The sequence below is a fragment of the Schistocerca gregaria genome, chromosome 2 (genome assembly GCF_023897955.1).
Source record: "Schistocerca gregaria isolate iqSchGreg1 chromosome 2, iqSchGreg1.2, whole genome shotgun sequence".
NCBI lineage: Eukaryota > Metazoa > Arthropoda > Insecta > Orthoptera > Acrididae > Schistocerca > Schistocerca gregaria.
In genome coordinates, this window is record NC_064921.1 from 84649044 (window position 1) to 84766945 (window position 117902).

General features: G+C 42.2%; 1 protein-coding gene across 4 annotated transcripts; it reads left to right on the forward strand.

Moving 5' to 3' along the window:
* Window positions 1-35786: 35786 nt before the first annotated feature.
* On the forward strand, window positions 35787-105037 carry LOC126336362 (chromosome partition protein Smc-like). Of its 4 annotated transcripts, none has more exons than XM_049999958.1 (6): window positions 35824-36141; window positions 56285-57945; window positions 61258-61363; window positions 68191-68287; window positions 68616-68754; window positions 68840-69568. In XM_049999958.1, the coding sequence occupies exons 2-6, from the start codon at window positions 56373-56375 to the stop codon at window positions 68881-68883; spliced, it is 1959 nt and encodes a 652-aa protein (XP_049855915.1). In that variant the 5' UTR covers window positions 35824-36141; window positions 56285-56372; the 3' UTR covers window positions 68884-69568. The 4 variants fall into 4 exon arrangements, with proteins under 4 accessions (XP_049855917.1, XP_049855915.1, XP_049855916.1 ...); XM_049999957.1 differs by lacking the exon at window positions 35824-36141 and adding an exon at window positions 36180-36335 and having other exon boundaries at window positions 68840-69682; XM_049999960.1 differs by lacking the exons at window positions 68616-68754; window positions 68840-69568 and adding an exon at window positions 104474-105037 and having other exon boundaries at window positions 35787-36141.
* Window positions 105038-117902: the final 12865 nt, after the last annotated feature.

Below are 117902 nucleotides of genomic sequence, written 5' to 3' on the forward strand. Positions count from 1 at the left end.
GTGTTGCTCAAAGAGTTATTTATCTTCGTAGAAGTGTCGCTAAATTATATATGACACCAAACCTAGCATTCAGAAATTTCGTAATAAGGTTGTGCAAGCTGTTTAACTGCTCATATTTTTCCATGCATATGCTGAAATAATTTTGGCAAGTTAGGTTCATTGTGTTTCTGATACTGCCTTTCCCTTAAGTTCAAATATTGTTTTGAAAATATTTCTACAAAACAGTAATCAAGCATGTATATATTTTATTCTGTATTTCAATATTTTAGGTGTGAAGGATTTCTGGCACACTGTATTCAATGTATTTTGCTGTATGAAGAAGCCTTGTACAATTTAATTTATCCAATACATACAGAACCAGTAGAAAGCTTTGTTAGACTTAATCCCAGTTACACTGTCCATTTGTAACACTGATGCTATTGCCGTTTACAGCGTCAGAAGAAACCGTTAACATTATATAGATTAAAGAGTATGAAATGCAAAATGGGTTTATTATCGAAAGTCTAAATAAGACTGCTTGTTAGAGATTATGTTAATGTCCCTTTACCTAGAATCAAAATGACAGACTTTGCTGCTACCTGAGTACCTTTTTAGGATATTGTCATGTTTTGACACTCCAATTTTTCATAAGAGTCAGCAGCCATCGTATCACTGGAGTATGTTTTTAATGCAATTTTCAGTACTTGAGCTAGTGAGTACTGTGGAATGGAGACCACCCAAAATAAGGACCTGCTTCTATTGTTAAGTTCAATGATTTGGTTTCGTATCGTGGCACAGGTGGTAGTCGAGGTATCAGGGGTACGTAGATACATTTCGTAGTGGGCAAACAGTTGTGCCATTCGGAAGGTAGGAGAAGTAGTGCTTAGAACTTCTGGAAAATGAGCCCCCTTTACAGAAACGTGGAGCAATCAGGTATGATTTATGAAGAAGTGTGCCAACAAGCAACTGCACTCATTTGTGTCAGAAGGTGTTATAGGTACAAGCACGCATCTCTGGTTGAAGGGCCGTGGAGAGAGCAAAAGCAATAGCATGCATTTAAGTTTCGAGGACCTAAGGAAGGTACGTCTAACATGAAACAAGGCCACGGAAGATTGCCAGCGTCAGATGTATGTTGAGGGAATATTGCTGCAAGAGGAAAGTAATGTTGAGAAAGTATGAGTTTTGCTTATCTACTCAGTTGGAAAATCCAAAATCAGTCTTCGATAATTGTTTTTTGCATCCATAACCACAGAAGGATCCGCTATGAACGAAACGAACTGGATAAACGAAATGTCCCAAAGAAACCCCTGTTGACGCTCTGTAGAGTCTTGTTTAAGCCTCTGGGGCCGTGCAACACTGATCAGGAAAATAGCATTCGGAATGACTTGAGGTACAGGAATCGACTAAAGCAGTGCGACATTCAGGATTGTAGTAATCTTTGGTACCAAAAATTGTACGTACTACGAAAATCTAGAAGGTAATGGAGACGACACCGACAATAACAGCATTAGGGATTGAATATTTCGGATTAATGCCGGGGAAAGAAACAACGCATTCGAGGTATGCGCTTCAGCAGCTTAAAGAGGGACACCGGCAGCTGAGGAAGTAGTTCTGGTATTTACACCTAAGAAAGACAGCCACGGCAAGAAATTGTGAAGCATATTTTGGCATTCCTACCACAAATTCGCCCAATTTTTATTTTACTTCTGTTTGCTATCAGCCTCAAGAACTTTCAGTAGGAGGAAGGTAGGGTGAGAGTACTGTGTATTTAGTTGGGAGGCACATGGTCTACGAGCAAAGAAACGCGCCTGTTCGCGGTGACTACCACGCTGGAGTACCGTGTAGCCTGCAGGAAATGGCGTACCGAGCGTGGTGCGAAGCAGTACAATGTGGACATTTCTTATTTGAACACTGCTATGTTCCTCCATACCGTCAGCATTGGTTACACTGATAGGTTAACAGTAATTTCATTAAGTTAGTAACTGAATGAAAAACAAACGAGAAGAACGTTTTAACTACGTAGTTATTGGCGGAAGAGGGTAAGACCGTTCGCAAACGAGCACTGAATAAGTGGATGCAATGGAGGCAATAAAAAAGGAATTCTGATTACTCCACATTAGGAAAAAGATCATAAATCCTCCACACAGTCCCCATCCCTCACCATGCTACACTCAACGCCAAAAAGGAATGTGTATTCAAATACAGATACGCAAAGGGGCAGAATACGGCTCTGCAGTCGGAAACGCCTATACGAGGTGCGACAATAACGTGATGAGATTAATTTTCTTTGCAGGGTGTGGCAACACTGCAGGCTTGCGTAGGCGCAATATCTTTGACCTTTGTCTATAAGCTGCCTCTAGTCCAGGCGGCACATCGATGCAACTGCTCAGTCGTGAGTTGGGCCGTAGTAGGTTAACACGTGTGTGTGTGTTGTCACGGAAATCGAACTGCATAATATTGAGCAACGGTATTCCATTTCGTTTTTCGTTAAATTGGGTGAAACTCGACAATTTACGGTAGGCTTCAGAAGGCTTTTAGAGAGGACATAGCGCCTGAAGCTCAAGTTTTTCATTGGCATAAAATGTATGGTGAAGGCAGACCAAAAACGCTCTGCCTCAAAGTCAGAAGTGAAATGCATGCTTTGGATCCAAGGGAATTTTTCATAGAGTGGGTGCCTCCCGGACAAACAGTTAACATTACTAGAAATGAATTTTATAAAGACTTCATAAAACAGTTCTTAGTGTCCGTGCCAACATTGCTGATAATTGTATTTTGCATCACGGTAATGCGCCATCCCATACTGCTCTGTCAGTACAGCAATTTTTAACCTCAAAACAATTTCAGTACTACCACAGCCACCTTATTCACCAGATATCGCTCCACGCGATTTTTTCTATTTCCAAGAGTCAAAAACGGCGGTCAAGCGACACCATTTTCAAACAACACAAGATGTCCAAAAAGCTGTGACAAGAGTGTTTGAAGATATTACAGATGATGAGTTCCAGAAATGTTACCATCGAACTGCAGAGGCGATGGAAAAGTGTGTGCAATCAGAACTACTTTAAAGGAGACAACACTGAACTTGACTAAAACGGTAACCATTTTTTTCACATAAGTCTCATTACTTTATTGTTGCACCTCGTGTAACAGAAGTGCATGGCTAATTACATCTGTTACTGCTGCTACAATGACAGGTTGTCAATATTTGAGTTAGCGTAGTGTTGTCTGCGCACGAGCGATGGGACCCATCTCACAGGTAGAACGACTATTTCACGAGTGTACCGTCAATGTTACGAATCCGGCAAAACACATCCCATACATCACTGCGGCCGGAAGATCCTCCAAGAACGGGACCAGCGGCGACTGAAGAGAATCTTTCAACGTGACTCAAGTGCAACCCTTCCACAAATTGCCGTAGATTTCAACGGTGGGCCATCAAAAAGTGCCAGCATATGAACCATTCACCAAAAAATCTATACTCTTGTACCTTTCATGACTGCGTGACAAAGCTTTTATACCTCATCTGGGCCCATCAACATTAGACTATTGATGGCTTCGAACATGTGGCCTGGTCTGACGACTCTTCATATTGTGTGGAGAGGACGGATGTGTACGGATATGGAGACGACCTCATGAGTCCATGGACCCCCATGTTAGCAGGGGACTGTTCAAGCTGATGGAGGCGCTATATACTAGTGTGGGGCGTGTGCAGTAAGATTGATATGGGACCGCTGATACATCCAATTACGACTGACAGGCGACACGTACGAAAGCATCCTGTGATCACCTGCATACATTGCTGTCCATCGTGCATTCCGACACACTGTCAATTTCAGCAGGACAGTGCGATACCACACGTCCAGAACGGCTACAGAGTGGCTTCAGGCACACTATTCGGAGTTTAAGCACCTCCGCTAATCACCTAACTCCGAGACATTAACATTGAACATGTGTGGGATGTCTTGCAACGTGCTGTTCAGAAGATATCTACATCCACTCTTTAACGGATTTATCGACAGCCCTGCAGGATTCATGGTGTCAGTTCCCTCCAGCACTACCTCAGACGTTAGTCTAGTCCATGCCACGTCGTATTGCTGCACTTTGAGTGAGCCCTACACTGCATTAGCAAGTGTACTAGTTTCTTTGGTTCTTTCCTATTTCTGAAGCCCTGACTGAAGACTTATGGCCGTCCATTTGCTTCGGACAAAGAGGCACATGACTGGGTACAATCATGGTTCTCTAAGCAACCACAAACATTTTTCCATGAATGCATTGACCGTTTCGTCTCAGCGGGATAAACTTATTAACAGCTATGGCGAGAACTTTTTGATGTATCTTTTACTGTTTCCTGTCTTCACTGCCCCATACCCAATTCCTGTCTCTTGAGGTCCGATATGCTTGTTTTCTCCTGTTCTGCACTTTTGACACTAGAAAACATAAAAAAGAATGCAACGACTGGCGTATTAAACTAAAAATGTTTCCCCAGAGTTTGTGAGCTGTTGTGGCTGAACGGCTGGTAGAATTTTAAGATCAATTAAAATACTTTCTCCTGTTACGAAACACTTTAATAAAAAGCAGGATACCCACATAACGGGAATTAACGATTGATGGTTTCTCTTTCTCACGAGGAGAAGTGGCTGACAATACGTAATAGTGAATTTAAGTGTCACTAACTTTTTACAGCCCATAACATTAAATACCTTACTTTACTCTCTTTTAGTTCTAGGTGAATTTCTCTTTTTGATTACTAGATATCTGTGAGGGGGTCATTTATATATTACGTTAAATGTGTAGCGTAACCAACACCTCTGACAATAGATTTTCTGTTTAATGCTTTCATACAGTAATACCTTTTCGAAGGATTTACGATTAATTTACGTCACATCGCTCGACATAATCCCACTACGAAGATAGCCTCACAATTTAGGTTTGCTTGTGCAAGCGTGCTTTTCGCCTGTACAGACGCTCAATAATTATGCTTGCATAAGCTTCTGACTATCAGTTAAGCCAGTATCAGTCGGAATAGCAAAATTACGGTACTCACGTAGACGTATGCTTGCGGGAAGTGCTTCGTCGTGCATGCTTGTCAAGCTTCTAGTTACATGTGTGGTCAACTTGCGCCCGCAGGGATCGACAGCTGAAAAGCCCGAATCACTGTCCACTGGTTGAAAGAGCTAGATCGTTCTAGAGTGACTGGCGACAAATTAGCGATCTTCGTACGCGAGATGTCTATAGGGACTTCAGAGAGCGGAGCTGGATTTATATGTTACGTTTCTTCAGCAGCGCCCCACGGAACATGCTAAATTGTTTTAGTAGTCCATGCTGCAGAAAAATACGTCGTTGACTTTATATACCATACTGTCGCGAGCAGCTTCTTTGAACAATGAAAATGTGAAATTATATTAAGGCCTCGCCTTATTTCCACTCTTGTTCTAAAAAGCAGTTCGCAGCTCTATTTTTTTCTGATATCAGTGTTCTGAGTTCGGCTCTTCGTGGATTTTGTTACAGCGTGTTTATTACATTAAATTTTACGGTTATATTTGCGCATTATTTAACATTAAATGCACTGCGTGTACATTTGTCCTTTTAAGTTTTACTGTTTAAAAAGTGCATCTTAACGTTAAGGATTTTAATTTATCCACTTAACATATTTGAGTGCTGCAGGCCGTAATACGGTCACGTTACCTCCGCCTAGCAGAGTTTCAAGATACGTGTGGTATTTTATCCTGTCTGCTAAAAATGGAAATGCCGTTACTGCCAGTACGTAACTTCCTGTTCTGGCTCCTCTAAAGAGAACAGGCGTAAAGTTCATGAATCCAGTTGTACTTCGAACTATCAGGAATCCGACCGTCACCGCACTCAACCAATTATTCTTCTGCAGACATTTGAGATATTTAGTCTCAATCTTCTTCACCGACGAAATAAATGAGTATTCCGTCGTTTTAGTTCCCGATGAGACGCACATTTTTGTGGCGTTCACCCCAATCTATGTTTCGAGGAACGCGAGTTAATCTCATTGCTGAAGCCAATCTCATTAAACGAAATTTTAGCGTAAGCTGAACATTTAAAGCAATATGATTTGTCCAAATTACTTTTCCCAATTTAGAAATTACAAAAGGTACACTAATGCCCGCTTATTATATAAAATTCAATATGAGTTAACTCTTGCAAAGACAACTACATGGAGAAGTGGAAATATTAGTTCCTTGGCACATTTTATGGATGAGGACACAGTTGTTTCAATCTGAATTTGAAATACTTCATGCTGCGAAGACATACACCACAGGAAGTATTTCAAATTTGGTAAAGGCTCTAATCACCAAATTTAATTTAAGTTGAAAATCACTGTGATAATAAACGCAAGGTTTCTAAAATTCTTTTAAACCTTCCACACAACCCATGTGCTTGCATATTTAAATTCCATTCGGCAATATTCAACACGAAGTCAGTATACGAAAGTCAAAGGAAAAGTTATGCTCTTTAAAAAATACTTAAACGCAAGGAAATTAAATACCGATCAGTAACGGCTTAGCCCCATGGCATGTGGGGATTCTTCAGTCGGGGAAGTGAACTCCATGGAATCCACGAACCAGAACCCCAGCGACTGTTTGGAACAATAACTGTCGTTTCAGGAAGTAGAAAGTTTCTACTGTAGATTTTCTGTTTTCAATAAAAGATGTTTACAATGTTTTACAATTCCTAATTCTTATTGAAGGAAAAATGCAGGACTTCTCGAAGATTTTGAAATTGCAAGGGATATAACGGAAAATTGTTAGTCTGTCAACACGTGTATTGCACTGATCGCAACAGCAGTAGCCTACATCAGTGGGTGGTATCGACAGCTCCTGCTACATTTCATCGCCTCCACACATCACTGGAGTATGGCTTCGAAAGTAACATCGCGTCGAAACCTGTGACCATTTTTGAATGAAGACTGTTCCAGGTAAGATTTTATTACGGAAAATAATCGTCTACGTTTTTCTCAATACATCTTGGAGAGTGGAAATAGCTATCGTTAAAATGGCCTTTAATGAAGGAGGCAAGTAGTTTATTTTATCAAGTGAATGATTAGTAGTCTCGTTTCAGTCAATGGGCGGTTCTAATTAATTGCCTGGAATTAAGTGTTGTCAATCCTATGACATCTGACGCAACTGTCAAGCGCTCTAGTTGTAAATAGATCTTAACTGCCACAGCTGTTTAAACGTCTGTGCAAGACAGGGAAAATCGCAACCCAGCGTCGAACGATATTGAAATCCGCTGATGAAGCATTAAACTTTTTGATTTTGTGCTTCCACACGAACTGCTTGTACACATGTTAATTTTCCTGTTATGCTACTCGAAACTGAAGTATGTTGCCAATCGAAGGTCAAAATACAAGTCTTTCGATTTTTGAAGATTTTTACATTTTATGGATGTTTTTAACTAGTTTGGCCAAGTTTTTTTGAATGGAAGTTGTTCACGTGAGACATGCACCACACTCACTTCGCAACACTTCTTAGCCCTTCAAGGTACTTCGTGCTAAAGAGCTGTTTAAGAATTTGAGTGTGCTTCAACAATTTTTCATTCCACTGTTTTAGTGCAATAGATTCAGGTGGCAGGCGTACGTAATATCACATCACTTTCCAGCGCAAAGTTTTTCCCGTGATTCGTGGCAACACATGTTTAAGAATTTGATGTCGTAGCATCCCTGCATCATTCGATGTGCGTATCGGTGAAACGGAGGCCAACAGCAGTGGCTTACAAGGAAAAGAAATTGTGGAGTCTGCATACTTCTTAAGTGACCAGGGGATGAAACACCAACACCTTAACACCATGGCTCGCGAGGATGGACTTTGCGTTCATAGTGGCACCGACAAAGGCTGTCAGACGCCTTAGCCTAGAGGTCGCCCAATAACAGATCATCGTGCGTCTGATCCCATTCGTCAGGTTTCAGCGGGGTCGAGCAAGTTAGGTTAGATTTTACGCCCCAAGGGTGGAATGCAGACCACGACGCCTCCGTGCTTTGAGGCGAGTATTGCAATGCGGAGTTGACTGTTTAAGAATTGCCGAATGAGCTGTACCTGTCAAAAAAGAATGTGACGAGTATTTTACGCTGCCTTGAGTTATTGGCGTTACTAGACAGTTATACGAAAATATGTAGAGGTTATGAGCACATTATGGTGAACCTACATGGTGTAATGTTTATTATATGATGGCTAAAACGTTTGAGAGTAAGCGAGTACGTAATTATTGGAAGACATTTGTGGTTCATTGCAGCTCACTTTATTAAAAAAACTGAGTAACGCAATACCGAAAGGTGATGTAATCCGATTCCAGTTCTAGAAAAGCCACTGCTGTTTGAACAGTTGCCTAGTGGATTTGAGATTTCTGGCGGTAGTATTTGAGATTCAGTGCAGCTTTTAATAAAGTGAATGAAATGCCTTAGGGCACTTTCATGAAGAGTAGTTCCAAAATTTTTTATGAAATTAAAAATTTTGTACTGCAGTATTTGTGTGCAATAGTGAAAATACTTCCTATGAAATTAGTATTTAAGGCATGATAACCAACACACAAAAACTTTCGAACTGTACTTTTCACAACGCTATATAGGCTGCATCATTGGGAAGATTTAATTGCCATGTAACCTATAGTTTCGCTTGACCTAGAATTGCCTTTTTAATTCAAGTATCGAATATTTTTAATGTAGCTCAAATCACATCTCTACAAGCACTCTTAATCTGCTTTACTGAACTTATCTGAAGCTGCACATACATACATCAGCTAACCTTCAACGGCTCACATTCGGCATGTGTGTGAAGAAGTCGAATAAGATTTTAAACCTAAAGCACTGTTAAGTGGAAAACTTACACCACATTTGCAAACCATTTCACGGAACAGAATCAGCCTACTTGAATAAGAACTCCAATTCGTAGACAGCTGATGTGTACATAGAACAAAAATATCAACTACAGTAACGTTACTCCTAGAGATACACAATCTGTGTCACTAACAAATTATTTATCGAAGTTATAATCTACACCGAAAATTTGATTGCGGTTTCCAGTGAATTGCGATTTCAGTCTACAGATACCAAACGATATCCCAATTGTGCAACCTCTGCCAAAGTTCCGTGATTAGTCTCGCATCATTAACGTAGATGAAATATGAACTACAGTTACCTTAGTGTCCTTCGAAATAGTCACCTCGACTAACTATACACCGCTGAGCTCTGCGATACATGTTCTGGAAATTATGAACGAAGTCTTTGGGGTGGTTTTCAAAAGCCGCTTTACGTTTCGTTGGATGTTAGGAATATCGGCGAATCTTTACTTTAAAAGCTAGATTAAGTCAAGGGAATAGGAAGTCTAGAGGATTGAGGTCCGGCAAGTATCGTGGATGTTCAAGCTGCACCACCCCCTTTTGCGAGGAATTGTTTGACGATATTGGCTGTTTGTGGGCGAGCGTTGTGAACAAAAAACCACGAACCTTGTTGTGCGTACTGAGGTCATACCCTGCGTAGACGTTGCACGAAACGGATCAAAATTTCGACGACTGTGCAGCGTTCCTCAGGTAGAACTTCCTTGTTGATAATGCCTTTACTATCGAAAGAGCTAAGAATCTTTCTGATGCGCGATTTTCCGTCTGACATTCCGACGAGGTTATGTGGGAGAACGTCACTCCCGTTTCGTTTCAGGATCGGCTCAGAGGCACCAGGTTTCATCCTCAGTGATAATACGGCTCAAGGAATTGAGTGTCGCACACACTGTTTCGACAAAATCCTGTAAAGCCTCTAAACGTGCCAGCTTCTGAGAGCCAGTAAAGTGATGTGGCACAGAAAACTTGGCTCTAGCCTAACTCCCGGCTAAGGATTTGTCACATGGATTTACGGCTCATCTGCCTTTCATCCGCTATCATGCGCACAGTTAATAGACGGTAGTTTGTTATTAATGTCCTCACTTTCTCAATGTCGCCGATCGTTCGCTACGGGGAGTGTCAGTTCCTGGCCTCGAAGACACACACACACACACACACACACACACACACACACACACACACACACACTCACTCTGCATGGACAGTGCTTTATTCTATGAACACATACGAACATTTCATGCGTTCCTTTCAGTGTCGTGCCAAGCTTCAAACACTGAATTGATCCTTTGCTCGTTCATTGTCCTGTTCTCAGTTCAGAACCAACGCACTAAACAAGCACTTCGAACAGGTCTAACAAAACACAATGCCCAACTCAACTACGAGGGGCCATGCAGGTGCAGCGTTGTGAGTCGCCATTTTTGCCCGATCGGCTGTTCGGACTTCATTCACCAAACTTTATAGTCAAAGGTTGCAGGATGCCAGGAATGCTATAAACTATTCCTTTGACTAAGTTTCTCACCGTCCACGTTTCGTGTTGTGTCGGCCATTATGACCAAGAAAACTTTTGAATTCTACCGATTGTCGTCCGAAATATGTACGTTCGAGCGATGAAATCGGCTACATTCAGACTGCGCACGTATTGGCGTACTCGTCTGCAAATACCGGTCGTCTTCGGCGGATTCAGGCGATATCTGTGCAACTGTGACCGCTGTGTTAGGGTTACCCCACAGCTGTCAGAACCCAACATGTCTCGCTAAACACGAGACGCGAATGTCACGAGACATGAGCGTCACCGACGAGTAACTGCCACTGCACGGTCTGCGCCGAACGTCAGGAAAACAAGAGTCGACATCCCATTCGCCGACGACTAGCAGTCATGGCCCACACTGAAGGCCCCCAGACACGGCTGACCGACCGATTATTGCGTGGCAGGCTACGCGTCCCGACCAACTGCATTCAGCGATTACAGCGCCACCTTGTATCAACGTGCGTGTTGTACGAGACATCGCTTGGTTTTACACATACAAAAACGAGGTTTGCCTCTATTGTTTTAGAGGTAACAATGTCAAAAAAGCAGAGAGCTGTTACTTAGCAGCTGGGATTTGCAGATTTTCGTAATTAATAACGGACGGACCACGCATTTTGGAGTTGCTCAAAATGAAGCCATTCTTAACGAACAACAAAGAGGCGGTACGATATGAGCAGAGGTTAGTTACTTTATAATTTCTAACGACTCGCGGAAGGTAAGGTCTCAAATTCAGTACTGTTGTATCCACAAAATTATGGAAATTGCTTATGAAACCTTCAACATTTAAAGTGGACTGAAGAAATACATCATGATAAAGCAAACCAAATCAAAGACGCCCATGTAAAGTTTATTAAATTAGTAACTTATGCAGCGTAAAGGTTGACCTGGAAACAAACTCATTTTAAATCCGAAGCAGAGAGATTACTCGCGGTGTCACATGTAATGAATACTTACGAAATTAAGCATTTGTCAACATTAGATCTGTTAAAGAGTCTTTCTTTCTCTTCATAACCGAGGCCTTGACATAGGGTGGAGTTTTGGAACACCACGATGAAACTATTTTATTAACGTCCACTGAAAGTCCACAACATTTCAAATAACTTTGGAAAACAGAACCTAAAAACGAAAGGTCTCCGGCTTTTTCATTTTTAAGTACCACGCGAACCCACTATGGCTTAGTTAAGAATTTTCATTTCTTACATTTAATATGCTGTACCCTTGCTACCAAGTGTCCCTCAAACATCTGCAGTGTTTAAATTTCTCCAGAATAATCTTCAGGTTGAAGCTCCTATGTGTGTTTGCTTTAATAGTACATATGTTATTGGGTGGGGTCCGCCTGGTAAACAGTGACAGCTCACTACACAAAACCTCACAGTGATAAAGATGACGAAAAACGAAAACATGATAAACTAAAGAAAAACAGACTAAAAACGTAATACAGCAGGAAAACCACACGATGTGTTAAGACGCCATAAAATCTAAATCCACTGATGCTGCAACTGCAGTTAAACATGTCTGCGACAAAAAAAAAAAAATTGTGTATGGAGATGGTATCTGTTCTGCCGAAAGAACAGATACCATCTTCATTTCATATAGATAAGGCTAACCGGCCAATGATCTTCAGTGCGAATGCACTCACGTTGCCCGAAATCACGGGAAACTGTAGATTGTCTGCCGCGAGTAATGAGTATAGTGGACAGGTACACTACAAATTTAGTGTGTCGACAGTTAAGTTGGGAATGTGGGTCTCACGGTGAGTGTGCCATAGGTAAGTCCCTGCAGTCGCTGCTCTGTCTTCGATGGCTCAGAGCGTGGACCATGTAAGCAGGAGACCCCGGGTTAGAGTTCCAGTGTGGGCCCATTTTGAACTGTCCCCGTCGATATTTATTAATGCCTGTAAGTAGCTAAAGGTCTTGATTTCACCGTAATTTCGGAAACAATTGCGTTTTGCTGAAGGCGGACGCCACCAAATAACGTATGTATTTCTCCAAAATCTGTTCTTAGAGAGTCGTCCGCTTCGCACCGTCATGTATACTAGAACATCAATCTCACGCACTATAATGAAATAAGGGGGTTTGGTGCGGCAGAGCTACGCACGGTACTGTTTGTCGTGTCTAGTTGGGATGGTGGGAGGGGGGAGAGCGGGGGTCAGCTATTGGCTGGTGTTACACGCCCGACATGCCACAAGGCACTTTTGTTGGTCGGAAGGCCTTCGCTTACACTTCATCAGTCGGTGCTTGTATAGGGCTCTTAAGAGGCAATGAACAAAAGATCCTCCACTCCCTCTACCACAGGAAACATGTTGCAATAAACTTTCCCACTCCTTCCGCCAGAAGAAAAAGCAATACTTTTTAAACTGTGACTTTATGTGACGCTCAGCATAGCAGTCATGAAATTTAAGGAACTGGGAATGACACCAGTAGACACATTACCGTGGTATCACACGAAGTTCACGTAGTGTGAAAAGTTTCAAAAACTTTGCCGATTGTCTATCTCCTACGATACTCAAAATATTCGTTTTGAATTAATTTCAGGGTATGTTCGCTGTTGGTTTCAGTGTATTTCAAGATTTGGCGTAACACACCATTGCCGGGCGTGTTCATACAAAGCACCAAGTCTACGCCCTCTTTACTTTATTCGACATCTGTATGTCTTAAGTACATCACTGCCCCGGAGAGCCGCGCGGAGATATTGTCAGTAAATCGCAGCTGAAACTTCTTTCCTTCCTAGGGAAAGGCAAGTGAATGAACTGTCCCTGTACGCTGTTCATTAGAAACCAAGAGAAGTAAGTTGTGTGTCAGTCATAGTCCATTGACGTGTTTTCTCCTTTGGCGCCACTGTTGCACATTTCCGTAACTAGGCATCAACCCGTACCCACTGGCTCGATTTCTAACTTCTCTAGCGTGGGAATTTTTCTGGCTATTTTCTGCTTTGAAACATTTCCGTTAACTCCTGTAACTGTCAAATGTCACTAATATTTTCATTAATTGCAGCGGTTAATCTATCACCAATTTACTATTTTCTACGTCGTAATATTGTAAACGTTTTTATTGGCATTTCCTTTAAAACACGCAATATGAGACGTCACATCACCACAGCCACGGCCACAGTAATTCTTTTGAGCAAATTACAGCAACGGCGAAGTACGCAGTGCCTGATAAAAAGACGTAACCGTGAAATATTTCACCAGTAACTGAATACCCGTTACCAAGAGTAATGCACTCACAGGAAGGTACAACGCTGGATATCAATTTCAAAAATACTGCGGCCACAAAACACGAAATGTAGGTTCGGCAACAGAATTATCGGATCACGTAAAATGATGGCACCGAGCTCCGAACGACAGTTAAGTCGGGTCGATCACTATGAAGGAAATATTCGCAACGAAATTATAAAAATTACTCACATTCGAATATCTGCGAAGATTTTATTTCGATTTTGACGGCACGAGTAACGTTGAAGAATTTTCCGAAAGCCTAAGTTGAGACATTTCCTTTGTTGACATTACAACCAACAAGGTATTTAAATTACAAGTCAAAGTAACCAAACAACGCAACTCCACTTAAGGGTGACATGCAGGAATATTCTACAGATTACTTTCACGAAAAAGCGAAGTACTCCCAAGTCAACAGCTTTCGCCACACATTTCATCAGAACTGATTGAGAATCTGATTCCGTCATTTTCAATTTACTTGCCACCTTCCCGGAACAGACGAATGAGGAACTATGTTCGAACTCAACATTTGCTTGAATTTTACGTAGTCCCCATTTTGATGTACAGTGTGTGTGTGTGTGTGTGTGTGTGTGTGTGTGTGTGTGTGTGTGTGTCACTCATCAAAATAGTCGTTTACACAATCTGATAAGTTTTCTGAATTTGATTTTCAGTTAATTATGATACAAAGTGCGTTAAAAACGCAAAACCCGTTGACAAATTACGAGATCGTAAATATTGGCCTACATTTGGTTAGGCTGTGTTTTGCATTCATATTCATTCGCTTCAACTGAAATCTCATTTGAACCTATGACCTCGAGCTATGCTACAGATTACATAAGTGTGTACTGTCACGAATTGCACTTCATATGTGCCCGCAATTTCAAATTCAACAGCTGGCCTATAGCTCTGGCAACAGTGCCACAAGCGTGAGAAATGATCTTTAACTCAAGAGGAAGTGCGCTGAGAGACTGACCATCCCCCTAATCCATATCGGAAAGGTTGCTTCCTGCAACGGTGCTCTGTGGTTCTGGAATATAATTTAAATATTGTCACTGGAATCGTCTATCACTTTTAGTGCTGGACTTAGAACATTAACGTGTCTTCACCTGATTTCAAAATTAGAAGACGAGCTATCACAGCACACGCAAGTCCGAGTAAACATTTAGTAAAACCAGTTGCAATGGCAGTGTATACGGGATAGTTCAGGTCTGACTACAGAAACTCTACATCTTAAATTACCACACCGCCACGTTTAAGTCTCAATGTAATACCTCTTCGTACAATTTACAACAGGCCTACGCATATGTTGTTTGTGAGAATCTTTATAAGAAGCCAATCACAAATGAGTTACAACATCGCTGCCAACAATGGTCGGCATAAGTGTTGGAGGTGGTCTACCACGCTTGACTACTCTGTGAAACGATGTTTGATCGCTAGACATTTAACGCATAAACCAACGATCCAACCGATCATCCTTGAGAAATATTTGCGGTAAGAAAAATTATTGAGCAAGTAACAGTACATCGAAGCAACTCACATTTGAACTTTTTCAGAATACCTAAGTAAAAACATCTTAGGAAGTAACAAGTGAGTTAAGGTTCGCTGCACAGAGCAAATGCCAGCAGCGCAACTTAGCTTGATCGTAGATGACCATTGACTATGTCAATACCTCATTTGCATCTGCCATGCGGATGATCGTTAACAAGGTTGTAACATCTGCTCCAGTGACGAGTAAAATTTTCCCAACACAACTGCGCTGTGCCGAAAATCAGCTACATATGTTCCGCACTTACCAAGGAATGCAGCGGCAAACAACAGTGAACTACAAACCCAGGTAACTCTCTCGCAGAATACGGACATCGCCAATGTAAGCGGCGAGGCAGCCGCTGCTACGATTCCCACGCGAAACAAAAGGCACGCGCCCGGACTGACGAAGCAAACACGACTGGTGCTACGGCGATACCGCAGCGTGTGGCACTGCGTCACGTTATGGCCCCAGCGCCCTCTGTAGAATCGCTTTTCGTAGTCTGACAACCCTCGCAGTCTACAAATCGGTAACGAACTACGGCGGCAGACTTTCCAATAATGATGGGTAATACAGGACGTATATTTTAATGCTATTAGTCTCGGTTTCTGGTACTTCACAGCTCGTTGATTTAAAGTTGAAGCGTTCACCTTGTATCAATTGTTTGTGCCGCGTGAAATAGTTTCAGTTAACCTACAAAGGAAATTTAATCAACGCGATATTCTGCCGGCGTAAGGAAGAAGGCGAAATAGCGTACACCTGGGATCTATGGACGCGACACTGGTATATCTGTTTTCGTCTACGTCTTCGTAAATATTTATTACGCATTCTTCTTGTAAAACTTGTTCTACATCCTAGAAATATCCTCACTGTGGATCTAAGAAACAAGAAGTATTTCAAATATAATAAGATTTCCAGTAGATTTAGTTAGCGTATAACACAGCAGTGAAATAGAATCAAAAATACAAGACAAAGAAAGACACCAATACAAATGACATATTACAGAAAAGGCAGTTCTTATATGCTAATCACAGTCTCCTTGTCCAGTCCGGGGTTGATGATGTAGCTTTGAAAAAAGCCTTCGGATTACCCAGGCAGTCTCTCATATCACACTCCTCGACAATATGCCGGATGGTCTAATTCGTTGCTCCAGTATCATACCATGGGCTGGTCCGCTTTCCGTGTTTGCGCAGGTAGTCCTTTGTCCTGCTCGGATGCAATTTCTATTCTTCCATTCACGCAATGAGATTTCATAGCCCTTCTGTATCAATATAGCGACAATAAAATGTCGCACTTCAGGTAGAGATTCGTAATCCATCTTTCACGCCATTTGCAGCCAGTGGCGAAGTTGCTATCAGCAAGCTGTTGGGTCAGACGTGTGGGTGGATTTTTGTATCGAATTCGGTTTATCGACAACCCAAGAATATCTTCATGGATGAGTAGCTGAAGTTTATTCATTATACTGGAAAGTCCTTTCATCAAGACTTACTGTCTTTTTAACAGAGGAGGGGCTATGTGAGCAGTGGTTAACACACTGACATTCGGGAGGACGACGGTTCAAACCCGCTTCCGGTCACTCTGATGTAGGCTCTCTGTGATTTCCCTAAATGGCCACAGGTAAATGTCTGGATGGTTTCTTTGAAAGGGCACGACCTATTTCCATCTCCATCCTTCCCTGATCTGATGGGACCGATGACCTCCTCCCCCCCCCCCCTTCCCCACCCATCAAACCAATCAAACAACCAGCCATGTGGCTGAGTGTTGCAAGCCAGTATTGTGAAGCAGTTTTTATGCACACAGAGACACTTACGGTTGTACTGAGCTGAGCCTCCATTTTATTTACGTGAGGGCTGCTCAGCTGCACCGGCATCCATAGAAAACATTAAACAGTATAAAGGTTCGAAGCGTGTCTGCTGACGATTCTTTTTATTACCGCAGAGCTTCCAGAGAAGATTTTTTCACATGTTTATTTTCCGAGGTTTTACCAGATGCTTCCTCAAAGATAGTGTTCTATCTGGAGAAAAATGGCACTAAGCACCATGGGACTTAACATCTGAGGTCATCAGTCCCCTACACTTAGAACTACTTAAACCTACCTAACCTAAGGACATGACACACATCCATGCCCGGGGCAGGTTTCGAGCCGGCGGCCGTAGCAGCAGCGCGGATCCGGACGGAAGCGCCTAGAATCGCTCGGCTGTCTGGAGACAGTCCAAGTTACTTTGGGTGACTGGCAGGATAACACTGTATCGTTAATCTGGACCTCCAGTTTTCGATCTGTTGCTCTGTTGCTTAAGTAAGAGTTCATGAAATGAAAGGAGCCAATGGTTTGAAATAAATGTCTGTAGCAAGATGTGGATATATATAAACACAAAATCAAGATAATAAACCACAGCAGTAAGACCAGAATGTTTGGACATACGTTTTCTTCGCTGCGAACTATATGCCGGACAGAACATAGATACTAGGAAAAAGATTTATAGCAAAATAATGACGGATTCAATACAAACTACAGCTGACTGAAAAATGAGAAGTAATGAGACCTGCCAAAATGTACAGAAAATATGACAAGTAATGGAAAAGTCAGGGTTGCTAATCTCCTTCGGATACCTCTACTGAATGAAGGAAGAGGCCAATGTAACAAATATTGCTGCACTTCCCGTTAAAGAAGTCAGTAGTATCAAGGATTACAGAAATTAGAAATAAAAGAATCAGAAATAACAGAGAGAAAACTTTTATATGAATAAAATACTAAACTTAGAAGGCTTTGAAGGCAGAAGAAATAAGAAATCGGTAACAACATGAACAGAAGAAAGAGGAAGACGACATAAGAAGAAGATAAAGCAGTGATAGTAAACACGGAAAACTAAAGAAAGAACAGGAATTGCAGTTGTTACGTGATCCATGTTGGTCAGTACGAAATAAAAAGAAAAACATTTCCGCTAGCCAGGAGATCAGTAGAGACAGACAAGGACAAGGATTGAGCTGGAAACTGCTGGTGTCAATTTCTAAGGAATCCTGTCACCATTGCCATAACAGATTTAGGAAAAAGCCGGAAATTCTAAGTCAGGATAGTCGGATGGAGACACTAATGCAGCTCCTGCAACAATCGAGTTTGCTGTCTGACACAGTTCTCTCACTACAGAAACAGGAAATCTAACAGTTCTAAACGTGATATTCTGCTGACAAACAGTGGAAGCTTGTGGATAAATCTGCTGATTCCATTGCCACTGTCTTGTCGTCGTGTGAGTAGGGCCTTCCGTCGGATAGACCGTTCGTCGGGTGCAAGTCTTCCGATTGGACACCACTTCGGCGACTTGCGCGTCGATGGGGGATGAAATCATGATGATTATAACAACACAACATCCAGTCCCTGAGTGGAAAAAATCTCCGACCCAGCTGGGAATCGAACCTGGGCCCTTAGGATTGACACTCTGTCATGCTGAACACTCAGCTACTGGGGGCGGACATCCACACTGTAACATGTTGCGACCTCAAGGTAGTACACTCTAAAACAAACGACGCACCACGGAGAAATTATCCGCATTGGTTGTAAATCGATAGATGTGATGTACATGTATAGACGAACAAATGATAACAGTTTTTTAAAAAAAAGGTAGATGATTTAGTCAAGAGATAGAGCTTTACAAATTAAGCAAGTCAATAACACGTCGGTCCAGCTCTGGTTCTTTTGCGAACAGTTATTCGGCTTGGCATTGATTGATATGATTGTTGGATGTCCCCTGGAGCGATATCGTAACACATTCTGTCCTATTGGCGCGTTAGATAGCCAAAACGAAATGGTTGGAAGGTCTTGCCCATAATGCCCCAAAGGTTCTCAATTGGGGAGAGACGTAGCGACCTCGCTGGCCAAGGTAGGGTTTGACAAGCACGAAGACAAAAAATAGAAACCCTTGCCGCATGTGGGCGAGCGTTAAGTTGCTGAAATGTAAGCGGAGGATGGATTGCCACGAAGGGCAATAAAATGAGGCGTAGAAAGCCGTCGACGTACCGCTCTGCTGTAAGGGTGCGAAGATGACACACAAAGGCCTCCTGCCATGGAAAGAAATGTCCCCCCAGACCGTCAATCCTGGTTGCCGGTCAGTGTGGTGGGCGGCAGTGGGGCTGGTATTCCATCGTTGTCTATGACATCTCCAGACACGTCTTCGGCCTCGAATCTCTTTGACTAGAGTAGAACTGTCTTCAGCGATGAATCGCACCTCGAACTGTGCCCCGACGGCCAGGGAAGACGTTTCTGGAGACGCCCCTGCCACGCCCACTGTACGGCACTACAACCTGGAGGCAGAAGCGACATTTCGTTTCAAAGCGTGATTCCTTTGGTTGTCATTCGCAGCATTCTTACAGTACAGGAGAACGTCGACGGTATTCTACGCTCCGTTTTGTTGCCCGTCATGGCAAGCCATCCTAGGCTTATGTTCCAGCAAGATAACGTCCGCCAGACACTACGACAGTTTCTACTGTTTGCCCTGGTGCTTGTTACAAGTTACCATGTCCAGCAAGGACGCCAGATCTCTCCTCACTTGCGAACGTTTGGAGCATTATGGGTACGGTCGTCCAACATGCTAGCGATTTTGACGATATAAAGCGCTAATTGGAAAGAATTTATCACGATATCCCCTCAGGAGGACATCTAGCATCCCTATCAATCAATGCTATGTCGAATAACTGCTTGCGAAAGGGTCAGAGGTTGACTAACGCGTTACTGACTTGCTCAATTTGCGATGCACTTTCTCTCCAACAACCCATTTTTTTTTTTTTAATTGTGAGCATTTGTTTTTCTATACACGTACAGCACATCTACTGATTTCCGTCTCATTCGGATAATTCTTTCGTGGAACGTCTTTTGTGTGTGTGTGTGCGAGTGCCTTACAGTGGGAGAGGAGATGATGAAGTCCCATACTCCGCAACAGAGTGTAGGGGTCGATGCAGGAGTCTGTACTAGGCAAGGTCCTAGTGGAGGTGGTTTGCCATTGCCTTCCTCCAACCTTAATGGGGATGAATGACAATGATGAATACTACACAACAACACTCAGTCATCTCGAGGCAGGTGAAATTCCCTGACCCCGCCGGGAATCGAACCCGGGATCCCATGCTCGGGAAGCTAGAATGCTACAGCGACCACGAGCTGCGGACAATGAGAGAGAGAGAGAGAGAAAGAGAGACAGAGAGACAGGAAATTTACAGAGGTGTATAAAGAGATGAAGAGATAATGTCATCTACTGGGGATGTCAGGCACTGAGGATAACTAAATCAGTTTTTTTCCGCCTGTAACATATTATACTTCTATTGCCTCGTTAAAGTAAGCTTTCTCGCATTCGCTGTTTGGTCCCCTCACCCCCCCCCCCCCATCCCTAATCAACTAAGCAGCGAAAGTAAGCTTTACAGAGAACCAGAGAGAGTCTTGGCACCCTAGTTTTGTTTCGTAAACATTGCAGCCGTCCTCAAAATTGTTATCGTACGTAATCTCAATTAGGTCCAGTCATTTGTATATAAAGTGATAGTTGCCAGTCACAATCATCGAATATGTTTTCTAGTGTAGAATAAGATGCAATGTCTCTTTCTCCGAAACTGGTGGTTGCTGAAATGAAACCTCGCTAAAAACTTGTACGAACGTTAGGCGCTGTCAGTTCACTCTTTGAACCACGATTAACGCATCTCAAATAAAATGCCAACTTCCTTTAAGTATTTTAGACGTGAAAATATCATTGTTAGACTTGACGATATCACAGAACAATTTGGATGTGTGTGTGTGTGAAATATTACATTGTTACACTTGATGTAAACATTGCATTTTTATATTAATGACGTATTTTACAGTCGTATTTTACAGACGTTGTATTAACATTATGACACTTGACAAGCTTTATAGAACTATTTAGTTAGAGAAAATAGTTAATACGAGTACACGATAATCGACCTTCAGATACAGTCCTATGTTGGTGAAGGCAGGCAACAGGTGCTTAGAGCATTAATTGATTTCCTTTCACGTTTTGAAGCTTTGAAGAAAAGTATTTATAGCGAAACTTACCTTTGGCAACTACATATCTCATTACTTAATCATATTAGGTAAGTGAACATTGATTTTTAAAATATTTATTGAGAGTATGTGTTACTCTAATATCATACAGCGAATACTGCAGATTTTCCAGTGACATTTACAGATGTGAGATCAAATTTACTATGAGACAGAAGAGATTTTGGCATAAACAATTTTTTAATGAAGTATGAAAACAGAGCTGACGTTATTTTTCATAGCCTGGCGCCATTTCTCTCTCTATCTCTTTGTGTGTGTGTGTGTTTGTGTGGGAGGGGGGGATGTTTTGCTACACATTCAGACATGGAAATACTACAATTATACCTTTATGTAATTTTTGAATAAATATTTCGGAACATAATGCAGGAAAGTTCAGATCTTTTGGATACTTTTGAGAGAAGCCGATATGCCTGCTCATGGGCTACATTTTGAATTCATTTTAATGCCCACTAAAATACTACAATGCAATAATTTGTTTCGTTTTAATACTGCATTTATATTTGCTGTATGGGAGAGGCGAAAGGGAGGGGAGGAGGGAAGAGGAAAGCGGAAGGGGAGGTAGCAATATCACCAGCGATTGCAGCGCCGCTATAGCTCTACCATCTAGACGCGATTACTTAAATGACGAATAAAAGTCAGCTTAGGTATACTGCTAACGTCGATGGTTAGCAATAATCGACCTCAGAGCACCGGTATCAAATGATAAATATGAAGAGCGACGTAAAGTTAACATACAAGTATGTCCAACACCATATATATTGATCAATAAATACAACAATAATTCACAATTCGTATCCTATAACACTCTGTGCACAGACCTATATAAATTACATTTTTGGGTAAAGTCTACAGCACAGACCTATATAAATTACATTTTTGGGTAAAGTCTACAGCACTGTCGATAGATCGCATATAACGCTTTTCAGAACAGTCTTTCGGAAGCTGACTATGTGGCTATGTAGCTCAAATACTGACAGTGCAATTTTTGGTAGCAATGGAGAGGCAGAATCGATGTTGGATAACGGATCTTGTTTAAGACGCAAAGCGATCGTTCAAGCAGTAAATGAACTGTGATGGTAAATTGGTTTCTGTACCACTTTGTAAATCATTCTTTTCTTATGCGATTTCACTGTATTAACTCCAGAAATCAAATTTGTTGCCTCTGTTTTCCTGTAATATATCAACGTGTTGCTCATCCTGACTGATAGTCATATCAGCAGCTGAAAGCTAGTTCTTGATGTTTCACATTGCCTTCTAATATTCTAAAGCATCTTGGAAGTTTGGATTAATTTATGATCGAGCAACACTCCTACGCCTAATGTGTTAACGATTTCAGTTCGTGGCAAGTGCTTTATGGATCTGTTATGATGTTGCCCTTCAGATTCTCTCCATACCATTCACTGGGATCGCTGTACTTCTTACAACATACTTTTTTACGCAAATTTCACGAGTAGCCACTTCCAAAGGCTGCTAACAGCCACAACCATCAGCCACATCTACAATATCTGCCTGCCTCTATAGATAGTCCACTCATTTTGGTATTAATAATAATCACTGGACGCAACTAAAAATCCTCGAATCAAAAAGTCATATATGACATTTTCTTCGAAATGCTATTTCTGTTTCCTTAAATACTACAGTATCGTTGTTATGAGACATGATTGGAGAAAGATTCGTTTAAATGACGTCAAATTATTGACAGTGATAAGAAGCCGCCTGGTTGTTTGTCAACGTACTCGTAATCAGTGAATATTTTAGATGTAAATATTTTATCATCGGTGATACGACATTTCAAGAGCTTTTTAGCGAAATCCCTACATCGATTTTTAAGTTCACAACATCGATATATTGTAATTATCGACGATCATTGAGTATCTCTGATTTCCACGAACTAGATGCTCTCCGAAAAACGACCACTTCCATGGACGGGTAGTCAGCATGTCCAACTGCCAGTTCTGCCAGGATCTATCTTTGGCGGGGAATGTAGAACTGGCTGTGCTCTGGCTCCTGATGACAACCGAGGAACTAGTTCAACGAGAAGCAGCAGCGCCAAGGTCTGCAAATCGACAATGGCTGGGAGAGTGGTGTGCTGATCTTGTATCTCTCCATATCGCAACTGCGTGGCATCACGTGGCAGAGGATGACTCAGCGGATGGTGAACATCGCACAGTCTTCAGGCTGTAATCGTAGAATTTTTTTGTCTGAAAATCGGAGGATACTACCAAGCTTACAACAAATTTGTGGAATGCAAACAGTAACATAGCCCACTTTGGAACGTCTCGCATGCTATATCCGCACACGTAGAAAAACTCTATCTTCGTTCTCCTCGGTCTGACTCCACACACACACACACACACACACACACACACACACACACTCACACACACACACACGATTGTCCTGTGCACACACAACTTCTTAATGACGACTACACGCGTAAAGCTTACAACTGTACAGGGCGGCCTGCACAGTTTCACCTACAGTGGCTGAACACACACAAATCAGAGAGCCTTTCAGCTTTTTATCTCGTTACAGCCTCAACAGACACGACGCTCTTGCGATTCTGATAAGCCGTGACTGTTTTACACGTAGAAACAAGTGTTCCTTGATGTAAAAGTAGAGTGGAAGAAGGGCCAAGCGCAATGGCTTATCAGTTTCTTAGAAAAGATTTTTATTATTGTGATTCTTCAACTTCTCCCGGGGTAAGTCGTCAACGCACCTGATGATGACAATATGGTCGTTTGCCGAAATATTATGCCCGTTGAACACTGACATCCCAGTGTTCTTTGTGAACTGTTTCGTCATTGTTATTTTCGCTTGTCTCAGTTCCATCTCTAGTATCGTCGTCATCACTTTCGATGTTTGAAAAGGACTTTAGAGGAACTTTTTCTAATTTCAAAGATCTTAAGCGTTCGAGGTGCTACTCCCTGCAGTTAAAAGTTTCTTTTCCTTTTTGGTTTCTTCAGATAATGCTACTATTTCTTATACTGGAAAGTACAGTCTGTTTATTAGCGGAGAGGTTCTATTTCATTCCGTTTTCTATAAGCTTTGAAGCCTCATTTAACCATAAATTTAATCTGAAGTCAACACAACTTCATTTTACAAGTTCTAAGTTTTTAATCCATTGTTGTTGTTGTTGTTGTTGTTGTTGTGGTCTTCAGTAGAGACTGGTTTGATACAGCTCTACATGCTACTCTATCCTCTGAAAGCTTTAGTTATGTGATCTAACCATCTAATCTTCAACATTCTTCTGTAGTACCACATTTCGAAAGCTTCTATTCTCTTCTTGTCTAAACTATTTATCGTCCACGTTTCACTCCCATGCATGTATTCCATACAAATACTTTCAGAAACGACTTCCTGACACTTAAATCTATACTCGATGTTAACAAATTTCTCTTCTTCAAAAATGCTTTCCTTGCCATTGCCAGTCCACATTTTATATACTCTCTACATCGACCATCATCAGTTCTTTGCTCCCCAAATAGCAAAACTCATTTACCACTTTAAGCGTCTCATTTCCTAATCTAATTCCCTCAGCATGACCAGATTTAATTCGACTACATTCCATTATCCTCGTTTTGCTTTCGTCGATGTTCATCTTATATCCTCCTATGAACACACTGTCCATTCGGTTCAGTTGCTCTACCAGGTCCTTTGCTGTCTGACAGAATTACAGTGTCATCGGTGAACCTCAAAGATTTTATTTCTTCTCCATGGATTTTAATTCCTGCTTCGAATTTTTCTTTTGTTAAATAAATGAATGTATATATAATAATTTATTTCCTCAAGATCGCCTTATAATTACATTTTCTGATTACCAGTTGCGATAATTTAATGCGAACGTGGGATGTAGTTAATGTAACAACAGCTTCATCATGATACATAATAATTCAAATCATACACTTGGAACATCGTGAAGGGGTATAAAATACGTTAATGAATTACACATCATGTCGTCACATAGTAAAAGAGACTGTGTGTCTTACTGTGTGTCCACATGACGTATAATTCATTAATATATTTATACCCTTTCGTGACGTACACAATGCGTGACTTGAGATTTTATACATTATCGCGAAGCTGTTTGTATGTGAAGATCTCAATAAATTATCGAGATGCGTAATGTGAAATAAGGTGATCTTGGCGTAATAACTGTCTACACATTTATTATGTCCATTACCTCAGTTTGAAGATATTTTAAATATATGGATTAGATAGTCTAGACGGATTTATTCGCGAAAAAGAAAGAACCTCTAAGTTCACAGGCGTTGTTATGTGTCTGATGTAGAGCTCAGGGCTTCTTCTTTCCCTGCCACCCTTTTTCAGTGCTGGGGGAGAGGAGAACCGTAAACGATCGGCCATTTGGAAGATCTTATAAAAAGTAGCAATCACAATACTTTCAGTTCTTTCGAGCCTTGACAGCCAATGACACGTGAGGTGCCTTGAGCTATGGCTCCTAGAGGACGGCGAGTTAATTACAGAAAGAAACTTGTCTTCATTGATGACGTTACACCGTTTTATTTTTTCTTGAGGGAATATGATGAAGCACCACGGTGAAGCTGTATTTCTTTGAGCAGCTCTTTCAGGAATCTCCAAGTAGAATATTCTGTGATAGTCAAATATTTACAATATGGTACTTCCGTTGAGTGAATGTCATATTCCAGGACACTTGCATCTGGACATTGTTTCATACCACATTTGAAAACTATTGATGTATATTCAGTTAACAAATACAGCATTAGAAGTATATTCAGAGTGATTTATATAGTAAATGTCAAGAGCTTTTAACCGCTAGATCGTGAGTTCACCGGCTAATATGATTAACAGATAACACTAAATGCTTTCCTGGCCTCTATAGCTCCCTCGCAAAATCCAGCAGCTTATCTCTTTCCGCTTTGTTGTGTATCTATGTGTGTCTGTGTTTGCGTTCCACTTTCAAAAAACACTTCAGAACTGCTGCAGTTATCAATGTTATGCAAAAAACATATCCACCACATGCCGGCCGATGTGGCCGAGCGGTTCTAGGAGCTTCACTCTGGAACCGCGCGACCGCTACGGTCACAGGTTCGAATCCTGCCTCGGGCATGGATGTGTGTGATGTCCTTAGGTTAGTTAGGTTTAAGAAGTTCTGTGTTCTAGGGCACTGATGACCTCAGATGTTAAGTCTCATTGCAGGCCGAACTACTATTCCAAAATCACACATAAGTAATGCAAATGCTCGTATCAGGGAAATGACGTGCTGAAACCACAGGACCTGGACTAGTTAGCAGTGAAAAAAAGTCATTTGGTCGGATGACTCTTGTTTACTATGTTTCCAATTTCTGGCCAAGTTTACGCCATAAGAATGAAACATGGCAGGAGTTCGGTGATGATCGGCCGTATCGTAGTAGTCCATGGGCCCCACGTTACTCACCAAGATAGCATTACCGCCAAGGATTATGGACATCGGGTTCATCTCATAGATATGTTTGTTCCACAAAGGTGAGGCTTTGTTCGAAGACGACATTGCCCTTGTTCACACAGCTCGCATCGTCCAGTAACGGTTTTGTGAGCACGGGGGATCAAATATCGCATCTCCCCTCGCCACCACAATATTACTGAGCTTTGTCATCTACTTACGCGAGAAGGATGCGTGATCACCATCCATCTCCATCAACGTTACTTCAGCTTGCCACTGATTTGCAGAGTCCCTTGAAAACATACAGTATGTGTATTCATCCAGTCCCAGGTAATTAGAATTTGTTTTGAATACCAATGGTCTTCCTACGTCATATGGTAATGTACTGTGTTTTTGGTGTTTCCATATTTTCGTCCACTCTTTCCTTGTAAACATAGTGGAAGATGTGGGGGAAAATTTTTTTTTTTTAGTCTTCAGTCTTTTGACTGGTTTGAGGCGGTTGCCCTCCACGAATTCCTCTCATCTTAGATACTAATTGCAACCTACATGATCAATTATTTACACTGACATCTTAACACATGTTATATCTTTTTGTGGCTCCTTCTTCTCAGTGTTTTGCATATCTTCCTTTCCTCGCCGATTGTGCTGAGACCCTCCTCATTCATTGCCTCATCAATCCACCCAATTTTCAGCTTTGCTCTGTCGTTCCACATCTCAAATGCTTCGATTCTCTTCTTTTCCGGTTTTCCCATGGTCCATGTTTCACTGCCATACAATGCTGTGCTCCAAAAGCATATTTCAGAATCTTCTTCCTGAAATTAAGGCGTACTTATACTAGTATACTTCGTTTGGCCAGGAATGCCCTTTTTGTGAGTGCTAGTCTGCTTTTTATGTCGTCATTCTCCATCCACCGTGGGTTACTTTGCTGCCTAGGTGGCTACTTCGTGACCCCCAATTCTGACGTTAAGTTTCTCGCTGTTCTCATTTCTGCTACTTGTCATTATTTTCGTCTTTATTCGACTTATCCTTAGTCCATATTCTGTACTGATTAGCCTGTTTTTCCATTCAACAGATCTTGTAACTTTTCCTCACTTTCATTCAGGACAGCAATGTTATCAGCGAATCTTCTCACTGATATCCTTTCACTTGCGTTTTAATCCACTCTTGAACTTTTCCGTCACTGCTTCTTCGATGCATAGATCGTACAGTAGGCGCGAAAGCCTGCATCACAGTCTTGCATCCTTTGCAATCCTAGCACTTCGTTTAGTAGTTGACCTTCCAGTGAAATTGTTCCCTCTTGTTTCTTTCCCTATAGCTTGCCCCTATTTTCCTCAGAAATTTGAACATTTTGTTCTATACATTTTGCACCATTTTACGCTATCGAACAATTTTCCCAGGTTGACAAATCCAATGAACGTATCTTGATTTTTCTTCAGTCTTGCTTCCATTATTAACTGCAAGATCAGAACTACCTCTCCGATGCCATTATCTGTCCTAAAGCAAAACTGATCGTCATCTAATAATCTTCATTTTTCCATTCTTCTTTATATTATTCTTGACAGCAACTTGGATTCTTAAGGGGTTAAGCTGACTGCACGAAACTTTCGCACTATTCATCTCTTGTCTTCGGAGTTGTTTCTTCCGAACGTCTGATGGTTTATAGCCATAAAAATGTGAATACTCGTTTTGTTGGCACTTCCCCCAATGATTTTAGAAATTCCCTTGTACCTTATTTGGTCCTAAATCGTCCAACGCTCTTTAAAATTCTGATTCAAACTGTGATGATAAAAACAAAACAGCACATAGTTGTGAATACAATTTTTGTTTAAAATTATATACACAGAGGTGACAAAAGTCATGGAGTACTTCCTAATATTGTACCGCATCTTCTTGCAGCAGTTCGACGTGGCATGGACTCAACAAGTCGTTGGAAGTCCCCTGCAGAAATACTGCGCCATGCTGCCCCTATTGCCGTCCATAATTGGGAATGTGTTTCCAGTGCAGGATTTTTTGCAAGAACTGACCTCTCGATTATGTTCCATAAATACTCGCCGGGAACCATGTCGGGCGCACAGAGTGGCCAAATCATGCGCTCGAACTGTCCTGAATGTTCTTCAAACTAATCGTGAACAATTGTGGCCTGATGGCACGGCACATTGTTATCCATAAAAATTTCATAGCTGGTTGGGAATATGAAGTCCATGAATGATTGAAAATGGTCTTCTGGTAGTTGACAATAACTGTTTCCAGTCAATGATCAGTACAGTTTGACCACAGCGTCCAGTTCACTCCATGTAAACACAGCCCACACCATTATGGAGCCACCACCAGCTTGCATAGCGCCTTGTTGACAACTTGTGCCCAGGGATTCGTGGAATGCGTGCCACACTCTCATTCGAGTACTTCACGGTTTTCCAGTCGTCAACAGTCCAACACATATGGTGATTCAAGGGTAGGCGCTGCAGGCGATGTCCTGCTGATAGCGAATGTATTCACGTCTGTCATCTGCTGCCATAGCCCATTAGTGCCAAACTTCAGCGTACTGTCGTAACGTATACGTTCGTCATATGTCGCACATTGATTTCTGGAGTTATTTCACGCAGTGTTACCTGTCTGTTAGCAGTGACAACTTCGCTGCTACCGGCCGTTAAGTGAAAGACTTCGGCCACTGCTTTGTCTGCAGTGAGAGGTAATACCTGAAATGTGGTATTCTCGGCACACTCTTGACACTATGGATCTCGGAATACTGAGTTCCATAACCATTTACGAAATGGAATGTCCGATACGTATAGTTCCAACTACAACTTCGCGTTAGAATCTGTTAATTCCAGCAGTGTGGCCATAATCACGTCGGAAACAATTCCACATTAATCACCTTAGTAATGCAAAGCCCTTTTATACCTTGTGTACGCGACACTACCGCCACCCGTATATGTGCGTATCGCTATCTTATGACTTTTGCCACATTAATGTATAAGAAGGAAGAATATATGTATATTGGGGAAATAGTTTGTCTGTTGGTTTAAATGCTCTGTTATCGTAGTTCGGACTAACAGCGAGAAACAAAACGAAGCAGCACATTCTCACAGCACAGCAAAACACATCATGTTCTTTCTCCGTGACGACTGAAAGAGAAAATCTGTGTATGTCCGTTTAAAGTAATGTGTAGCCGATGTTGATTCATTATTCTACTTTCTCGCAGTTCGTTGTAACAGATAATCTTTATATACCTGTTTAATAGAATGTCTCACATTTACGAATTTCGATCATCCCTCTTACCGAGAATTTTCGTAACGGTGTTAGACATCGACGAGTCGTTGTGTAATACCATATGTTTCAACATACATTTGTATGACACATATTGTTATTCGATTGTTTTATTAGAGTAGCGTATAAATATGAAGTAGACATGGGCGAACTGAAACACGTAACTGTTTCGTAATTGTATACGCCTACTTTTCTGCAGCAAGTGCGCTGCTTTTATGTCATGTGGCTGCCATATTTTACAATTGCCTGAGGTCAGAGTTTGTATGTTTGACATAGCAGATTTTGCCAAACTCGTTTTCCTGTATTCTAGTGCCTAATTTTGGTAGGTTTTATGAGTGATGATCTGCATGCGCTCTTGAAAAGGCATATCATGGGATATAATTTATTGCCGGCCGGTGTGGCCGTGCGGTTCTAGGCGCTTTAGTCTTGAACCGCGTGACCGCTACGGTCACAGGTTGGAATCCTGCCTCGGGCATGCATGTGTGTGATGTCCTTAGGTTAGTTAGGTTTAAGTAGTTCTAAGTTCTGGGGACTGATGACCACAGATGTTAAGTCCCATAGTGCTCAGAGCCATTTGAACCATTTGATATAATTTATTGAGATAGCATTCTGGTAAGCGAGGCACTGAATTAACGTTTATGAGTGTGCCATTCACACTTTTCTTACTCACAGTTAAATTTTCCATTGTTTTCGGTATGTTTCCTTGAAGTATAAAATCCAGACTAAAATTTAAATCAATTCATACAGTGTAATGCCTTTGTGATACCTATATCATGGTAGATGTGGCTCTACACCACTTATAATTCTTGTTAAGGAAGTTTGCTCGATGTGCAGGTTTACGGAGTTCCCTCAAGTACTCACAGCAAGCACATATATTATCATTTTATTACAAACTTCCCCAGGAAATCAGAGATGAAGTTAAGTTGCTGTTGAAACGTAATTTTTATCGTAGTATCTGAAAGCCAAAAACAAAAGTATCAAAGTACCGTTATTGAATTTCCTGAGAATGATCCAGGATACATAAGTATTAAGATGCCTATATTGTGTAATAACCAAACATAGGACATTTACTACACCCAACAATATAAATACATAAATCAGATAATTATTCTCGAACACATAAACAAACACACTCAAAAAAATTAAGCTCTCTGAATTGTGAGCAAAAACGTAAGTATCTTCTGCGTGCAACAAATCTGAGAAAAATGTTCTTGTAAGGTAGCTGCATGTAAGATTTAGTGGACTAAACAAAATACAGCCAAATACAAATTCAGTGCTCATTGGCCAGAGCAGAACAAAATCATCTGAAATTTTACTGTTTCATTTCTGAATTGATCTACTGTATCTATTCTAAGATGTACTTTGGAAATATCATTTTTGATACTTTTTAGTGTGAAAGACGGGATCGTCTTTGTGTTATTGTTTGCCCCTGCTTTGAATATATGCACTCACATGGAACGAACAGAGGTAGCCATAACACAAAAAGTCGTTTCATTATTTCAACAGCGAAGGAAACAACACATGATTTTGCTTCCACCATAACAATGGATCTTGTGATCTGTGTATCAGTGGCATCTTCGTATATTCATTAAGCTCGACTATAGTAGTTACGTGAATTGTATGTTATAAGAGATGTGTAACTTGACTGAATGTTTTCCGCACTTTTATTATTTTGAATGTGAATAGTGTGCGTTATTTTATGATTTGTTGGTGTTTATAAAGCATATTTACGCCATTTCGAAATAGGGCAGTCAATCAGCAACGAAGCTATATTTTCGGAAACCTTAACCTTCGCGCTGTTGTGTGTCAAAAAGATTTCTACATAGTTGAAAGTGTTTCTTGAAGTGAGATTTTTCAGTATCTGTACCGTGCCTGAATGTCGTCCGAGACAAAGCAGTATGAAAATTCACTGTTCGATGCAATTAGTCCGTTCCAAGGATAAGTGGGCTGAAACAGACTTATTTTGAAACAGCGATACAGTTTCTGTGTCTGGCAAGAGATCGAATCTGGTCCCGTTATCCGATACACCACTGTTTTGAAGCAGTGAAACATACCGGTTTCGAAACACTGCAGCAGTTCCACGTATCGATACACTGTATCGAAACATAGAAATAGTGACCAAGTCTAAATTCTGAAGTAAATCGGTCAAGAACTTTCAATATTTTTGCTAACAACTTTCCTCGCTTATACAGCAAACAATTAATAATTATAGACCATATACATTTAAAAAATATGTAGACCATGTCCGCCCAAACGTTTACTAGAGCCCCATATAAAAATTTGAAGTAAATCGCTCACGAACTTTCCGAGATGTTTTGTAACAACGTTAAACAACGACTTGTCAATATGTAGAAGTATAGGTAAATGTATCAAGCCATTTATACACCTGTATTGCCAAAAAAGAAGTAACTAGCACTAAGAAAATGAATCGGACATTCTCCTTTACGTAAATATATGGGTGCTTCTCTCCTCCCCCCTTTTCCCCGCTCTACCACCACCACCTGTCACCATCTTTCATCCACAACACTTTCGTAACACACACTGTACACAAATCTTCCTTTTGGGTGCCTTGGCGACCTTCTCACCTTAGCGCCCAAAGTGATTGTTGCTGCTTGTGGTAAGACCCTTATAGAAATCTCAAAGCTGAGGCATCTCTTTTGGCGCCGCAAGCGGCAGCTTGAGTCCCTTGTGCTATAAACTGTGCCTGGCACCCCCGTGCCCCGCAAACCCTGTCAACCTACCCCCCCCTCCCCCCTCCTTCCCGTCCACCCTCCCAGATATTAAGAGAGGTTTCTTACTGTAAACGATCGCTAGTTTAGCAGATCTTACTAAAATCAAGAACTACAACACTTTCATCTTTTCGAGCTTTAAGCGTCTGACTCGATGACAAGTGTGCTGCTTTGATCATTGGCACCTTGAGGAGTGCGACTTAAATTGCAACAAAACTTGACTTTAAAGATAGAGCAGCTCAATCACGATGCTTTGAGAAGGAATATTTTTTGGTATTCGAATATTTACAATTACGGCACTTTCATTCAGCGAAGAACCCTCTACAGTCTGGACTGGTTGTCTAGTGGCGCCTGAAAATTGAAAGACTGCGGGATCGAACTCCAGTCGGACCACGGAGTTTGCAGTCTGCGTTTTAACCTAGCCTTCAAGTCTCAAAGATTTGAGGAATTCCTGGAAAAGACGAGACGCACGTTAAACTATACGTTCCCTTTTTTCTGGTTGGATTACTGGAGTAGGTTACGGACTCGAAAGTCACCAAAGAGGCTTTCAGTGGAAAGACTTGGGTCAGGTCACTGAGGCACACGAAATTAATAGTACGATATTATTCTACATCTACATCTACATCCGTACTCCGCAAGCCACCTGACGGTGTGTGGCGGAGGGTACCCTGAGTACCTCTGTCGGTTCTCCCTTCTATTCCAGTCTCGTATTGTACGTGGAAAGAAGGATTGTCGGTATGCTTCTGTGTGGGCTCTAATCTCTCTGATTTTATCCTCATGGTCTCTTCGCGAGATATACGTACGGGAGAGCAATGTACTGCTTGACTCTTCGGTGAAGGTATGTTCTCGAAACTTCACCAAAAGCCCATACCGAGCTACTGAGCGTCTCTCCTGCAGAGTCTTCCACTGGAGTTTATCTATCATCTCCGTAACGCTTTCGCAATTACTAAATGGTCCTGTAACGAAGCGCGCTGCTCTCCGTTGGATCTTCTCTATCTGTTCTATCAACCCTACCTGGTGCGGATCCCACACTGCTGAGCAGTATTCAAGCATTGGGCGAACAAGCGTACTGTAACCTACTTCCTTTGTTGTCGGATTGCATTTCCTTAGGATTCTTCCAGTGAATCTCAGTCTGGCATCTGCTTTACCGACGATCAACTTTATATGATCATTCCATTTTAAATCACTCCTAATGCGTACTCCCAGATAATTTATGGAATTAACTGCTTCCAGTTGCTGACCTGCTATTTTGTAGCTAAATGATAAGGGACCTATCTTTCTATGTATTCGCATCACATTACACTTCGCTACATTGAGATTCAATTGCCATTCCGTGCACCATGCGTCAATTCGCTGCAGATCCTCCTGCATTTCAGTACAATTTTCCATTGTTGCAACCTCTCGATACACCACAGCATCATCTGCAAAAAGCCTCAGTGAACTTCCGATGTCATCCACCAGGTCATTTATGTATATTGTGAATAGCAACGGTCCTATGACACTCCCCTGCGGCACACCTGAAATCACTCTTACTTCGGAAGACTTCTCTCCATTGAGAATGACGTGCTGCGTTCTGTTATCTAGGAACTCCTCAATCCAATCACACAATTGATCTGATAGTCCGTATGCTCTTACTTTGTTCATTAAACGACTGTGGGGAACTGTGTCAAACGCCTTGCGGAAGTCAAGAAACACGGCATCTACCTGTGAACCCGTGTCTAAGGCCCTCTGAGTCTCGTGGACAAATAGCGCGAGCTGGGTTTCACACGATCGTCTTTTTCGAAAACCATGCTGATTCCTACAGAGTAGATTTCTAGTCTCCAGAAAAGACATTATACTCGAACATAATACGTGTTCCAAAATTCTACAACTGATCGACGTTAGAGATATAGGTCTATAGTTCTGCACATCTGTTCGACGTCCCTTCTTGAGAACGGGGATGACCTGTGCCCTCTTCCAATCCTTTCAAAATGTATCAAGACACAGTACGAAATTTTTGTATGCCATTCTATTAAGAGCGGATTGGATTCACGAATACACCTTCGCATGTTCAGTCAAATTAATTTACATGGCAATGTTATAGAGCTCTTAACCGCTAGATCGTGAATTCACAAGGTTGTTGTGAACATCGTACCTTCCACTTTGGAGAAAACATCACAACTTAGCTACTGCGAGAACCGACAATAAGGCCAAACATTTGGAGCATTTCTAATAAATCACGGTGAAAATATGGGGGGGGGGGGGGGGGGGAAGGGACCACACAGCTTGGTCGTCGGTCCCTGATTTCGTGGATAAAATAAATCGTACGGTAATATTCACCTCAAAAGACTTTGTGCAAACGCGAAGTCATTTTGACGTCACGCGCAGTATCGACCCCTGCAGGAGTTGCTATCGACTTTTGACATGGAAGAATATGAACGTTATTCCTCCTCGTTCCACTCGCAGCAATCTAAGTTGTCCTCTTAAGTTCCTGCCTAATTACACACAAGGATATTGCACATGTTCGGAAACAAAGAACCAAGTATTTGTGAAAAGGAAGAATAAGATCTTTATTGTTGCTCGTTTCAGTTGCAACAACTCAAGCTGTCCTCATAGTTTCCTGCTTAATCATACATTCGGAAACCGCCATTCGGAAATAAAGAGCCAAACATTTTTGAAAAGGAAGAATATGAATTTTATTGCTGTTAGTCTGAGTTGCAGCAATTAAAGCTCACTTCTTGGTTCCTGCCTAATCACTCACTGGAAAACACCAAATATTTATTTCATCTTGTATTCTCTAATTATTCTGAAATGGAATTACATAGAATATTGTAGAACGTACTTGTATTACACTTATAAAGACGTCCCGGATTGTTTTAACTACGTCAAGATGGGGAAAAATATGAGCACGTAGCGGTTTGCGTACCTACATACTTTGATTCCATAAACCACAACATTATTCATTACGCTAGCGCCTAGTCATGCGACTTTAGTCTCGTATCTCGGTTATTAAAGCATCTCTTATATCGTTGATGTGTTATTAACTGACATTTAATGAGAACGGCGCCGTGTTTGTGATAAATTTTCAATGCGCCGTCGCTTTAAAACGGCAGACTACAAGGTATAATACAAAACATCTTAATGTGCCAAAATGAATATGGCGCCTGCTGAGGTTGTCGATATTCCGTATGACGTCAAAATGACATCACGATCGCAGAAAGTCTTGTGAGAAGAGCTACGGCTCATTTCAGAGATATTACTACTCTATGGAGCTCACTACATTAAAACATACATTTCCAATTGTGCTAAGCGGTGTTCATGAAGCGTTTTTCACCCAGTATCTGTGACTTTTACCGTGTCGCGTATTTAGTCACAAACGAATGAGAGAGAGAGGAGGAAAAGGTCAGCTATTTATTCTTGTGACGCAGAAAGGCTATGGATAAGGATTCTTCTTTAAACTGTTTTGTAAACAACACCTTCAGTAATCACACGTAAACTGCACTATGCGTTTTTTTCTGACGAGAAAGTCGTCTGTTGAAAAATTAGTTTGGTTTCGTGACACAAGATGGTCTTCAGAAACATAGGAGCCTATCTGTTTATTTCTAAATATGGTCAGTATCAATGCTTGCTGTGGTAAGGTTAGAAACATATATCTTTGGTTGTATACATTTGTTTATATCTTTCCTTTTTCTTCCTGAACGCTTTACATATTTGGCTATACAAATATTCAAAATTCCAAGTATATAACTCAACATATAAAATATTTGTCTTCATACGGCGACGAATTTCTGTAAATTTATATCAGGTAAGGCATTACATGTTCCTTCTTTTATTTTTAATTGATTTAGAATTAACTTATGGGATACGAGTTTCTCCCTCCATCCTAAATGTGCAAGGTCTCACAGAATTTATTCGACACACGCAATTGGCAGAACAGCTCATTTAAAAATTACGTGTCAATTCATTTAATCATAAAATTAAAGCGATAATTAAATTGTAGCCTGCTGTCAGTGTGAGGACGACATTGCTGTTCCTAGGTGAAGCATTCATGTTTTTCACAGAAATCACTTTGCGAAAGAAAAGACCGCAAAGGGGAGAAAATAAATAAAAAGCTGCCGAATTGTTGTACCCATTTTGTGCATAAAATAGAAACAACAGCACGTCGAAACACTTGGAAGCACGAGGAAACCTGAGAGATCATAGCTACAAACTGCTGCGAGACAGTTTAAAGGAGAATCATTAAATATAAATTCGGAAAGTGCTAATGTAAGAGAGTGTAGAAATGTCATCGTTTTTTTCTTTCTGTTCACTGTGAGTTGTAGTTAAGGCAAGTATTGTCTACATTACAAAGTGTAAAATCATGGTCCTCACTGTCAATAATTTTAATAAGAAATGCAGGATGTATTATACTTAAGAATGAAAGGGTCTAACAGCTGCTTGTTCATTCAACACGACTGTAGCACCAGGAACATATTTCGAGAGGATTAATTTACTTATCCTATGTAAATGTATGGTAAAGAGCATTATTGTTGACACAGAAATATTATGCGTAAAATTTTGTGTATAACACTGGGGTCACAATGACATCAGTTGTTCAGTTAGTCATTGCAGATGGGTGAGAGGTGAGGTGTAGAATGGCAAAGATATATTGTATCAGAATATAAGGACGACTTGAACATATATTTCAAACTAGTTCTTCTTGCTATAATCGGACCGCAATTAGCTTTCACAGCAGATATCGCACCAACAATGCCAGAAAACATCTATCTATTTTCATTCAGACATATGTCCTGTATTATTGTATGTGCATGCTTCTAACTTCGTTAAATTCAATATAATCTTGTGGAGGAAATATGGTACAACAGGAAAATGATATAAATAGTGCTAATCAGATCGCAATCACGGATACTTAGTCTCTTTTTCGTTTAAACGGAGACATTCGTTGTTTTCTGCTCTGCGCATTCTTACCCTTGGAACTGCTAGTTTAAATCTCTGATCATTCCAACACGTGGAAATGTAGGTTGAAATGTTGCATGTCTCCACTGCTCGCAATTTATCATTTCGTCTAGATGCAGGTCACAATTCAGTTATATACTCACTTCTGTGCAATTTCAGCATATTAAACTTTTTTTCAGACAACTGTCAGCAGTGTCGGTATAGTTGGAGAGATGGATGTTACACATTGTGCTGTCTTTCATTTATTAACTACTGGTTTTGATCGTGAACCATCTTCACAGTAGGAGATATCAATTGTGACAATCTCACATGGCATGCACGTTATTTAACCAGCATGGCGTATACTGTATAGGTTAAATAACTTGTATGCCTTTTGAAGTTGCCACAATAGACATTTTTTTCACTGTGAATACGATCCATGATCGAAGCCGACAGTGAAGAAATGTATTGTAAGACAGCTCAGTGTGTATTATACATTTCTCCAAGTTCAGCATTTTCGCACTACAGTAGATAAGGTTCGAGCGGTGTATCACATCTCACAGAAATTAATTACATTATTTACTCTTTTCTCCGGAGATACCACAGCTTGCGCTTTATGCGCCAAGTTTTGCTGTGTGTGCTCAAAATTGATGTTGGATTTTCTCTGCCCTTGGACTGGGTGTTTGTGTTGTCCTCATCGTTTCATCATACTCATCATCATTCTTGACAGTGGCTACTTTGGAATGTGGAAAAGATTGGCTTGTGTAAAAATCGGGACCTTGTACGGGCGCTGATGACCGCGCAGTAGAGCGCCTCACAAACCAAACATCACGACTGATGTCTAAATCAAATGGCAATGCAGTTTCAAGCAAACACTCGAACACTTAGTGCCAATGCGAGACATGAAAATAGTGACTCTCAAAATCACAAATGCTGAATATGTTCGCATTACGTTTGGTTAAGGAGTTTGGGATCGTTTGAAATGTCGTTGATAACTGTAGCGACTGCCAGACTCTTTAAGAGTTTCCTCACGTTTTCAATGAAAGTCACGAGTCTGGTTCATTTTACAATAGAAGTAGGACAAGCACACGAAGAACATCAAAGCATACTTGTGTTCAACAAGGAAAACCATGACAAAAATTAAGTCAACATCTTCATCATTTTCGTCATCAGAGCGTGCAACACCTTCCCGTAAATGTACTCTTTTTTCATGTGTATTCCACCATCTCCAAGTGCTTTTCACCTTTCTACTAGACGAAATGCTTTTCTTTCGTCATCTGTTAGTAGTTGCGAAATGCGCTCATCCTCACAGTCTGTTTTCTGAGTGTTTGTCCCTTGTAGGAACACAACACAGATTTTTGAAGTAGTATCCAGTTGTCTTCAGTATGATCTCCCGATTCGTCGAAACAGAATCATCTGACAGCCTGACTGATTTGATATGATGTCTACCCAACCTAACATTAAGTGCCTCTCACTTTTTCTTCATGCTCGGCTGTTATCGGTTATTTCCCTTTTATTTCTGTGACTGTACTTTCTGACATATCGTAAACGTTTTTGAATAGTTTTGTTTAGATCGGTCAGTTCTGTCTGATTTCTGCCATTTTTTCTCCAAGTTCGAGACTTTAGTTAGGAAAACAAAAAACTTACGATTCAAACTATTGGCCATTACTGGCCACTACTTTCTTCCTTCTTTTCGGCAGTATACGAATTCCACGGCGTAAGAACTGGGGATGTTTAGGGGAGATTCATGATTCGATCCAGTGTGGCACTTGTTCATGTGATCGCAAGGCTGCTCAGCCAGACAGTGTGCCATTGATCGAAAAAGAAGGTAGTCAGACGGAACAAAGTCTGGAAAATACGGCAGTTGGGATAGGACTTCCAATTTCAATGTTTCCCAGTCTTTTTTTCACGAGTTCTGCTACATGTTATCGGGCATTGTCATGCCACAAAATCGCGTTTTCATACCTATCGCTGTATTGTGGCCGTTTGTCTTTCAGTGCTCGGTTCAAAGGCATAAATTGCCTTCGAAAACGATCCCCTGTGATTGTTTCCATAGGTTTCAGTCAGTAACTTCGAGAACCTTCTGTCATCCACCGCCGTGACGGCCATTGGTGTCAAAATCACCGTTCTTGATGCCTTGAAACCACTCTCTACACTGTCGTTCACTAACAGGTGCCCCATCATAGGTCATACCAGCTGTTTATGAGATTCGGCTGCAGATTACTTCACGTTGAATCAAAAAATTAAAAGTTCCTGTGAATGGCGAGGGCTGGGCTTGTAAGTTGGCATATTCAATCGAAAATAACTTTAGAACGCAATCAGAAACCGATTAATAGTTTGACAGCGTTATGTTTGTAACTGTCTAAACTTATTGTTTGAGATTCGGCGATCTACCACCTCCACTCTCACTCACCGCTACTGCTATCTATCGCGAACGCAGAAGCGGAGTTTTAGACTTAATATTTTTAATTCATTTCTCTACTTTATCAACTATCTCCTGTCGTCTGAAATTTTCTTCTGCGAGTCATCAAATGTGACAGAATGTGATTTATCCAAACACACAATTAAGAGGAGCGTTTAATGAAAATTGTATTATAAAAGTTGTAAATATAAATTATATTTGTAACAACATGCTAGTCACGTAAATAAGCTATTCAGTCAAATGTTCGTCATCAGAAGGTCTCACACATACGTTTCCAACAGAGGCTGGTAGTACAGTGACTGTACAGCGGACTTGCATCTTGATTAGTTCTTCAGTAACTTTCGTTAATAACAAAACACGTATGACCTGATGACTCTTTCATCCAACCCATGATCTCCTTATTTCCTTATGCTCATCTGGAATGAAGAACTGCTCTCTCTATATACTAACTTCCACATTAATAGATATGATTATCTAATTTCGCTTCATTTTCATACACACTCCACTGAGAGCAAAATGGGTGCTGGAGTTAAAAGAAATGATCTGGGGCAATTGACATGTCGGATTCGCAGAGACTGACATACGAAAGCAGTACAATAATTTTAGTATTGTCTGTAAGTTATCAGAATAACTGTGGAAATACTGGTTAATACTGAAAAATCCTAGAAGATTAGAGCTGTGTTTCGGACCTGAAGTCGTATGCGAAAACATTGAATTTTGCGGGTAACTGCTCCACGACTGTGGTGTCTAGGTACGTCTCACAAACCGCTCTCACAGCTTCACTTGCATCATTACCTCTTCTCCTGCCATCAGAACACCAGAAAATCCTTCTACAACTACCCACAGCGCGTTAAGGGTGTAAATGGAGGTATTGTCATCACTGGTATCTTGATATGTACCCGTTTCACAGTGTTAGCTGTTTTTTCTCTGTTTGTCTTCCCGCAGTCATGTGACGTAATGTACTACACGATGTTTTCTGCACAGCCGTAACGGCACCACTAAGTCGACTAAGCCTGTCAGTCTAGACTAACTGTTTTGTATCCACGTATCCACATTTCAGTACTTGACATGCTGCCCAGGGGATACTGAGCATTAAAGATTTGCCCTTGCCTCGTGTACTTGGAAGTACTAACCAACCTGAAACATACTACCCCTAATAGGTACAGTCATTAGGATCGAAATGACGTAAGTACTGAGTAATGTTGTTCAGTACACTGTCCGCAGTCGCCAATAAAATGTCTGTGCTTAAAATTCCTAACACAATGTGTATAAGATAGATAGATAGATAGATACTCAGTGATCAGAGGCCCTGCAGACCACGCGCTGCTTGAACAAACTGCCCAGTTCCACCAGGTGTCTTCAGTTCGCAGGGCTGCTAGGTCCTTCGCCAGGTCGTCCATCCAGCGCTGCCTTGGTCGTCCAATGGGGCGTTTGGTTTTTGGTTTCCCCTCTAGTGCCATCTTTGCCAGTCTTCCATCTGGCATACGGGCTACATGGCCCATCCATTGTATTCTTTTGCTCCTTATCTTCTGTATGATAGTTGGCTGTCGCATCAAAAGGTAGATTTCCTCGTTTCTCCTCCTCCTCCATTCTGCATCATCTAAAACTGGTACCCATATCTTCCTCATTACTCTTCTTTCAAATATTAACAGTGTTTCACTTTCTCGCTTAGTCATGCTCCATGTTTATGAACTGTACATTACTACACTGTGTTGTAGATTTTCATCTTCGTGTTGACCACAACACTGTATATAAGGGGCAGTCAAATGAAAAAGAAACAGATGGGAAAAATAAGTAAAGCATTTGTTACTTCAACAGTAATCGCCATAACCGTTAACACACCCATCCCATTGTGAGACGATACGATCAATGTCTTCAAAGAAAAATGTTAGCAATTGCCTACAGAACCATGCGTGCACTTCCTTGTTCGAAGCAAATCGTTGGTCACGAATATCTTTCTTCAGGACCTGACAACTGTGTAAATTGCATGGGGGGGGGGGGGGGGTATTGGGACTGTATGGAAGATGTGTAAGGGCTTCCCAGCGAAACTCCTGCAGCGTTATCGAAACAGTCTTGACAACATGTGTGATGACATTATCCTACAACGAAAAGATGCCGTTCGTCAACATTTTTGAGCGTTTGGACGCAATGGCGCGCTTCAGTTTTTGCAGACTGCCCAAGTACCACTGTGCTACAATTGTGGCGCCGTGTTCCAGACAGTCAATGTGCAGCGGGTCCTTGCAGTCAAAGAAAAAAGTTATCATGACGTTTCGGGAGCTGGTGTGTCTGTTGTTTCAACAACGCTGCAGACGTTTCGCTGGGAGGCCCTTACAAATCTCCCACACAGTCCCGATCCTGCCCCATGCAATTTTCTTATCTGTGGAGTCCTGGAGAATGATTTCCGTGGTCATCGATTTGTTTCGGATGTACAGAGGCACGCCTTGGTACAGTCATGATTATGTAGGGAACAGCAAACATTTCTCCACGAACACATTGAACGTCTTGTCTCACAAAGGGATAAATGTATTAACAGTTACAGCGATTGCTCTTGAAGTCATAATCGGCTTACTTACTTTTTCCATCTGTCTCGTTTTCGTTTGACTACCATTTACATAACCACATTCCGCAAGCAGCCTTACGTTGAATGTCGGAGAGCACTTCCTTTCTACCTCCAGTCGCCGAAGGTCAGCGATAAGAACGATTGTTGGTAAGTTTCTGTGTGAGCATCAAATTTTAATTTTACCTTCGAGGTCTTTCGGCAAGATATACGTAGACTGAAGCATTATAACTGTTAACTCTTGTAGGAACATGCACTCAGAAGTTTAAGGTTAAGCCTATGCATGATCCAGAAAGCCACTCTTCTAGGGTTTGCCGCTAGAGTTGAGTAAGAAACCTCTGTGTCACTTCCGCGCTTCTACATACACAACTGGTCATCAAAATTGCTACACCACGAAGATGACGTGCTACAGACGCGAAATTTAACCGACAGGAAGAAGATGATGTGATATGCAAATTAGACTTACAGAGCATTCACACAAGGTTAGCGCCGGTGGCTATACCTACAACATGCTGACATGAGGAAAGTTTCCAACCGATTTCTCATACACAAACAGCAGTTGACCGGCGTTGCATGGTGAAACGTTGTTGTGATGCTTTGTGTAAGGAGGAGAAATGCGTACCATCACGTTTCCGACTTTGATAAAGGTCAGATTGTAGCCTATCGCGATTGCGGTTTACCATATCGCGACATTGCTGTTCGCATTGGTCGAGATCCAATGACTGTTAGCAGAATATGGAATCGGTGCGTTCAGGAGGGTATTACGGAACGCCGTGCTGTATACGAACGGCCTAGTATCACTAATAGTCGAGATGACGGGCATCTTATCCGCATGGCTGTAACGGATCGTGCAGCCACGTCTCGATCCCTGAGTCAACAGATGGGGACGTTAGCAAGACGACAACCATCTGCACGAACAGTTCGTCGACGTTTGCAGAAGCATGGACTATCATCTCCGAGACCATGGCTGCGGTTACCCTTGACGCTGCATCACAGACAGGAGCGCCTACGGTTGTGTACTCAACGACGAACCTGGGTGCACGAATAGCAAAACGTCACTTTTTTCCGATGAATCCAGGTTGTGTTTAGAGCATCATGATGGTTGCATCCGTGATTGGCGGCATCGCGGTGCACACACACTGGATGCGTTTATTCGTCATCGCCATATTGGCGTGATGGTATGGGGTGCCACTGGTTACACGTCTCGGTCACCTCTTATTCGCATTGACGGCACTTTGAACAGTGGACGTTACATTTCAGATGTGTTACGACCTGTGGCTCTATCCTTCATTCGATCCCTGCGAAACACTACATTTCAGCGGGATAATGCTCGACCTCATGTTGCAGGTCGTGTACGGGCCTTTCTGGATACAGGAAATGTTCGACTGGCCAGCACATTCTCCAGATCTCTCAGCAAATGAAATCGTGTGGTCAATGGTGGCTGAGCAACTGGCTCGTCACAATACGCCAGCTACTGTTGATGAACTGTGGTATCGTGTTGAAGCTGCATGGGCAGCTGTACCTGTACACATCAGCCAAGCTTGACTCAATGCCCAGGCGTGTCAAGGCTGTTATTGCGACCAGAAGTGGTTGTTCTGGGTACTGATTTCTCAGGATCTATGCACCCAAAATTGCGTGAAAATCACATGTCAGTTCTACTATATCCGCCCAATGAATACCTGTTTATCATCTGCATTTCTTCCTGGTGTAGCAATTTTAATGGCCAGTATTGTATCTTGCGGGACTAGCACACCCGAAAAAAAGGATATTTCGCAGACATGGCTTAGCCACAGCCTGGAACAATGTCTCCGTAATGAATTTTCACTGTGCAGCGGAATGTGCGTTGTTTCGTTTATTCTATGGCAAATTAAAACTGAGTACAGGACCGGGATTTGAACCTGGGATCTTTGCAATTGCGCATAATTGCGCCACCGACTAACATGCCCAGGAGCGAGACAGCACCTGCTGTCACAGCTTCAATTTCGGAAAAAGAGCTCTCGCCCCCTAAAACCAAAGGTTTTTGTCTCCAGTCCCCGTGCGGCAAACAGTTTGATCTTCCAAAAGAATTCAGGTCAGCTCACACCCCGCTACAGAGTGATAAATCTTTCTCGTCACTGGTTAATATAGGTTGATTATGGAGTTTTGTTCCCTTAGCCAAACAATAATGATCAATATTGGTGAGTAGTAAAACTTTTGTACTGAATATGCTGCTAGTATGTTACAAATTGTGCTAACAGTGCGTTCTTCACGGAGTGACTCAGTATTGCCACATACGTTCATCACAGCAGATTCTGCGCTAAAAGGTAGAAACATACTGCATCAATAATGATGAAAACTCTATTTTAACTCTATTTAAACCCCATAGCACCACAAGCTTTATGACACTGGACATGTGCTTCATAAAATATAAACATGCATCGTAATTTCACACATACACTGAAATAGAAAGGCAAAGGTAATAATGTACATTTAGTAATTGATCATTCTTCCAGTTCGTGAATTTTGGTACTTACTTCGCTCTTACAGAGAGAAAATGATGTTTCATAACAACTGACGTGATTGACCTCTGCCTTCCCGGTATATTTGACGAAACACAAAGTGCCTTGCTTCCATCAGGATTTATAGCCCCAGGCCATGATGCCCCAGCCCTCCAAAAAAATTGTATATTGGGTGAGTCACTAACTAAGGCCAACAAGAATAACTGTGAAAGTATGATAGTAGCTTAAAAGGTTGTGGGACAAAAGTTGCATGGGACTACGGGGGCCATAGTATGACGTTGGTTTTTTGTTGCTATGTGAGGTCGCTTCAGAGATATGAAGGTCAACTTTGTTTTCTTAAATGCCATGCTATATTTTGGTACCTATTTTCTGATAGCGGCTATCGAGACGAATCCAGTGATGTAACAGTCGTGTCTTTGACGTCACAAAGGCGGCACGAACGTCCATTTACAGGAAGTGTTCCAAGCGACGACCTATGGTACCAATGCTGGGCTGCATTCTTCTTATCATGGATTGAGTGGTATTCCTTATCACTTCCGCACTTACCGAAGCAAATGCTCTGACAATTCTCTCTCGTATATCTTCAGGTGTAGTTGGAACTTCTTTATAAACAATGTCTTTTACGAATCCCCACAAGAAAAATCCAGAGGCGTCAAGTCTAGCGAACGAGCCGGCCACGACACATCTCTTCCGCCTCCAATCCAACGATTGGGGAACTGTCTCTGCATCTCATTTCTAGCCATCAGTGAAAAATGTGCCGGGCACCCATCGTGATGATACCACATTCTGTTCCTTGTTCCTTAAGGTATTTCTTCCAACAACAGACCTAATATTTGTTGCAGGAATGTGGTGTACTTCCTACCATTGATTTCCTTCGATGAAATAGCGGCATACAATTCTGTCCTCCAGAATCCCACACCATACATTCACAGACCACGGTTTTTGGTGTGCAAATTGGCTCAGGCACAATGGATTTTAAGTTGCCCAATAATGCATTTTTGCAAATTAACAATTCCATGGTTCGTTAATATAGCCTCATCAGTAACTAAAATCAAGTTAATAAATGTCATTCCTCTGAATCTGAAGTTGAGCACATCGGTAGAATTCAATCCGACGCATATAATCCGTACCAGTTAATTCTTGGTGGAGACTGATATGGTAGGGATGATATTTATGGAGATGCAGAACATGAACAACAATACTCTGGCTCATGCCAGATTCTCTTGCGATTTGACGCGAACTTACTCTAGGGTCTCGAACCACAGTGGCAAGAGTACCAATTTCCGTTTCCTCGTTAGTAACTTTCCTTTGCCGGATATGTTTCCGATGCGTTATATCCAGTTGGTCTCAGTTTATCATACACATATTTAAATGTACGACGTGTAGGGTGATTACGTTGAGGATATCTTTCAGCATCTATAGCTCCCACTGAATTTCGTTGGCATTCTCTGTAAGTGAGATGCATATCGACATGTTGAATCGGCGATACTAGTCTTACCGCTCCTATTAGTGTTGTATTGCGAAACCGTCGACACACTGTTTACGTGTCAATGGCGCGTTAGATGGATAAGCCGTATCCGGTGAATATTTACTATTTTCACCATATACGTGAGACAATTGTCAGAGCATGTGCTTCGATAAGTGCCGAAGTGATAAGGAATGCCACTCAATCCATGATAAGAAGATTGCAGCACTGAATTGATACCAATGGTCATCACTTCGAACACCTTCTGTAAATTGGACGTTCATGCCATGTTTGTTACCTTCAATGACCTTCAAAAACCTTACTGTTACACATCATTGGATTCGTGTCTATAGCCGCTATCAGAAAGAAGTGCCAAACAAAACGAAGTTGACCTTCATATCTCTGACGCAACCCCACCTACCAATAAAGAGCCAACGTCGTATTATGGCCTCCGTTGTCCCATGCAACATTTGCCCCACAAACTTTTCAACTGCTATCATACTTCTGGAGTTATTCTTGGTGGCAATAGTTAGTGACTCACCCGGGATATACGGTAATTCACGAAGTTATTCACATATTGAAGTATGTTATGCTACAAGTAGAACCAAAGAAAAAAGTTCATATATACATAGGTCCGCAAATGTTTAGTTACGGAGTTATGGCTAATCAAAATTTTCCCTGAAATATAGCAGCTTCGCCAATCTGAACCCATCGCAAAACTGTGCGAGGCTAGTGTAAAGCACAATTTCCATTTCTTTGTTGTTATTGATCTGGTGAATCTATAAAACATGTCCCAGTCGTGTATCTGATGTAGTTTTTCACAACATACAGAAAAGCAAAGAAGTAATTTCGTAAAATTTTTAATTTATTAACTACTTGGCACAATTTGTTTGTTAAATTCCAGACAATTGCACAAACGTTTCAACAGAAGTTGCAGAGAATTTAATTTTGGTAAAATGTTGGTAATAACATTAACTGAAATTGTATGAATGTGTCAGATAATCTGCTTTTATTAAAACCATAGCACAGGTGAATTCATGTTAAACCTGAAAGAACAAAGCTCAGTGTTGAGGAAATTGTACAGTGTACACACAGTTTCGCAATACATTCATAATACGTGTTCAAAAATGTCTCCACTGTGTTCAATGCATTTAGTTACACGTGTATGAGCAGATTTTGTTGCTCGTTTCAGTGTCAGAGGATTGTTCTTAATTTAGTCTATTGTGTTCATAATGCGAGTAAGTAATGCCTCAAGTATATTGACTTTGCCCTTATAAACTATGTCTTTCATCCATCCCGATACACAAAAATCCATTGGTGTTAAATCGGGCGATCTGGGTGGCAACAGACGTTAGCACCACGACCAATCCATTTTTGGGGAAAATGTTCATTTAAATGTTTAGTATCGGCGTCGGTGAAACGTGGAGGCGCGCCGTCATGTTGAAAATACATTTGCAATCGCATAGCAAGTGGAACATTTTCGAGCAAGCGGGGCATTTCTTCTTGAAGGAATTGTAAGTACGTCTCGCCAGTTAGACGTCATGGGAAAATGAATGATCCAATAAAGTGTGTTGATTATATGACACCACACTTTTATGCTAAATCGCTTCTGGAAATTGCGTTGCACTGTTGCGTGTGGATTTGCTTCCGATCATACGTGCTCGTTATGTAAATTGTTCATACTGTCTCGAGTAAACTGGGCTTCATCAGCAAAAATAAAATGTATTTGTGTTGTTGCCGATTAGTACTTAACCAGTTGCACAACTAAAAGCGAAGGACAGGATCTCCCGGATGTAAAGGCTGCGCTTTCTGTTAATTGTAAGGATACATATTATTGTACTTCAGTGTATGCGATCACTTCGATTGTGAAATCCCTAACCGTTGAGAGATAGGTCGTGTACTGGTACCCGGCACGTGTTGAACAGCAACCACAATATCCTGATCATCATCTTCACGTATCGAGCGCTCGTACTGATTATGAACGCTGGATAGAGAACCTGTCTACCGTAACATTCGGAATAATCCACTAATGGTTCGTGCATTGGGAATCCTTCGAATTAGATAACGTACGCGATATTCGTTAACTGCTGCTGTTGTATTACCATCACATTTACCATAAAAAACACCATGTCGGTGTAATCCACAGTCGTGGATTTGAAAGGCATCCCTATTCCATAAATAATCTGCAAACTACAACAGTTACTATGTGGTTTCACATAAATACGCTGTAGTTACTATGTTATGTCACTGAAAAATACAGAAAACTAGCTCGTTTCAAGGTTGCAAAAATGACATAAACGTTTCTACATTCTTAATGGAAAGTAAAAAAAAAATTATTTGAATAATAATCTTTGCGTCTCTGGATGTTCTGGAAAACTACTCGAGGTACACTTCGGGGACGTGTTCTATTAGATTCACCAGATCAATAACAACAAAATAAGTGGAATTTATGCTTTACTTTAACCTCGTACGCTTTTACGATGACTCCATATAAGCGAAGTTGCTAAATTTCAGGAAAAATCTTTTATTAGCCGTAACGCGTAACTAAATAATTGCCGACCTGTGTTTGTACGAATTTTTTCTTTAGTTTTACTTCCAGAATAACATATAAAAATAATCGTATATCTTCATGATTCACCCTGCATATCGATTTCTACATGTCGCAGTTACATTTTGGGGAATGAAACAGCATGACGACTAAGAGCCCCGAAAATGACGAAGGATTCTAGAAATTACAGTGATTAACAGAGGCTACCCACCAGTTACTCGCAGGAGGGCCTGCCCACCTCGATGTGCGATGACATTCCAGCCGGATATATGCGCTGTACAGTATGACGGCGTGGGATGTGGGCAGAATGGAAGAGGTGGGTTGTCAGGGAAGGTGAAAAGTCATAAATGCACTGAATCTCCCATGTTTATTTAGAGATTTCTATGAGATTCTGCACGGTCGACGTAGTTATCTGCGACAGGGGCGCATGGCCAAAAGTTAAGAGATGCCAAAAAGCAACAGTGACATTTCAGAGACGAAAGTTCAATGATACAGAGTGGAGTAGACGCATGTTACAGGAGATACACTCGCGAGGACGACGGTTCATATTCGCATCCGGCCTCCAGATTTAGTTTTTCTGGGCTTTCCCTGAATTGCTTAAGGTAACTGCCGAGGTAAATCCATTCCAATGGGTCAGCAGATTTTCTTCCGCATCCTTCTTTTATCCAAGCTTGTGATCCGTCTCTAATTACCTCGTTGTCGACGAGTCGTGAAAGACTAATCTTAATTCCTTCCTTTTTTCGAAGAGAGACAGCGTAAAACAAACTAAATCCGTTGTTCAGAGCATCCCTGCCCGTGAACTTCGGTTCATCAGTGTAACACTCGCATAGGGACACAGTTAGCGGGAACTGAATATAAGACCTCAACAAGATGAAAAAGTAATAAAATTATTAATATGTAGGGATTCAAGTTGAAAATGACACCTAGGGATGTACAACGTAAATTAACACTGAAGTGACGAAAATCATGGGGTACCTCCTAACATCGTGCCGGACCGTCTTTTGCCCGGTGTAGTAGAGTATTCCGACGTGGCATGGGCTCAACAAGTCGTTGAAAGTCCCTTGCAGAAATACTGAGTCATGCTCGTCTATAGCTGTCCATAACTGAGTAACTGTTCCCGATACAGGATTTTGTGCAGGAACTGTCCTCCCGTTTATGTCACATAAATGTTCAGTGGCATTCATGTCGGGCAGTATGAGACGCCAAACCATTCTCTGTCCAGAATACTCTTCCAAGCAATCGCGAATAATTTTGGCCCGGTGGCATGGCGCATTGCCATCTATAACAATTCCAATATTGTTTGGGAACAAGAAGTCAGTGAATTGCTTCAAATGGTCTCCAGGTAGCCAAATGTTCAGAGGAACCAATCCATTCCGCGTAAGCACAGACTACACCATTATGCAGCCACCACTATCTCGCACAATGTTTTGCTGATAACTTTTTTTCCATGGCTTCGTGAGGTCTGCGCCTCGCTCGAACTCTGCCATCAGCTCTTACCAACTGAAATCTGGACTCGTCTGACTAGGCTACGGCTCCCCAGTTGTCTAGAGACCAACCGATATGCCCACGACCCTAGGAGAGGCGCAGCGGGCACAAAAGGCATTCGCGGCGGCCGACTGCTGCCATAACTCATTACCACCAAATTTCGTCTCACTGCCCTAACGGATAGGTTCGACGTACGCCCCACATTTATTGCTGCGGCTATTTCACGCAGCATTGTTTTTCTGCTAGCACTGACAACTCTACGCAAAAGCTGCTGTTCTCGGTCCTCAAGTGAAGGCCGTCGGCCACTGCGTTATCTGTGGTGAAGCCAAGCCTGAAATGTCATATTCTCGCCACACTCCTGACACTGTTGATTGAGGAATATTGAAATCCCTAACGATTTCCCAAACGGAATGTCCCATGTGCTTCGCCCCATCTACAATTGCGTGTTCAGAGTCTGTTAATTCCCGTCGTTTCCCTTATCACGTCGAAAACCTCTTCACTTGAAACACCTCAGTAGAAATGACAGCTCTGTCAATGCACTGCTCATATATCCCTTGCGTATGGGATACCACTGCCACATGTAAATGCGCGTGTCACTACCCCATGGCTTTTGTCACCTCAGGCTGACTCTACAACAAAACCGATACGGTTCACTGCACACATGTAGAATTGACAAACCACAGCAAGTCGAGTAATGCAAGACAGAAAGGGAAAGGTCTCCAATAAAAGACAAGAAGAGTTACAAAAAGACTGAGTTTCCAAACGTAAATAGACACGACTGAAAGGTACAGCAAGTATGGATGTAGATGTAGATGTAGATGTAGAAGGTACGTATTTCCATCATCTGCACTCTAATGTAGCCATAGCCTGCAGAGCTGTTTCCTCAGTGCTTAGTCAGATACTGGTAGTGGTGAAACCACACTTAATTTTACACTACTGGACATTAAAATTGATATACCAAGAAGAAATGCAGATCATAAACGGGTATTCACTGGACAAATATATGATACTAGAACTGACATGTGATTACATTTACACTCAATTTGGGTGCATAGATTCTGAGAAATCAGTACCCAGAAAAACCACCTGTGGCCGTAATAACGGCCTCGATACGTCTGGGCATTGAGTCAAACGGAGCTTGGATGGCGTGTACAGGTACAGCTGTCCATGCAGCTTCAACACGATACCGCAGCTCATCCAGAGTAGTTACTGGCGTATTGTGATGAGACAGTTGCTCGGCTGCCATTGACCAGACGTTTTCAGTTGGTGAGAGATCTGGAGAATGTCCTAGCCAGGGCAGCAGTCGAACATTTTCTTTATCCAGAAAGGCCCGTTCAGGGCCTGCAACATGCGGTCGTGCATTATCCACCTGAAATGTAGTGTGTCGCAGGGATCGACTGAAGGGTAGAGTCACGGGACGTAACACATCTTAAATGTAACGTCCACTGTTCAGAGTGCCGTCAATGCGAACAAGAGGTGACCGGTACTTGTAGCCAATGGCACCCCATACCATCACGCCGGGTAATATGCCAGAATGGCGATGACGAATACACGCTTCCAATGTGCGTTCGCCGCGATGTCGCCAAACACCGATGCGACCATCATGATGTGTAAACAGAACCTCGATTCATCCGAAAAAATGACGTTTTGCCATTCGTGCACCCAAGTTCGTCGTTGAGTACACTATCACAGGCGCTCATGTCTGTGATGCAGCGTCAAGGGTAAGCGCAGCTATGCTCTCCGAGCTGATAGTCCATGCTGGTGCAAACTTCGTTGAACTGTTCGTGCAGATGGTTGTTGTTTTACAAAAGTCCCCATCTCTTGACTCAGGGATTGAGACGTGGCTGCACGATCCGTTATAGCCATGCGGATAAGATGCCTGTCATCTGTGCTGCTAGTAATACGAGGACGTTGGGATCCAGCACGGCTTTCCGTATTACCATCTTGAACCCACCGATTCCATATTCTGCTCACAGTCATTGAATCTGACCAACGCGAGCAGCAATGTCGCGATACGATAAACCGCAATGGTGATAGGGTACGATCCGACCTTTATCAAAGTCGGAAACGTGATGGTACGCATTTCTCCTCCTTACACGAGGCATCACAACGTCTCACCAGGCAACGCCGGTCAACTACTGTTTGTGTATCAGAAATCGGTTGGAAACTTTCATCATGTCAGCAAGTCGTATGTGTCGCCACCGGTGCCAACCTTGTGTGAATGCTCTGAAAAGCTACTCACTTGCATATCACAGCATCTTCTTCCTGTCGGTTAAATTTCGCGTCTGTAGCACGACATCTTCGTGGTGTAGCAATTTTAATGGCCAGTAGTCCTGAAGGATGTCAGGCTTCAGAGACTTTGTGCTGCCACCGTTCTTAAATTAAGTGCACAAGACGCGTGCTTCCCAAACTTTCAATCTTATGCTTCACTGTTGTCTGAATTTCAATTTTTTGTATCTTATACTAAAACGATTTACCAAGCCCTCATTCCAACAAATTATTGTTATTGTTAGCGTACATTTTACTATAGTTAAGCAATTTACTATTATTATTATTACTATATGAAAATATTGTGTACACTAAAAGACAAAACAAACGGCGCACCAAGAAGGAGTTATCCAAATGTGACGGAAATCGGTAGCTGTGATGTACACATACAGACATACACTCCTGGAAATTGAAATAAGAACACCATGAATTCATTGTCCCAGGAAGGGGAAACTTTATTGACACATTCCTGGGGTCAGATACATCACATGATCACACTGACAGAACCACAAGCACATAGACACAGGCAACAGAGCATGCACAATGTCGGTACTAGTACAGTGTATATCCACCTTTCGCAGCAATGCAGGCTGCTATTCTCCCATGCAGACGATCGTAGAGATGCTGGATGTAGTCCTGTGGAACGGCTTGCCATGCCATTTCCACCTGGCGCCTCAATTGGACCAGCGTTCGTGCTGGACGTGCAGACCGCGTGAGACGACGCTTCATCCAGTCCCAAACATGCTAAATGGGGGACAGATCCGGAGATATTGCTGGCCAGGGTAGTTGACTTACACCTTCTAGAGCACGTTGGGTGGCGCGGGATACATGCGGACGTGCATTGTCCTGTTGGAACAGCAAGTTCCCTTGCCGGTCTAGGAATGGTAGAAAGATGGGTTCGATGACGGTTTGGATGTACCGTGCACTATTCAGTGTCCCCTCGACGATCACCAGAGGTGTACGGCTAGTGTAGGAGATCGCTCCCCACACCATGATGCCGGGTGTTGGCCCTGTGTGCCTCGGTCGTATGCAGTCCTGATTGTGGCGCTCACCTGCACGGCGCCAAACACGCATACGACCATCATTGGCACCAAGGCAGAAGCGACTCTCATCGCTGAAGACGACACGTCTCCATTCGTCCCTCCATTCACCCCTGTCGCGACACCACTGGTGGCGGGCTGCACGATGTTGGGGCGTGAGCGGAAGACGGCCTAACGGTGTGCGGGACCGTAGCCCAGCTTCATGGAGACGGTTGCGAATGGTCCTCGCCGATACCCCAGGAGCAACAGTGTCCCTAATTTGCTGGGAAGTGGCGGTGCGGTCCCCTACGGCGCTGCGTAGGATCCTACGGTCTTGGCGTGCATCCGTGCGTCGCTGCGGTCCGGTCCTAGGTCGACGGGCACGTGCACCTTCCGCCGACCACTGGCGACAACATCGATGTACTGTGGAGACCTCACGCCCCACGTGTTGAGCAATTCGGCGGTACGTCCACCCGGCTTCCCGCATGCCCACTATACGCCCTCGCTCAAAGTCCGTCAACTGCACATACGGTTCACGTCCACGCTGTCGCGACATGCTACCAGTGTTAAAGAATGCGATGGAGCTCCGTATGTCACGGCAAACTGGCTGACACTGACGGCGGCGGTGCACAAATGCTGCGCAGCTAGCGCCATTCGACGGCCAACACCGCGGTTCCTGGTGTGTCCACTGTGCCGTGCGTGTGATCATTGCTTGTACAGCCCTCTCGCAGTGTCCGGAGCAAGTATGGTGGGTCTGACACACCGGTGTCAATGTGTTCTTTTTTCCATTTCCAGGAGTGTATCACAAATCAATGATTACAGTTTCAGAAGCACTGGATGATTTATTCAAGAGAAAAGGCCCCACCAATTCAACAACTCAATAACCCTTTGTGGCCACTCAGGCTCTTTCGCAAGCAGCTCTTTGGCTTGGCGTTGAGTGATAGAGCTTCTAGATGTCCTCCTGAGGGATATCGTGCAGACTTCTGTCCCACTGGCGAGTCAGATCGTCAAAATTCCGAGCTGGGTAAAGGGCCCGCCCATAATGCTCCAAACGTTCCAAGAGCGGAGCGATACGGCGTCCTTGATGGTCAAAGTAGGGTTTTGCAACCACGAAGACGAAAGGTAGAAACTCTCGCTTTGTGCGAACGGCATCATCTTGCTGAAATGTAAGCCCGGGATGGCTTGCCAGGAAACACTAGACGGTGCGTAGAATATCATCGACGCGCTGCTGTGCTGTAAGGATGCTGCTGCTGACACACCAAAGTGTCCTTATATGAACTGAAGTGGCACTCCAAACCAGCACTCCTGGTCATGAGGGCGACAGTCAAGTTGATATCTCACCGCTCTTTGGGACGTCTTCAGAGATCTCTTCGCTGTTCATCGGGGCTCTGATCGAAGCAGGACTTATCACTGAAGATAATTCTACCCCCGTCAGTCAAATTGGAGGCCGAATGTGCCCGACACCATTGCAGACGGGCATGTTGGTGTACAGAGGTCAATGGTCATCGGTACAACGGGCGCCATCAGCTCAGCACCTTTCTCTGAGGTGCCTGTTAATGGTCCCGCTAATCACTCAAGCACCAATATACGTCAGATCGACAAAAATGATGATTGCGGGGCTCCGAGCACCTCTCTGGTCTTCTTGTTTCGTCATCTCTCTAGATCGACCCCTTCATTCTTCATGTTGTGTTCGACTGTGGTTCACCAATCCCTGCCAGCATCGTCGAATAGTGGCATTGCTCCTACTCAAATGTGGAGAACAAACCGGCTTCTTTGAGCCCAACTACACGTCATCCCTCAAATGCTGACATTTGCGTATATTTTTCACGCACCTGTCTGAGAGACATAGAGCAGGTCACTGTGACCGAGCGGTTCTAGGCGCTGCAGTCTGGAACCGCGCTGCTACTACGGTCGCAGGTTCGAATCCTGCCTCTGGCATGGATGTGTGTGATGTCCTTGGGTTAGTTAGGTTTAAGTAGTTCTAAGTGTAGTTGACTGATGCCCTCAGATTTTAAGTCCCATAGAGCTTGGAGCCATTTTTTTTAGAGACATAGTAACATCCAACTACGTAAACGGAATGAAATTCGCAATGGCTTAATGCCCTGGTATCAACATGTCCCCCATTTACCATTCTTGCCAGCTGCGCTGCGGAAATTTCGCTGTAGCGTCAGATATTCATCCGTCGGCCACCAAAGTATACAGTTCTGCATTTTCCGTTGATTCCTGTATGAATTTCATTACGTAACTACTTGGTGGTCCGTAGTTTTTTGTCTATTTAATCATTGTCATTAAAATCGTAGTCATCTGAGGCTCATTAAAATGGGATAACGGCGAGTTATATTTGAGGATGGAGAAGACAGTGAGACTGTAAGAAAATATGACATACCTCGGCAGTTAATCCTGATCCATTCTTCAATGGCTTCTCTGTTGGCGAAATGCATATCTCATTTTTCTCGGTCGGTATCTAGTCAACTATCTTGAAATCAATAAGTCGATAGAATACCATGAAATTTGCCTTTTAGTGACTTTAAATTAAATATTTACGATTACTTTTCAGAGTGAAGTCGTCCTAACACCCAGCAAATTAACAAAGAATCAGAATTACTAACCTCATCCAAAACTAGAGAAGTGCCACAGCTGCGAACATGTCGGAAGGAGATGAAGAGAAACCTCCCGAAGAGGGAGGAGAAGAAGAAGGCGAAGAAGCTGCCGAAGGCGAAGGCCAAGAGGGAGAAGGAGAAGAGGGCGAAGAAGGAAGCAAGGAAGGTTCGATCAGCGGCAGTCAGAAAGGATCCGTTATTGGAAGTGGAGCACGAGGCAGCCGCGGCTCTGTGGGTCAATACAGCGAGGGCAGCCGGTCACTGTCAGTAGACATAGAGTTGCTGAGTCACGAGCTAAGAGAACTGAAAGACTTCATAGGTGTCCAGTACGAAAGGTTATTCGTAGCAGCGAAGCAGCGACGCATAGAAGACCTTCCCAAAGCTCTCCAATTAGCTGAAGAGAAAGAACAGTTTTTGGAAAGGCTTGAGAATCCTGACCTTATTGCTCTGTTGAAACAAACTTTTAAAAGAGCTGAAAGGGGTTCCTTCGCTCCACGCCAATTTCAAAAACGAACCGATTATCTAGAAATACTAAAAGCTGACAGTGCTAAATTTGAAAGGTATTTCAGCGAAATTGCTGAAGCAGTTGCGAGCATAGATGGCGTTATAAACGAACGAGGAGAAGAAACGCCAGAAGAGCTAATTAAGTACAAAGAAATTCTTGAGGAAAGAGCGGAAAAACTTAACTCTGTGAATAACTTATTAATGAGGTATTTAATCCAGGAATCTTGCTTGGATAGTTACATAGCTGAATTAGACCTTGCGCGTGCATATGCCTTTGTGAAGGAACAGAGTGAACACATTGCGAAGCTAATGGATTACGTCGACCTGCAACGAAAGCATATGGATCCTGAGAGCCCAGCGTTTGGTGAATGGTCAGGCATTGGCACAGAAAAGGAACCTCTCGATAATAAAGTAGAAGAACGATTAAAGACCGTAGGCGAATTGGAAACTCAGTACGCTAATCAAGAGGAAGACGAAAAGGATCCAGACTTAGTACGGCTTATAAGAAAGAATATGGAAGAACTTCTTCGCAAACAATCTGTATACATACAAAAGCTTAGAAATTGCATCGAGGCTCAGGCTCCATATGTGTACGAAGATGATGAGATTCCAGATACCACTGAGATCGCTGCAGAGGGTACCTACATTTCAAAATACGTTGAAGAATGGCTTATGTTCAATGGAATGGAATCAAATAATCCATCAAAAGAAGAAGGTGAACTCGAACTACTAAAGCGCCTAAAAGAAGAGCTCGAGGGATTTATTGAGGACCTGAAAAGTGAACTAGAAGAAATGGAAGAAGAAGCACCGGAAGAGGAAGAAAGTAGGGAAGGTCTTGTGGAATGGCTGACAAATAACGAAAGTAAAAAGGAATATTTAGAGAAAATGGTTCAAGAATTGTTTGATGAACTAAATACGCTCGACAAAAACATACAGGTTGTTGAAAGAAGAGCCACATATGGCGATAAGAAAGCTCTTGGTCCGAAGAGAAGCAGACGGATGCCCAAAATGTCTGAACTGGGGAGTGTGGAGTCTCTGGACATGCCTGACACAGTGGCAGAACTGAAGGACTTTTGCAAAGATCTAGTTCAGAAGTACAATTGTCTGTTTAAAGGTAATCCTCATATTACTATCAATCTCTATTTCTCTATTTCTTAGTAGTTTATCTTATGACCTCCTTGCACAGTGTGTAGTTCTTTAGTGGGCACACAAGCTTGGCACAAATGCTGTTCATAAACAGGGAATTCATATATTTATTTATTCTACATCTGATATCAAATACTAGAAATAACATATAACTTTGTTGCTGTAGCTGCAGCGTCAGTTACGAACAGTAGATTTAAATGCTGAAATATGTGTCGATACAAATTAATTACGGTTCAGACAAACACTATGAATATCCAGTAAAGGACGACCCTGGCCGCTATGGAAATCTCTAAATGTCATTCAACTGGTAGCCACACAGAATGGGCACAGTGTATGAATGTTCGAACTTAAGAACACTCTTCGATGGAGCTCCAGAAAGGAGATGCTTGCCTCTTGTTGGCAGCGACGTAACCGTTCGTAGCTGTATGAAATGTGATGGCGTAACTGGAAGCGCGCGTTGGTATCAGTTTTTGTGACTGGACCCGCTACCTCTCAGTCAAGTAGCTCCTCAGTTGTCCTCACAAGGGGCGAATGCACTCCGCTTGCCAACAGCACTCAGCAGACCCGGACGGCCACCAATGAATGCCCAACAGCGGTTAACTGCCGTGATCTGACGGGAACCGGTGTTATAGCCGTGGCAAGGCCGTTGGCTTTCTACCTTGTAGTCCGCAGTAAACAGTAAAGTCGTGTGGTCGTAAGCAGCTCCTCAATTGTCCTCACAAGGGGCAAATGCACTCCGCTTGTCAACAGCACTCGGCAGACCCGGACGGTCACCAATCCAAGCCCAACAGCACTTAACTGCCGTGATCTGACGGGAACTGGTGTTATAGCCGCGGCAAGGCCGTTGACTTTCTACCTTGTAGTCCATAGCAAAAAGTAAAGTCGTATGGTATTTTGGCTGGGAGGCCCCGAAGAGCAGATCTACAGCTCCCTGAATTGCTGATGTGTTTTTCGTCCTTCGCACCTGTAAGCACCTTTCCTTCGTGAAGCGTGAGCGTTCTGTGTTTGAGTGTAACTGCTAAGTGTAGGTGACCTTTATGGGTCTGTGTGCAATGTGGTGTCATTTATGAGTTGGATAAAGATGAGAGAACGGAGAGCGTGAAACTAGGTACTGTCACATTCCGTACTCCACTCGGACGGCACCAAGGGGGTTATCGTTGTTCTCATGGACTTAACGCCAACACCGTTTCCATCTCTCTGCCGTGAAAGCAGGGGGAAAACTGCTGAAAGCATGGAGTGTACGCGAACGATCTCCCATCCATGCACTGGTCACGCCCAATGGTGCGTGCATCATTCCGGTGATGTGACGGGTACCGGTGTATCCACGCCATACGATGTCGAATTGAATGGTGCAAGTGTCTAATAGGTGTATTTGTTTCCGTGCTACTTTCTCGGGATCCTGTATTCTTCGATGCAAGTCACAATCCAGTATCGTGCAGTGTTGTAGGCCGAGTAGTGATGCTATTATAATGTGATGTATACAAATCTGAGACATATTGGAGCTACGAAAATACTCATCAGGTTCGATTCCCTAAGTACACTACGAGCCATTTCATGCATGTATTCTGCAGAGAAAACGTGCTATGGAACAGCAGGGTCATGGATAATTATGAGAACAGATGTGGGTTTCAGTGAAGACAAACAAAAAGTATGGTTGTGAACCCAACAGTCGGGCGGGGGGTAGATTTTACACCCATTGAAGTGAAATATACTCCTGTTTACTCGCCTCGCCAACGGTTGGTCGACTAACGCGTGGCCTTCGGAGCCTGATGGCTGGGTTTCCTTTTTCTCCACAGAAACACAGATAAATCAACTGCAAAGGAGACAACGGATACCATGGGTTCCTTATTCCAGAATCCTCAGAAAACATCCCTGAACAGCGTCCGTAATGCAGACATTGTAGTTTGGCTACATTCTATAGACTGCAGCTGTTTCAAGCACGCATTCTTGGCGGCAACAGTCGTCAGATTGTGATGCTTGTGCTGTGTCCATATACGAGCATCTGCTTTTTGGGTGTTTATTCGGTATATAGCGGAAACGACAGATCACAGATACAGTTACCTTTTTAATTTTTCGAAGAACTATCGCCTCATTTCTAAAGTTTCAGGGGTAAGCGTTTACAGTTTTTTTGAACTACCTGGTTCTAAGCAGCTGAGGAAAATAATTATTTTTCAATGTCCTCTATAAAAATGTTTTCGCATGAGAGACACGTATATGTTTGGGATTTCATTTTTTATTAGTGTTGTTCTGATAGCCAATACTTACTTTACCATATAATTTACTTCCTGCATCATTTCACTAATAGTGCCTGAAGGTTGCTGAAGGCCCCAACTAAAACAGTAAGATCAGTAACAATGATCAAATTTCAACACAGTGTCTCCAGGGATGTTGCGTTCCTCTGACTATAAACTTTCTGTGAGTTGATGCTTATTGCTTGTCCGGTTCTTGTACTCCTTTATAATGCACACAGTTTAAAAATATTAACACTGTTTATGAAGAAGAATTTATAAATTCTTGGCTAGAAACGCGTAGCTCGTACCCGAAACAAAAGCTGTTGAATACAGCATTGTAGTCGAACTAAACTTTGGCAATGGCGCAGTTGCGAGCGTTGCACAGTAGAGGAGATAACGTACAGGTGACGAGAAGTATAGCATTAGTTATTACCTAACAGCGAGAATTTCATGTAAAGCTAGTTTTTTGTTGTAGGGAAACTATAACTCCACAAAAAGAAATCCAGTAAACATCAAACCACTCATCAAATTGTAGGCTATGGAAAAGGAAGAAAGATGTGAAGGAGAAGAAACAGTTTGTGTGAACTGAAGCCAGTGCATATTTTTTCAGGATGAAAACAAAATCAGATGCAAGCAAATTTTCAGATTGTTTTTTTAAGTGTTTTAATACAGAAAATGTTCTTCCTTCGTTTATTTGCTATCGTAATAGCATCCAGCTTTCCCACGATGTTTGTGATGTGTGCGTTTACCGTTACAGTATAAAATTTTTGGGACAGTTATGCTAAGTAACACTATCCTCAAGTCATCTAATGTATTTAATGCTGAACTATTTAACTTAAACATTACTGAATTTTACTGAAATATACTTTAAAATGTTGACAATAAATTTTGGCAATTATCATTAAGTATTCTGATGTTTTGATAGGCATGAATATTATTTTTTTCTGTGCAGTTGCGTGCATCTCTTTATACCAAAATAAGCAGCAAAATTGAAACGTGACAAAAACATTCTGCTTACGTAAAGTCATTTACGCTTTTTACTTTTTCAGTATACACGATGCGAATGAATTTGAATGATGAGAAGAGGCGACAAGAGCAACTGCGAGAGAAAATAGACAAAGTTATAGACTCAAAACATGCACGAAAGCGAGGCATGTAAGTACCTAACTGTAATACAGTTTTCTGCCCTCTATATTTAAGGAGGAAATCTTATATGTTTTTTGTTGTAGTCTGAGAAGCTCGAGCGAATGAAGTTATGGTGGAGTGTAATGATCTTCGAACAGATTGACCTCTAGTTTTAATGTTTCGTAATAAGATTCATTTAACGCTAAATGGTGGTGTTTCATAGCTAAATTTTCACCGGTAGCATCTCGATAGAAGCATACTCCACGCAGTACCTGCTGTCCTGTAATGCTCTGTCGATATTCTGATCCTTTAATTCCGTGAGGATGTTCACCGTACCTGTTTCGATTCTGTAGCTTCTACAGACTGACGGACGAAGAGTTTCATCGTCAGGAGTAGAAATAAAGAGAATAGAGTTGTATAATTATTTGGTGTAAATAGATGTGAAACGATAGGGATAATGTACTTTCGTATAATCGTCATCGGTCAGAAGGAATGAAAACAAAATACCTGTGGCGATTCGATATCCTTGGAAATATGACATGTCAGTTGCATATTATTACAACAACCGTTTCTCTTTCCTCACCCTCTTCTGAACGTAGAAACTGACGAGGACGCCGTACATTTATTCTGTAGCTGCCTGGCGTTGACTGCCCACCTTTCACAAAATAAACATTTGCTATTTTTCGAAAATTCGTGTGCTCCCTGTCAGGGACTTCAGATGAAGAGTAAGAGAAGTTTCTGTTCGAGATCACAGACTTTGCTTAGTCTCACCATAGAGGATGAAAGCACTATTTAGATACACCACTGGAACTTCAATCTGTAACCAGTGTTTATCGTAATGACATTTGCAATACACTAGACGTTACTGAAGAAGAGAAATTTGTTAACATCGAGTATAGATTTAAATGTCAGGAAGTCGTTTCTGAAAGTGTTTGTATGGAGTGTAGCCATGTATCGGACTGAAACATAGACAATAAATACTTCGGACAAGAAGAGAATAGAAGCTTTTGTAATGTGGTGCGACAGAAGAATTCTCAAGATTAGATGGGTAGATCACATAACTAATGAGGAGGTATTGTATAGGATTGGAGAGAAGAGAAATTTGTGGCACAGCTTGACTAGAATAAGGGATAGGTTGGTAGGGTATATTCTGAGGCATCAAGGGATCACCAATTTAGTTTTGGAGGGTAGCGTGGAGGGTAAAAATCGTAGAGGGAGACCAAAAGATGAATAGGCTTAGCAGATTCAGATGGATGTAGGTTGCAGTACGTACTGGGAGATGAAGAAGCTTGCACAGGATAGAGCAGCATGGAGAGCTGCATCAAACCAGTCTCTGGACTAAAGACCACAACAACAACAACAACATGTGACAGCCACAATATCTTGACACCCCTGAAAATAGATGGTGCCGTAACTGTTTGGGAAATGTAGTATGCAGGATCACTTGCACAATACAGTATTTTAACTCGCGATTTCAAATGCTACTAGGCATCCGTATTTAAGCTGCATAGAGTAAGACAGACTCCAAGCCTACTAACATTACTTTCCACACACAACAATGAATCCAGTGTTGACACATAGAGTTGATGTGTCGCAGACTGTGGCTATCACCACGTGTTCACCTGAAATGTACACTGTTGGAATTTTTATCATTTTTATATCACGAGCACTATGATTTTAAATTCAGGCTAATGTCCTCAATCCGTTTAATCAATGTGTCTTTTCTGTAGTCCTGCATTTGAAAAGGCAGTCTGACGTTGATAGGAGTGTAAAATTGCCGGAAAAGTGAGAGGTCTCGTTTCCTTTTCTCCTGAGGGAAAAAAGGGTTGATTTCTCGCGAAAAACTACTTGTAAAATTTCAGGAATCGATTTTCAGTGTTACATGTAAGATTATTCATCAGCCTTCCGCAGACAGCTCCTGTAGAAGCTGTGAAATTAAAAGTCTAATCTAAACAAAAGCGTGAGAATTCTTCCCTCTACCACCCACAATATATAGAGTTGTGAGTAACGCAAATGAGATTCCACGCTCACTTGTCAGGTTATTTCAAAGAAATGAAGCTTTTTATTATGCCCTGACATATACGGGCACACCACAAGCACCACAGACTGATGGCTGTCTCTGCCAGAAAACGCGTGCTTAAAAGGATTGCAGTATACAGAGTGAGGCCCAAAAGCAAGGCGAAATTTCAGACTCAGTTCAGGGATATTTTCTGAGTGTTCTGGGATCAGGAATCTTTGGTCCCCGTTGTCTCTTTATAGACCAATTGATTTATCTTTGTTTCTGTATAAAAAAGGAAAACCTGCGATTAACCCTGAAGACCAGGCGATGGTCGACCGACCGTCGTGTCGTCCTCAGTCATTCAGCATCATATGCGGTATGGCAGACCATGGTGTCACCACACAGCAATCCGGCTGTTGTCGTCATCTCGACCTGGAGCCCCTAGTCCTATTCCCTCAGCTGGCATCACGACGCTGAATGCACACTTGTCCTGTCCTCTCACAAAGGGAAAAGTTACTGTTAGTGCCGGGAATCGAACCCGGGTCCTCAGCATGAGGAGCTGTCTCGTTGACCACTCTGCTATAGAGGCGGATTTGTTCCGTATTGCACTGAAAATGCCTGCACAGCAGTGTACATGTCGCCAGTACGTACAGTGTGTCATGCTTGAGAACAAATTTGTTCGACCCACTCACGGAACTTGCTGTCGACTACAATGAAGACCACTCTACTTTTTGTTCTCTTGTATTTCTAATACAGAACCCAAATAGAAATTTTCAGAAATTTGACTTAAAAATGTTTTCACACAGAAATATTTTCATAAAACAATTCATTGCCTATTTCGCCCTCTTGAGGTACGAATTTTTCTTTATTTATAACCGAGAAACCAAACAGCAAATCCATAAATGTAGCTTTAATCTAAATGTGGATCCGGAACGTGCTTCCTTTGCTAGTCTTACATCAGCTCTTATTTTCATTGAACCTTTGAACTCGCCGGCCGGAGTGACCGACCGGTTCTAGGCGCTACAGTCTGGAACCGTGCGACCGCAACGGTCGCAGGTTCGAATCCTACCTTGGGCATGGATGTGTGCTGTCCTTAGGTTAGTAGTTAGGTTTAAGTAGTTCTTAGTTCTAGGGCACTAATGACCACAACAGTTAAGTCCCATAGTGCTGAGAGTCATTTGAAACATTTGAACCTTTGAACTCAGACAATGCCGAGGTGTCCTGCATTTTTTTTTTTTTTTTTTTTTGGTTATCAGTCTACTGACTGGTTTGATGCTGCCCGCCACGAATTCCTTTTCTGTGCCAACCTCTTCATCTCAGAGTAGCACTTGCAACCTACGTCCTCAATTATTTGCTTGACGTATTCCAATCTCTGTCTTCCTCTACAGTTTTTGCCGTCTACAGCTCCCTCTAGTACCATGGACGTCATTCCCTCATGTCTAAGCAGATGTCCTATCATCCTGTCCCTTGTCCTTATCAGTGTTTTCCACATATTCCTTTCCTCTCCGATTCTGCGTAGAACCTCCTCATTCCTTACCTTATCAGTCCACCTAATTTTCAACATTCGTCTATAGCACCACATCTCAAATGCTTCGATTCTCTTCTGTTCCAGTTTTCCCACAGTCCATGTTTCACTACATGTACTCCAGATTTACATCCTCAGAAATTTCTTCCTCAAATTAAGGCCGGTATTTGATATTAGTACACTTCTCTTGGCCAGAAATGCCTTTTTTTGCCATAACGAGTCTGCTTTTGATGTCATCCTTGCTCCGTCCGTCATTGGTTATTTTACTGCCTAGGTAGCAGAATTCCTTAACTTCATTGACTTCGTGACCATCAATCCTGATGTTAAGTTTCTCGCTTTTCTCATTTCTACTACTTCTCATTACCTTCGTCTTTCTCCGATTTACTCTCAAACCATACTGTGTACTCATTAGACTGTTCATTCCGTTCAGCAGATCATTTAATTCTTCTTCACTTTCACTCAGGATAGCAATGTCATCAGCGAATCGTATCATTGATATCCTTTCACCTTGTATTTTAATTCCACTCCTGAACCTTTCTTTTATTTCCATCATTGCTTCCTCGATGTACAGATTGAAGAGTAGGGGCGAAAGGCTACAGCCTTGTCTTACACCCTTCTTAATACGAGCACTTCGTTCTTGATCGTACACTCTTATTATTCCCTCTTGGTTGTTGTACATATTGTATATGACCCTTCTCTCCGTATAGCTTACCCCTACTTTTTTCAGTATCTCGAACAGCTTGCACCATTTTATACTGCCGAACGCTTTTTCCAGATCGACAAATCCTATGAACGTGTCTTGATTTTTCTTTAGCCTTGCTTCCATTAATAGCCGTAACGTCAGAACTGCCTCTCTCGTGCCTTTACTTTTCCTAAAGCCAAACTGATCGTCACCTAGCGCATTCTCAATTTTCTTTTCCATTCTTCTGTATATTATTCTTGTAAGCAGCTTCGATGCATGAGCTGTTAAGCTGACTGTGCGATAATTCTCGCACTTGTCAGCTCTTTCCGTCTTCGGAATTGTGTGGATGATGCTTTTCCGAAAGTCAGATGGTATGTCGCCAGACTCCTATATTCTACACACCAACGTGAATAGTCGTTTTGTTGCCATTTCCCCTAATGATTTTAGAAATTCTGATGGAATGTTATCTATCCCTTCTGCCTTATTTGACCGTAAGCGCTCCAAAGCTCTTTTAAATTCCGATTCTAATACTGGATCCCCTATCTCTTCTAAATCGACTCCTGTTTCTTCTTCTATCACATCAGACAAATCTTCACCCTCATAGAGGCTTTCAATGTATTCTTTCCACCTATCTGCTCTCTCCTCTGCATTTAACAGTGGAATTCCCGTTGCACTCTTAATGTTACCACCATTGCTTTTAATGTCACCAAAGGTTGTTTTGACTTTCCTGTATGCTGAGTCTGTCCTTCCGACAATCATATCTTTTTCGATGTTTTCACATTTTTCCAGCAGCCATATCGTCTTAGCTTCCCTGTACTTCCTATTTATTTCATTCCTCAGCGACTTGTGTTTCTGTATTCCTGATTTTCCCGGAACATGTTTGTACTTCCTCCTTTCATCAATCAACTGAATTATTTCTTCTGTTACCCATGGTTTCTTTGCAGCTACCTTCTTTGTACCTATGTTTTCCTTACCAACTTCTGTGATGGCCCTTTTTAGATATGTCCATTCCTCTTCAACTGTACTGTCTACTGCGCTATTCCTTATTGCTGTATCTATAGAGTTAGAGAACTTCAAACGTATCTCGTCATTCCTTAGAACTTCCGTATCCCACTTCTTTGCGTATTGATTCCTCCTCACTAATGTCTTGAACTTCAGCCTACTCTTCATCACTACTATATTGTGATCTGTGTCTATATCTGCTCCTGGGTACGCCTTACAATCCAATATCTGATTTCGGAATCTCTGTCTGACCATGATGTAATCTAATTGAAATCTTCCCATATCTCCCGGCCTTTTCCAAGTATACCTCCTCCTCTTGTGATTCTTGAACAGGGTATTCGCTATTACTAGGTGAAACTTGTTACAGAACTCAATTAGTCTTTCTCCTCTTTCATTCCTTGTCCCAAGCCCATATTCTCCTGTAACCTTTTCTTCTACTCCCACCCCTACAACTGCATTCCACTCGCCCATGACTATTAGATTTTCTTCCCCCTTTACATACTGCAATACCCTTTCAGTATCCTCATACACTTTCTCTATCTGTTCATCTTCAGCTTGCGACGTCGGCATGTATACTATCGTTGTCGGTGTTGGTCTGCTGATTAGAACAACCCGGTTACTGAACTGTTCACAGTAACACACCCTCTGCCCTACCTTCCTATTCATAACGAATCCTACACCTGTTATACCATTTTCTGCTGCTGTTGATATTACCCGATACTCATCTGACCAGAAATCGTTGTCTTCCTTCCACTTCACTTCACTGACCCCTACTATATCTAGATTGAGCTTTTGCATTTCCCTTTCCAGATATTCTAGTTTCCTTACCACGTTCAAGCTTCTGACATTCCACGCCCCGACTCGTAGAACGTTATCCTTTCGTTGATTATTCAATCTTTTTCTCATGGTAACCTCCCCCTTGGCAGTCCACTCCCGGAGATCCGAATGGGGGACTATTCCGGAATCTTTTGCCAATGGAGAGATCATCACGACTCTTCTTCAACTACAGGCCGCATTTCCTGTGGATACACGTTACGTGTCTCTAATGCAGTGGTTTACATTGCCTTCTACATCCTCATGTCGTTGATCATTGCTGATTCTTCGCCTTTAGGGGCAATTTCCCACCCCTAGGACAAGAGAGTGCCCTAAATCTCTATCCGCTCCACCGCCCTCTTTGACAAGGCCGTTGGCAGAATGAGGCTGACTTCTTATTCTGGAAGTCTTCGGCCGCCAATGCTGATTATTTATCAAAGTTTAGGCAGTGGCGGGGAGCGAACCCGGGACCGAAGACTTTTTGATTATGAATCAAAGACGCTACCCCTAGACCACGGAAACATTATCGTTGCTAATTGCGAAAATGTATGCTTCACTCATCAGGAACAAACACGATATACCTAACATGTCAATTCCAGAAGAATGAATAAATTACTTTCAGTTTTTCTCTCTAATATTAAAAATTAGTTTGGCAAATACTTTGCAGTATTTCTGTGGAGGAATTGTTGAATAATAAATCTGAGTCGAAAATTGGCATGCCACAATGGCATGTGAAAGTAAAAAACTATAAATTTTTTTTCTTTGTCCACTAAGTTACTGACTTGATAATATTCATCTTCTAACTTATATCGGTAGTTTTTCTTTCTCTTTTACAGCCAGTATGAAATACAGCTAAGATCAGCGCTAACGACCATAGAAACACTGAAGGAGGCCCTTAAAGAGGACAAGAAGTGCGCCAAAAACAAATTTGAGGTACGACATAGTAATAGCTTTAAGAATGAAACGGGACCATGTGTACATAGTAAGACAGTAGGCAATCTGGTGCATTTTATGTAATTTTTGACATGACTGTTAACCATGACAGCAACTGGTAAGTGGGCTGTTATGTAATTGGGCTCATCTGTAATACTGCTCTCTTTCTCGTTTACCTGTCACTCCCTCCCCCCTCCCCGCCCCCTCCCCGCCCCCTCCCCGTCCCCTCCCCACCCCGCCTCTCCATCAAATGCCTTATGTCTAATGATGCTGGAGTATTATGCTTTCGCCCAATGTCACTTAGTGCTCCTGTGCTTGCTCCACGTAGAGTGCCAGATCATACCACCAACTGGCTGAGCAGAGGCAGCGCCACTTATTTCCAGTAGTTCGAATAGCAAAAATCCTCATGATGAAACACATCCAACAGCAGCAAGCAGTTTGGAAAAATAATAAGACCGCATTTAAAAGTAAGTAATTTCTCATTATTGTTGTTATTGGTGCTGTTAGTATGAGTGGTCATATACTTACTTTATTCTATTATTATTGTTTAAGACCTCCAAGACTCCACACAGCCACCAAGGCAGCAGCAACCTTAGCAGCTCAGCTCCCTGACCTGTTGCCATTTCAGCAGCAGCAGTCCCAGCAGCAGTCTCAATTTGAGTGCTGAGACCTGCCAGCATTCGATCGACCCCTGCCAATAGCATCACTGAAACTGCTGTCGAGTGCTATTACTACTACTACTACTACTGCTACTACTACTACAAGCCGAATTCTGCCACATCTCTTCACTGATACATACAATTTAATAGCGAGAGTCAAAGCGTGTGAATGTGGGTCCAGTACCAAATAGGGACTTTGAAGTTGTCATCAATAAAGAGAATCCACAGTGAAGTGGTACTAAAGTACGCTGTACAGGGATGGAAATAGACTACCTTTGTGATAGGGTTGAATATGTATAACGAAAAAATTATTGACGAGTTTAGTCCGCTTTTCCACACTGATTAATGTTGGTATGTTAAAAGGAGAAGAAGCAATAGTGGATCTCTGTAGCAATGCTTGAGTTGAAAATTAATAGTGCGATCACATACATGAAGGATTCAACTGGGTAAGAACTGTATTGTCCATTAATTATAACGTCAGACTGGCTGTGCTGCAATATTAGAGTGGCATTCCATGACTGTGTTACCTGTTTACACATCAACAAAGTGAAGTTAGAACAGCTATAGCTATGTATAAATATGTGTATTGGAGCTGTACTATAATCAATAAAAGATGAATCTATAACTGTCAACTCTATGAACACTGAATATAGTGATGAGATACAAAAGTATGTAATTACCATGATAGAATCAAATACAATACAAACCAAATATGCACATCTATAAAATTAAAAAAGAATTATGATAAAAAAAGGAGTTATGACACCCACCACCATCATCAATAAAAAACGTATAGGCTTAGAAGGTGTATTTTACACAAAACACATAGTTTCATTAACTATTTCTTCATATTTACAGCATTTCATCATAATAAAGAAATTTTAACAATATTTGGAAAGAACACATAATTTTAATGTTTACCTGTTTTTTATATTCGCAATAAGAACAACTTTTTTGGAAAATACAAACACTTTTATTTTAAATTTTTCATATATACAAATAAAATTTTCTGGGTGAGCGCAGTAATTTTCTGTACAACATCTATGCAGAGACACATATGAAATTACTGCTTACTAACAGGGGCAGAGGAGGATCTCTGTGTGCATGTTAGTGCTGTTTCTTCACTTGTTGCCCTTATACATATATACAGCAATAAGTAAAAGAATAGCACACAAAGGTGCATGCATGGACATATGCACACACACACACACACACACTCACACACACACACACACACAGAGTGCAGATAAAAAGTATATACACGTTCACATATGCACACATGAACATAAATCTATGACAAGTCATTCTTGTTACCATTCCTTTTACACTGACACAAATATGTCCATCTACTAACAAAAAGCAATAAATAGCTCATTCACACACACACTCACACACACACACACACACACACACACACACACACACACACACACACACACACACACACACACATACACACATGCCTTCTATCAGATTCATGTGAATAATGTGAGAATGGTAGAGATCTAATCTGATCACCACACATGAATCACTTGTAGTCATGACCTAACAATCTGACTGTCATTTGATGTGTAGGGTGTACCACATGCAAGCAGCCAAAGGACTTGACACTCCATATATGGGGATGTAGGTGGAACACCATCATCACCATCTAGCATGCACAACTTGCAGTCCTAGGTCATTAGTGATATTGTAGCCACATGCTCTACACCCTTATCCCACATTTGGGTGGTGCCAGTATCTGTGTCGTATGTCTTCATCTTACGTTAGCGTCCCACAAACTCCTCAATCTGCAAACCATTTGCCCTGCCTTTCATCAGACCGACAACCTTATTATTTTAGGGTGTTTTACCATAAGGTTTATTAGCCATGTATTCAGACATATCGACTTTCTTTAGGATGACAACTAATTACTTCATATGAGTCACATCCATACACTCATTAGATGAAACTGTCTGCATCCATATAAAGTAACTTTGGGTTGGCAAAGTACTGCTTAGCGAATTTGTAATGAAACCGGTACATGTGGAGTTTGGAGAGGTCCAATAAACACAAGCGACATGGATAGGCTTCGTAAACCACGCCAAAACCTTAGCCATTTCCAGAGGGACAAGTTGTTCATTGCAGATTGTGCCCTACTTAAAATTTGTCCAGGTGTAATAATATTGTGAACCATAATGCCTATTCCATGAATAAAGCAGGCAAATATCGCAGTAAGTTCTTAAATTTTCCATAGTTTTCCGAACCATCTGCTTGTTCATTAATTTTTAAAAAAATCTTTTTTTTAAATCGCACTTCTTTCTGTATTTAAATTAATACACTCTTCCAACCAGGGACTATGGTTAAAAAAATGGTACAGGCGATTCTGACAAGTTTGATTCAAAATCCGAGCCACTGCTGAAGGTTTCAGTTGAATGATGTTCCTCTTCTTGTTAGCCAGAGTCCTATTCAGCTCGGGAATGGAACCATTACACAGGGCTAGGTGCTCTAAACAAATTGACATTATGCTGGGCACATCATGAAAATCCTGGAATATTCAAGGTCTGCCTCCATGACACATCCTGTCAGATTTAACAGCACACCATAAATCTCTTTCTCCAATTGCATGAGTCCATAGTCATCATATAGTTATTATAACCTTCCAATTGGCAGGGATTGTTGCTTGGCATGCCCATATTAAGTTATTTACATCCACATAGAGGATATAAGTCCAATCATCATTAGACAGCCTGTATTCCTCCTCACTCATTTGGAGGTTGCTCGTCTTACGATGCCAGTGCATCCACTGGCAAAGCTCCCCATAAATTTCACGTGTTACAGTGGGAGTGTATCAACATCAGTCATAAGGTTGATGTTGACATATATCTGTTGTAAAATTGCATCCCAGAAAATCCCTGGTACTGTGTAATAAAACGTAGGATTCAGAGAGCACATTTCCAAGCATACATTCTAGAACTTCTCAAAAATGTGCATGGGCAGTTGTACATTGGCGATCAGATATAATCTTGCATACTCCCCTCAGTTATTTATACTGAACTCCTGCCATACATTCACCAAATGCACAAACTCTGCATTCATTATCTCAGTACCTGCAGTGCCACTAGAGAATGCAACATGTTGGACAATGGGTTTTCACTCAGACTCTTCCTCGAATCTATGTTATTCACAAGGAAAGACCCCTTCGTAGCCACAAGGTGAAACTTTGCATCAGCGGGATATGCTGCTCTAGTGATACACATTTATCTGGACGTATCGTCTCAGAACGTTTCTGAATAGATGCAGACATGAACTGAAGAGCATCCAGGGAGCGGACTCCAGTTTTAGATGTGATCCACTTGGGGAGTGAAATATATCATTCAACAGCGTTAGGTATGACAGTGAGTTTGTCTTCTCTTAAGCCGAAATCACCCATGTGCTCAACAAGAAATCGAGCATCATACACACTGAAACTGTGAAAGAAAATGAGTATGTGTCATGGTAACTGGTATTTCAAGTTGCAAGCATTGTGAGATACATTACAGAACTCCCCTGTTAGTTGATGGTGACCTCTGTGAGGAGTTTCTGCATCTTAATCCAATGGCAGTTCACAGATATGACAGTCAACAGGTTACTTGTGCAATTCCTCATTCTCTCAAGAGCTGGCCATGTGATCGTTGTCGCTATAACAGCAATCAACTTCCCATACGAGCTTTTTGAGCTCAGTGAGCAGCCATCTCGCAGGATTATCCCATATGTATGACCTGAAACGAGAGAGATTCAAATGTATGTACACATAACTTGAAATGCAGCCCCATTTGGTGTGTGTTATTCAATGAAGGTTTTATGAGAGGTAGTGGGATTACCTTTACGATGTGCCACAGGAGTAAGAAGACACTTGAAGACACCATAAACTACAAAGGGGCATCATCGCTCCTTCTTGTGGGCCTCTTAAGCTTTAAGCTCTTGTCTGACTCACTTAGCATTTCCACATCCATTGGTTCCTGGTATGACCAATGAACCAATGCAGGTTGAAGCAAACAAGTTGAGGTATCGCCAAAAAAATGGTATGTCCGATTGATGTCCTAAAAATTTGGTAGAAAGGAGGTGTAACTGTTTGTCCACTACAGAGGTGCAGCTACTTTATGCTTTATATCCTTATTCTTATTTTGCACAGATTGCATATTTTTTTCTGGCCTTACTTCAACCAGCCCATAAACATGCACAGAATACTTGGGAATCTGCCTCTCACATTTTGGTAGGTCCTAGATTTTAACATGGAACTATTTACTGTTGAAGTTATAATGCCTGCAGACATTCATTTTGTACTTAGTACAACACTCTGAATTCTGCTCATAATTTTTGTCAAAAATGAGAAGTGACAATGTGAAGTAAAATATATCTCTCTAAGGAGCATTTTAGACATTAGCAGCTTTATCTTTCAGCAGACAATTGAACCTAGACCCCCACTTCCCATCTACTGGATCCTAGGCACATGAGTGCACATCAAGGCGGAGTACATGTCTAAACATTCATGGTGGTTTCTGTTTGTTCTATATCGTGTCTCCCTACCACTTTCGCGCAACGACTCTCTGAGCGTGTTTTTTAGGGAATTGGCTAGTTTTAACCTGGCACCTGGTGCTGGCAAGGAGACGCCAGACCACACATGACATGTAGAATTCAGAAGAGTTCAGTGAGACTAGCGATGATATAACCAAATACTGAACGATCTCAGCGTCAGCTCCACTGCACTCTCTGTAAAAGAATCTTAATGCTAACTAAATTTCGTGGAAAGGGTTCAAGGCTTTATTATTTTTAGTTAGCTAGTAAAATAACATCGAAAAAGCAGTTAAGTTTACCATTGGAAATTTTATTCTACTCACAAAACATCGTTTATAAATTGCACTATTGATGAAAGGAAATGTTTTAATACAGGATGGTAAAAACCAACTGCGTTCAACAAAAATGTGAACGAATATTCCCTAAATGGGTTTCCAAGTTCTACAATCGATCGAAGGTTGACCTATGCCATATCACATCTATAACTAGGTTTAAATTAAGTTTCACAAAAGAGAAAACTATCAAAATGGTCTACAGTGACCCTCAATTATCTTTAATTACTTATCTAACCTGTCGTAAATTACAGTGGCTGATGTGGCTTCTCAATAACTATAAAATAGAAAAATCATCGCGTTTCAGATCTGCACTTCCAGTGGCAAATGTGAACACCATGAGTTTTAATTAACGATCGACACTAGTACTACGCAAAAAGGGGGTGTAACAGATGAGTCTTCTGCAGTTCTGAGTGAAGCCTTATGCGCTCAAAAATGCGGCATCGCGTGCTTTCATTACCTTGTCGGTGTTTAGGCAGCGTCAGGGCGGCAGCGGCCGGCGCAGCAGCCATCCAGCTCGCCGTCTCGGAACTAACTCTCACCTAACTTCTTACTACAATTTACCGAAGTTGGTTTAAAAAAAAACTATCTGGCTGTGTTTTCATCTGACCAATCAGGGTCTCAATGTTAACCTTAAGATCCGCCTACAAAAATTCTGTATATCCAATGAGAAACATTATACTTTTCGTGATGGGGCAATGTTTTTATAGTCTGCAACGTAACAGAGACGCGAAAAAGTCTCACACTAAAACCTGCAGCTGGTGTGGTCCTTTCAGCGTTATCGTAAGATCTATACTGTTCTTCTGGATGGCTCTATCTTTTAACATGGGCTGGTGGTGGTCCTAATGTAACAGACACGCGGAAAAGTCTCACGCTAAAACTTGCGGTTGGTAGTGGCCCTTTTTGTGTTATCGTAAGATCTATACTGTTTTTCTGGAGGGCTCTAGCTTTTAACTTGGGCTGGGGGGTGGTCCTTGACGTAACAGAGACGCGAAAATGTCTCACGCTAAAACCTGTGGGTGGTGTGGCCCTGGTGGTTAGCTGGTGACGTGGGTGTCCAATCCGTCCCTTATCGCAGGGCCTTCTAGCTTAACATGGTTCTGCTCTCGGCTTCTGTTCTCGTTTCTCCCCTCGGAACTGCGTCGGTCTCACGGTGGGAAGGTACGACATGCATTTAGGCATTCTTGTGTTAGTCTGTGGTATTCCATTTGCTCACTCGTTACTCGTATTACCTTGGTTAATTTAATGTCAAGATTCGTTCGGAGCTATGTGACATACTACTGGATTTGATTGTCATGTCAGGGTTATCATGGAAGGTGTTGGATTTGCCTGACACCTTACACACGACTGAGTGCCTTACCAGACTGTCTTTTCTGCATGTTAGACAACTGACCCTGGTAACATTGCTCAAACAATCTGCAATTGAATCACCCCATGATACACACCATTTTCTACCGAAATGTCAACAATGCCTAGCTCTCTCCAAGACTAATGACGCTACTATTTCGTTTTGGTGGGTGGCTGGGTGAGTGGGGAGGGGGATTTTCACAGCTTACAGCCACACCACACTTAATAGTAGAATACTATAGGCTTCTAACGATTTTATGAAGTTCCCTTTCCCGCATGGGCAAACATGCAACATGCATTAAGGGAAGTGTTTGGGTCCGTTTAGCCTGTAGTGACGGTACCCAGGTGGGCATCACGGTCTCATTATTAAAAGTGCCAACAGTCACCGAGACAGTTAAAGGAAGTGTGGGACTTAGCTAACAGTCCTTATTAACGGGCTGGGCTGGGGTTGAAGTGTTACTGTTACTGCATAGAAAGCATGGTGAGTGTTGGACGCCGCACCAGTCTCTTGTGGACGTAAGCCGGTTCCACAGTCAAGGCTGCAACAGTAGTGTTGCTACATCAGCATGGGCTGGTGGTCAGCACTTAGACAGCTTGGTCTGTGGCATTGGAGGCAGTCACCAATTTAAAGGCCCAGACCACAGAGAGAGTGGTGCTATGGTGGCAGTGCGAGGTGGTCGTCATTGCCAATTTAACGGCCTGAACTGTAGCAATGGAAGCGTTGACCAGCGAGTAGGATTGTGCCTCAGAGAGGGTGGTGTTGCAGCAGCAGTACAATATGGTGGTAGTGGTGGTTTTGCTGATTGAGGCCAATTTGATAGCCCAGGCTGTGGTGATGGAGATGGCCACCAGTGAGAGCGTCCAGGCTGTGGTGTAGTCGTCGTAAGACCACCACCCAATGCGAAACTGGTAAATATGTAATGATTCAGAAATAATAAAAACACAGCATACTGTCATTATTAATAATAATTTCCAGGTACATACGCATAAAAAGATCGCTATGTTCATTAGCGAAATACGCCTCTAGTAGCCCATCTTCAAACAAGTGTGCCAGCCCTCAGAAGCGCACCTAGCATGGGTGTTGTGTTGGAGGTGGAGGTATGTGGCACAACCTGGATAGTGCTTTACTACATAAATAATGTATACTTACTTTCTTTACCCTCTGTCAAGTTATTCAAGATGAACGACATCATCAAATGGTTTGTAAATAGTGACAACAGTGTGGCGTCATCATTGTCAGCCAACGCGCATGAATACTTACTGCATCCTTCACCATCCCAATCACGATTAGTGCTTGAACGTTTCATTGCTGGTTCAGAGAGAGAATAAGGCTGGGGACGCCCTCCCCAGGAGTATATTTAAGCTCCTTCAGCGATATGGTGGGCGCTGATAAGGAATTTTAGTCCCAGAATTCTTCTTCTTATCCCTTCTTACGCAGTGCTGCATGACTCTTGGCAGAAACATCGTTTTCCCATAACAAACAGCGACAGTTCCCAGTGTGTAGATACATACTTCTTTCACGCGGTACTACTAGTGTCATTACTTACTGGCCATGGAGATGAAGCAGTAGCAGCAGAAACTGGTTCATTCCTCGAGAGAACGTCTGGTATTATGTTGTATTCAGAGCCGCATCAAATGGAATAATGGAATATGTTGGCTAAAAGCAACTGCTGACGGGCTACATTTTGAGAGACCTGTTGCAAAGCCTTCTAGAATCGTTTCTCCAACTCTTGAAGAAGAGCATAAATGTCTTTTTTTTTTTAAAAAAAAAAAAACAACGTACCTGATTAAAAATGAGATCGTTATTGAAATAAACACAAGAATTTTTAAAGACAAGATTTTATTTATCGCTCAACTACTGTAATAGCATTTGCAAATTATCTGAAACACGTATAAAACTTTTTCTTTCTCCACCACCATACAGTTACTGGAGATATCGAACTGCTGGACATTTGAACGATTCGAAATTCCTGATAGCACCATTCTTGAAAATTTGACGCATCCGGATTACCTTCTCACGACCTTTAACATACACAATGCTGTCTCTGAGAGCAAAGTTTCAGAATGATGTCAACAAGTCCTTGTAGTTCATTTATGTTTCGTCCCAGCTTTTGCTATCATATTATCGAGTCAGCCACGCCACGTTCGTCCGAGTCTTGGCACATTTCGTTGTTCTGAACAGTTGGGGGTGAAGTGGCAGTTGCGTGGAATCTTGGTAAAACCCATTTTGTGTCTGTAAATGCAAGGAAAGCCATAGGGTGAGGCACATTAAAGTAACTCGGACGAATGGACATGACTGGAACGTGAAAGTATGCATACAACACCTCGTGACGTGACTCACACACCAAGTGTACGCCCGCCATGTACTCCACACATGTTCCGAGCGTAGTATGGGCTGTGTCAGTGGAGCAGTGCAATGGGGACGATGGTACTATCAGTGGAGGAGCGGATGTTCGTTGTGGAAACTCAAAAAACATTCCGAAACCTGCCCGTACACCATAAAACATGGCTGCAATTCACCAGGAAATACTTCAGAGTTCTACCAAATCAACCCAATGTCTGTCGCAAGGGACCAGCATATCACGTCGATCATGTGGACAGATATTCCAATGGGACCAGCCGAAGCATCCCTACGGAATGCTTGTTGTTCGTTCACTAATACCGGCAAATGTTCCTCATCGCCACCAGTTTTGTGAGTGCCTGTTCACTGAATAACAATGAATGGCCTGGAAATCGATCTGTTCTTTACACGCCTGATGAAGCCTGATTTCACCTGAGTGGTTATGTCAACTCACAGAATCACAGGTTCTGGTCAGCGGAGAAGCCACATAACTTCCGCGAAACACCATTGTGTAATGAGAAGGTTGGGGATTGGCGTGGAGCGTCTGCACACCGCATCACCAGTCCCATCTTCTTTCATCAGATGATGACTTCGGCGGGTTTCATTTCCGACATTTTGAACCTTTGTGGCATTCCTCAGGGTGTTCAAGAACGCAGCAGAACATTTCGGATAAGACTGCAGCAATTCTAGTAGTTCGGCTTCGATCTGCATCCAGCAACTTGCTGACTAGGGCCCAAGAGTGCCGAGGGTTGAATGGTGGTCACTTTTAACATCTTCTACAGTTAGGGTAGTACTATATTTCCCTTCTTCTGCTGTGTTTCCTTCTACCCTGGATCTCTGTTCTTAGGACGACTTCTATTTTCTCCACCCTTTACATCATTGTACGAAGTGCCCACACTTTTTGAGGAAGCCTTGCACATCAACAACAACGTTCGTCCACTGGGGATTCATCGTGAAATGACATGCCTGTGATACATATGTACCTTTATAGGGCTCGCTGTACAACCCCAGATGAGTAACTGAACAGGAAACATGCACTAATAACGCAAACGCAGCAGTATCTTGTGGGAAATTTTCTGATGACTGAAATTCCATTCGAATGCCAGTGGGACCATTTTAATACCATCATTTTGTTTAGAGCAGTGTATCACGACAACTGTGCCAAGTCCTACAACTCTGTTGGTTGACCATACTTCCAGATTCATCTTCCTCATAGTAAGAAGAACGAAACCTCGAATACATGTCATATAGTAGACTGTGCATGTTATTTACCCCAGTCAACCTGCAAATTCTTGTCATATGGAAAATATTCTGCGTTGATTCGTTTACAGTTGTTGAACAAACTCATATCCTCTTTTATATTTCCTCTTCTGTTTATTCGCAGTGCGATAGGTAGCATGGTGTTTCTAGTTGTACAGTCATTTTAATGGACCACACGTGTTTGCATGTTGTCAGCAGAAATATGTATTTGTATATCAGCCATGAGCAGAAATTTAGTAGGAGTGTAATATCCGAATTCAGCACTTAAATAAATTTCAACCACTTTTCATCTGAAACAGAAAAATGTTTATCCAGCTCAATTTTATAATGTTCAGGATTATTCTGTGTTGCCTGCACGTATGGATTATTGTCCACTGGAGATCGTCGTAGAACGTGCGCTCCTGCTTCAAATACATAACAACTTCCTTCATATCGTTGAAGAAGCCCATAACCATCTCCGACGGGTTGCAGACACTAAAGCAGATGTTGATCGATCCATATATGAACCATTCTGCATTCATTAAACTATTCAAGTTCGATGCGGAGACGTATGTCTTAAGAGTCGAAGCAATACCAACATTCTTGCTGAACTAGACTTTCACACCATTGAGTCTGTAATGTATCTTCTGAGGAAATGTATGAGAATACATTTCGCATAAGCTGAGATGATGCTGTAGGTGTTCCACACTTCTTCAAAAAACTTCGTTCTAGCTATAGGAAACAATTGCTTCGAATGGTTAAAGTGTGCTGGTAGAAAGTGTATCTCGTCATTATTATTAAACGCAGCTGAAGCAGACGGCTTGTGAGTGACATATTCGCGTCGAATGATTCGCTCATCATTCTGAAATGGCAGCGTCAAATCGAGTGAAGATGCCACTGCGTGATTTCAGTTAGGAAAACCTGTAATTCTCCAGTGCCAGCAAAGACAGTTGCTTGGTGTGTTTTTATATCTCACACCCATGATGACGTTTATTTCATGTGGACATACACCACGATTTCCTCACCTGGAAAGCCAACTAATTCCCATCCTCGTCGAATAGTATTCATCTCGAGATTATGTAATGTCTCTGCAGTCATTTGCAGACATATGGGGATAGCTGGCACTTCAATCATTTTATATCCTGGACCCTCTGTAGGAAGAAATCCGTAAATTGTGGGAATCAGTCTCCAGTTGAGATATGAATTCGTTGCCATATTACACTCAGCGCAAATCGTACTGCTGGTTCCGACACGTAAATTTTATCGTAAATCTTCTCCAAAACGCGACTGAAAACTTTAAACGTATTAAAGTTTAGTCATAGCTCAAATCCCTTTACAGACCGCTTGATAAAAGTATTTAGATCGTCAATATCGTACGTGCCTACAAAATGTAGTTTATTGTCACTCTTGCTGATATTAGGAGTGCTGTCATATACGAAATACATTCACAATTACGAATATGGACGACCATCAGCTGCATAATGAAATTACGACAACGAAAATTTACGTTGGACCGGTACTTGAACACAGATAAGCTGCTTGCCTTAGCATTTAACATTAAGCTGTACGAGCACGAGTCACGACGAGAACCAAACTTTCATATGTCGTCAACCAAGTGTTTACAAACCAGCAGTCTTGCATCCTTTATGTGTATTCCCCTACGGGGAGACGTTTTAATTCCAAGTGTCGGTGGATAAATACGATACTGCAGCGCCTGTGTCATTCTGAACTACAATGCAATGTTTCTTCACACATGCATGGACGTCAAAAGGAACAGGCACTGTGGCAACTACAGCCGTTATGAAGTACATTAAATGTATTCGCAGCTGCGAAAATGGACAACCATCAGCTGTATAATGGAATGATGAGAATGAAAATTTGTGTGGCACCGGGACCCAAAGCCGGATTTCATACTTATCGTGAGCAGTTGCCATACCAAGAGGTTATCCGACTCAATCCAGCATGCATGTCCGAAGAAACGTCCGCTCCGATAGCTGAGTGGTCAGCGTGACGGATTCCCGTCCTACGGGTCCGGGTTGGATTCCCCTCCTAGTACTCAGGGACTGGGTGTTGTGTTGTCTTCATCATCACTTCATCCCCATCCGGCGCGCAGGTCGCTCAATGTGGCTTCGAATGCAATAAGACCTGCATCAAGGCGACCGGACCTGCGCCATAAGGGTCTTCACAGCCAATGACGCCTGACGCTCATTTCCATTTTTGCGTTGCAGCGTACTTCAGAATAACACTGTACTGCAGTATCGTATGCTTTTGCGTGTTTCCAGTCCAGTCAGTGCAATATTCCGTTCACCACTGCTTAAATATGTAGACGGAAAGTAATTCATATTTAATACTGATGGTCGCCCCTTAACAGTCAGAGTGTACAACACCTAATCTAAATTACGACTAGTATAGTGATGCTGAGGGAATTTGGTTAGGAAATGAGACACTTAAAGTAGTAAAGGAGTTTTGCTATTTGGGGAGCAAAATAACTGATGATGTTCGAAGTAGACAGGATATAAAATGTAGACTGGCAATGGCAAGGAAAGCGTTTCTCCAGAAGAGAAATTTGTTAACATCGAGTATAGATTTAAGTGTCAGGAAGTCGTTTCTGAAAGTATTTGTAGGGAGTGTAGCCATGTATGGAAGTGAAACATGGACGATAAATAGTTTGGATAAGAAGAGAATAGAAGTTTTCAAAATGTGGTGCTACAGAAGAATGCTGAAGATTAGATCGGTAGATCACAAACTAATTGAGGTATTGAATAGAATTGGGGAGAAGAGGAGTTTGTGGCACAACTTGATAAGAAGAAGGGATCGGTTGGTAGGACATGTTCTGAGGCATCAAGGGATCACAATTTAGCATTGGGGGGCAGCGTGGAGAGTAAAAATCGTAGAGGGAGACCAATAGATGAATACACTAAGCAGATTCAGAAGGATGTAAGTTGTAGTAAGTACTGGGAGATGAAGAAGCTTGCACAGAATAGATTAGCATGGAGAGCTGTATCAAACCAGTCTCAGGACTGAAGACCACAACAACAACATAGCGATGAGTGTACCAATTATTTTTATGCGTTTGTCAGGTAACCACAAAGATGTGAACCAAAGTCTTGGAAGCGCTGAGGATTGTAGAACATGTGGTTGCCGGCGAAGTAGTTCTGTAATACCTCTGGTGGTTGTAAATCACCATACGAGTCAAAGTACTATGTAACGTTTCGAATCTTCTTCTCAACATTTGCAACGCAGTGGGTTCCAGATCCACCAACACCATCTAAATTTACGATCCCGCACTCTATTTTAGATTTCTACAAACTTTGTGTCATTGTATTAACCATAAATGCGCTACGAAATGTATAATTTTTTGACTAATTTCAGCAGATCTGTATCAGTTAGCAAGCTGTCTGATAGTGTAACTAGTAGCTTTTTTCTTTTAAATAATAACTCCATAACCTTTCCTGTATAGTTTTTTATATAGTCATCTCCCAATTTCGATAAATTTGGTGGCGTTATTACCTCTCTTCCCTTCCTTCATCTGCTTTTCTGTGCTTGTTGCGTTCTTCACATTGCGAGCTATGGCAGCAGCTCCTTTCAGCAGCGAGCGCCGCAGACAATCCTACAAACACTGGTATCTGAAAAGGTATGATTCCACCAGACATCTAGACTGTTTGTAAAGTTGTAGGTGTTTTAACACAACTTCTTCTTCTTCTTACATCATCCTGGTGCTCCATGAAGCTTTTGCTAAGGACACAGCTGCTTAATTGGTATGTTTCACAGCTTTCTCTTCTTTAGTGTACCTTGGGCTGCATGCATTATGTGACTCAATTTCATTCCAGCATCCATTTTAAGTTTCGCACACATTGTCTTATCAACTGTGAATGGAGCAATACACTGATCTACACCAATATCATTCTCTTCTTCAACGTATTTCCTTATCTTTAACAGTTAAAATTCTGTCTACAGTCTGTCACTCCCCCAAGCCTTTATGTGCAGTGTACACTACTTAATGCTCCTTGCACAAGTCGCCTAGTAAGTTAATACTGCTTTTCCAACTTAGTTCCAGGCCCACAGAAGTTATATCCAAGGAGGTGCAATTCAATTGATAATGGTGTGGAATCTAACACACATGGTATGATTATATACTGTTTGGCATTTGCGCACCCTGTCATAGACCAAATCTCGAGCGTTCACCCAACCGTTGTGCGACGAAGGGAATCCAAGCCATTTTACTAAAGCCTTGTCCCTCTATGTCTTATGACAGACTCTTTGAGATACAAGTCTGGTTCAGTGCTTATAATGAATCCTTCTGTGTAAAAACGCAAGGCTAATTCACGCTCATTATCATATTTTAAGGTAGAAGTTCTCGGATTCGTACGTTGCACTTCCGAAACTGTAAATATCGCCGTTGACAAGTTAGCTAGATACATGATTTTTCGAATGCTGTTTTATATTTTGAAATACACAGGAAATCAGCTACATAATATTTCTGATTTTGACGATCCAACATCTTACTATGATTGCACTCTGTATTAAGTTTATTGTCATGGAAACCATTTTTATCGTTAAGTAGTGAGTATAGTTATACTGACTCCTTATTTCTGGGAGAATATCTAACTGTCTGTATGAAACAGGAAGACTGAATTGCTTAGATGTATGTGACTGTTACTGTTCTGCTCAAACCTTCCACAGAATTGTTTTCAAGTGTGAAAACGCTGAGTACAGTCGTATTCCATAATGATCCATCACGGTCTTGAAATAAAAATTCTAGAATTCACCATTATGATCTGTTTGCAGATTATGTGGGCATCAGTTCGTTCCTGTCAACTATAGCTGTTCAAAAATTCGTGCAATGTCACATCCAGTCTTAGCTTTAACAAGTAGACCCTATGCGAATTTGGAATACGTACTTGTAGCCATTAATATATATTTGATACCTCTTTTCGCCCGTGAATACCGTCTCATATCAACGACATTCGTGTGATCCGCCTGCCACAAATCATCCGAATATTTTATTATAAACATGGGGATGTTTTGCTTGCTGGCTTATGTAATTCGTGAAACCTTCTCTGTACTTTGTTTTTTTACTCGATGATACGTTTTCCCATAGCTTCGAAATTATTAATATAATTTCATACGAGTGACCTATGTTCCCGATGCTGGCTGATGTACGAAACAGTCTTAACCGTTCTATTATTTCACTGCGGTCGTCGTGTAACACACACTCCAGGCATAGATTGGTCATTGTCTTCTGTTGTCTGTCAGTCCCTATGTCCACCAGCTAAGGCTGGTTTAGTCGATCTCCTATATTCCACACTGGTTGGGCGTTTCATTTCCCTATTGACTTTCTTATGAGTACGCAGAAAATGTGGTCTCTTTCATTGTACTTTTCTAGATCTTTCTGTAAATATTTCTTAGGTTTCGCTGCTCTTAGGAACATTAGATTCAGTAAATGCTGCGTGGTTTCAAACTCTCAGCTACGGTCGCAGGTTCGAATCCTGCCTCGGGCATGGATATGTGTGATGTCCGTAGGTTAGTTAGGTTTAAGTAGTTCTAAGTTCTAGGGGACTAATGACCACAGCAGTTGAGTCCCATAGTGCTCAGGGCCAAACTCTCTGCTGCCAACCAGTACTGCGTGCTGTGTTAAACGTACAGGCTGCGTGCTAAGCATACATGTTTTTTTCCTGCTAACATTATCTTTTGTCTATCTTGTTATCTCTGTGACAATTAATGAAATCAGTAATTGCACCTTTTTTGTATTTTCCAGCCTTCGAGAGTCATTCGATGGATTCGATAGCAGGTTTAGATGTTATACAGCCCTACTTTTAGCAGCCATAATTTCCATAGACTTGACTTCCACACGTCGATGGCTTTGCATTTTGTCAACATATTTCTGCCTACTACCCTGACTTCGAGATTGCTCGCATCTTCTATAGTCTCTCTTCAAATGTCTGAAATTGTTTTTCCAATCTTATTCACCTTAGTATTTACTACACTGATTAAATACAGAAGGGTTCTAATACTACTTCAGGATAGTTCTTCTCCTTAAAATTTACTAGAGGATTTTGTTTTATATCTTCCAATGTTTCTTCTACACTCATGGAGATGGAAAAAATAACACATTGACACTGGTGTGTCAGACCCACCATACTTGCTGCGGACACTGCGAGAGGGCTGTACAAGCAATGATCACACGCACGGCACAGCGGACACACCAGGAACCGCGGTGTTGGCCGTCCAATGGAGCTAGCTGCGCAGCATTTGTGCACCGCCGCCGTCAGTGTCAGCCAGTTTGCCGTGGCATACGGAGCTCCATCGCAGTCTTTAACACTGGTAGCATGCCGCGACAGCGTGGACGTGAACCGTTATGTGCAGTTGACGGACTTTGAGCGAGGGCGTATAGTGGGCATGAGGGAGGCCGGGTGGACGTACCGCCGAATTGCTCAACACTTGGGGCGTGAGGTCTCCACAGTACATCGATGTTGTCGCCAGTGGTCGGCGGAAGGTGCACGTGCCCGTCGACCTGGGACCGGACCGCAGCGACGCACGGATGCACGCCAAAACCGTAGGATCCTACGCAGTGCCTAGGGGACCGCAACCGTCTACATGAAGCTGGACTACGGTCCCGCACACCGTTAGGCCGTCTTCCGCTCACGCCCCAACATCGTGCAGCCCGCCTCCAGTGGTGTCGCGACAGGCGTGAATGGAGGGACGAATGGAGACGTGTCGTCTTCAGCGATGAGAGTGTGGGGAGCGATCTCCTACACTGGCCGTACACCTCTGGTGATCGTCGAGGGGACACTGAATAGTGCACGGTACATCCAAACCGTCATCGAACCCATCGTTCTACCATTCCTAGACCGGCAAGGGAACTTGCTGTTCGAACAGGACAATGCACATCCGCATGTATCCCGTGCCACCCAACGTGCTCTAGAAGGTGCAAATCAACTACCCTGGCCAGCAAGATATCCGGATCTGTCTCCCATTAAGCATGTTTGGGACTGGATGAAGCGTCGTCTCACGCGGTCTGCACGTCCAGCACGAACGCTGGTCCAACTGAGGCGTCAGGTGGAAATGGCATGGCAAGCCTTTCCACAGGACTACATCCAGCATCTCTACGATCGTCTCCATGGGAGAATAGCAGCCTGCATTGCTGTGAACGGTGGATATACACTGTACTAGTGCCGACATTGTGCATGCTCTGTTGCCTGTGTCTATGTGCCTGTGGTTCTGTCAGTGTGATCATGTGATGTATCTGACCCCAGGAACGTGTCAATAAAGTTTCCCCTTCCTGGGACAATGAATTCACGGTGTTCTTATTTCAATTTCCAGGAGTGTATTTAATGAACAGCTTATGCAATGAGCATGCATAGCGCTTCCCAACGTCTGCATTTCTGTAGGATACCGATTAAGAGATTCGTTGATGGCATCTAATGTTTCTTCTGTTGCATGACGCTCTACAGTTATTATGTTTTGGATGACGTTTCCCAACGACTGCGTTTCCGTAGTATGACCATTAACAGTTATGTTAACAACTTCAATTTTCGCGTCCGCCTATGAATGGATGTTCTGTCTATTCATAATTCTACTATTGGCCTGAATGCTTGACGTACATCTGAATATGGTTATTGCATATCATATAGTGGCATCACTTTTTAATAACCAGGACCTCCTGAATGTTTCATCTATGCTACCCGTCATTTCTAGTTTTGTCAGTAAGCAGAAACTCATACTGTAATTCCAGCAATCTGCACAGATGGTTATAAATTCATTGAACATCATGTCAGTACTCACACCTACCTGGTAAATATGCTTTAAATGTATATCGTCCCTCTTTGGAAACGGTGATGAGGTTAACATTATCACGAACCGGCTGATTTGTACTCTGGAAATACGTCTGGCTCAGATAGCAAATGTCCAATTTTACATGTTTGTCAAAGCAGAAAAGCTGAATATGTGATCCTGATTCTCCACGACATTGTCATAGAATATAAATACTGTATTGGATTTTACCTTTCTGGTGGTGAACTATCACTGCTTTCGCCAAACTTGTGGTATGTAACTCCATCAATGCTGTGTAAAATCGCATGTAATAGCTGGTATTCTGGTTGCAATAGTGTATTTGAAAATATGTATACGTACTCGAATCAAATTTCCTTAGGAAGTGTTAACAGTCCCGTCAAGTTTTCAGCATCACTTCAGGACCACACTGTTACTAAAGATGGCGACGTGGCGATGACTATGCATTTGTATTACTGTATTGGGATTTTTATAGATACGAGTGCATAATAATACACTTGTTGCTTTTTATTTTTATAAACTCTTACATATTGCTGGATATATAAATGTACTTAAATATGAATCCCAATAGCTCGCACTGTGGCATCTGATAAGCAGCAGGTGTAGTATAGTTAAGAAACCGTTTCCTCTGTCTTGGAAGGGGAGGTAGAGTGTTTACGCACTAGCTCCAGTAAATTGATCCATAATTTCTCGTACAATCTGAAGAAAGTTGGCTGCCAGCTGAGTCGGTGGTCTAGTGTCTACAGGATTGCATAATTAGTATACATTTAGTTACTAAAGGAGATTCCTGCAAACATGTACACTCGCTCTCATTGCAGCTGTGTGGTTGCCCAACTCTGCTGATGACGGCTGAGTGATTCCGTGGAACACTGGCGCAAACTGCATTGAGCTATCGCACTTGCAGTTCCATTAGTTTCTGGAAAATTTTACTTTCACGTCATTGTATCTGGGATTTTCGAATCTCACTGTTGGAAAGAACTCACAGTCTGCAGACATTACAATATTGACATACTTACGTGTAATGATGTTTAGATTGTACGTAATGTTGAACAGCAGCATTTCTTTCCGTCAGGTAGTGATTTTACCACATCTGGAAGGGAAAAAAGAGGTAGAAGAAGTATAATTCTGTCTATTTTTAGGACGACATTCATCTCCACACCACATGACTGCTTTCTTTCTGCAGGGAAAGTAACTAAACTGTACGGCATGACTTGTTGAAATTCACTCACTCACATGACTGAGCGAACAAACTGTCGCTAGCTGCTTCTATAGATCTTTCCCTCTAACAGCGGTGCAACATTTGAGGCGTACTTACATAATGTATCTGCCGTATACAAATATAAGTGAATATTAAGCACGGCTCTCAGGGTCGCTACAGTAGCAACGACTAACGTGTTTCATGGCGCTAAGACCGGAACAGTCGCTCTTACCGCTAACTTGTGCGAAGGCTGTGAACGTGTTATTCCTGTTGTGAGCATAGACACAACAGTCAGTGAACTGAAACTGCTGCTGGTGATGCCTAATGGTGAAAGCAGGATCCTGGTATATTCACAGAATCATCTTAGCAGTGATGTGTTAACTGCTCTATAGCAAATTATTTCTCCAGAAGAGTAGGATTATGGATTTACTGCTCAAGAAGATTGTTTCGATGTGTCTTATATGTACTGTAACCTCAAAGCGAAAAACGTGTGTCAGGTGCTCACCGATGTTTATGAAAAACTTGCAAGACTTACAGTATCTAAATGGTATTGATTACTACCTATTTCCAACACAGTTTATACCATGATTGTATGACGTCTCGCAAGGATTTCATTTGCTACCGCACGTATTTAAAAATATGAAACCAGCTCTAGGTACTATGATGTGAATGGCAGGTGTCATATTGATAGTCCGCCACTCATTAAATTAATTATGCAGAAGTCGAAAAGATGAACAACAAAAAAATTCCTTTTGCATGTGTGTGACAAACACCGGGTAAATCAGCGCCAGCGCTGCACTTGCACATTAATTTAGTGTTATACTAATTGAACTATAATGATCGTACACGATATTCGCCTATGCTTTTGGTGCTTATTGCCAGGTAACTGCAAGGGCAATGCAGAATATTGCTGTAGGCCGATTTCCGAAGAATTGGAACCCAAGTGCAAATCTCTTGATGACGGTGAGCTACCCGTCTGAGATCTCAAGTCACAGGAAGCGCCTGGAAAAATAAATTAAGATTTAATTACCTGACAGTTATTATTATGGGATGTTTGGGATGCTCGATATTCACCTGTCTGTAACTGGTTGATATGCTCGGTAGACATAAAGCGGGTTACATCAGGGTCTGAAGTCTGAGCATTAAATTAAGGCTTAATTGCCTGACAGTTATTATTATTACGTTCCTCACTGTAAAGAACGAGAATTAGACTTTTCACACGGGGAGACTGGGAAACTAATTATACGTGGAATTTTTATACGTCTACCTTAATTTCACCTCCTCTCTCGAAAGCTGGGTCCAAGCTTATTCAGACCTCTCTAAAGACAAAATGTATTTTGCAACATGAACTGGGTTTCACATTAAAAAATGCTGTTTTTGGAGAGATTTTTAAATTATTTTACACACATACAACACAAAATTACACCACACACTCATACACAGACACACACACACACACTGGTTCACTTTCTGAAGTGTTTTACCTGTCCCCAATAATGCAAACGTAACTGGGCTTCCCTTGTGAATTGCTGTGCACCATTGTCAATCACTATCGACTGCTTACAGTTTCGACAAACACATTCAGTGCCCGTTTTTATTACCTAATAATTTCGGAAAATATTCTCAACCCAAGTTCTCGAATACTGGAACAGTCGCCATCACATCGTGCTGTTCGAAAAACAAAAATATGAAAACTTTGAATGCTTGTCAGCGTGATGTGACGATGGTATATCTTTTTTCCAAATACTTGACGGTTGACGTCGTCTGTCGTACCTGTCAACCCAAAAAATGTACCGAGATGATGATATGCATGGATATTTAAAGACCCTTCACAATCCATAGCTATTTCTTATCCTCTTTATAAACTGAACACCTCCAATAGTGTTGTAGTAGGAAGAACAGAACCCTAAGGATATAACTTCATGCAAAAATAACAACAACAACAACAACAACAAAAATAATAATAATAATTATTATTATAGACAAATTAATGCTTACTGTAATTGATAATTACTATTATCACAGAGAGATTAAAGTTCACTACAATTGCTTACGCTTCTTGGATGACGGGAAACTGAATAAACATTTTAGGAAAGGCCTACAATTCCACCATATGCAACGTGGTGTGTTCGTCAGGAAACGCATCTTTTTCCCATTCTGGTGCATAGACATCATTTGCAGAACAATATTCCACCGTCTACAGTCTTACGCTTGTCCATTATCGTGCCCTTCCAGTATCAATGTAGAAAGCTGTCAGTTAACAGATTCGTCAAACTCCACCTTGCTCAGTGTAAGCGCCTCATGAGTTGAACACACAACGTACAAGTACTTAAAAAAGCAGTTATAATAGAACAGATGGCAAATATATTCAACAATATCAATAATTTTAACAATTGGTAATATTCGCTACTGCTGGCAATGCTGGTGGGTAAATGGCGCCCAGATGATTTTTTTAATCTGACGCTGAATGGATCAGACCTCAGAGCACTAAGCACCCACTGGCTGAAAGTATAATACTCAAAAGAAATTAGGCACAAGGCATTTGAGGGGAATGGGGGAAAAGGCGAGTGACAGAGACGGCCTAGACAGAGAGAGCGCGATTACGTAAGAGCCAATTTAGGTGAAAGCCGAATTAGCAGATAGTGCACTTGTTACCAAGGTCAAGAATTAAGTCGTAAATCACACAAAAAAACACCAACTTACCCACTGTATATTACTCATGTACTCTTTCATTGTTATCATTTTGATGCAAGTCGCACATATACAACACTGACTTTCATGTTACGTATTTAACTGGTCAATGGAACATTCCCCTCTGGAGAAGGAGCGGGCCGGCAGACTTGTTAATTTATTCATTTGAACACGTCCTAGCCGATCCACTTGCTTCCCGCGGCTGTGCGGTTTGAGGCGCCATGTCACGGACTGCGTGGTGCCTCCCGCCGGAGGTTCGAGTCCTCGCTCGGGCGTGGATGTGTGTGTTTTTCTTAGCATAAGTTACTTTACGTTAGTTTAAGTAGTGTGAACGGAATGGACAGTGTCTTGAAAGGAGGACATTAGATGAACATCTACATCTACATCTACATCCATACTCCGCAAGCCACCTGACGCTGTGTTGCGGAGGGTACCTGAGTACCTCTATCGGTTCTCCCTTCTATGCCAGTCTCGTATTGTTCGTGGAAACAAGGATTGTCGGTATGCCTCTGTGTGGGCTCTAATCTCTCTGATTTTATCCTCATGGTCTCTTCGCGAGAGATACGTAGGAGGGAGCAATATACTGCTTGACTCTTCGGTGAAGGTATGTTCTCCAAACTTCAACAAAAGCCCGTACCGAGCTACTGACCGTCTCTCCTGCAGAGTCTTCCACTGGAGTTTATCTATCATCTCCGTAACGCTTTCGCGATTACTAAATGATCCTGTAACGAAGCGCGCTGCTCTCCGTTGGATCTTCTCTATCTCTTCTATCAATCCTATCTGGTACGGATCCCACACTGCTCAGCAGTATTCAAGCAGTGGGCGAACAAGCGTACTGTAACCTACTTCCTTTGTTTTCGGATTGCATTTCCTTAGGATTCTTCCAATGAATCTCAGTCTGGCGTCTGCTTTACCGACGATCAACTTTATATGACCATTCCACTTTAAATCACTCCTAATGCCTACTCCCAGATAATTTATGGAACTAACTGCTTCCAGTTGCTGACCAGCTATTTTGTAGCTAAATGATAAGGGATCTATCTTTCTATGTATTCGCAGCACATTACACTTGTCTACATTGAGATTCAATTGCCATTCCCTGCACCATGCGTCAATTCGCTGCAGATCCTCCTGCCATTTCAGTACAATTTTCTATTGTTACAACCTCTCGATACACCACGGCATAATCCGCAAAATGCCTCAGTGAACTTGCCACGGTTGTATGACACTCCCCTGCGGCACACCTGAAATCACTCTTACTTCCTAAGACTTCTCTTCATTGAGAATGACATGCTGCGTTCTGTTATCTAGGAACTCCTCAATCCAATCACACAATTGGCCTGATAGTCCATATGCTCTTACTTTGTTCATTAAACGACTGTGGGGAACTGTATCGAACGCCTTGCGGAAGTCAAGAAACACGGCATCTACCTGTGAACCCGTGTCTACGGCCCTCTGAGTCTCGTGGACGAATTGCGCGAGCTGGGTTTCACACGACCGTCTTTTTCGAAACCCATGCTGATTCCTACAGACTAGATTTCTGGTCTCCAGAAAAGTCATTATACTCGACTCGAATATAATACGTATTCCAAAATTCTACAACTGATCGACGTTAGAGATATAGGTCTATAGTTCTGCACATCTGTTCGACATCCCTTCTTGAAAACGGGTATGACCTGTGCCCTTTTCCAATCCTTTGGAACGCTACGCTCTTCTAGAGACCTACGGTACACCGCTGCAAGAAGGGGGGCAAGTTCCTTCGCGTACTCTGTGTAAAATCGAACTGGTATCCCATCAGGTCCAGCGGCCTTTCATCTTTTGAGTGATTTTAATTGTTTCTCTATCCCTCTGTCGTCTATTTCGATATCTACCATTTTGTCATCTGTGCGACAATCTAGAGAAGGAAGTACAGTGCAGTCTTCCTCTGTGAAACAGCTTTGGAAGAAGTCATTAAGTATTTCGGCCTTTAGTCTGTCATCCTCTATTTCAGTACCATTTTGGTCACAGAGTGTCTGGACATTTTGTTTTGATCCACCTACCGCTCTGACATAAGACCAAAATTTCTTAGGATTTTCAGCCAAGTCAGTACATAGAACTTTACTTTCGAATTCATTGAACGCCTCTCGCATAGCCCTCCTCACACTACATTCCGCTTCGCGTAATTTTTGTTTGTCTGCAGGGCTTTGGCTATGTTTATTTTTGCTGTGAAGTTCCCTTTGCTTCCGCAGCAGTTTTCTAACTCGGTTGTTGGACCACAGTGGGTCTTTCCAACTCTTACGATCTTGCTTGGCACATACTCATCTATCGCATATTGTGCGATGGTTTTGAACTTTGTCCACTGATTCTCACCACTATCTGTCCTTGAGACAAAACTTTTGAGTTGAGTCGTCAGGTGCTCTGAAATCCGCTTGTCACTTTTGCTAAACAGAAAAATCTTCCTACCTTTTTTAATATTTCTATTTACGGCTGAAATCATCGATGCAGTAACCGCCTTATGATCGCTGATTCGGTGTTCTGCATTAGCTGTTTCAAATAGTTCGGGTCTGTTTGCCACCAGAAGGTCTAATATATTATCGCCACGAGTCGGTTCTCTGTTTAACAGCTCAAGGTAGGTTTCAGATAAAGCACTTAAAAAATTTCACTGGATTCTTTGTCCCTGCCACCCGTTATGAACGTTTGAGTCTCCCAGTCGATATCCGGCAAATTAAAATCTCCACCCAGAACTATAACATGGTGGGGAAATCTACTCGAAATATTTTCCAAACTATTCTTCAGGTGCTCAGCCACAACAATTGCTGAACCCGGGGGCCTATAGAGACATCCAATTACCATGTCTGAGCCTGCTTTAACCGTGACCTTCACCCAAATCATTTCACATTTCGGATCTCCGTCAATTTCCTTCGATGCTATTGCACTTCTTATCGCTATAAACACGCGTCCCCCTTCACTGTCCAGCCTGTCTCTACGGTATACATTCCAATCTGCGTTTAGGATTTCATTACTGTTTACGTCTGGTTTCAGCCAACTTTCTGTCCCTAGTACTATATGGGCGTTGTGACCGATTATTAATGAGAGCAGTTCTGGGACCTTTCTATAGTCGCTCCTGCAGATTACTATTAGCACATTAATATTGTTATTCTCTGTTGCATTTTGGCTACTCCTACCTTGCCGCGTTTCAAGAGGCGTCTTGTCGGGCCTAGGGAGGGAATTCTCTAACCTAAAAAACCCTCATGTGCACTCCACACGTGCTCCGCTACCTTGTAGCCGTTTCCGGCGTGTAGTGCACGCCTGACCTATTCAGGGGGACCCTACATTTCTCCACCCGTTAGCGGAGGTCGAGAAATTTGCACCCCAGCTCTCCGCAGAATCGTTTGAGCCTCTGGTTTAAGCCTTCCACTCTGCTCCAAACCAGAGGACCGCGATCGGTTCTGGGAACGATACTACAAATAGTTAGCTCTGAATCCACCCCGCGAGCGAGGCTTTCCGCCTTCACCAATTCCGCCTACCGCCTGTAAGAACTGAGGATGACCTCTGAACCCAGACGGCAGGAGTCATTGGTGCCGACATGAGAACAATTTGCAGTCGGGTGCACCCAGTGCCGCCGGTAGGGCCTTCTCCACATCTAGGATGAGACCACCCGGCAAGCAGACAGAGTGAACACTGGCCTTCTTCCCCGACCTTTCCGCTATTTCCCTAAGGGGCTCCATCACCCACCTAACGTTGGAGCTCCCAATAACTAATAAACCCCTCCCCCCGTGTGCCTGCTCGGACCTTGCTGAGGGAGCGGCCACATGTCCACTCACAGGCAGAGCGGGCGATGCCACACTGCCAGCCTCCACATTGACCCTCCGCCTCGTGCGCCGCGAACGCCGCTGAACCCGCCACTCTCCTTGGGGAGAGGGTGGCCCAACCGCGCCCGGTACCCGCGAAGATGTATCGACAGCAGGGACAGTGGGTGAAGCAGCTAACACCTGGGGTGTACCTTGCGACGCACCAGACTCACCACTGCCGCTACACTCCGAGGCAGCAGCCTGAAGACGGCTGACTGCGGCCATCAACACGCTCAGCTGTTCGCGAAGAGTGGCCAGCTCCTCCTGCGTCCATACACAGCAGTCACACATAATATCCATCCTAAGGAATCAATTTACTGAAGAGACTTATTCAACTTTTAACTAGACTGCTAATTCACTAAAGGCGGCTGATAATTGACTAAACTGTGATTGCTAGCCACTTCTTGTAGAAAACAATGAAAATAGGACTACCTGTCTCTGGACTGTATTGAAAACAAACACTAGCACTACTGGCACTATGGCTGACTAAAGGGACTCTCTGACTGTGTTCAAAACAAACACGAGATCTATGGAACACTATTAATAGCACTCGACAATTAAAGCTTCCTAAAAGCAAAAACACACGGAAGAAGAAGTGACAAGTAAGAAAAATACAGTTAATACTTAAATTAAGGCAGCTCGCTGCACAGCAGACGTGAAGCAGCAACAAGAATAAAACGAGGATAATGGAATGTAGCCAAATTAAATCGGTTGATGCAGCGGGAATTAGATTAGGATGTGAGATGCTTAAAGTAGTAAAAGAGTTTTGCTATTTGGGGAGCAAAATAACAGATGACGATCGATGTAGAGAGGATATAAAATGACTGGCAGTGGCAAGGAAAGCGTATCTGAAGAAGAGAAATTTGTTAACATCGAAAATAGATTTAAGGGTCAGGAAGTCGTTTCTGAAAGTATTTGTATACAGTGTAGCCATCTATGAAAGTGAAACGTGGACGATAAATAGTTTGGACAAGAAGGGAATAGAAGCTTTCGAAATGTGGTGCTACAGAAGAATGCTGAAGATTAGATGGGTAGATCACATAACTAATGAGGAAGTATTGAATAAAATTGGGGAGAAGAGGAGTTTCTGGCACAACTAGAATAGAAGAAGGGATCGGTTGGTAGGACATGTTCTGAGACATCGAGGGGTCACCAAATTAGTACTGGAGGGCAGCTTGGAGGGTAAAAATCGTAGAGGGAGACCAAGAGATGAATACACTGAGCAGATTCAGAAGGATGTAGGCTGCAGCAGGTACTGGGAGATGAATAAGCTTGCACAGGATAGAGTAGCATGGAGAGCTGCATCAAATCAATCTCAGAACTGAAGACCACAACAAAACAACATGTAGTGTGTAAGTCTAGGGACCGATGACCTCGGAGATTGGTCCCTTAGGAACTCAAACACATTTAAACATTTTGAAGACTTATGTGGGGAAGCCACAGATGAATGAGCAGACAGTACCATTGGCAACCTAATTTCACGGACAAGCTTAGCAAAGAACAAAGACGAGGGATTGAGTCAAAGATATATAGGGTGTTACAAAAAGGTACGGCCAAACTTTCACGAAACATTCCTTCATACACAAATAAAGAAAAGATGTTATGTGGACATGTGTCCGGAAACGCGTAATTTCCATGTTAGAGCTCATTTTAGTTTCGTCAGTATGTACTGTGCTTCCTCAATTCACCAATTGAAGGAATGTGATGTTGACTTCGGTGCTTGTGTTGACATGCGACTCATTGCTCTACAGTACTAGCATCAAGCACGTCAGTACGTAGCATCAACAAGTTAGTGCTCATCACGAACGTGGTTTTGCAGTCAGTGCAATGTTTAGAAATGCGGAGTTGGCAGATGTCCATTTGATCTATGGATTAGCACGGGGCAATAGCCGTGACGCGGTACGTTTGTATCGAGACAGATTTCCAGAACGAAGGTGCCCCGACAGGAAGACTTTCGAAACAATTGATCGGCGTCTTAGGGAGCACGGAACATTCCAGCCTATGACTCGCGACTGCGGAAGGCCTAGAACGACGAGGGCACGTGCAATGGACGAGGCAATTCTTCGTGCAGTTGACGATAACCCTAATGTCAGCGTCAGAGAAGTTGCTGCTGTACAAGGTAACGTTGATCACGTCACTTTATGGAGACTGCTACGGGAGAACCAGTTGTTTCCGTACCATGTACAGCGTGTGCAGGCACTATCAGCAGCTGATTGGCCTCCACGGGCACACTTCTGCGAATGGTTCATCCAACAATGTATCGATCACCATTTCACTGCAAATGTTCTCTTTAGGGATGAGGCTTCATTCCAACGTGATCAAATTGTAAATTTTCAGAATCAACATGTTTGGGCTGACGACAATCCGCACGCAATCGAGCAATCACGTGATCAACACAGATTTTCTGTGAACGTTTGGGCAGACATTGTTGGTGGTGTCTTGATTGGGGGCCCCATGTTCTTCCACCTACGCTCAATGGAGCACGTTCTCATGATTTCATACGGGATACTCTACCTGTGCTACTAGAACATGTGCCTTTACAAGTACGACACAACATGTGGTTCATGCACGATGGAGCTCCTGCACATTTCAGTCGAAGTGTTCGTACGCTTCTCAACAACAGATTCGGTGACCGATGGATTGGTAGAGGCGGACCAATTCCGTGGCCTCCACGCTCTCCTGACCTCAACCCTCTTTCATTTATGGGGGCATTTGAAAGCTCTTGTCTACGCAACCGCGGAACCAAATGTAGAGACTCTTCCTGCTCGTATTGTGGACGGCTGTGATACAATACGCCATTCTCCAGGGCTGCATCAGCGCATCAGGGATTCCATGCGAAGGAGGGTGGATGCATTTATCCTCGCTAACTGAGGACATTTTGAACATTTCCTGTAACAAAGTGTTTGAAGTCACTCTGGTTTACGTTCTGTTGCTGTGTGTTTCCATTCCATGATTAATGCGATTTGAAGAGCAGTAATAAAATGAGCTCTAACATCGAAAGTAAGCGTTTCCGGACAGATATCCACATAATATATTTTCTTTCTTTGTGTGTGAGGAATCTTTCCAGAAAGTTTGGCCGTACCTTTTTGTAACATCGTGTATTTTGTGGATCTGCTGCAGTTGGTCGCCAAAACTACTCCGTCTCCCCCCCCCTCCCCCCCATCTACACACACACGCCACACACTGTTTTGAATATGGAGCCGTTTCTTGACGTCTGCAACGACAGGCATTCAGTCACTGGAATGGTAACTGAGATCTATTAGAGCGTCTTGCTTGTTTTGTGGTTTCAGATATAAGAATAAGTACTTAGTTATAGAATCAACCAGTCTCTTTACTTTCAGAGTTACGTATGTCAGGGAAGTGACATAAGATCCCTTAATTTTAATTACTTTTGTAATGTCTGTGGGAAGAGTGTATTCTGATGATGATCCCTTTGTGCGAGTTTGAGCCAACGTTATGTGCCCAAGTAGTGGTTAATATTTTGCTAATATTGATCATAGATTGTTCACGTAGGATTCTGAGTGTACTTTCTTCTAGGGATGGTTTCCTTGAGGCTAGTACGCCAGTCTTTGTCCACCCCTCCCCCCCCCCCACAAGTCCATTGTATCATAGCTGACAAGCTATAGTTCCGGCCGCTGTGACCGATCGGTTCTAGGCGCTTCAGTCTGGAACCGCGCGACCGCTACGCCGCAGGTTCGAATGCTGCCTCGGTCATGGATGTGTGTGATGTCCTTAGGTTAGTTACGTTTAATGAGTTCTAAGTCGAGTGGGCTGATGACCTCAGATGTAAAGTCCCATAGTGCTTAGAGCCATTTCAACCATTTCGAGCTATAGTAAACACTATTGCATAGACTGTGGATTTTTTAGTGGGTTTGAGCCAATTCTAGTGGCGCTAACATTGCAGGTATAGTGTCTACTTTTGTCCACCACCACCTCACGTGCGCCGGCCGCGGTGGTCTCGCGGTTCTAGGCGCGCAGTCCGGAACCGTGCGACTGCTACGGTCGCAGGTTCGAATCCTGCCTCGGGCATGGATGTGTGTGATGTCCTTAGGTTAGTTAGGTTTAAATAGTTCTAAGTTCTAGGGGACTGATGACCACAGCTGTTGAGTCCCATAGTGCTCAGAGCCATTTGAACCATTTTGAACCTCACGTGCTCATGGTTTCACAACTTGCAAGGAATCGTCCCCTACATTGCGTCAATATTAAATTCTGTGTACAGCGAGTACCTAAATCCGGTGTGAAATACCAACGGGTGTCTATTTTGTTTGCCGAGTTATTTTTTGCGTATTTTGTATAGGCTTCAACCACCTCCCACATGGCCTACTTATAGCATTAACCCAACAGTGACGATAAAGGTGAAATTCTGAGAGGATTTGAGACTATTCTAGTGTTTGTTTCTTTGTGATTAGTGTGTCGATCCTTGTCCACCACCACACATATGCTCATGGTTTCACAGCTAGCAAGCAATAATTGCCTTCATGATTCAGCACATTAAAGCCTGTGTATAGCAGTTAACCAGACGCTATCTATTGCTAACCATTTTGCTGTGTTTTTGAGGATCTGTCGAAGTAGAAGTCCATCGATATGAATTTCATACACATTCTGCTGCGTTCATCCTTTGCTGAGCCCACCATACTTAGTAATATATATGGTTACTCATAGTTTCATTGAGTGCATCAATATGGGCATGATTTAAGCATTCCAGTCAGCCACTGGTCAGTCGTGTTGTGCATTTTGCTTCACGCCCTGTGTACTCAGGTAAATTTTGAAGCAATTCTTCCTATAACGATTATTTATATTTATTTATATAGAAATAAAAAAATCTTCAAATTAGTGGTAACAAGTAAATGAAATTTCATTCACTTGTTATAACTCGCTGTATATTGCTATATAAAAAGGATCATATAGCTATTATGTTGAAGAGCAGTTCTAGTATGGGACTGCTATGAAGTCCTACAATCATTCATAGAGGCATTATACACTCCTGCAAATTGAAATAAGAACACCGTGAATTCATTGTCCCAGGAAGGGGAAACTTTATTGACATATTCCTGGGGTCAGATACATCACATGATCACACTGACAGAACCACAGGCACATAGACACAGGCAACAGAGCATGCACCATGTCGGCACTAGTACAGTGTATATCCACCTTTCGCAGCAGTGCAGGCTGCTATTCTCCCATGGAGACGATCGTAGAGATGCTGGATGTAGTCCTGTGGAACGGCTTGCCATGCCATTTCCACCTGGCGCCTCAGTTGGACCAGCGTTCGTGCTGGACGTGCAGACCGCGTGAGACGACGCTTCATCCAGTCCCAAACATGCTAAATGGGGGACAGATCCGGAGATCTTGCTGGCCAGAGTAGTTGACTTACACCTTCTAGAGCACGTTGGGTGGCACGGGATACATGCGGACGTGCATTGTCCTGTTGGAACAGCATGTTCCCTTGCCGGTCTAGGAATGGTAGAACGATGGGTTCGATGACGGTTTGGATGTACCGTGCACTATTCAGTGTCCCCTCGACGATCACCAGAGGTGTACGGCCAGCGTAGGAGATCGCTCCCCACACCATGATGTCGGGTGTTGGGCCTGTGTGCAACGGTCGTATGCAGTCCTGATTGTGGCGCTCACATGCATGGCGCCAAACACGCATACGACCATCATTGGCACCAAGGCAGAAGCGACTATCATCACTGAAGACGAAACGTCTCCATTCGTCCCTCCATTCACGCCTGTCGCCACACCACTGGAGGCGGGCTGCACGATGTTGGGGCGTGAGCGGAAGACGGCCTAACGGTGTGCGGGACCGTAGCCCAGCTTCATGGAGACGGTTGCGAATGGTCCTCGCCGATACCCCAGGAGCAACAGTGTCCCTAATTTGCTGGGAAGTGGCGGTGCAGTCCCCTACGGCGCTGCGTAGGATCCTACGGTCTTGGCGTGCATCCGTGCGTCGCTGCGGTCCGGTCCCAGGTCGACGGGCACGTGCACCTTCCGCCGACCACTGGCGACAACATCGATGTACTGTGGAGACCTCACGCCCCACGTGTTGAGCAATTCGGCGGTACGTCCACCCGGCCTCCCGCATGCCCACTATATGCCCTCGCTCAAAGTCCGTCAACTGCACATACGGTTCTCGTCCACGCTGTCGCGGCATGCTACCAGTGTTAAAGACTGCGATGGCTGACACTGACGGCGGCGGTGCACAAATGCTGCGCCGCTAGCGCCATTCGACGGCCAACACCGCGGTTCCTGGTGTGTCCGCTGTGCCGTGCGTGTGATCATTGCTTGTACAGCCCTCTCGCAGTGTCCGGAGCAAGTATGGTGGGTCTGACACACCGGTGTCAATGTGTTCTTTTTTTCTATTTCCAGGAGTGTATTTTAATTAAAGTTCAGTCTTGATCACAACACTTATGTCTCAATAACATAGGTTACCGGTTTCGGTTATATATATATATATATATATATATATATATATATATATATATATAAAACCACCTTCAGACCTATGGCTTCCTTGGAGGATGGTAGGCGGAGCTCTCCTCAGCTGCTACGAAGTCAACCATCCTCCAAGAAAGCCATGGGTCTGAAGGTGGTTATATAAATATATACAACCGAAACCGGTCACGTATGTTATTGAGACATAAGTGTTGTGATCAAGACTGAACTTTAGTTAAATTGTAATAATCTATTGATCACTGCATTCCAAAAATGTTTACCAAAATTATTCATAGAGACAGCCTTACGGTGGTAATGGTGTTTTCCAAAATAATATCCCACATTATTTCCATTTGTTTTCGAAGTTTATCGACATAAATGCAGGTAATATGTACAGAACCAGACGCAGTCCTATCGTATTCCTTATGTGTTCAAGAAGTTCTGGTCCCATAGTCGTGGCAGTCAGATAAAGCTGGTAAAGATGGCAGGGGAACGAAAGAAATGTCTTCTAATGGAAGTCTGTGTCTCTCTGATATTACAGGAACACAAACAGCGCGTTGTAAAAATGTTGTACATGCAAAGCGTTCTGTTGAATAAACATCAATGATTTGTGGTCACTGTAGGCTCTACCTACCAGCGCCCTGATGCTCGGAGTTGGTCCTGTATGCCCTTGCGATCCACCTGGTCCGCGTCACAGGCACGAACACCCGTCAGTTCAACAATACATAACTAAACACACAGTTGCTACATGATCTGAGTCAAATTACACAGCCAGCCTCATCAACATTTAGTGAAGCAGTAAATGTAATGGATGGGTATTAAAACACTACAGAGATATACTAGTACATGCACGATGAGGGTCAGTAGAGTCCTTTCACACTTATTTGACTTGGTTTGATATATGGTGATTGATATTCATTAATATATAAAACTGTTTACTTCAGACAAATGGGTAACTAAAGTTGGGAAACTGTGTTTTATTTTTCCCATACAATATAAGGGATACTGAAGTGGAGAATGTGATCCCTCGTCTCCCAGCTATCTTCTACTTTTCCTCACGGTCTTTCATGTAATTTTTAAGAGGTAGAGTGATGTATTTGATATCAGTTAACTGAAAACCCTTCAAGAGACAATATGGGTCGTCCTTCAATTTCAGTCTATACAGGGTGGTCCATTAATAGTGACTGGGCCAAATATCTCATGAGATAAGCATCAAACGAAAAAACGACAAAGAACGAAACTCGTCAAGCTTGAAGGGGGAAACCAGATAGCGCTATGGTTGGCCCGCTAGATGGCGCTGCCATAGGTCCTCGCCAAGGATGCAGAGATGCCCGTGGTCCAGCGGCTATAAAGACCCGGACGAGACGTGAAACCGACACTTCGCCTGAAGATGGCAAGTAAGAAACTTGCTGAAACGTTGCTGGAGAACAACGCATTGACTAGGCTGTCAACCCGAGAAGAATTTATCTTCAAGATTCGCCGAGAAAGCCTGCATTCTCAGTTATACAGGGTCCGGCCAAACTATCAGGAAACATTCCTTACACAAAGAAAGAAAATATGTTATGTGGACATGTGTCCGGAAACGCTTACTTCCCAAGTTAGAGCTAATTTTATTACCTCTCTTCAAGTCACATTAATCATGGAATGGAAACACACAGCAACAGAAGGTACCATCGTGACTTCAAACACTTTGTTACAGGAAATGTTCAAAATGTCTTCCGTTAGCAAGGATACATGCATCCACCCTCCGTCGCATGGAATCCCTGATGTGCTGATGCAGCCCTGGAGAATGGCATATTGTATCACAGCCGTCCACAATACGAGCACGAAGAGTCTCTTCATTTGGTACCGGGGTTGCGTAGACAAGAGCTTTCAATTGCCCCCATAAATGAAAGTCAATAGGGTTGAGGCCAGGAGAGCGTGGAGGCCATGGAATTGGTCCGCCTCTACAAATCCATTGGCTACCGAATTTGTTGTTGAGAAGCGTACGAACACTTCGACTGAAATGTGCAGGAGCACCATCGTGCATGAACCACATGTTGACTGTACACGCTGTACATGCTACGGAAGCAACTGGTTCTCCCGTAGCACTCTCCATACAGTGACGTGGTTAACGTTACCTTGTACAGCAGCAACTTCTCTGACGCTGACATTAGGGTTATCGTCAACTGCACGAAGAATTGCCTCATCCATTGAAGATGTCCTCGTCGTTCTAGGTGTTCCCCAGTCGCGAGTCATAGGCTTGAATGTTCCGTGCTCCCTAAGACACCGATCAATTGCTTCGAACGTCTTCCTGTCGGGACACCCTCGTTCTGGAAATCTGTCTCGATACAAACGTACCGCGCCACGACTATTGCCCCGTGCTAATCCATACATCAAATGGACATCTGCCAACTCCGCATTTTTAAACATTGCACTGACTGCAAAATCACGTTCGTGATGAGCACTAACCTGTTATTGCAAAGGGAACAATGAAACACAGTTTCCCAACTTTAGTTACCCATTTGTCTGAAGTAAACAGTTTTATATATTAATGAATATCAATCACCATATATAAAACCAAGTCAAATAAGTGTGAAAGGACTCTACTGACCCTCATCGTGCATGTATTAGTATATCTCTGTAGTGTTTTAATACCCAGCCATTACATTTACTGCTTCACTAAATGTTGATGAGGCTGGCTGTGTAATTTGACTCAGATCATGTATCAACTGTGTGTTTAGTTATGTATTGTTGCACTGACGGGTGTTCGTACCTGCTACGCGGACCAGGTGGATTGCAAGGGCATACAGGACCAACTCCGAGCATCAGGGCGCTGGTAGGTAGAGCCTACAGTGACCACAAATCATTGATGCTACGTACTGATGTGCTTGATGCTAGTACTGTAGAGCAATGAGTAGCATGTCAACACAAGCACCGAAGTCAACATTACCTTCATTCAATTGGGCCAACTGGCGGTGAATCGAGGAAGTACAGTACATACTGACGAAACTAAAATGAACTCTAACATGGAAATTAAACGTTTCCGGACACATGTCCACATAACATCTTTTCTTTGTTTGTGTGTGAGGAATGTTTCCTGAAAGTTTGGCCGTACCTTTTTGTAACACCCTGTATACTCAAAGAAAAAAAGACGCATGACAGTGGAATTATCCCAGTGGAACGGAAATCGGTAGTTATGATATACATGTACAGATAAACAAATGATTACTGTTTCAGGTAGATTTGGTGGTTTATTCAAGAGGAAGAACTTCACAAACTCAACAAATCAGTGACGCGTTGGTCCACCTCTGACCGTTAGGCAAACATTGGCATCGACTAATAGTGTTGTAGGATGTCTTCATGAGGGATATCGTGCCAATTTCTGTCCCATTTGCAGCGTTAGATCGCCAAAATCCGCAGCTCGTTGGAGGGCCCCGCGCATAATGCTTCATTCATTCGGATAAATCCTTCCGCGTGCGCCGGTTTAAAGTAGCGTGTAATTCGGATTCTTTACTCTTGGGGTGGCATCATTGTTGCCTCAGAACAAACATGTGTCTTATGATACAGTTAATAGCACGTCTAGCTCAAACGTGTGCACCGCCTGGGTACTCCTGACCTTATATTGGTTTCCGCCGAAAGTAGGAAGTTATATTCTAAGAAAAGTTTTATATTGTGATTTATGTTTCAGTTGAATTGCATTATGTAATTTGCTTGAATTACCTCTTTCAGTTAGAGAAGGGGTAGTCCTTTATTTCTGTTGAAGAATCCTTTTAAAAGTAATCTATGTTTTACTTCTTTGCAGTATCTCAAAACGAAACTTGAAGCAGCTTTAGAGAAACAAACACGACTGCAGGAAGAACTGGGATCCTTCCAATCAAGAATGACAGTGAAGGTTGAAGGTTCATTGCGAAAGTGACGCACGGATCATTCGCCCCATTATGTGGCTACACAACGAGGCACCAGCGCTAATCTCAGAGCTGAGGAAAGAAGATATTCATGGTGAAACACAACAGTAATGGAAGAATATATGGCTACAGCGACAAACATTTTGCAAATCAGGCATTTTTCATTTATTGTTATATATGAGTATAGATACCTTCTTTCTTTTGTTCTCGAATGACAGTAAATTCCAGCTTTGCAAGATGATCATTGCTATAGAGTTTCTTAAACTGTCAGTCTTGAGATTACCTTTGGTCATCGAGACCAAAGACGATCCACGGAATGACAATGTAACAACAGATATAGCAATAATCGCTTTGCAATACGGGTATTTTTCTGTTACTGCTATATGCGAACATCTGTCTCGAGTGTGTATTGTGACGTTCATTTTAATACTGAAATATACTGGCATACGTTCAATAGTATCGACAGTTCTTTTATTTCTCCTTTTTCTTGTTTCTGGATGTAAGGAACTATTGTCATTGTTTACAGGCGATCTTTCACAGCTTTCTTGAAGAACATGATGAAATTCTGTTCTAAGTACTTTTAATTTTTCCACGTTTCACCACGTAACGGCTTCACTTTCATGCTAAGTTCCCTGTCTCTGCTCTAAAGTCTACTTCTGAAAATAGTCACCAATTATTTGTTACTTTAAGTTATACAGTTCAAAATCTCGTACTGTTCAACGGAGCAAGCAGTAATACTGTGACATAACAGTGTGGTTTGAGGGAGTGGCTGGTGGGCAAATTCATATACGTGGACAGTAATCACACTATTTAGCACATAAATTGCGCAAGAAGTTCAGTTTCTTAACAAAGGACTCATTACCTGATTTGCAATTCATAACGATGTATTTTAAATGTGTAGCCACATAACGTATCCATTTATCACCAATACGTTGGTACTGACTTTTGCTGTATGTAATCACGTTGAGTTTTCAAAGGACTTTCTCATTTAAGCAGATGTCCGCACAAGGTAGCTGAGTGGTCATCACGACAGAATGTCATTCCTAAGGGCCTGGGTTCGATTCCCGGCTGGGTCGGAAATTTTCTCCGCTCAGGGACTGGGAGTTGTGTTGTCCTAATCATCATCATTTCATCCCCATCGACGCGCAAGTCGCCGAAGTGGCGTCAAAAGACTTGCACCCGGCGAACGGTCTACAGGACGGGAGACCCTACCCACATGACATTTCTATTTATTTAAGAAAATTACTACGCAAAAATTGCTCGCAAAGAAATAGCACTTAAACGAAATATCGAAATCACATGGAAACGTCTTTAAGACAACTATACAAACAGATTCGAAATATGTGCCCTATTCACCATGTTTATTGCTATCAACTAGGCAAAGAGGAATATTCATTACTCACACAGATAAAATGTGTTAAATGACAATCTTTCACTTGACTGCGGACTGGTAAAACGGTCTTGTGCCAGTCGATATTACGTAAGAATACTATACGTATAACTGATATGTTAACTAACACGGAAAAGAAAAGCAGCTCTATGCACAACATAACGGCGAGATAGTCCTCAATATATATTGTTTTTAAGAGTAGTTTACAAGAGATGACCTGGTCTGAAATTAATATGAACTAATTTATTGCGTGATAAAATAGCTTTCTGTATAAGTTAATCAGAAATGACATTAAATGGACATGTAAGAAACCTTGGATCACTAGAGAGAGGGGTTAAAGTAACTTGTGAAACGAAAAGGGAATCTGTTGTCAAGAGCAACTAAAGATCCTGCGTCTGTTGCACACTATCACTAAGAACAGTTATTAAAAATCAAGAAACATGCATAGAGTGTCCGAAATCAGTATAGTTAAAGCTCTATGGAATTTAGTGAAACAAAAGACAAGACAATTGGCCAAAGAACGGGATAATAAGATATTGTCTTAGATGGAATGGCCACAAATAATGAGTCATGGATATCCAACGTGTTTACTAATAATTTCCTGAATATAATAGAAAATATAAGGACAAACAAATCAAGAGAAAAAGAACAGCAGTAAGTTGAAAAAGCAATACTAATAAAATTCAATTATATGAAAGTATTACCTGCTTCGCCATATGAAATGAAGAAAATTATATATTCTCTCAAACATGAAAGCTCATGTTGATTTGATCATGTTTGCAACAGAGTACTAAAGATCTGCTTTCATATAATAAGCCCTGTATTATCTGAAATACATAACGCATCACTCACTCAAGGCATTTTTCCTGTGAGATGAAATTAGTCTTTTTGAAGGCCTTCTGTAAGAAAGGTGATAGGAGAGTTTTCATCCTGTTTCACAATTGACATCAACAACTTCAAGAGATATTAAAAACATTTTAGCATAGACCACTCATTTTCTTATGTACAACCTACAAAACCAACATTTTTCAAGATCCAGAGGGAAGAAATGTAAAATAAATATTTCTTACATAATTAAGTCAGTATATGCAAAGTAGTACTTTTTCATGTACAAGCAGATGATAATTACAGTTATTTTGTAAGGTATAGCTCAGTTAAGGTACTTAAGAAAAGAATCAACAAGATTTTAATATTGTCTAATAATGTAAATTTAATTTCTTAAGCACCAACCACAAGCAATGGGACTGTTGTGCCGAAGTTGCTGCTTGGAGATTCAGCCTGTCTCCTAATACCAAGGGTAATGAAACCAAATACCAGGACTGTTACAGCTAAACAAGAGAGTTTTGGTGTTTAATTGAGCTCCATCAGAATTGTTGTGGAGAATGCTTTTGGTAAGCTTATTGCTCGATGGAGATGCCTTGCCCAACGTGTAGATATAAACGACTAATCTATGTCTCATCTTGTCTCTCCGTGTTGTGTTCTCCACAACGTCACTGAAATGCATGAAGACAACTTCAGGGATAACTAGTTAAAAGATGTGGTGAGGGGAAATGAAATGTTCCCACAGCCCAATGACTTAAGTTGCGCGGAGGCCTCCCAAGTTACTAAAGGGTTAAGAGACTGTCCAAAAATATATTGCGCTTCTCTTTACCCATTGAGAATGTGGGGTCCTGTCCACTCCTTCTAATAGGGTGCCTGAGGGATGCTGCTGTCTCGGATAGCTATACAACAATTCAAGCAAATCACATTAATAAAGTAGATTGACATTACTAAACTTTGGTTTACAACAGGTTTTAATGCTGATACATTGTGAAACAACGCTCTGGTGGGCGATTTGTGGGTTTAAATTACCTCGGGGTATGACCTTACGGTGCATTTGATATGCGGCCATTGCACGGTGGCGCTGGCAGGAATCCACATACGCAGAGTGTGCTGGTGCATGTCAGGTACAATGCAGCGAATAAGTGTGCAGCCATTTACAGACGTGCTAATGGTGACTGCGTTGAAAATGGCTCAAAGAAATATTGATGACGTTATGAGGGGTAGAATAATAGGGCAACTGGAGGCTGGTGAAACACAGCAGGTCGTAGCACGGGCCCTCTGCGTGCCACAAAGTGTGATCTCAAGATTATGCCAACGATTCCATCAGACAGGAAACGTGTCCAGGAGCTACAGTACGGGACGTCCACAGTGTACGCCACAAGAAGACCGATATCTCACCAGCAGTGCCGGCAGACGGCCACGGAGTACTGCAGGCAGCCTTGCTCGGGACCTTACCACTGGAACAGTTGTCTCCAGACACACAGTCTACAGTCGACTGAACAGACATGGTTTATTCGCCAAGAGACCTGCAAGGTGCATTCCACTGGCCCTCGTCATAGGAGAGCCCATAAAGACTGGTGTCAAGAACACGGTACATGAACATTGGAACAGCGATCGCTGGTTATGTTAACGGACGAGCCCAGGTATAGTCTGAACAGTGATTCTCGTCGGGTGAATCAGGGGAACCTGATACCAACCACCTAATGTCCTTGAAAGGGACATGCATGGAGGTCGTGGTGCCATGGTGTGGGGTGGGATTACGATTGGCGCACGTACACCCCTGCATGTCTTTGACAGAGGAACTGTAACATGTCAGGTGTATCGGGACAACATTTTGCACAAGTTTGTCCGCCTTTTCAGGGGTGCCTTGGGTCCCACCTTCCTCCTGATGGATGATAACGCATGCCCCCAATGAGCTACCATCGTAGAGAAGTACCTTGAAATAGAAGATATTAGGCGAATGGAGTGGCCTGCCTGTTATCCATATCTAAACCCCATCGAGCACGTCTGGGATGCTCTCGGTCGATGTATCGCTGCACGCCTCCAAACCTGTACGACACTTCAGGAGCTTCGACAGGCACTGGTGCAAGAATGGGAGGCTGTACTCTAGCAGCTGCTCGACCACGTGATCCAGAGTATGCCAACCCGCTGTGCGGTCTGTGTACGTGTGCATAGTGATTATATTCCATATTGATGTTGGGGTACATGCGCAGGAAACTGTGGCGTTTTGTAGCACTTATGTTTCGGGACAGTTTTCTCAACTTATCACCAATACCGTAGACTTACAGATCTGTGTAGTGTGTGTTCCCTATGTGCCTATACTATTAGCGCTAGTTTTGTGTTGTGCCACGTTTTGTGGCACCACATTCTGCAATTATCTTTAATTTATGAGCATGAGTGTATTTGCTGACATCGTCTCACAGCGTTCTCTGCTCTTGCGTTCTTTATCTTCGTGCCAGCACTATCGTTACGCCATCGTTGGCCTATCCCTTTCAGATAACGTAGGAGAACTCGATTAAGAGTTTAATAAGTACACTTTATCATATACTCTAAGTAACATATATATGTATATGTTATTGGCATTGAGAGCCTGGTATTCTCTAGAAGGCCTAGGTACTGTATAGAATGCCTGATGGTTTTAGGCAAACTATAAAATATAAATTTCTTGTGTAAACATTACACACCTTTCCAAGGTCTTGTACAGAGTTCCTAGGAATTTACTCAAGGTGTTAAAGGGCACAAGATTAGAAGCATATGCTTTTGAAACTGAAGGCAAAAAACTACGAAATAAAATCAAAGGGTATTCTCACTGGAAAGCAACTGAAGCTGAACTGTGACTGAAGTACTTATTACAGTAATTACCTACTTTTCGTCTTCACAAAAAAACACTTTACATTTTGGCAATTTGGTCTAGTACACTGCCTTCATGACTTAAAGAAGAATGCGAAAAGAATATTGTTACCGTCAAAACACAAAGCATAAATGACATGATCTATTTGTTGCAGCAGGGTGTTGAGAAGTAGTTGCAGATCGTAGAGGTATTTCGTGGTCTGGACATACGCTCCTTGAGACATATGGTGTCATTTGTCGACGTCGGGAATTGAACCTCGCACAGTGGCACCCAAAGGCAGAGGAGGATTTTTTTTTGTCAGTATCCCTTTTCATTTTTCTTGCCCTCAATCTCAAAGCTAAATTTCGATTCCGTTTTACTAGTGAAAGCCATCCCAATGTTGAAGCTAACACTGTACAAAATGCTAACCCCATAGCTTTCTACTTCATCGCCGCAATCATCTTTAGGAGAACGTCCACAGATGGCATTAGTGTTTCGCCCACACTTTTGACATGCGTGAGCACCGCTGGTTTCTTTTGAGGAGACGCAACAGATATCAGAAAAAGGAGGTTTTTCGGTGTCCGCAGAAATGAAACCATGGAGGAAAGCGTGGTTTCCACCATCATGGATGGCATTCTCATCTATGTCTGCTGTAGGGAGCTGTGCCTTTTGCATTGATTCATCTCATCTTTCTTTCTGCTGCTGTGTTGTTTGTGCTCTCTTTACCATGTCTCCCAGCTCTTTCTCAGTCGCTACATCCTGCAAAACGTCGTCAGGCAGAGAGACGTCGAGAGATCTACGCTAGCTTTGCAGCCGAACAGAATTTCGTATGGTGACATGTTAATTCCAGATTGAAATGCTCTGTTTTTCATAAGTTGGACGAGCCGCAGTTGGTCACTTCAGCAGCTAGGTTTTCCATCTCGCATCCAAGCACACAGCATATTTTCAATGTCCTAATTTGCTCTTTCGACGCTCACCTAACTTTGTGAGCGGTGCGGCTTACCATGACGATCTTCATTGTGGACCAATACTCCTTTAGGGTTCTTACCACCTTCCCTGCCGTTATCAGATTGTAGAATCGTCGGATCACCAAGCAACGTAAATTTTCTGATGAGATTGTAGGCTACTTCTTCCGGTCCCTTTGATTTCAGAGCCCTGAGAACGAACTACAAATTTAGTGAGATGTTTTTGGTAGATCATTATAAACTTGTACTCTCTATCAGAATGAGACTGAAAATCGATGAGATCGACGTCATTAGAGAAACTGAATTCGGAAAACACCATTGGCTTGATAACAACACTTCTTTTTGCACATTTTTAATTCTTCTGGCAAGGCTCACAAAGGTGAATGTACAGATCACTATCATGAAGGGTAATGTTTACGTACTTGGATCAAATTTCTTTCAACATCCTGTCCCGCCTTCCATGACCAATTGCCAAACTGGGGTGGAGATGTCAAATAACTCGGTGTCCGCAACGTAAAACTGAATATCATTCGCTGCGCTGGGTAGCCGCGCGATCTCGGGCGTCTTGTCACGGTTCGCACTCCCCCCCCCCCCTCCCCCCCCCCCGCCCCCTTGGCAGGGTCGGGTCCTCCCTCGGGCATGGGTGTGTGTGTCGGCCTTAGCGGAAGTTAGTTTAAGTTAGATTAAGTAGTGTGTAAGCCTAGGGACCGAGTTGGGTCCCATATGACCTTACCACAAATGTCCCAACAACAACAACAACAACAACAAATTTGAATACCATTCGTGCCTTCTTTAACACGATAGATCAACTCAGTCTTATTCTATACCATCATCACGTCATAGTGTTTCAGTAGCCACTAGTCCGGTGCTTCCTTCTTCATGTTCGTCTTAGTATTTTCACACTGCTGAGTAACTTTTGGTAACTGGTTTCGGTTAGGAAAGCTCAGTTTTTAGCAGCCTTTGCTCTTACTTGAGGTAACTAATCGCAGAAACATCGTTGCTTTGCAGCATGGCTGGTGATTCCTGTCTTGGTACCGCATTCCCTTCCGACATGATGATAAAAGAACAACGGGAAAGGATTACGGGATAGCCTCTGTGGAAAGTCAGCCAAAAGCAATATACACTGGAGAACTGTACGATGTTCAACTATCACGCCACGGATATCGTTGTAACAATTAACTGCAATACCTATTATTGAAAGTTGTACAACAATACTCTACCTTCGAAACCATTAAATAAAGACTCGAACGCCACCGTAAACAGTGTTACTGGAAAAAAAATGGCGGGATTAGGCATATTATACACACTACCAGGAGGCAGTTCGACAAAGTATACAATGACTATGCAATGTATAAAATATCGATCTATTCATATTTTGACGTTCGATTTTAGGCCTTCTGTAAATTAGCTAGGCCTTCTACTGAATGTCAGATATCACACAATACCAGTAACATATACAAAACCCTGTAAATCATATCTCTTTTGAAAATTTATTTTTTATCTTTTTAACAAACACTTTATTCTTGTCACGTGTTATATTTTCGTGTTTGCAATATGTAGAGGAGAAATAGGACAGAGAGGGGAAAGCGGATGTAACTGCAGAAAGTGATGAGGCTAGAGAAGCTGATGGAGCTGGAGAAGGTGATTGAGCTGAAAGTGGTGGGACAAAGCCAGAGTGTGGAAATAACTGGAAGGTATGTGGGTAAAACGTGAAATGGAGTTGAACACTTCCCCACTAATGGACTGCAGGCCACTTAAGAAAGTGGTCTTGTCTCTTCTGCGTGCTTTTCTTGCATCTTTTCTAGCAGCTGTTTCTCGCACAGCCTATCCCTTTCAGATTCTTCTGATAACCTGTAGCATATTTAGCGAAATTAGCACTGTGTTGATGAAGTACTTATAACTTGTAATGTTACCTTCTTTATAAATAAATGGTGATGTGTTTACAGGTTTCCGCAGCAAAACCTTCAAGTCTCGCTATCCTCATGGCCATGGTATGGTCTATATATATACGATTATTCCAAATTGGTACTCCATTTTAACTGGGCGATTTTATTACTTCCATGCCATTATCTAATTTATCTCAACATGACTGAGCTGTGTTAAAATGCATGAAGTTCCAAAGATCTTATGAATTTCACAGTAACTGGCTAATAAAAACATTACAGTGTTACATTACTAAAACATGTTTTATCTAATATAATAAAAGTTACATTACAACAGGTGCAGTGCCGGCCGCTGTGGCCAAGCGGTTCTAAGCGCTGCAGTCCGGAACCGCGCTGCTGCTACTGTCGCAGGTTCGAATTCTGCCTCGGGCATGGATGTGTGTGTTGTCCTTAAGTTAGTTAGGGTTACGTAGTTCTAAAGTCTAGGGGACTGATGACCTCTGATGTTAAGTCCCATAGTGTTTAGAGCCATTTTTGAACAACAGTTGCCGATATTCTTTTGCTGACGATGGCGTTAATATTTTCATTTATTTTTGCAGGATACTGTTTCATATTTTATGATGATTATTCTTAAATATTTATTGTAACTGTACAAATGTCACTCCTTCCAGTGAACAGTCGAATGCTTAGAGTGAGGAAAAATAAACATTTTGATTAACAAATTATAACCTAATTTACATTTTCACTCAGAAACTGCTATCTGTGTCCTCAAACTTAAGTTGTGGTAGCATATTAGCATTTCTGGTTTCATAGACAGAACGCACAATAAACATGAAATTCATTCACTGCCCAATTGAAACACGTATACGTGCCCGATGATAATTTCCACTACAACTGTATGAAACTGTGAAAATGTGCGCAGTAATCAAGGCAATAAATAATCCATTTGGACTACCGAGGAGAAGTGTGTAAGACCATGCGCGCCGAATAAGTGGGTGCGCCAGGGATCGAGCAACCGCATACATTGTGTTGTGTGAGCGTCGCATCCACAAAATATCTAGTTTGATAAAAACGAAATAAAATAAACATTTTTCACTTGCCTTTATCAAAAAGTAATGAACTATTAAAATACTGAGGTGTAGGTTAAAATTTCTGACCTCTAAAACGTATCTATTTATTTTGGATGTCTTCGTGCAAAGCCAACCTTCCTTGCCTTTTTCTGGCCATGTCAAAGGCACTCCCCGGAATAACAGTCGCACAATACTGTGAATGGAATCCCGTCTCTTCGGCTTGCTTTCATGTTTCCGTACAAGTACTCCAGCTACATTTGTCAAGAGTTGTTTTAAAATACGTGCCTGCCAATATTGAGCAATAATAAAGAACAATCCGAGATGCAAGAAAGGCGACTGTCGCAGACTACCTCGACAGTTTTATTTATTTAACAGCGTTGTGGTTTAAGGTTTCAGTGGAACTGTTTCCACGTAACCTGGTTTGTTTTCGTTTTGTTTGTCGAGACAAAGGACGCAGGGGGTCCGTCATTGGCATGCATCTTGCAACTGATACCATGGCTTTGCTCCAAAATAATAGTCAATTACCAGGCTTGTGTCGCAGCTAGAGTGTGATATTGGACCCCGTCCTCTTGCCCATGCAAACTTGGTATATAGTCAAACATTGATGGAACTGTGATGATAACAATGTTTATCAATCACAAAACTCATTTGCAATAAGCAAGGCTACATAAATTTGAAATATAAGCAGCACTCATTTATTACAGGCGTCCTCGTTGCAGTGACTGTAAAACTAGGAGAAACCTCCGCAGCTACAGTGAAAGCAATCTCCTCATTTACTGGAGGTTCCGATTCTCCCGTTTCATGGTCTGTTTCTACAGATTCTGGAAAATACAGAAATGTAAGATACAGCGTTTTATTTAAGATCATAGATATAGAATTAAATAAAAATGCTGTTTCCCCACAACAGCTAAAAGCTCATCTTCTTCGCATGGTGTGGAATCTACACCACATTCTACAATTTGGGCAGACGGTCTCCGATACAAGAGACTGGCCATATCGCCATAAAAAGCAGAGCCCGACCGTTCTCTTCCACTACTGCTTTTTCGCCTCTTGGCCTCGTGGAAATCTGTCTTCAGAGATTTCCACTTTGATCTGAAATACAAATTTCGAATTAAATCAAATTTAAACATAAACTAAAATGTTCATATTTCTATTACAAACATTACTTGTATCTAAAATGGTACACCATCCGCATTTGACCGGGTGTTGAGACGTATCCATTTTGAGCTACAGCTTTCGATAGTTATGTAAATCATGACCATTTCGGAATCTTTTTCCTTCTAGCAAATTTAAGATATACAGTACTTGAATGATTTCCTGTTCGGTCTAGCACTTCTTTTCTCCTTAGCTGCATAAAAGCTCGTTTCCTCCATATTACGAGACATTTAACGCTAGACGAGAAGAGACAACACAACACGAAACCTGACACTCCTATAACGCTTCATACCGGTTATGCGTTTACGTGGGAGCGAAAATCGATCGCAGGGGCTGGAAAGCCAGCAACTAGAACAGAATTTTTAGAATCGAGTTAGGAGTGTCTACATGACCAACCAGAAGCGATTTTGGGAAATCGATTTACAAAATTCGGTTTTGGGAGCTCATGTAAACTAGGTCAGTGTGTCTCTACTAAGTACTCTACAAATCAACAAAACGAAAAAGCAACATAAGTCCCTTTTGAACGTCTCACATGCTACTCTTGGTCACCTCTACAGCTACAAGACTGCTTTTTGTTGTATCCGATTACGATTGTGTTGGATTGCGCAGTTTTGTCGGTGCACACACTTCAGTTCTATAGTATTGCTGTACCTGTCAGGTATACCGGAATGTGTGTGATTATTTCAACACCTCAAGATGGCTAAACACGTGCAGTTGTTACCACACAGACAAGCCCGTACATACGAGATTCCGGTAATCTTTAACTCTATTATTTCATTGCGGTCTTAAAAGCGCGTGTCCACTAGCAAGTAAACTTCCACAAATCGCTTACAGAAGCTGCTTCTGCAAGTTCTTTAGATGTGGAAACACCTGCAGCAAGTTGACTTCTGCTAGTTTCGTCAACTTGGAGAAGCAGCTTCCGCGACCTAGTGTAAACGGTTCTCCGTAGCTTGCTGCAATTACTTGCTGAACTTGCCAGTTGCGGGAAGTTATGTGTTAAGTGCTATGGGACACGCAACACATGCACATTAAAAATCGATTTAAAACAACAAGACGCATTGGATATTATTGCTTCAGAATTCGACACTACAGAGACAGAAATACGGGGAAAAATTCACAATTTGTCAGTATAATCAAGAACTAAATAAATCGCAGAAAATAAAAAGTGGACGAAGTTCAGACGATTTATATAAAAGTAAATGGGAATTTTTTGATTCCATGAAATTTATGTTTCGTTCCTACACACCAAAAGAAACCGAAGATAATATGGTAAGAGAAACAAATTTAATATTCTGCAGATAGTATTTATTACTTTTATTCCAGATGTATTTATGTTTACACTCTCGACAGAAATCAACTGAAATTTAAAGGCGTCTGTATTGCCTGGCTACTTCCCCTTCTGGTGAAACAAAGTAGTTTGTGAATTTATTTCTGACCTCCTTGGCCATCTGTGGCCAATTATGTATGTTTATTGGTTCCAGTAGTGTAATCGTTTCTATCCATAAGTCTTTGCGATATTCTCCTTGCGTCTGTAAATTTTGAGAATCAAGTGTGCCAGATGGGGCATAAACGGAATTTCTACTCTCTTCTGTGACTAAAAAGTTATGAAGAGCACAAATCACTTTGACAATTTGCCTCGATTTCTCTGGGTTTAGAAGAATTTTCGTTCGTAATACTCGAAAATGTGTGCATATAAGCCCAAAAAAGTTTTCAGACACATTTCTTGCTCTAGAGAGCCGATAGTTAAACACACGATTTTGCACTGGGTGGCCTCTAAAATAGCAGGGCTTCAGAATTTAATTTTTTAGAGCAAAAGCATCATCAGCAACAATGACGTAAGGCATCTGCACAGTTCTACCAGATAATTTTCGAGGAACTGGCACATTCAAAGGATTAGACTCAATACATTCTGACAGTCTACAATTATTAAAAACTCCACCATCAGATATTCTACCATTACTGCCCACTTCGAAGTATATAACTATGTAGTCAGGTCCAATCAGTGTCAATAGCACAATACTGTGGTTCCCTTTATAATTAAAGTACACACTGCTGTCTTTCTTGGGAGCCTGTATGACTCTGTGTTTTCCATCCATAGCGCCAATACAGTTTGGAAAATGCCATCTATTCTCAAAACCAGTAGCGATTTGTAATCATTCTTCTTCTGTTGAAGTTACGGAAAACAATAGAAAACAAAATTATATCTGAAATTTATCCCTTTGAAGATAAATATTACATTACATCGTTTATTTTAGGGATCAGAAAACGCCAGGGAAGATAATGAGTGTGAGACAGATACAGTCCAGGAAAAATCACAGGAAAGAAGAATTTTGAAAATAAAAAACAAATACAGAGGAAAATTCAGACACTATTCTAAACAAGGCAATAGAAGCGATGCACAAACCTGTTGATGAGCATCATGTGTTTGGAGACTATGTGGCATCGGAATTAAGGTTATTAACGCAAAACACAAATGTCAAGTCAAAAAAATTAAGGAGGATAATGCAAAAGGCAGTACTCGAAGTATCTGAGGAAGATGAAACTTTAACTAATTCTTGGATGGCAGGTGAAAGCAGTTTCATCTGCATACCATCAGAGAAAGTAATTATTATTTCTGATACTGCCCAGGTTCATCATCCACAAGGTAACTGTTTCGTAAATTTTCTGCTTAAGTGAATTATTTGTGTGAGTTATGAAATATCAAAATACTAACCTTCAAATATTCTCTTTTCAAACATTCATATAAACCCGCACAGCAGTCTGTAGCAACTCGAGATATTGTGAAAACGGGTACTGGGATAAGGTACATCAAAGAGTGAAAACTATCACCTACAAATTAAAAAAAAGTAATTCGGTGAAAGAAATATAAATGTGCGACTATCAACAATAAATGTTTATTTAACATTTACGTGTTTTATTCTCTTACCTGTGGATAAAAATTGAAGAGTAATTAAAAGACTTTCTCTTGGTGATATGACTTGCCGCATATTTGTATCCTGCTTCCGAATATTTGATTCTACAATTGACAAGAGGTGTTCAAAACTTGCAAACGACATCCTCAGGAAGTTTGTAATCTGAGCAAAGTCCTTTGATTTCAGTTCGTTCAGTAGTGTTTCTTGGAAACTTAAGTATGAAAGCCATTCTTTACCCAAACATTTCTCCTTTCCTTAATTTGTCGTTTTTTGTCACACTTTTTCTTTAACAATAACAA

What these genes read in the sequence shown, in the direction of transcription:
- LOC126336362 (XM_049999958.1), top strand. Translation starts at nt 56,373, where the DNA reads ATGTCGGAAGGAGATGAAGAGAAACCTCCCGAAGAGGGAGGAGAAGAA. An exon ending in GTACAATTGTCTGTTTAAAG is followed by an intron (nt 57,946 to 61,257) that starts GTAATCCTCATA and finishes TTACTTTTTCAG; the next exon opens with TATACACGATGCGAATGAAT. An exon ending in TAATAAGACCGCATTTAAAA is followed by an intron (nt 68,755 to 68,839) that starts GTAAGTAATTTC and finishes TTATTGTTTAAG; the next exon opens with ACCTCCAAGACTCCACACAG.